Source organism: Leguminivora glycinivorella, chromosome 1 (genome assembly GCF_023078275.1).
Source record: "Leguminivora glycinivorella isolate SPB_JAAS2020 chromosome 1, LegGlyc_1.1, whole genome shotgun sequence".
Lineage (NCBI taxonomy): Eukaryota > Metazoa > Arthropoda > Insecta > Lepidoptera > Tortricidae > Leguminivora > Leguminivora glycinivorella.
The window spans coordinates 17352441-17474237 of record NC_062971.1 but is presented as its reverse complement, the minus strand read 5'-3'; the positions used below and the strand labels follow the sequence as shown (position 1 = coordinate 17474237).

Here is a 121797-nt window from a genome sequence, read left to right as displayed (position 1 = left end):
GTGTTTCTTGACTTGTTTTTTTTTACCAAATTTTCAGTAGGCCTAGCACATGATGGCCGCGGGAGTATGTCGCCGCGAGATAGACTACCCGTCCTTATGTCATTAATACAGTTAGAAGAAGACGTGGCATCTATCTCGCGGCGACATACTCCCGCGGCCATCATGTGCTAGGCCTACAGATGTTACAAGGAACCACGCGAAACTGTGACAGCAAAGTACTTTAAGTAATATTGCAATTTATTCAGTATGAAATGAGCTTTCAATTCAAACCATGCATATGCATAGTAAGAAATATCTGTCAATAAAGTTTTTATCACTTAAAACCTTTGTGACAGAACTTTAGAACTGACTAACATACTACATGTGTTGTATTGCACGCGCAGGTCTCTCACCGCCGCGCAGGTGTAGTCGGACCATAACTCGACAGTATACACGCTTGTACAAAAACTGAGGAACAGCTGTCTTTTTACGCTGTCACTACATTTGGCGAATCTTCTAGCCAACATGTTTGCCCTTACTGCGGTGGCTCACCTCTGCCTTTCTATGTCCTCCTGGTCTTTTAAACTGGACAACAAGATGTGGCCAAGATATTTGACTTCGTGTACTCTCCGCAATTGAAGTCCATCAAGCAAAAGAGGTGGTACATGTGTGGGCATATGTGCTGCCTCCATGAGCATAAATTCAGACTTGTCCGGATTTTATCTCATGTTATGCTGGCTGGCGTATCTCTCGCATTCTGCAAGTAACTTACGCATAGCTCCCACAGATGGTGCTAGTAGGACCATATCGTCTGCATATGCGATGTGATTTATCATTTGCCCATTGATGGAGCAGCCAACCTCGGTACTGGTCAAAGCCTGCGACAGCCCATCCATGATGTACACGCTGAAGAGAGCCGGAGAAATACTGCCTCCTTGTCTCACGCCACAGTTTAGCCCGCTGGCTGTGGACAGAGTTGAATTCCATCTTACTATGTTCTTCTGCTGGGAATACCACTTCTCCAGTACCTTAATAATTGGCGTAGGCGCTTTCCGTTCCCGTAGTTTATTCCACAGCAATTGGTGGTCAAATACAACTCAAGTGGACTTTCTATCACTACAGGAGTCGTGCCATCAAGATGCAGAACCAGGACCCTCAAAAAAGAAAATGTAACTAATTCTGTTTTATTTTTCTAATTTACTAAACTTCAAAATTTTACTGTATTTTATTTCTTCATTAGTAATAGTCAAATCGATGCAAAGTTAGCTTAGACAATTTTTTCAGATAAACGGATATCAAAGAAAGTAAGATCGAATAGATAGCACTTTCAACCTAAAACTTTTAGCGTAAACTATTTTACCTTAACCAATCTACCAGACTCTTGGCTTCTCTATTTATAGATTTTTTTTTGTTTACCAAAGTAACTATTCGTCTTACTGACCTTTATTTGCACTAAAACTAAAGCAAAATAAATTTTATACAATGTTATATTGCAATATATATCATATCATGAAGTATTTTGCAGATATTTGTCTAAAAATATTGGCAAAACGCTACATTTTATAAATGCGTCAAGAATTAACCTTTTTGACGCTTCATATCTCGAAAACTATTTGACGGACATTGATAAAAAAGATGTCAAACTGTTTGAAATTTAATGCGCTTTCAACATTACACAGCAATTTTTGACCAAAAACGCATAGTTTTTTAATAAAAAAATAAAAACCAAAAAAAGTCCGATTTTTTTACTTTTTTTTTTAATTACGAAGTTAGCACACTTTTTTTTTGCTTGCAAAATATAGTCTTACATTCCCCCAAGGACTCCAAATAACATACCAAAAATACAGCTTTACATCACACTTTGTTTTTTTAGCCGATTTTCATGTAAGATTTGACCGGTGTAATTGTATTAAAATGAGTTTTAAAACAATAATATAGTAATATAATAATATAATAATATAGTAATATAATTTGGGGGACTTAAACGCATTGCGGTTACACGGTGCTCGTGAGCACTGCGAGAGATTTTAACCAAGCATTTCTGAGGCCAACAGAAAGAAAAAAAATTAAATAAGTACACATGAGGAAATTTTGCCAAAAATTTTTTTTTGTAATTTATATTATTTTATTTTTGAATGCATTTTTACATAAAAAGTAAATTTTATAAAACTGGCACTTAAAATTAGTATTAACGTTTTTTTTTTAAACCTCATTTTTGAATGGTTTTACTTCGCACTTAGGTACAGGACACTCAATTACCTGTGAAACTCATGAAAATATTGAAACCCCTCGCTTCACATTTTAATTTGAGTTTTGTAAGCATAATGTTTACCTGGGGTATCTCCTAATAAGCTTTATACATTTACCTATTAGGTATTACTTCCAAAAGAGGTGTCGGTCAAAAATGTCATAATGAATGTCATCTCGCTTTGTATGGTAGTAGGACGTCATTCCAAATCTAGAGTAGAGCCCAACTGGGAGATTAGATGCAACCGTCTTACAGAAAACCGCAACTAAATAACACTAGACTTTAATCAAAGTTTTGTGTGTCTGCCAATGAGTAAGGTGGGAAACTTACCTGGGCAGAGCTCTACGAGTATGCGGATTATTGTCCTCGACAAAGCTCATAACACGACAGGCGTTAAAGGCCTTCATTTACCACGGTAGCTGCTTACCATCAGGCAGGCTCTATGCTTGTTTGCCACCGCCGTAGTATTACAAAATTATAGTGGCTAAGGTTATTGTGCCCACCAACTAGTCCAGAGTTGCCCTCTTCTGCTTAGCTAATTGCTCTTTTGTTTCTTAAATATTGTTTGTTAATTATTACAGGGCCCAAGCCGGTTCCCACGATTCGGAACGACTTTATGTAGACCAGTCAATGTCACGATAATAACATCGCACTCGTTTTGGCTCGGATTTTAATGGCTGCGGGATTTTGATTAGCGCTTTTTAGGGTAATCCTTCGCGCTGACTAATTTTGTGGCTCAAAATGGACTTGAAGATTTTTGGCTAGTTCTGTAACACTTAAAATCAAATATCTCGTATTAATTGCATTATGAAATTGTTTGGTCTAAAACAAAGCCGAATAACACCTATATACCTATTTTTTAAAACTTGGGTTTATCTATAAATTAGGTTATGCGAACACTAATAATTTTTACACGCCTAGCGGTAAAATGTATTAAAATTCAATTATATATTGATCGCAATATCTTATGTACCTGCCATATACTCTTGTGAAGAACCGATACTTAATCTAATTGAATAAAATTTTGTGTAAGTAAAAAAACTATTGTTGGTATATCACACATTGAATATATCTATCTAATAATTTGGTTTGGTTTATGGTTATATGATATACAATATCGATATACCAATTTAACAGATTGATTTTGATTAGGGATGTACCGACTAGTCGCCGACTATCCGGCGACTTTTGTAGTCGGCGATTAGTAGGCGACTAGTCGGCAAAAAAGGCCGATTAGTCGGTAACTTCATTAGTGATAGAAAAATAGTAGAAAAATAAATTATTAGCTGTTGTGGTTGTATTATGTGTACCTCTATTCGTTATGCCTTTCATAGTCAAAACAACAAATATCTGTGATCATCACAGAAATAAAATTTAATGTCCTACTTAAGATTATCAATTTCATGAGCAGAATCACTAATTCACTACCTACTATGCCAAACCGGTCGTTAAAAATGGAAAATGTATATAAATATTCTCATAGACCTTTCAACCTGTAAAAGAGTCATTAATAGCGCGAACGAAGAACCACATTAATGACATTCAAAATGTGAATTAATTCGAAAATTCCGCTGTGGCCGGCTAGCCGACTAGTCGGCCGACTAATCGGCCACCCAGGCGCCAACTAGTTCGGTAGTCGGCCTAGTCGGCCAAATCAATAGTCGGTACACCTCTAATTTTGATTCTAACATAATAAGGTTTAAAAAGAAGGATCATGACAATTTTAGCCACATTTTCTCCTAAATTAATGAAGGCTTCGTAATATTCGTAAATTTATAATTATGTGACATTATCTGGGTAAAGGGACCTTATTGTCGATGGCGCTTACGTCGCGCGGCGTCGTATTTGTACACGAACATCGCTCATATTATGAGCAGGGATCATCCACATATTACGTCACGCCAAATTTCAGGTTTTTGGACCCCTTGTATGTCACGCTTTTTGTATCCCTTTAACAGGGATTGTCATTTAGTATGACCCCCCCTCCCCCTTACACTGTGACGTAATATATGGATGATAACGCCGTAAGTTCCTTTTACCCAGGTGGGTAATTCCATGGCAGAGAGCGAAAAAAATAATTTTTTGAGGTCAGAATTTTTAAAATCTGGTTATGGGGTAATGTTCTTTGGCTCTAGACCTTACTTGAACCGATTTTTTTTTAATAAACTGAGTTTAACTAAGTATGCCAATTTTTTTAAAGTTTAAAATGCGTGCTTTTTAAGATACGTGCGTAAACTGAACTAATTAAGACTCACATTATATTCAAGGGATTTTTCTAATTATAAAAAGTAGCTGACATTTTTATAAAAATACTAAAATAACATAATATTCAAAAAATCTAAAAATAATTAAAAACTGAATATTTTTCTTGGGGGAAATAATATAATCTTCCCTCATATCCCTAAAAATCAAGGAATCCTGTATTTTTTACTTCTGTAACTTTTACTTCTGTAACTTATTAAGACTCACATTATATTCAAGGGATTTTTCTAATTATAAAAAGTAGCTGACATTTTTATAAGAATACTAAAATAACATAATATTCAAAAAATCAAAAAATAATTAAAAACTGAATATTTTTCTTGGGGGAAATAATATAATCTTCCCTCATATCCCTAAAAATCAAGGAATCCTGTATTTTTTACTTCTGTAACTTTTACTTCTGTAACTTTTACTTCATATTTCGATTACTAATTATAAATAATTTTTAAGAAAAAAAGACCGCCTTCCTTTGGGGTTCTGGTGATAAATACTTTCAAATGTTGGATTATGTTATCATTGGTATCAATTCGTCTGTATATTTTTTATTAATGTTTGTTATTCGATATCTCCGTCATTTCTGAACCAATTTTGAAATTTGGATGATTCTGAAGTGCTTACAGATGAGAATGATTATCAGAACGGAACTCTAACCAGGGGCGGCTCACTCTTCATCAGCAGTTCCACTGCACCAAATGTCACTGTTCTGGACGTAAGTGCATGCTGTTCTTATAAAAATACCAAAGTCACTATAAGCGTGCCGTTCAGATTTGAGGAGTTCCGTTCTGACCATCATCAGCAGTTTCACTGCACCAAATGTTACTGTTCTGAACGTAAGTGCATGCTGTTCTTATAAAAATACCAAAGTCACTATAAGTGTGCCGTTCAGATTTGAGGAGTTCCATTCTGACCATCATCAGGAGTTCCACTGCACCAAATGTCACTGTTCCGTACGTAAATGCATGCTGTTCCTTTAAAAACATAAAAATCACCATATGTATGCCTTTCAGATTTGAGGAGTTTCCTCGATTTCTCCAGGATCCCATCATCAGAACTGGGTTCTGAGAAAAATGGGACTAATCTGTATGCAATATACATGCAATCAAAAAAAAATTTTCAAAATCGGTCCAGTAACGACGGAGATATCGAGGAACAAACATTAAAAAAAAATACAGACGAATTGAGAACCCCTTCCCTTGAGATTTGGAAGGCGGTTAAAAAATACGTTTCATTCGGACGTAACAAAAGTTACTGATTTCTTGAAACGCAAGTTACCAATGTTTTGCATGTTTATTTTCATAATTGAAAAATATTAAGATCCCTTTTTGCTACATAAACATACCTGTACTCTTGACTGACACGATTTAAGTTACAAGAAAATTCGTAAACCAATAAGGAAATAAAAAAAATCGTATTTAAATGATGCTTTAAAAACCCATGTCCAATTTCTGTAATGAAAGTTACCACCTCATTTTAGTGTACTGAGGCCAGAAAATGGTTATGTTTCAAATAATTTCCACTTTAGTTTAATGAGATTTAACTGCATTAAATGGTGCACCAGCAAAAAAAGATATTTAAGTATGAATTAAGCCACAAATAACCTTTGTTTGACAACTTTGCGTTCTAAATGTAACGCAAGTTATCATGGAATTACCCAGATAATGTCACATATTAGCTCTAATTAGGTATTTACGATATGGATTGGATACATCAGTGTCATAGATCAAGAGCCCAGGCCCGCCAGACCTTCTTCAAATTCTCAAGGATGAAACTTTGTGACAATGTAGAGTTCACATCGGCGTTTAATGTGTGCATATTTTCTAGTTCGGCCCATCGGCCAATTTTTTGCTATCAAGTGATGAAGGTGAAAAAAAAAAGTGCTTACTTTCCTTAAATTCTCAAGGCTGATTTTTATATATGTGTTAGAGCACGTTGTTAGAAATTGGTTATCATCAATGCCAGACCGTTTCCGCCGGCCATAACTTTTACCAGACGCGACAAAGTTGGCAAAAAACGACTCTAAGGACCTATAACTAGACCGTTTGTAAGCAGCCAGACCAATCGGATGGACCCAACCATCCGCCAGACCGACTTAAAGTTTCGATATGAGCATTAGTAGAATTGAAATATTCCGGGTCTATAAAAGCTAAAAACTTGAATTTTCTACATTAAGCTACGTGTATATTGTATACTTGACGTAATAAGCGACTTTCAAAAATTTTACCTCTAAGGAAATAAAAAAATGAAAGTTTATATGTGGTGCAAGATTAATTTTAAGCTATGAATTTTATTTACACTGCGTAAGTACATGTGTATTTTATTATAAATATAACTTTTACTAGACGAGTAGACGCGACAAAGTTGGCAAAAAACGACTCTAACTTACCTCATTTTCTCAAGCCTGATTTTGATATATGACACGCAGGGACCTGTAACTAGACCATTTGTAAGTAGCCAGACCAATCGGATGGACCCAACCATCCGCCAGACCGACTTAAAGTTTCGATATGAGCATTAGTAGAATTGAAATATTCCGGGTCTATAAAAGCTAAAAACTTGAATAACGAATTGAATTTTATATTATAAATAACGTAAACAAGGAAAAAACAAATTGGTACAGTGCATTATAAATTAAATATTCAATTCAAAGAAGTAAACAATCAATGTTACAACGGTATATAACTAAACGAATTTCCTTTCTCCTACAAAACGGTAACATACCTAAGTGACGAACTTTAGAATTACAAGTTTAGGAAGTTTAAACATTTGTACTCAATACGAACATCATCAACCCCGTTATAACCCATGTCGGAGATGCTGAATTTTCAGACACGAATACATTTTTGGCATTCTTCAAATACATGTATGCCGTTATAAAAAGTTTAGAATACTTTACGTGTGTACACAACATATACACTTATACTTTCCACCTCATTTTAACTGAACTTATATAAATGCTTAAATAACTTTTGTAGTATGCGAGGATTGCGAGGGATTTGACATTATATGCAACATACACATAGTGCCTTTATACATAGTGTGAGGTCCCTCGCCCATAAATTAAAAAGGATCGATCTTAAAACTAATTTTAAACCACCTTGTTCGACGACCGAAAAAAAAGTTAAATTTACTTTTCTTCTTTAAATTTATAATAAAATACACATGTACTTACGCAGTGTAAATAAAATTCATAGCTTAAAATTAATCTTGCACCACATATAAACTTTCATTTTTTTATTTCCTTAGAAGTAAAATTTTTGAAAGTCGCTTATTACGTCAAGTATACAATATACACGTAGCTTAATGTAGAAAATTCAAGTTTTTAGCTTTTATAGACCCGGAATATTTCAATTCTACTAATGCTCATATCGAAACTTTAAGTCGGTCTGGCGGATGGTTGGGTCCATCCGATTGGTCTGGCTGCTTACAAACGGTCTAGTTACAGGTCCCTGCGTATCATATATCAAAATAAGGCTTGAGAAAATGAGGTAAGTTAGAGTCGTTTTTTGCCATCTTTGTCGCGTCTGGTAAAAGTTATGGCCGGCGGAAACGGTCTGGCATTGATGATAACCAATTTCTAACAACGTGCTCTAACACATATATAAAAATCAGCCTTGAGAATTTAAGGAAAGTAAGCACTTTTTTTTTACCTTCATCACTTGATAGCAAAAAATTGGCCGATGGGCCGAACTAGAAAATATGCACACATTAACCGCCGATATGAACTCTACATTGTCCCAAAGTTTCATCCTTGAGAATTTGAGGAAGGTCTGGCGGGCCTGTCTATCACTTTTGAAACTGCCAAATCCGGTAAATATCATATCTAGGGCCAATTTTTTACGTATTTTGACGTGATCGAATCAGGCCATCAGTGGCTCATAGGGGTGAATATTAGGGAACATAGGGAACTCTATCCACCAATTAGGGTTTTCTGAAACGTTTTCTGCGCCAAGCGGCGATACTGAGAGGTGCCAGGTACCGTAGCCGAATGGCATTTCTGCGACGCGAAACGAAAACCAAACGCCGCAAAAGGTAGTCTGGATCTGTCGCGCAAATACGCAGGAGCGATAGAGATAGATTATCTACGAGCGTTTCGTGAGTGTTTGTGCCATTCGGCTTCGTACCCAGATGACCTAGGTCTTTCTGGCAGCAAACTTCAAAATCCACCAATCAAATAAATATCGATTTTAAAGTTTGTTGACAGAAAGACCTGGCGCCTCATAATCATCGCCTGGCGGAAAAACGATTCAGAAACCCTTATCAGTATATTAATATTAGTATCACGTGAATTGTAAAAACGACAACCAAATAAAAAACCTATTTGATAGTATTTAATGCTGCTGTAATGATAAAAAAAGAAGTGGAATAAATCCGTAAAAAACATACCTTACAATTAAGGTATTTAACCAACGTGACACCAACGTTGTTACTTCGCTTAGTAACCGCAAACCGTTACTCTGATTGCATAGTACAGTCGCCATCAGATATATAAGAGCGCCTGAGGTACTCAAAAATATCTGAACACGCCGCTAACGCCTAGGCAATAGAGGCGTGTTCAGATATTTTTGAGTACCTCGGGCGCTCTTATATATCTGATGGCGACTGTACTGTAATGAAAATTGATAAATAAGTACATTTATTTATTTTAATACCTAATTATTATTTTAGCCGCAACATTACAAACTATTAATAAACCATAATATACCACATACACACACATACTATATACATTTTAATATACCATATAATAACTATGTACCTAAATCAATTGTGACGTGTAATATGTAACAATATTATAAATAAATGAGTATGAGTATGAGTATGAGTATTAAAAAATTTTGAAGTTCACACACAACATTTTTAACTTTATTCAGTTTTAAAATGGATGTGGAATAAATAATTTACTTAATCTTTCAGATTATCTTCTAATTTAGAGGTGTCTCATTAAAGAAGTTGTGTGCCCTTAAAAGTTAGCTATTTTATGGTTCACCGCAATATCACAAACAAAGTTCCTGAAAACAGTACTTTAACGTCTTAAACTCATAGGGTTCACGGCAGAGTCTACTACTTACATATTTTCAATTAAAGGAAAAAATTAAAAATTCACACCTTTGCCGGCTGGATGATAAATAATTTTTAAGAAAAAAAAGCCGCCTTCATTTGGGCTTGTGGTGATAAATACTTTCAAATGTTAGATTATGCCTCAAGGCATTAAGTCCGCCTTTTGTGCTCTTTTTTTGTGAATTTGTGCAATAAAGTTTAAATAAATAAATAAATTATGTTATCAATTCGTCTGTATTTTTTTAATGTTTGTTATTCGATATCTCTGTCATTTCTGAACCTATTTTGAAATTTGGATGATTCTGAAGTACTTACAGATGAGAATGATTATCAGAACGGAACTCTAACCAGGGGCGGCTCACTCTCCATCAACAGATCCACTGCATCAAATGTCACTGTTCTGGACGTAAGTGCATGCTGTTCTTATAAAAATACCAAAGTCACTATAAGTGTGCCGTTCAGATTTGAGGAGTTCCGTTCTGACCATCATCAGCAGTTCCACTGCACCAAATGTTACTGTTCTGGACGTAAGTGCATGCTGTTCTTATAAAAATACCAAAGTCACTATAAGTATGCCGTTCAGATTTGAGGAGTTCCATTCTGACCATCATCAGGAGTTCCACTGCACCAAATTTTACTGTTCCGTATGTAAATGCATGCTGTTCCTTTAAAATCACAAAAATCACCATATGTATGCCTTTCAGATTTGAGGAGTTCCCTCGATTTCTCCAGGATCCCATCATCAGAACTGAGTTCTGAGAAAAATGGGACCAATCTGTATGTATATACATTCAATCAAAAAAAAAATTTTCAAAATCGGTTCAGTAACGACGGAGATATCGAGGAACAAACATTTAAAAAAAAAAAAAAAAAAATACAGACGAATTGAGAACCCCTTCCCTTGAGATTTGGAAGGCGGTTAAAATGAATTTAGTATGTATTAATTCTCAATGTAAATTGAGACTCCAGTGCCTTTAAGGAGTATTTTTATAGGACTTATAGGTAAATGTCGCTATGCGCCACCCTAAGGCGGTTAAGAATTGAGGGAAGACGTGGAAATAATCTCAAACATCCAGCAGGCCTCCGAGGCTCAGTTGGTTAGAGCGGCTGCAACGGCCATGCAGAAAACCGCAGGTTCGAGTCCTATCGGAGGTGTGAATGTTTCCTTAAATTTTAAAATATTATGTCTTTATACTGGTTTTAACTAGTACTGCGGCGGCTAATTCAGCAGTGGACTCGAATATTGCCGTGTAATGCAAGTCATTGTCTCGTGGGAAGTGAGACCTATTCAGAAGTTCGTATTGTCCCTTCTGTTAGACTAATGAATTAGAGGCCTTCTTACGATGCAGCTTTTAGGGTCCCGTACCAAAAAGGTATTTTGACTAAATCCAGGTGTTTGTATGTTAAAAAAAAATTGTCTGTTAAAAAAATCTATTCCTTTGCCTCATGTATCATTCAACTGCCTATAAAATTAAGTTTAACGACCCCATGGCTGGTGATGATTCGTTAAAATCGTCATACTAGCTAAAACTTGATCAGTCAGTAAGTCATATTTTACAAGAAGGGGCAGAATATAGGCTTCATGTGTGAAAAAAAGGTTACATTGTTTTCAATGATCGTTAATAATCAAGTAATGTAAAAATCGCGATATTTTTCAAAATTTTTGTACATTTTAATTTAAAAAAAATACTTGATAATCTATAATATCGGGTTTCTGTCAGTGAGAGAACCCTTAAATGACAAAGTTGTTCTCGCATTGAACAAAGATACCTACTGACTATTGTTTACTTTGGTTCTGTATCTGTAAATACTGCAATATGCAAATGTTTTTTTAATATTAGTAATTGAAATTAGTTCACATTATGTTTTTGCTTTACGAATAACGAGGTTATTAGACGTACCTAATATTGTAGATTGTGACAGTACTTGGGCTTGAGTAATGGGAGTGTACTTCTGTCTATCCGAACCACACACGTCAATTAGGTTTGTAACAGAACAAGCGTCTATGACGAGGAAATGGACTCGTTATTACATATAAAACTTACGGCGAATCAACTTTTCCTTGACCAACTTTCTTGGTGCATATTTTCTTTGGGATTTCATTGGATATTTTGACAAATAATATCTTTGAAGCTTTATCACATGTATAGTCACGTCTTCACTCATAAAATTCACTGTTATTCGATGCAAAACAGGTTGGAAAAACATATAACAAACTACGTTCACATGGATGAAATACTGTCACTGACAGTTGTCAACTGAGTAGCGTTCCAATATTATATCTTGATTTCAATTATAGGTCGTAAAAATTGATAATGATAAGTAGTGTATATATTTTCTGGATGTGTTTATTGTAGCATTTAGAAACAAAAATGATATTTTGCCTCAAATTTGATTTACAAAACTGGTTAAAAACCTTAGATAAAGTAGTATTTGCATATTTATATTTACCACAATATAAAATGTTTCATTACGTACTAGGAATCAACAAAAGATATCTCCATCTCACTCTAAAACACGTGCAGTCATGCAGATGTTACTATTGAGAAGCAAAAACGTACGTGCTGAGCTGTCTTGGACATTAATGCCTAAGGCGTACGACTTAGTAAACAAAACAGTTATGACCTTTTACTTATGAGTGTAATTTAGCGGCTATCCATTGTTATTTGTCGCCAGTCGCCCTTTTGTCGCCATATTTGTCGCTCTTTTGTCGCTCTTTTGTCGCTCTATTATCGCTCTTTAGTCGCTCTTTTGTCGCTCTTTTGTCGCTCTTTTGTCGCTCTTTTGTCACTCTTTTGTCACTCATTTTGAATCTATAAAAGGGTCGGAGCGAGCCGACGCGCGTCATTCTTACAATATCCACAAGACTAACAGTGTCTCTGGCTTTCGTGTGTTATACTGGTGAGTGAAGTTGTTCTGCTATTATTTCTCTGTTTGTTTTTACTTGGAAATTATTCTAAGTGATTGTAAACTTTGAAATTGTGTCTCTGTTTGATTGTGCGGGGACAATATCGTCGTACAGTTGAACCTATACCTGTGGTGGAATTGCTTTACCGTCAGTTGTGGGGTTATTTTAGTGTTCTATTTATAGTGTAGTGTTACATTTAAATTGATGTGTATAGTGAAGTTTTCTGTGCTTTGTTTCATAAGTGCCGTTAAGCAATACAAAGACTGGGTCGATGTATGGCTGGTGCTTGGAGATAAGTCTGTGTTTGGTTTTGTAGGGAGAAATTCTTGCAAAACTAAGCTTAGATTATAGCACGTAAAGGAAACTTCATTCGTTTGTTTAGTTGGTCAGTAAAATTGAACTTAGTAATTTTCTAAGGGGTTATTTAGTGAAAGTTATAAGCCAGATCATTGTTTGTGACAGACTGTTGTCCGGCTAAGCGCTTTATACCTTGCGGTGTTAAACATAAGGCGTTTAGGGGTCTTTTTGTTCCAAGTGGGGGCTTGGACGCTTTTTTATACTTACAAAAGCGTATTTTCTCACCGGTCTCAAAGAGTCCAACTGTTAGATGGAAGTGAGGACTTTCACGATTGACGAAAGACATTAGGAGTAATCCTTGCTCACTGAAGTCGGCAGTATTTGAGGCTGGGGTCCTATATATATTTATATTTATTTACTCGGTGCTCTAGTCCATGCTGGCGTTGGTCGCTGGGGATTTCGGTTGTGATCGATCCACATCTAAGTAAAGTTGATCGCAGCAGGCTCTCTCATGTGGCTGGTACTGGTGTGTCCTAGAATACTGAATATATACACGGATAGGGCGATCTACTCTCTGCTACCCTAGCCTGCGGGCAAAAGCAGAGGGGGGGATCAGAACACAAGCCTATAGGTTGCCTATCTCAGCTTCGCTGGCTGAACTGTACAGTTCTAGTAGGGATACACTTGTACATATTCTGAACACAAGATCTATGGTAAGTGAGGGTCTGTGTTTCAGATATGTTAGAGTAGGAAAAACAATAGGATTAGGGTAGAGTCACACACTATTTCTATGAAAGTAGAGTTCTTTTATGATTGGTCTTGGAATATAATTGGTCAACGTGTATTGTGGAGAAATAATTTAACTACTACTACTTATATGGTTTAAATGGACTTTAAATGTGGTGTTTACTATCTTAAAATATGTGGTAAAACTGGTAATTTATAAAATCTCTTATTACTTAATTTATTCGAGTGAAATTAATAATTGTGGTAGCAATTTCTGATTCTTCGTGTAGCATCGAGCCAGTGAGTGTTGCTAACTGATTTTTATGGTGTATTTTCAAATATCAAGTAGGGACCAGTGGCAAGCGAGCGCCGTCCACTGATGACAAGTCAAAAGCTTCAAGGAGTTACTAGACTTACTTACTTCATTCTCAGTGGTAGCAACTACTCGGAGCCTTGATGATACATTAGAAGGATCGAGAAGTTATGGTCTATTAGCAGTATTGGGGAAAAGGGGGGTTTAGCTAGGAAACAAAACAAAACCAAAAGGGGGTTAGTTCGTAGATAGATAGCCCTTCAGGCTTACTTGCTTAGGATCCTGATAAAGTGGTTTGATCAGGTCAGGGGTCCCATACCGTCTCGCAAGCCCTTGCCCAAGCCGGGACCACTAATAAGGCGTAGCGGATGATTACCAAAATATTTTTTAATATTTATTTCATGTATGTTTCACTCACTAACTTTTATTCTAAAATTTCTTCATCACGTCATTAATTTTCTCACATATAACTTTCTAGGCCTAAATCTGATAAAATACTCTACTATAACACTATATTATTATGCTACAATAACCTTTATTCTTCTTTAAAATATAAATAAATAAAATTTTAAAAATTAGTCAAAAATACAGCTGATACTCATTAAAGGATCTAGGTTATTGCGGTTCACATCGAAGGGTTCTACTTATTCACGCTTGACGATCACAAGGTCAAATTTACGGGGTATATTTAAAGGGGGGTTAGCTATACTGATGATTAGTCGAGTAAGTAAGTAAATAAGTAAAGGTGAGCGGAGGTTTAGTTACAGGTTCACGTGCATGTCCCTCATGTGGAACAAAATTAAGAACTTACGTATATCTTATCTTATACTTTTAAACGAGCAATTCTTGTATATTTATTTATTTATTTATATATACCGACGATCTCGGAAACCGCTCTAACGATTTCGCTGAAATTTGTTATGTGGGGATTTTCGGGGGTGAAAAATCGATCTAGCGTAGCCTTAGATCCCGGAAAACGCGAATTTTCGAGTTTTCATGAGTTATTCTTTCGCGTTAGTAAACGTAAAATATGGTCGTTAATTTCGCCGCGCGCGCATCGATTCCGCTTAGCTCAGTCGTACAAGGTCGGTCTAATGTACGCAGATAGATCGTAGGTGTCAGGGTTTCGAATCCCGGCCAGAAATTAAGTTTTTGTTTTTTGTCTTTTTTTTTTGTTTTTGTATTTATAAGAGTTTTTTTTTATCTAAAGACGTGATATATTAAAATAGAACCGAGCGAAGCTCGGTCGCCCAGATTTTATACATAAAACGAGTAAGTGCATTTTCACATTATCTGATTGGATATCGGATGTAGGACCGATATCCCATACATTACAGGCGCCATCTTGGATTTTTTCAATTGAAATCCTTCCGAAATCCGATATCGGATCGGATAATGTGAAAACGGACTAAGGATCCGCCTGTTCTCTATGTTCTTAAAAGCGTCGGTTGCACCGCCAACGACTTGCTCTAGACTCAGTTGGCACCGTCTTTAAGTTACCTGGCCCCGTAGCCAAATGGCATTTCTGCGACGCGAAACGAAAACGAAACGCCGCGAAAGGTACTCTGGCTCTGTCGCGCCAAAATGCAAGAGCGATAGAGATAGATATCTACGAGCGTTTCGTTTCGTGAGCGTTTGTGCCATTCGGCTACGTACCCTGGTTGTAGTATTTAGTGAGACTAAGAGCGTTTTCACATTATCCGATTCGATATCGGATGTCGGACCGATATCCCATACATTACAGGCGCCATCTTGGATTTTTTCCATTGAAATCCTTCCGACATCCGATATCGGATCGGATAATGTGAAAACGGACTAAGCCCCAGTTGTGAGACCCAACATGCGTTGACATTGGTACCCGGGATCTATTTCCACGTTCTCTCTGCAAGCGCGCACGCCGGCACTGCTGCGGACCAGTCCCAACTATAACTAATCATGGAATTTCGCTGAGGTGCTTTCGCACGAGGGGTTTTTCGTTGACTTGACCATCAGCGCAGCGGTTGAACAACGCTCACAGAAATGAAATGAAAATTATAATAAGATCATAACTTTTTCTAATTATTATTTCCATGAATTATATCATTGTGCATGTGGCACAGTATAGATACACGCATAATAAACTATATCTCATAATAGTCATCATTACGTCTTCAGTAAAAAGTAAACTTTCTTGTTTTTGCTTCCTCAACTAGGTTTATTGGCGTATGGGAACTTTATATTTTATGCATAATAGGTACCTACGTCGTGCAAAGGCATAGCAAGTTAAATATCAATTCAATTGTATAATATTGAAGTTATATTCGTACTATCAAATCTGTAAAATACCTGCCAATGCCATTTGAACATTAAAAGTGGGAAATATTTCGATTGGTTGTAAATGTTGTAATTGTCCCCCATCAGTCGAAATTGCTCCGAAGCACTTTTAATGAAATTGTAGAGTGCAGAGTATAGCCACCAACTTACCATCTCAGCGGTAGTGGAATAAGTAAAAAATAATTGGGAATATCATCTCAGCTCAGCGGGCGGTCATTTGGTGAACATGGAGTCTGCCATTCGCTGTAAGCGATTACCGCCGCCCATGGACAGACACAATAACACAGGGGTTAATTCGAACCCTTGGTAAAATAATGCAATATGTGACTTTACGTCGATATTCTTTTTATTGCGGAAAAAAGCTTAAAATAGTACATTCTAATACAGTATACTCAAAGAAAATTATTTTTATCTCTTTTAGTTTCTGAGATATTTTTCTGAACAACGACGTAAGTAAAAGCAATGGACGTAAAATAATGCCACAAATGCATATGCTTCGTTTTTTTACGTCGTTTCCGGGAGCGCAATACGGTGCGCATGCCGTCGTAAAATCAGTTGTGTTGTGTCAGTGTTACTGGAACATTTACATATACCGCTCGATAGATCAAAATTGGCATAAATAGGGTGCAAAAATAATATCCCGAATGGAGAATAGTTTTAAATGTTATTAAGACAGTCTTGCGTAAAACAATATGTAGCCCATTGTCATATGTCATAAATCTTTCAATAAGTCAAGGTTTATTTCCAAGTGAACTTAAAAAGTCCGTTATTAAACCGCTATACAAGAAAGGTAAAAAAACAGAAGTATGTAACTATAGACCGATTGCTCTAATACCAGTCCTCTCAAAGGTCTTTGAAAAAGTAATATTTGAAAGACTTACCAATTTCGCTAATAAGTACAGTCTACTACTGACAATCAGCATGGTTTTAGAAAACACAAATCAACTTCAACTGCTGCATTTTCTTTGTTACAACAAGTAATACATCATGTAGATCAAGGTCAATCTGTAAGCGTTCTTTTTCTCGATATGTCAAAAGCATTTGACCTGGTTTGCCATAAGAGGCTTCTAGACAAATTAGAGATTTATGGTGTGAGAGGTAATATTCATTGCTGGATCAAATCTTACCTAAGTGGAAGAGCTCAATTTACAGAAATAATTAAAGAAGAAGAAAATACTATAGTAAACTATACATCAAGTTACAAATTAAATAACTTCGGGGTCCCTCAAGGTAGCGTCTTAGGGCCGTTGCTATTCTCTTTATATATAAATGACCTCCCACAATTCATTGAGTATCCATCTGTTTTGTTCGCTGACGACACATCGATTATAATACCGTGCCTGGATGATCAGACATACGAGCAAGAGATAAGGCAAACCTTACACAACACTATACAATGGCTAGAAAACAACAACTTGTCCATAAATATTGTTAAAACTAAGCATGTACAATATCTTACGAGGAAGAGCAAACCCAAAGATCTTATAATGTTACATACAACGGAGAACAAGTTGATTTAGATCACAGCGTAAAGTTTCTAGGCATACATTTAGACGAGCATTGTAACTTTAACATTCATGTTGAAAATGTCTGTAAAAAATTGAATAAATTTATTTTTCCACTCCGAAAGTTACGAGAATCGGTATCGCGTGAGGCAGCCCTTGTAGCATACCATGGCTACGTAATGTCTGTTCTCCGATATGGACTTACCATATGGGGTAACTCCCCTGATATTCAAAAAGCTTTTGTTAAACAAAAAAAATGTATCAGAGCTATATTTTCACTTAAGCCACTTGACTCTTCTAACCCATATTCGAACATCACAAACTCTTGTCTTTGCCTTCGTTATATATATACGAAACAGCTGTATTTGTGCACAGCAATCAAAATTATTTTAATAAAAACTATGAGGTTATAACCTACAACGACCGGATATCCAGACAAAAAGACCTATTGAGTGTACCTAAAGCCCGCTTGAAACAAACAATGCTTAGTCCATATTTTATGTGTGTAAAAATATATAATAAGCTTCCTATGAACATAAAAAATCTACATCTCAATCAGTTCAAAACTGCTCTGTATAACTGGTTATGCGATCACAATATTTATTCCATTAATGAATTTTTAAATCTTTAATGTAATTATTAATAATAATTATGCATGTTTGGCTAAAACTTGTAAATAGGCTAGGTCTTTGTATTTGGTGGACTGATTAACATCAATCCGCCAGAAATACATAAAATTTGCATGCTTGTTTAAGTAGAATATGGAGAACATGTCATTATATTATACCAACCCTATGTAACCCGTATTCCGCAAATAAATTCATTTCATTTCATTTCATTTCATTTCATCGCATCTGCACATACGGCTGTTGAAGTTCTGTTTTTTGGAGTAAATTAGGCAGTCGGATCATCACATACGATATTCTTTATTGATTTTTGGCATATTAATAAAAACTATCTTATAATGTTTTAAGTATATTTTGCCGATACTATGCTATGAATTTAACGTAATTCTGACGTTATTTTAAATATTTACAAATAACGACGGATCATCACATGCGTCACTTGACCTTTGGTAAAATAATGCCGTATGTGCACAACCGACGTACTATGTTCAAAAATAATGCATTAAATAAGACAGAGTTAAGCGTATAGAATTACTTGCATTTACAAAAATACTCACGCAAAATTTTGGGGACATTGCTTTACACTAAAAAGTTATCCTCAAAAATTCACTCGCGAAATTTTTAAACCTCTCTCCTGAAAAGTGAACATTTTGTAGATGTGTCGTTATTTGACCAAGGGTACGAATTGTTCATGTTAAAATATTGTTTAATAAAACGGTTGCGTGTGATTACTTTCGCCCACTAGTTTTTTCGATTGCTTTGTACCCCGTTACCACTTTTCACATGGGCCACAGAGCAGTTATTAGTAATCAGATCAAGCTAAGTTTGCAACGACTTGGATAGCTAAAAGCTTTGCGAAGATTTGACCGTTTTCAAAGCTAGTCAAAAGTTGAAATCGCTGATTCACTGCTAACTTACCCTGGCATGACTCTAGCTCACGACCATTACAGCATCACGTGTAAAGAACGCCATCTCGCGTAAATTACCTACAACGTAAACTAAATGTGAAAGGACAATCTCAGAATATGTTGCTATTGCTACTATGCACCGCTACATAATAACGCTAGAACTGAGTATATAAGTGTTCCAATTTAGTTCTAAGTTTTACATTTAGATGGCGCTGTGCACGAACAGTAAAAAATACGAAAAGGCGGTACTTTGCAGAACGTTAATTACTTAAATATTTCCACATATTTCCGCCTCACCTGCCACAATTTGAGCTTAAAACAAGAGAATGAATTTCTGTGGGAATTTCAAAGGAAAACAGCCTTATTGAACTATACATTAGGATTATTTTGCGATGGAAAGCCACATATTGCATTTTTATCCATCATTCCATCCAGCCGGCGTATCATGCTGCCAATTTTATCACTTATCCACGTGGATAAGACATCTGTCACTCTCACACTGACATACTTGCTAAAGCGTGACGGATGCTTTATCCACATTAAAATTGGAAGCATCCAGCATGCGTAAGACACTGCACTGATATCAGCTATCATCCAACTATTTTATAGTCATAACTGTTGTATTTCTCAGCGTATTCATTTTGATATTCCTCTAAAATTGACTTAGAACCAAAACATAAACAACTACTGCATATAATCTTAGCTGTCGCGGTTTGACATAACTACCTAGTGATTACCTACTCTGTTTATTTTATTTCTCGTTCTTTTCGAGATGAACCCTAAATAAAATTGACATTTTTAGAGATTTGTGACTGTGTTGCCGAACAGTTAAAGAGTGACCCTGCGGCACCCCTCCAAGGCGGAGTCAGTAGGTATTCTATCGTGGTTTAAGACGGTTGTCCTACATTAGTTAATCCGACCCTGAATCCCTGGTTCCCACGGACCAGGTGGCGCACGTAAATGTATTTCCTGGACGTTATTCGTAACTTGATGTTGGAAAAATCGTTCAAGCAAATTGTTTGATGGAAGATGTCTTGCACATACTTTATGACGATGACGGCTTCTCATTATACATAAAATAAACTTTAGTTCTCATACCTTTATGACTCCCTCATAAGTAATTCTTGATCCTTAATCTCTCTCTCAAACTATTTAGTAGCTGATGTTGGATAAACTGATATGTTATTATTAATAAACCAGTTATTCACACTGAAAACAACATTTATTTTATGGATTTATTTACTAATAAACTACTGACATTTCGTGTCAGACACTTCCTTCAAATTTGTTTCAATGAGGTTCTGACAGAATAGAGTTTTGATTGGTTTTTATAAGTTGATAACGTAGAGACAACGAAGTAAGATAAACACGTAGAGAATATAAAATAATGACTTGATTATGATTAATCCATTTTAAAAATACGAAAATGTTTGGTTAGTTTTAAACTATAAGAAAAACGAACAAAATCGAGGTCAAGTCTTATTTAAGATCATTGTGATAAGACTGATAAGTGCTGATAAGACAAAGGGTAAGTAGAGAAATAAAAACTTTTTGTTTTTCCATATGCATTATTATATGATTGATTTGTGTCTCTGGTTTCTGTCCGTCAGTTTGGCCGTCAGTGATCATAATAATTGTTGACGATGCCGCGTCATCGAATTTATCTCCTAATTAATTCGTTGATGTACAATGCTTTAGAAATGTGCAGAAAAAGAGCATTTTCTACATACAACTCCAGAAATGCAGGAGCAATCGTTAATACTTCTTTAAGGTACCTTTCGCAATGGTCTGTGCTTCTTATTGATGATACGTGGTCAACCACTGGTCAACAATTCAACACCAAGCAGATGAAGGAGGGATGAAGAATTTTTTCAAAAAATATTTCGACGGATGAAATCGCTTTTAAGTACTACGAACAGTGTCTGGAACCAGTGTAATATAGTTTGCTGGAGACAGGTAAATTCACATTTATTAAAGAACTTTAGAAAGAGACAAAAAGTAGCCTATGTCACTCTCCATCCCTTCAACTATCTCCACTTAAAAAATCACGTCAATTCGTCGATCCGTTTTGCCGTGAAAGACGGACAAACAAACAGACACACGCACTTTCCCATTTATAATATTAGTATGGATAATATACATACCCAGTATCCACCGTCGCAGCATCACTTGCACCGAAGTGCATAAGTTTAGTGTATGGTCGTCAGTATCCTCACTTAGAAAACTATCTAGGTAGGTAGGTATCTGAAGCGGACAAACCAGCGTGACTAGTTAAACTCTTTGTACATATCTAATAAAGTAATTATTAATTCCATATAAGATTGAATACATTCGAAAACAAAACATCAACAAAAATATATCCCTGTTTAGATGAAGCGACAGTTAAAATTGATTAGATGGCGATACCAACTGCATACTAAGAATCGTAAATCGATTTTTAGCGCCACCTATTAAATACTATATTATGAATTACACTGATCAGGCCAATGCGTGATATCATGATTTTAAAATAAAGAAATATGTCATTTGTTCTTATAAATAATAAAAACACGCAAAACTATTTGGGGAAAATATGATTTTGGCCACTTTCAGGCTGCAAAACAGCGCCATCTAGTTTTAAGCCTAAAAGGCCCATACATTTCAGAGGTACGCTTTTTTGTATGGGCTTTATCAGTCCGGTATTAAATTTAAACAAATCACACACCATATTATGATTTAAAATTGTCAACTTTAGTTTTAATTTTGTAATCCGGTGCCGGCAGTGGGCAAATGCGTAGTGGCTACCGTAGCAAGCGTGGTACATAACTATTTCATAACTTTTATATCTTGCCAATTTGAATTTCCACGCTAAGTATTTACCGAACTTTTTATACCAAGTATTCCAACTATGGATTTTCAGAGACCAGAGCCTTTGGGATCTTTAATTACTTTGTTTCGCTAGGTCATTGGAAAACAAACAAATCAATTGTAAAAAATATAATTTAATATTAAAACAAAAATTACAAAAAATATTTCTAAAGTTTTTACATAAATCCGCGCGTCGTCGACTTAACGCGCGAAGTTTATCTGTTTATACTTATGACTACATATTTACGATTAGGTACTGATTAGACACAGCGTCACATATGTACAGTGCGGCCACGCCACGTATCTTCAGTCTGTCAAATTACACCCCCATTTGAAGGCTATATATATGTTTTCACCACACCAACTGATAAAGCTTACTTTGCTATTCGAAAACAGATAGCAAAATTGCATTTTATCCACAAGAGTGCAAAGTAATTTCATACAAATTTTAACTTGATATCTTGAGCTGGCTGGTAGAAATTACCTATAAATGATGATTTTGAATTATAAATATTGAATAAATTGATAGATTTGATTTTGTTTTATAGTCAGTATTTTGTTCGTGTTGGTGTGGTGAAAAATGTTAACTATTACGTTATTCTCTTATCTGTCATGGTGATATCAAATCGGATCTAAAAGTCCGATGTCTGGCGAAAAATTTCAGATTCATATTTATATGCAATGTATTTGTATTAGTGTATTTGACAGACTCCATTGTCATAACATACTTCGATCGTATCGACCAATTAGTTGTACTCAAACATTAAAATTTTCCCGAACCTAAGTACTGACAGCAAAAAAATCCCACAATTATTTTAAATGTTGCAAGATTATTTTACAATCGATCATTTTGATCGAACGAAGACAGTAGGTTTAATTATCAACAGTAGAATGCATATAAACTTTCAAGATGAGGGTTTTAGGTTTGATATCTTCTTCACGGATAAATATTTAAAGAATAAGTATAGAATTTATTAAGAGTTTGAGACAAAATATTAAGTAACTGGACTAGTCATTTACAGTTATGTGGAATTGTAAGTGTTGTTTTTTACTGTTAGCACTTAATTCAATCGGATATGGCCTTTGGAGCGTTATTTACGGTAATATGAAAGATTAAAATATCAGTCATCAGCTTAGAGGTTATCCATCCGTCAACACAGTTAAAATAACGAAATAAAGAACATGTATATTAAGTGTAACCAACCTAATGACTACAAATATCTTGAGACCGGTGCTGCTTGTATACACGTACTTACTAATGGAGATTATATTCGTCATAAAATCGTTTATGGATGACGTTGATAATGGATTGGATGGTCCTAATATAAACTTAGGCCAAAATTGGTCGATAGTTTTATTTACCTAGCTCAAAGATATTCTACTAATAGAGAAACTAGAACTGGATACCATGCCCTCTGAGGAAAGCGTCAATCTGTCCTGAAGAAGCAGATTCACCGCGGGGCGCGACGTAGTAGTACTGAGGACCAGCCGCGGCCCTCTGCGCTTGCGGTCCTTGCGCGAACCTCTGCGCCTGAGCCCTCGCTGCAGCTCTATCTCTTTGTAACTGAGTTTGTTGCAGCTGCTGTTGCTGAGCGAATAATTGTTGCGAGTTCTGGAATTGAGCCTCATTTTGTTGCCTCTGGTAGATCTCTTGAGGGTTCTGGTGCTGGATTTGGTGACGGAACAATGGTACGTTCGAAGCGGGTGAAGACGGTATAGACGGCAGTTGAGGTGAAGGAATGAATGGTCTCTGCTGCTGGAGTTGAGGTTGAGCTACGTAAGGTTGAAGGCGCTGGTTGAGATTCAACTCTCCTCCCTTAGTCTGAGGCAGGGACTGGAACAGCTGAGTGTTGTAGCTTCCACTTGAAGGGTCATATACCAGTTCGGTAGAGTACAGAGGGTTGCCGCTAGGAGCTTGAGCGACAGCAGCCTTCGACGGGCCGTTAGTGGCAGTCGAAGTTGTGGATTGGATTTGGTTCTCACGATGGAACTTGGCAAATTCAGCAGCAAAGTCGATTTGTCCGGGACTCGGTCTAGCCGTGGTGATCACAGCAGGAGCTGGAGAAGGCGAGTAAGCGGCGGGGGCAGGTGAAGCCGAATAGTTAGGGATCGGAGACGGTGAATATTCAGGTTCAGGGCTGTACTGGGGTTTAGCGGTTACTTGAACCAACTGAGGTCGGAATGTCGTCGCAGGGGGCAGCGCACGCGCAGTGGTTACTGGCACCGGTCTTGGAGTAATAGCGATTTGCTGAGACTGATACGCGGGCCTTCTCGGGGTCGGGCGTTGGACAACTCTCTGCCTGATGTGTTGAAGGGGTTCCTCTTCAGCCTCATCCTCGTCAGCGTCTCTGAAATCGTTCTGGAAGTAGGTCGTAGTGGGTCGAGGAGTGGTCGGTCGGTGGGCGGGCCTGGTCGGGTAGTTGGGCACACCATCATCGCGTTCTGCGGAGTCTGGGGCGGGTGCCTCGGGTTCCTCTTCCTCGTTGGGCTTGTTGGGATCGCAGGGGTTGCCGGAGACGTAGGTAAACTCTCGTTTGTTGCCGTCGGGGTCCACGTAGCCATACTTGCCGCGGACGACGCAGTCTGTGCCGCGAGTCTTGAAGGAACCATCCTTGAAGGAACCATCGGCGGCTTCGTAACCGAAGGTGAAGCTGCCGTCATCGTTTACCTGTAAGTTCGAAAAATGCCAAGAAAACAATAAAAATTAATATTAAATTGACAGTACACTAGCACACTAGAACACGTCTTCCAGAAGCTTAGGCCAAACTGGGGAGATAGGGGCCTTGTCGTCGGAAATAGAAGACTAACTAATCTTCGATTTGCCGACGACATTGTCCTTTTCTCCTCAACTGCTTCCGAGCTACGATCAATGCTTCAAGACCTCAGCGACTCAAGCCTCGAGGTTGGACTTCAGATGAACATGTCGAAGACCAAGTTAATGACCAATAACAGCACCGCATCTAGGATTGAGATAAACGGAGAATCAATTGCATATGTCCAGGAGTACATTTATTTGGGCCAACTAGTTTCCTTCCAGGCGCGACAAGAGAAGGAAGTCGAAAGGCAAACTGAAAACGCCTGGAGAAGCTATTGGTCAATGAAACATCTCATGAAGGTGACCTCCCACTGTCCAGGAGACTCATGGACATGTGCATACTTCCAATTCTCACCTACGGTGCCCAAACTTGGTCTTTGACGGTGAGTCAGAGGTCCAAACTCGGGGTTTATCAGCGAGCAATGGAGCGCAGCATATTAGGTGTAAAGCTAACGGATCGTATCCGGAACACCACGCTGCGCTCCAAAACAAAAATAGTCGACGTAGCTCGGAAAGCGGCTAAGCTGAAGTGGGACTGGGCTGGTCATGTCTGCCGAATGCCGAATGAGCTATGGGCCAAGATTACCACAGAGTGGCAGCCCAGGCCAAAACGGGGACCCGGCAGACCACGTATGCGATGGCGGAACGAGCTAGACTCCTTTTTGGAAGAATGGCCGAGGGCTGCTCAACACAGGGAAGAGTGGAAGAAGCGGGGGGAGGCCTTTGCCCAGCAGTGGGACATGACAGGCTCTCAATAATAATAATAATAAGCCCGCGGGGGCAGCTTGTGGCAAGCTGACGGTGAGTGGCGACACCGCGGACCCCTATTCCAGAGGGCACTTCCATCTAGCCCTCGCCTCTGCGCTTGCCTTAACCGGCCGGCCAGAGTGGATTCGCAAGAGCGGGACCTATGCTCCAGGTTGGAAGTGTAAAATGTCATAACGCCGGCGGCCTGCTGAATGGAACACCAGGAACCAAGCTACCGCAGACTCACCTCTCGACAACCTTTTAGCCACTCTCAAGTGTTGCTCTGTTGTCGCACCGTGCGTGTGGCCGTGCAGGGCCCACTCAATGAGTTGGCGAGTCACCGCCTGCCTTTTACAATTGTGAGACTAATTATCACGGCAGGTGTCCGATAGTCTCCTCCCATAGCCCTTTAACCAGTTCATCCAACTTTCAAAACAATAACCCATGACCTTAGCTCCCATCGCAGCACAAAAGTGCTGCACTGCATTAGTCTTTGCACCTGGCGGGGACCATCTCCGGTTGTATCATATTGTGCGCTCGGGGATGGTATCCGCCACGTGTATCCCTTGCCTTTAGATTAAAATGTCTAAAAGGGCCTCTGTGATGTTGGCTTTGGCCCCACGCATGCCTCCCAAAGGTCCGGGACCCCATGGTCCCGAGATATGGAAAAGACAAACAAATAATAATAATAACAATGAAAAAAAAAAAAAAAAATGACGCTGTCAACTACAAACATGTTTTGCTAATCTCTCTTAATTTTTTTTGGATATTTTGTATTTACATGTTGATTTTTGAGTTACTTTTTATGGAAACCAGAACCCAAGTCAGTTCTACATGTGACCAAACTTGTATTGGGTATATTTCATAAAAATTATCGACATGTACGACAAGACAAATATCACGGAATGATCACAAGAAGCAAAACACGCGGACAATCAGCGGTTCTACAAAGCGCACGCCCACCACCCTCGCCCGCCTCGTCCGTCTCCTCGCAACCGCCGTCGAGCGACGAGTTCGCTACCGCGGCCGACACCAGCGAGTCGAGCGACGAGAGCGGGCCGCCGCCGCCGCCGCCACGACCACCAGCGCGACGAGGGCGGCCACCGCTGCCGGCACGCTTGGAGCCTGCGGGACATCCTGCCCCGCCCACGGCTCCCGCTGCCGGTGGTGTAGTGCGCCGCATGAGATGGTCTCAGTTGATGAACGAGAATGTCATGCGAGCGTACTATGGGGCTACAGAGGGGGGAACTAGGCTGTCCGCGTATCGTTCAAGAATGCTGCTTCTGTTTCAGACGCTTGAACCCACCACCACCGTATCGGAGCAGCGACTGTCGGATCAGGTGCGTGTCATTCAGCGGTCAAAGCGGTTGGATGACGCCACACTTGATCGGCTTCGCCAGGAGGCTCTCGCTACTCGCGCGGACCCCGCCTCGGGGCGGGATTTGCCCGCCATGTCGCCGGACCCGGTGCCCGAACCCGACCTGGCACCGGAGGCGCCGCGGGTTGATTCCGGTAACGACGGCGGGGACTTCGCGAGTCAGAGCGAGAGTGAGCCTGCCAATGAGCAACTGAGGAGGTCTTTGGAAGAGGCGATTACGCAGTATCGCTCCACAAACAACCCTAGGCCACGATTACCACGTCTGCCCATGAATAGACGCAATCTAGCGCTAATAGGAGCCTTAAATGCTTTACTAGATCCATATATGCGGACTAGTAAAGATCTAGATGATACACACTCGATCATGTACTGCGGGGCCATCGCGGCGTGCCGTGTTGCTCGAGTCAAGTTTCCGGACGCTGACCGTGCAACTGCCGGAGGTGTCCCTGCATGGCAAGTACGGATCGAGCGTCGTATCAACTCGTTTAGGACTCTCATTGCAAAGCTGATCTGCTTCAGAGGGGGTAATAATCGCCCCCGAGTAATGCGCTTTGTGAACCAGGCGTTCGCGGGGACGGGCATCAGGCCCCGCGACTATTTGGCCAATGTCACAGAGCGCATCGACTTCCTGAAGCAGAAAGTCTATGCATGGGCAAGCCGTATTCGCCGCTACAGAAAGCGTGTGGACCGATTCCAGCAGAATCGTCTTTTTCAAAGCGACCAAAGGAAAGTATACCGAAGGTGGGAGGAAACCGACCCTCGTGTGTCCGACGTGCGGCTACCGGATGCTACTGCCATGTCTGATTTCTGGCGTAGCATCTGCTCGGTGCCCGTTGAGCACACGGAGGGCGAGTGGATGGCCGTTATCGAACGTGAGTGCGAGAACATCGAGCCTATGGGGGCTATCACCATCAGCCCCGACGACGTAAGTTGTGCTACCCGTACGGCCCAGAACTGGAAAAGTCCTGGACCGGACGGATTGCACAACTTCTGGCTAAAATGGTTTCGATGCTCGCACTCGCGTTTGGCAACGCAATTTCAACAAGCCCTCGATCTTGGTTCTCTCCCACCTTCCCTAACAACTGGTGTTACTTTCCTGCTCTATAAGTCCGGTAGTACCACGGAAGCAAAAAACTACAGACCCATTACGTGCTTGCCTACACTTTACAAGCTCCTTACATCCATTTTGAGAGCAAAAATTAACGCGCATATTGTCGCTAACAACATTCTGGCTCCCGCTCAAAATGGATGTAGGGTTGGGTCCCGTGGTACTAAAGAGCTCCTCCTCATAGACATGACCATCTGCCAACAAGTTCGGCGGAACAGGGGAGCCATCTCGGCCGCTTGGATTGACTATAAGAAGGCCTATGATTCGGTGCCTCATTCATGGCTGAGAAGGGTATTGGAGCTGTATAAACTTGATGCAGCTTTAATATCCTTCCTGGCTGCATGTATGAGGCAGTGGACCACAGTCCTTCGTCAACCAGGAGGCAGGGATGACCCCCTGGCCCGCAGGACTTCATAAGGATTGAGCGAGGAATATTCCAGGGTGACAGTTTGAGTCCATTATGGTTCTGCCTAGCTCTGAATCCCCTCAGCACGCTGCTGAAGGATTCTGGGCTAGGTTGCCGGCTTCGGAGAGAGGGTGAAGTCATCTCTCACCTTCTGTACATGGACGATCTCAAACTATTTGCACCGAACGCCCAAGACCTGATGGTGCTATTGAAAACCACAGAAGTTTTCAGTACCGCCATCAGAATGGAGTTTGGTGTCGATAAGTGTGCGGTTATGCATGTACAGCGGGGGGAGGTTGTAAATTCAGAAAATTTACAACTTTCTGAGACGATGTCGTTCAGATCTATCTCTGAATCAGAAACCTATAAGTACCTTGGTATGTCACAGTCGTTGGGTATTGAGGATGTTGGCATTAGACGGTCGGTGAAGGAGCGCTTTTTCAGTCGGCTCACAAAAGTCCTTAACAGTCTTTTGTCAGGAGGCAACAAAGTGCGCGCCTTTAACGCCTGGGTAATGCCTCTACTCACATACTCCTTTGGCATACTACGGTGGACCCAGACTGAGCTGGACGCCCTGGATCGGAGGGTCCGTTCACTGCTTACCACACATCGTATGTTACACCCGCGCTCGTCTGTTATGAGATTGTACATCCCACGGAAGTGCGGAGGTCGAGGCTTCCTAAACGCCAAAGATCTCCACAACCGTGAGGTGTACAATCTCAGGAATTACTTCCTTAACAACGAGTGTGGGATGCATCGTGATGTGGTGGCAGTTGACGGAAACCTCACGCCGCTCTCCTTGGCGAAAGAGAACTGGCGCAAACCTGTGGTACTAAGTACTGCGGACCGCAAGGCGGTATGGGAGAGCAAGCAGCTACACGGGCGGTTCTACAAGGCCCTCACGGGACCCGATATAGACCTGCTCGCATCGGTGAACTGGTTACGATTCGGGGACCTCTTCGGAGAAACCGAGGGTTTTGCCTGTGCAATTGCGGACGAAGTTATGATGACGAACAACTACCGGAAATATATCCTGAAGGACGGTACGGTCGACATTTGTCGGGCATGCCGCCGTCCCGGAGAGTCACTCAGGCATATCATTTCCGGTTGTTCTCATCTTGCTAACGGCGAGTACCTGCACAGACATAATCTCGTAGCCAGGATTATTCACCAGCAACTTGCTCTTCAATACGGCCTTGTGGACCGCGAAGTACCGTACTACAAGTACTTGCCTGCGCCAGTTCTTGAAAATGGTCGTGCCACGCTCTATTGGGATCGATCTATTATCACTGACAGGACTATTGTAGCCAATAAGCCTGACATTGTGATAATAGATCGACCGCAACGCCGGGCCGTGCTCGTTGACATCACCATCCCCCATGATGAGAATCTCGTGAAAGCCGAGAAGGACAAGTCCAGTAAGTACCTAGACTTGGCTCACGAGATAACCGCCATGTGGGATGTTGATTCAACGATCATTGTTCCGATAGTCGTTTCAGCGAACGGTCTCATAGCGAAGAGTCTCGATCAACATCTTAAGAGACTCTCGCTAGGTGGCTGGATCAAGGGCCAGATGCAGAAGGCGGTGATCTTGGACACGGCGCGGATAGTCCGACGGTTCCTCTCTCTGCAGCCCTAACCACCGGCAGCTTGGGCCCTGCCCCGCTGCTGGCGGCACCCTAGGTTAGGTTTTTTATAATGTGTTTATATGTTTTTTATATTGTTTTGTATGTGTTTTTGTATTTTACTTTTATATTCATATTATAAAAAACTTAACCTAAGAAGCAAAATAAATAAAGGAAATAACAATGAATTCACGTAAGACCGTTTTCACATTATCCGATCCGATATCGAATGTCGGAAGGATTTCAATGGAACAAATCCAAATGGCGCCCGTAATGTATGGAATATCGGTCCGACATCCGATATCGGATCGGATAATATGAAAACACACTAAGAGTAAGGAGCATTTAAACATAAAATCGGTTTTTTGCGTCAATATTTTACAATCATAAAAAAATCTAAACTTGTAGTTCCTGAAGGTCTTGGATACCAAGACCATACATAATATCATCTGTACATATGGCTTCAGGGGTCATTTACCTTGTTGTAGTTCCTGATGGTCTGCACAGGCGGCTGCTTGGGCTCCTGCGGCTGGGTCTTGAGGCGCGCCGGCCCGCGCGGTGCCCCACGCGGCTCATATTCGTCGAGCCGGTCATCTGCGCGATATAGCGCGTCGTACTCGTCCGCCGATACTAGGACCACCTGGAATTATATAATTCATGGTTATTCATGATATGTTACTCGTGAGTACAGTCAAGTGCAAAAATACGTATCGATTTTATCCGCTCAAAAATATGTACCGAGACCTTATTCCGCCGACATAAAGTGCTATGGGACATATTTTTGATAAGTTGTACGCACCCATATTTTTACACTTGACTGTACCTATGATATTCGTATCTGGTTTTGACTCTGTTTGGTTCAGTATTGCAGTAGTAAAACGACAGTAATCGTACCGAGCGTAAGCCCGCCTGGTGCAGTGGTTCGGTGACCACCAGTACCTACTTAAGAGTGATATAGCTGACTACGACACGCTACGGAGTGTGCATGATTGATCACATTGTCTATGTTTCCATTTGCCACTGTTGCCCTTCTGTTTTTTTTAACCGCCTTCCAAATCTCAAAGGAAGGGGTTATCAAGTCGTCTGTATGTTTTTTTTTTTTTTTTTTAATGTTTGTTCCTCGATATCTCCGTCGTTACTAGACCGATTTTGAAATTTTTTTTTGATTGAATGTATATGCATACAGATTGGTCCCATTTTTCTCAGAACCCAGTTCTGATGATGGGATCCTGGAGAAATCGAGGGAACTCCTCAAATCTGAAAGTCATACATATGGTGATTTTTGTGTTTTTAAAGGAACAGCATGCATTTACGTACGGAACAGTGACATTTGGTGCAGTGGAACTCCTGATGATGGTCAGAATGGAACTCCTCAAATCTGAACGGCACACTTATAGTGACTTTGGTATTTTTATAAGAACAGCATGCACTTACGTCCAGAACAGTGATATTTGGTGCAGTGGAATTGCTGATGATGGTCAGAACGGAACTCCTCAAATCTGAACGGCACACTTATAGTGACTTTGGTATTTTTATAAGAACAGCATGCACTTACGTCCAGAACAGTGACATTTGGTGCAGTGGAACTCCTGATGATGGTCAGAATGGAACTCCTCAAATCTGAACGGCACACTTATAGTGACTTTGGTATTTTTATAAGAACAGCATGCACTTACGTCCAGAACAGTGATATTTGGTGCAGTGGAATTGCTGATGATGGTCAGAACGGAACTCCTCAAATCTGAACGGCACACTTATAGTGACTTTGGTATTTTTATAAGAACAGCATGCACTTACGTCCAGAACAGTGACATTTGGTGCAGTGGAACTGCTGATGAAGAGTGAGCCGCCCCTGGTTAGAGTTCCGTTCTGATAATCATTCTCATCTGCAAGTACTTCAGAATCATCCAGATTTCAAAATTGGTTCAGAAATGACGGAGATATCAAATAACAAACATTAAAAAATATACAGACGAATTGATAACATAATCCAACATTTGAAAGTATTTATCACCAGAACCCCAAAGGAAGGCGGTTTTTTTTTCTTAAAAATTATTTTCCTTTCAGTTCATCGCAAAAGATGACAGTGCAGAATAACTGAAAGACTGATGTCGTCCGGCGAACTGGTAATATGTTGCACTTTTAAGTTTCAACTTAATAAGTATTGTAGTATAGTGACCTGATCGTTGGAGGCTCGCTCCTGCGCCTGCGGCTCGTACTCGTACTCCTGGGGCTGCACGTGCAGGCGAGGGCGCGGCCGCGCTCCCGCCGCCAGGCCCGACGCTACGAGCAAACATACAACCTGGAAACAGAGATAGAGCATTTTAACACAACTTATTTTGTAAGTTTAAAATTTATTTATAACACTAATGAATTTTCATACAATAAATTTTATAAACTAGGCACTTAAAAAAAACTAAAAATCTAAATCTATTTAAAGAGGGCCCTGAGCCATAATGCCTAAAATGCTGGCAGCATTTCCTCGCTGAATCGCAAATATCGCAATGCTTATACGTTGAGCGAGGAAACTGCCAGGGTGGCTAGCCGAATGGCACAATCGCTCACGAAACGCTCACGAAACGAAGCGCTAGTAGATATCTATCTCTATCGCGCTTGCGTATTGGCGCGACAGAGCCAGCGGCGTATCGCTTTCGTTTGGCGTCGGAGAAATGCCATTCGGCTACGGGGCCAGCTCTCTTGTCCCCCGTAGTATCAATCAGCCGCCAAAAATAAGCCACAAGTTGATATTTTCCACAAATTTCACACTTTTTATTGGTTTGCCCGAAATTTCAATAATAACTTTAGTTATTTTATTATTTACTTAATTTACAAAGTTCAAACGAGTTACGATAGATCAAGTTATATTTACACTTAAACAATTATGTACGTATATCGCAATGAACATTTAATCTTTTATTTTATTTATGTATATAATATAATTATTTTAATAGCAAACGAAAAAGGTTAATATTAACTTATTTTTTGTATATATAAAGACAGACTTAAGAACATAACATCTCCCATTGACCTATTACTAGCATAACAATCAAGAAACTCATTTGCGCTCTCAAAATTAGCCAATCAGAATGAAACCACGAAAACATGAACGCCGCCCTTGAGCAGCCGATTAGGTTTTATTTATTTTTAGTTATTAAGAACTATATTTGCAGTGCCCTTACAGGGTTCATAGCTGTGCTATACCTACTGAAATGTACCAACTTATGTACCTATGATAGCAATAAAGAATTACTGATTACTGATTACTGATTACTGATTACCTACCCGATTATTACATTACATTAGAGCTCGCGGCGACCGCGGCTCTTGAACTTATCAGATGTAGTTCACATTTGGTGAACTTTTACGGTCCGGATAAGGAAGCCGCTCACGTCATTCTCGAATGCCCAGGGGTGGCAGAATACCGGGCACTACACCTCGGGTAGCCGGGATGTCTCCCAAAAGTCGTCGGCAACATATTTAGGATCTGGGGGCCGATTTTTGAGTCTCACGGCGTTCGAATTCAGAAAATTGTCACTGAAAATAATAGGCAATTCACCGTTTTCAACCGGTATTTTAGTGACAGTGAGACTCAAAAATCGGCCCCCTGCTAGGCTTTCTGGTAAAGTTGGGTTGGCAGGAATAGTGCCGCAACCCATCACGCAAAATAGGCGCAAAATGATGATATCGAGTTGCGGAAACCAAGCCTGCGTTTACCTAAGTATATGGTCCAGCACGGGAAGCATGGTCGCGCGATAGACGATAAAATAGCAGGCCGTCCCTATCGCACTATTTGTAAGTGCGATAGGGATGGCCTGATATTTTATCGTCTATCGCACGACCATGCTTCCCGTGCTTATGTTAACGGTTACGGTAAAGTTCGGGTATTAAATAAATATAAGTAGTTTTGCTTAAATGACGGCAGACCAAAATATGTCAATCCCTAAAACGATAATAAAATCATGCATACCAATATTATAAATTTATTAACGTATTAAATCGCGTATAATGAATTTAAAATTGAATCCGTTTCCATAGTTTTATTTCATGAATGCTCATTCTACTTTTTAACCGACTTCAAAAAAGGAGGAGGTTCTCAATTCGACTGAATGTTTTTTTTTTTTTTTGTATGTATGTTCCTCGATATCTCCGAGAATTGTGGACCGATTTTCAAACTTTTTTTTTTGATCGAACGGGTATAACCCCGAGATGGTCCCATTGGCACCAAGTCAGGGTCTGATGATGGGATCCTGGAGAAATCGAGGGAACTCTTCAAATGTTATAGGCACATGTAATGTTTTTAGTGTATTTTTCAAAGGTAAACCAGTATTTACGCCTGATGGTAATAATTTTATGTGGCTGAGCTGATGATGGAAGGTCAACTCCTCAATGGTTAGGAGTTAAAGGATAATTCTTTCACTAGTGTACATATATTCGGACTGATACATATAATATCAATAGGAATCACTAAAAATCAACAAATAAATTAACTTTTTAACAAAAAATAAAACCGCCTTCAAAAAAAGTGCGTTACAAAACACGGAGAAACTAAAAAGCAAAAAATAATAAACCTTTGAATTCAGATTTCTTATCGTATTGCAATAATCTAAACATCCAAATTATAAACAAATCAATTATTTTTGGAGTCGGTGCCAGCCTGCGTATGGTTGGGTGGGGCAAACAGGCAATAGCAAGGCGACGAACAGGTCTGGTACCGACTACAAAAATAATGGATTTGTTTATAATTTGGATGTTTAGATTATTGCAATACGATAAGAAATCTGAATTCAAAGGTTTATTATTTTTTGCTTTTTAGTTTCTCCGTGTTTTGTAACGCACTTTTTTTGAAGGCGGTTTTATTTTTTGTTATTTCTTATCAGAACATGATGCCAAATATGCCCCTAAACCATTCCCAAAAGCTAAGTAGGCATTTTACACCGTAGGACCCGTAGGTATATACCTAAATTAAAGTTTTTTGCCCTTGACGCTACTGGGGGCCGATTTTTGAGTCTCACGCGTTCGAATTCAGAAAATTGTCACTGAAAATAATAAGCAAGTCACCGTTTTCAACCGGTATTTTAGTGACAAAATCCCGTATGCGAGATTCAAAAATCGCCCTCCTAATTCTGTTTTTCATAAAAAGTCCATACGTATCCAAGAAATTGTAGGATCACATTACCTAAGCATTATTAGAAATAAATATTGGCACTACCGTGCCCCCAGATATTATTACTACCTACTATGAGGCGAAACAAGTATCCTACAGTACACATCATTATTATGAATTTACGAACCAATGTTACCCTTACCCACGCGCGGCCGCTCTTCTCATTAAACGGCGATCATCATACGTAGAGATAAATAAATAAGTAGAAGCAATAAATGGACGAGTTTCATGGTCAGGAGGTCACATGCCGGCCGTTCAACTTAAGCATTATGTAATGATGCGTCGGTCATTTAATATGGTCTTCTTTGCATAATGTGATATCTATAACCTTCCGAGAGTTCCGAGTCTCCGCTGTTGTTTGTTGTTTAATTTTTTTGCTAGCTATTAATGTTATTATCATCAAATTGATGTAAAAATATACCATCCCATTGTCCCGCTAATTGTCCACGTAATTCTAAAGTACATATTTATCTTAGCAAATCCACCTAATTTTTAAAGGGACTCGGGGCAGGAGGCACGTTACCTTTCCTATCTTACCACTTAAATATACTTTCCATTTATGAAATGAAATAAATGAAATATTATTTATTTTCCAAGTAGGCATATTACAATGCGCTTATGAACGTCAAATAAAACTACGCCGGCTCTAACCCTACGCCTCATTTAAAATCTAAACTTGAAATAAAAATAGTCGTATAGGTGGTAAATGATTTAAGTACTTGCCAACCCAATAAGTTCCAATCTATTATCTTACGAGTATATCTGCATCTACAAATTGTAAGATGAGACGCGTAACGTGAATTGCAATTCGTTGGGCCGGACGCTTTCATTAAAATCGTTTTAAAACTGCCCGGCGGCAATATGTAACAGAACAAGCGTCTATGACGAGGAAATTGACTCGTTATTACATATAAAACTTACGGCGAATCAACTTTTCCTTGACTAACTTTTTGGTGCATATTTCCTTTGGGATTTCATTGGATATTTTGACAAATAATACCTTTGAAGCTTTATCACATGTTTAGTCACGTCTTCATTCATAAAATTCACTATTATTTGATGCAAAACAGGTTGGAAAAACGTATTTATCAACAAACTACGTTCACATGGACGGAATACTGACACTGACAGTTGTCAGCTGCGTAACGTTCCGATATTATGTCTTGGTTTCATTTACAAGTCAAAGAGGTAATAATCACTGATATTGATTATTATACTTCCTGAATATATCTTTCAATGTAACAATTAGGAATAAATGTGATCTTTCATTGCGAAGTTACTTACTAAATTGATTTAAACAATCTTTCACAAAATAATATTTACGTAAAAATATTTACGGAACACTCCACTATTGGACTACATAGGTATCAATACCAATAGCTCTGTCTCTCTCTAAAACAGCTGCAATCTGCACGTGTTAATAAGCAAACATCCGCGTGATGATCGTGAACTTTATTGCGTAGAGCGTATGAGTGTAAACAAAGCACTTGTGATCTTTTTCTTATGTGCGCAAGTTAATGGCTTTCTGTCGATGTTATGTCGATACTGTGTCGATAGTCGATGTTGTGTCGATGTTATGTCGATGTTATGTCGATGCTGTGTCGATAGTCGATAGTATGTCGATGTTATGTCGATGTTGTGTCGATAGTATGTCGATGTTATGTCGATACTGTGTCGATAGTCGATGTTGTGTCGATGTTATGTCGATGTTATGTCGATACTGTGTCGATAATCGATAGTATGTCGATGTTATGTCGATATTGTGTCGATAGTCGATAGTATGTCGATGTTATGTCGATATTGTGTCGATAGTCGATGGTATGTCGATAGTATGTCGATGTTATGTCGATTGTGTGTCGATACTGTGTCGATAGTCGACGGTATGTCGATGGTACGTCGATAGTCGACGGTATGTCACGATTAAGATCTATAAAAGGGTCGGAGCGAGCCGACGCGCGTCATTCTTAAAATATCTACAAGACTAACAGTGTCTCTGGCTTTCGTGTGTTATACTGGTGAGTGAAGTTGTTCTGCTATTATTTCTCTGTTTGTTTTTACTTGGAAATTATTCTAAGTGATCGTAAAACTTTGAAATTGTGTCTCTGTTTGATTGTGCGGGGACAATATCGTCGTACAGTTGAACCTAGACCTGTGGTGGAATTGCTTTACCGTCAGTTGTGGGGTATTTTAGTGTTCTATTTATAGTGTAGTGTTACATTTAAATTGATGTGTATAGTGAAGTTTTCTGTGCTTTGTTTCGTGAGTGCCGTCAAGCAATACAAAGACTGGGTCGATGTATGGCTGGTGCTTGGAGATAAGTCTGTGTTTGGTTTTGTAGGGAGAAATTCTTGCAAAACTAAGCTTAGATTATAGCACGTAAAGGAAACTTCATTCGTTTGTTTAGTTGGTCAGTAAAATTGAATTTAGTAATTTTCTATGGGGTTATTTTGTGAAAGTTATAAGCCAGATGGAAGTTTGCTGAATGGGGAAGAATGTATTCTAAAGAGATGGCAGGAGTATTTTGAAAGCTTGTTTGAAAGGGAGGAAGCAAATATGCTAACCTCAGGTTTGAATGGAAACTTATCAATGGATGAAATTAGCATGGATGAGATTGTGAAAGCATTGAAAGGTATGAAATCAGGTAAGGCTGCAGGATATGACAAGGTCTCCGCCGAGATGCTGAAGGCTGGACAGGGCATTGTAGCGAGTCAGTTGTATCGCCTTTTCAATTTGTGCTTCAGTACCGGCCGGGTACCTAAGGACTGGTGCAAGGCCGTCATCGTTCCTCTTTACAAGGGAAAAGGCTCACGACTGGACTGCAAAAACTACAGGGGCATTAGCTTACTCAGCATCGTCGGAAAACTGTATGCGAAAGTGTTGATTGAGAGAGTAGTGAGAGTAACCGACGAGAAAGTGTGGGATGCACAGGCGGGATTTAGAAAGGGTATGGGATGTTCGGATCAAGTCTTTTCCTTACGATGCATAGCCGAAAAGTTTTTGGCCAAAGGTCAAAAGGTCTATTGCGCTTTCGTGGACTTGGAAAAGGCGTATGATAGAGTGATGAGGAATGAATTGTGGTCGGTAGTGTCCATGTATGGAGTAGGCAGTCAACTCGTTCAAGCACTGAAATCTCTTTATGAGGATTCCAGTGCTTGCGTGAGAATAAACGGGTCATACACTGAGTGGTTTAGCATCGAAAAGGGTGTTAGACAGGGATGTGTAGCGTCGCCGTGGCTGTTTAATTTATTCATGGATAGTTGTTTGCAAGATCTGAAAGATTATGATTGTGGGTTGAGAATGGAAGGGTTACTGGTCAAATGTCTCCTATATGCCGATGACCTAGTATTACTTGCGTCGTCGGCCGAGGAGTTACAACTGATGGTAACAAGAGTGCATGCATCCTTCGAGAGGAAAGGAATGAGAATGAATGTCAGTAAGACGAAAGTAATGGTATTTGAAAGAGATGAGATTATGACAGATTGCGAAATTGAGATCGATAATGAAAGTTTGGAACAAGTGAAAGAGTTTGTGTATTTGGGAACGTTGTTTACAAGGGACGGTAAACATGGAAAAGATATTGAAAGGAGAGTGAATGCTGGGAATATAGTGAATGGAGCACTAAACGCTTTTATGGGCAGCCAGAAAGTATCGCAAAAAGCACGTCTGGCGGTGCATAGAGGAGTTTTGGTGCCTACACTTATGTATGGTAGTGAAAGTTGGGTGTGGGAGAAAAGACTTCAAAGTCAAGTGAATGCCGTAGAAATGAGAGCGTTAAGAAGCATGGCTGGTGTAAAGTTGAGTGATAGGATCAGAAATAGCGTGATAAGAGAGAAGTGTGGAGTGGATGTAGATGTGGTGACAAAGATTGAGATGGGTATGTTAAGGTGGTTTGGGCATGTAGAGAGGATGGATGAGAGGAGATTAACGAAGAAAGTATATGAAAAAGGAGTGGAAGGGTCAGTTGGTAGAGGAAGACCTAGGCGAACTTTTCTTGATCAAATCGGGGAAATATTGCAAAGAGGCCAGGTCAGAAGTACTCGAAACCGACGAGCGTGTATGAGAAATGTTATGAAAGTGTGTGAAGCGAAAGTGGTTTGTCAGGATCGTAGTAAATGGAAATCCGTGATCTCTGCCTACCCCTCTGGGAAACAGGCGTGATTGTATGTATGTATGTATGTGTATAAGCCAGATCATTGTTTGTGACAGACTGTTGTCCGGCTAAGCGCTTTATACCTTGCGGCTGTTAAACATAAGGCGTTTAGGAGTCTTTTTGTTCCAAGTGGAGGGCTTGGGCGTCTTTATTTACTTACAAAAGGCGTACTTTCTCACCGGTCTCAAAGAGTCCAACTGTTAGATGGAAGTGAGGACTTTCACGATTGACGAAAGACATTAGGAGTAATCCTTGCTCACTGAAGTCGGCAGTATTTGAGGCTGGGGTCCTATATATATTTATATTTATTTACTCGGTGCTCTGGTCCATGCTGGCGTTGGTCGCTGGGGATTTTGGTTGTGATCGATCCACATCTAAGTAAAGTTTGATCGCAGCTGGGTTTCCCATGTGGCTGGTACTGGTGTGTCCTAGAATACTGGATATATACACGGATAGGGCGATCTACTCTCTGCTACCCTAGCCCGCGGGCAAGAGCAGAGGGGGGGATCAGAACACAAGCCTATAGGTTGCCTATCTCAGCTTCGCTGGCTGAACTGTACAGTTCTAGTAGGGATACACTTGTACATATTCTGAACACAAGATCTATGGTAAGTGAGGGTCTGTGTTTCAGATATGTTAGAGTAGGAAAAACAATAGGATTAGGGTAGAGTCACACACTATTTCTATGAAAGTAGAGTTCTATTATGATTGGTCTTAAATTATAATTGGTCAAGGTGTATTGTGGAGAAATAATTTAACTACTACTATTATGGTTTTAATGGACTTTAAATGTGGTGTTTACTATCTTAAAATATGTGGTAAAACTGGTAATTTATAAAAACTCTTATTACTTAGTTTATTTGAGTGAAATTAATAATTGTGGCAGCAATTTCTGATTTTTCGGTGTAGCTGCGGAACGCTAAGTGTTGCTAACTGGTTATTCAAGGTAAATTCTATCAAATTGGCTAGGGAAACAAACTGTCTTTGGAATAAAAGGATTTGTTTGTTATAGGGTCCAGTGGCATGCGAGCGCCGTCCACTGATGGAAAGTCAAAAGCTTAGAAGAGTTAGTTGACTTACTTAGTTTTCATAAAAGTTAGCGACTACTCGGTGTTTCGTTAAAACATTAGAAAGATCGAGAAGTTATGGTCTATTAGCAGTATTGGGGAAAAGGGGGGTTTAGCTAGGGAAAAAGAAACAAAACAAAAAGGGGGTTAGTTTTTAGATAGATAGCCCTTCAGGCTTACTTGCTTAGGATCCTGATAAAGTGGTTTGATCAGGTCAGGGGTCCCATACCGTATCGCAAGCCCTTGCCCAAGCCGGGACCACTAATAAGGCGTAGCGGATGATTACCAAAATATTTTTTAATATTTATTTCATGTATGTTTCACTCACTAACTTCTATTCTAAAAATTCTCTTCATTAGGTCATTAATTTTCTCACATATAACTTTCTAGGCCTAAATCTGATAAAATACTCTTCTATAACACTATATTATTATGCTACAATAACCTTTATTCTTCTTTAAAATATAAATAAATAAAATTTTAAATATTAGTCAAAAATACAGCTGATACTCATTAAAGGTTCTAGGTTATCGCGGTTCACTTCGAAGGGTTCTACTTATTCACGCTAGACGATCACAAGGCCAAATTTACGGGGTATATTTAAAGGGGGGTTAGTTATACTAATGGTTAGTCAAGTAAGTAAATAAGTAAGGTGAGCGGAGATTTAGTTACATTTGGTGCCGTGACCAGGATCTAAGATGTGCTCTATAGAACACATCTTGGATACCAAGGTTTACAAATAAATAATAGAAAGTAGCCTTACGCCGGGAATAGAATAGAATAGAATAAATTTTATTCGTAAACACACAAAAGAGAAAAATATTACAAATAGGAACACATAAAAACGAGAAGGTGCCACGAAATGGTTTAACCTCAGCATATTGCTGGCGACTTCCAGCGCTGATCTTCCGGTTAAACCATTCGGTGAAAAACAATCACGACAGGTAACATGAACAAAATTATAGAAAACAACATATTACACACAAAAAAGAAAGATATTACATGCTTTTTTAAAAACTATAACTACTACTGAACGAATTATTTACAATGTTTGGTTATCTGGGTAAGTCAACAGTATCGTACCGTTTTAAAGGGTCGGACACCGCTTGGCCGTGCATTAAGCTTGCCAACCAGCGCCATATTGCGGTCTGCGGTAGCTAAGTGTACTAAACTGACAGTGACAAACAATAAAATAATTTGATGAAATGAACATCGATATTTATATCAGATTACATACCAAACTACATATTTGACTACGATGGCTCATAAAAAGGCAAGGATAATATTTTTATGTGCAATCTGCAAGGGAACGTGACCCAGGTGGTAAGTAAAAATATGAGATTAAGAACTACAGGCAGCTTGTGTCATGTATGCAGGTTTCCTGGTTAAGTTGGTGGCTGAATAGGTATTGTTTAATTTTATTTTAAAACTATGAATACTTTGCAGGTTCTTCAAGGGCGGAGGGATGTTATTCCAGCATTTTGAACTTTGATATTTATAACTTCCTCGGAAAGCTGCCGACGCGTGGCGTGGCGTCAGCAAATGGATCCCACATTGACGGCGGTCGCGAAGCTTAATACAAGATAGCTTATTATAAAGATATGCAGGCGATTTGTACTTCAAGACTCCGAAGAGTAGACAAGCCAAATGAAGCTTACGACGATGCAACATTTTAAGAATTTTATGCTGATTAAGGAAGGGAGTCACGTGGGCTCTCAATGGAATATTGAAACAAAAACGAGCACAGGCATTCTGAACACGCTGTATGAGTTTCTTAGTTTTAGCAAGAAGCCTAGGCCCAGTTACTACATCCATATAGTTAAGTTTGGATAGGACAAGTGACTCGATCAGTCGGATGCGCAGAGTTTCGCTAAGATACGGCCGAATTTTATATAGCACCTTAAGCTTGTAGAAGCAACTTCTTACAGCTTCTGCGGTATGCTTCTCAAAACGAAGTTCGCAATCCATCAAAAGACCTAAGTTTCGTGCTTCACATACCCTCTCAACTGGTTCATTCATCAGCATAACATCCACTGTAGTACCGACACTGGCCAGCCGCTGCTTGCTGCCAAAAACAAGGTACTTAGTCTTACTTGGGTTTAGCAGCAGACAATTAGCTGATGCCCAAGTGGCTATTCTTGTGAGATCTTGATTGAGTTTCTCTATGGCAGTGTTAATTTCCGCTGGTTTACATGATATGTAGACCTGTATGTCATCTGCGTAGATGTGATATTTACAGTGCAAAATGTGAGATCTAATATCTGCAGAGTAAAGTATAAAAAGGAGCGGGCCTATCACCGATCCTTGCGGGACACCTCTGGTAAGCTCGACCTTTTCAGAAACAAGTGACGAACCATTACTAAGTCGTACCTTAACTATCTGTGATCGATTGCTTAGGTAACTTTCGAACCACCTAATAGTTTTCTGGTCAAAGCCATAATAGGTTAACTTAGATAAAAGTAGGTTTATATTTAAACAATCGAAGGCCCTAGAGAAATCAAGAAGTACCAAAACAGTGCACATGCCCTTATCTTGCGCATCCAAAATGTTGTCAGTAACATCGAGTAAAGCAGTGGTCGTGCTACGACCTTTCCGAAAACCAGATTGGACATCAGGCAAAATGTTGTTCATTTCGAGGTAGGTGGTTAACTGTGCACAGACAGCTTTCTCTATTATTTTCGATAGACAAGGTAGTATGCTAATTGGCCTGAGGTCTTTTATTACAGATGGGTTAGAAACTTTAGGCAGGGGATTAACAATTGCTAACTTCCATATATCGGGGAAAGTCGATGAAACTATAGATAAATTAATTAAATAAGTAATAATATTAATTGTATAAGGCAGTGTTAAAATAATCATATTTAAATTTATCCCATCAGCACCCTCTGCATTAGATTTTAAACCTCTAATTATTTTCATTGTTTCATTAGAGTTAATTGTGTTCAGACTAAAAACAGAATCACCAAACCTATGGAACTCAAAATAAGTTAGCTGTGATAGAGTTACACCTGATGTCCCTGGTAGATCTAGAAAGTGTTTGTTTATGGTACATGGATTATTGAAATGTGTTGGCAATTCATTAGTCTTACTTGGCAATATATTAGACTTCAGGTTTTTCCACAATATTTTTGGGTCATTAATTTTGTTGTTTATATTTTGTTCAAAATAAGCTACCTTCTCAAAATAAATTGCCTTGTTTACAACTGTTTTAAGGTCCTTATAATATTTTTTTTTTACTTCACTTTGGTTCCTGTGGAAGTCTGATGCAGCATTATCACGCAGCCGCATCATTAACTTAACAGTATCAGTGATCCACGGATATGATTTTATTTTAACTAAGGATGTCTTTATAGGAGCATGTGTATCAAATATATTGAGTACTCGTTGATTGAATGCGGTCACAATGTCATTGATATTACCTTTATTTGATATAGAGTCCCAATCCACTTCCCGCATGTCCGCATCCAAAACTTTGTCACAGATTTCTTTAAGAGGCCTGTAGGTGATGTGACAGGGCTTAGATTTTTCACGCTTTACACAGAAATTGCAAACAACAAGGCAGTGGCCATACAGGGAACCTACATGATCAATAGTGGTGTTAGTAGCCTGCATGTCTGAACAAACAACATCAATCAGTGTCTGGCTGGTGTCGGTAAAATGAGTAGGATCTGAAACTAGCTGAAATAATCCAAAACTAAGCACAAAATTATTGAATTGAGTGACCTTTGTGTTAGGAATGTTCAGTAGATTTACATTAAAGTCACCCAGTATAACTATATTATCGTAGCTGCGAATTGAACTTATCGAGTCACTTACAGCATCTAGAAACAATTGTAGGTCCATCCAAGGTGGTCGGTATGCCGTCCCAATTACTAGTTTCTTGCCATTGAGAGTAAACGTGACCCACATCTGCTCTACCAGTTTATGCAGCGGGGCCACAGGATGACGCCAAGTTCGAGCATTAATACTTCGCTTAATATAAAAGCCAACGCCCCCTCCGCGTGTTCGGTCGCCTTGCGGTCTAGGTATATGCCGGAAACTGTATCCAGGGAGCGTCGGCGCCCGCCCTTCTTCACCCGCCCTAAGCCACGACTCGTTGATCGCCAATACATCAACATCCTGCCGAGTAGTAGCCGCTATGAAATCATCATGTTTTGTACCAAGAGAACCCGCATTGTACAAACCAATTTTTAGCGTTTTATTTACTTTTATACCTTAGACCAGCACTCCTGACACATACATACCAACAGAGATAAAAATACTTGCAGTTTAGACATAAAAACGTGGAACATTGGTACTTAGTAGAACTATTACCTAAAACGCACGGACAAGTTTCGCAGTGCCACCGCAAAATAATACAGACCGAGACGGTACAACATAAAACCACCCGCCCCTCAAACGGAGTTTGCCCCAAAAACACGTTCAATGTCCGCATCTGTGCGTATGGAGACGGCCGGCTTGCCCTCGCCTTGACGGGCATATATACGGCCACGTTTTGTCCACGAAAACCTCCACTGCTGTTGTTTGCATATTTCGCGGACTCTATGGAACAGGAGGCGATTCGAGCGCGTAAGGCGCTCGTTGATGAACACTCTACGCGGAGGACCCTGCAGGTTCTCGTCGGTGAAAGTGAAATTCCGACGGACACGCGCGGCCTGCAGGAGCTCGTCGCGCAGATGTCGCCGCGCCAGCCTAACGACGACGCGGCGCGGTCGGCCCCCGACCCCACCATCGGCACCCTCTCCGCCCCGGTCAACTGCGCCCACTCGCTCAGCGAACACCACGTCGCGCTGATCGAGGGTTACCCCAAGTTTGGCAGCGAGAACGGTCACTGTGTGCACGACGTTCTCCCCCTTAGTCTCCGGTATATGGCCGATGTCGAGGTCGGACAGCAACGCGTCCTGGTCGCGATCATTCAGCTCCAGCTGAAGGCGCGCTACCGTCTGTTGCAGCTCCACCGCAGCTCCCGTCGCCGAACTACCGTCCAGCTCTCTTTCTGCGGGGTCGGGCCGCTCTTCCAGGCGTCGCACTTTCTCCTCCAGGACACCCAAACGGCCAGAGAGACTACCGAGGAGCACGTTCATCTGCGCCACCTCACGTCGCAAGCCCGCGACCTCCTCACGCACTGAGCCAAAGTCCAGGTGAAGCAGGCGTAGCTGCTCGGCAATGTCCAGCTGCTGATCGAGCGGCGCGTCTTCCTCGCCTGCCCCACTGGGTTTCACCGGCGTATCGTCTGAGTTGTCGCGGCGAGGAGTCGCCGCCCTGCACGACGGGCACGCCCAAGTGGCAGGGACACGAGCGTTCGGTCCCATGTTTACGCAGCCCTTGTGGAAAAATTTTCCGCATGCGCATTTTGCGACCCCTGTCGACCCAATTGGTTTTCCACAAGCGGCCGCGCAGACATTAACCATCTCGCTGGCTGACCGTCTCTACTTGATAACTTAAAAGTTCCCACGGGTGGTACTAGATGGCGCCTATGCCAAAAACAAATGTCTTTTTGTAGAATATTAAAACTATCGAATTGTGGATGTACTTTAAATTGTTCATATAATCGAATCCAAATCGTTGTAATTATTTAAGAATTTTAAAAGTCCAAAGTAAAGAAAACAGCTAAAAATGTTATTATTTTTCTACCCACCAGAAACAAAAATTCACTTGTAATATCCAATAACAAGAACGTTATCAAACGCACTATCACAGATCCGAGCGGGCTGCGCACACTCGCACAGGTCAGTCGAGCGCCAGCAACCACACCGATAACAACAGATTCATGTAAATATTGTGATAACTATTTTAAACGAATGGAAGTACCGCGAGCGTGTCAGCGTATGTTACCGTCCGTGACGTCACATACAGAATTTCATTCATAGGCAGGATAACTACAGTCTAGATGTAAGGTTATTTTCCTAAAATAATCCAGGGTACCTAAGCCCTAGATTTAAGACCTAGTAATACAAGAAGATAGGCTCTAGTCTAATGTTTATGGGGGCGCGATCATTTATTGTCGCGCTGAAGTACAATATTATATGGGGCGTCCCGCCATTTTTCTATGAATGCTGAATAGCTACACGCATGTGGTATTATGACAAGTACATCCTTCGATGGATGCGGTGTTTGCATTTTAGTTGTCACTCTATAATCTATGTATTGTCTCACAGGATTTCATACATCATACAATAAATTGACAAAATCTTTATACTGAATATTTTCACTATGAGAACAAATGTCTGTCTGTTAGGATATAGGTATTAATCATTTTAGGACTAATTTAAGTTCATTAACTTATAAGTTGTCATACATTTTCATACTACATCTTTGGTAAACAGGCATATATCCCGCTTGACGGTGAGCGGTCACCGTAGCCTATATCTGCCAATTATTTCGATAAATGAAATGCATCGTACAAATTTCAATTTTCTACAGGTATTTATACTGTAGTACAAACGAGTATGTTGTATGAACACGATTTTTAACAGGTACATCTGACATGTTATCTCACTTAGATTGTGTACACAGCTTTTATACGGAATCTTAGACTGTCGCAATATTTCATGGATCAGGCATATGCCAACATACATATTTTATTAGTTATGTTAAATAGCTACACAATCGTCACCAGATTTCCTACGAAACGTCTAGGATTCTTTGATTAGCAGTGTCGATATTAGCATTACCAGCATCTGGGAGGTCGTTCTACCGCGCCCTACCCTAACTCCACCACTGCTTGATCATTGTCACAATTGCTTAATTTCGTGAAAATTGATTAAAATGTGTAATATCCCAACTAAGTAGGCATAGATACTAAGTACCATCATTATTATAAAACCATATTTTACTGAGGTTCAGAAATAGTATGTAGTATGTGGTACGCAGTAGGTATATAAACTTACCTAACATGACCGGGTCCAGTCTGATTGTCGGATTACTTTGTTACTGGTAGTGCAGATTAGTGAGTCCTTAGTACACTGAAAGGAAATAGTCAGACATTAGAAATTTTCATATATTATAGATAGAGTAAGAAAAGGGTTTAGTTTTAGAGTTGGGATCTGCCGAATAGGGTCAATATTATTTCATTTGTTTGGTCATGGGGGCGCGTCGCTTGTTTTTGGAACTAAGACATGCCCATGAGAAATAATTTGCCAGAAAAGACAAAGCATAGAACAAAATTACAAAAAAGGAAAAATTAAAAATAAAAAAGTTTGAGAACCTCTGCCGTGCAGTTCATATCTACATGAGCTAGGACATAAATGAGTTAGTAATAAGTTTGCTTAGCCAATAAAATTAAGATAAATTAATTTAAGTTCAATTTTCACTTCATCGCTTATTGCCATCGCTATACTTCGCCTAAATTATCTAAATATAATATTAATGCCATGAGCTATTAACTTTTAAATTTAATAATTAGTATGAGCTATTATAAAAAAATAAAAGTACCTTTCGTTTATATGAAGTCAGTAGATATATGGAAGACGGTCCAACCTGAAGCGTGGCCTCTCGGGTAAAACCTGAAATTGTATATATGAAAAGATTAGTTATAATAGGGTGTATGTATGTTTAAGGAATCTTATTTATAAATACGTATCATTAAGATTGTTTATATTTATCTAGGCCATTCATGGTTAAGAAAAAAAAAAGAAGAACCATATCCATTTTTCTAAGTAATGTAAAATTTCCTGCCGAGTCGTTTTACTCACTAAGTAAAGTTAATTAAGTTTAAAAGGTAGCTTTTTAGTGGCAATGATTTTTTGTACTTACTTGAGGATAGTGCTAAAATGGGGTACAGTCCATAAAAAGACACACCGGAAAATTCCTCAGTCCACCTGCACATCGCCGACAGCTGGTTGATGTTCTTCAATGATGATAATCCATTTCATATACTGAAAATTGATACATACACTATTTAAACTCATTGTAACACAAACAAAATTTATGCTAAGTCTGGATTTTTAGTCTACATAATTTTATTTAAGTATACAAAAATACAAAATTAAAGTTTGGACAAGTTTCAATGCCTATTTTTAAATGCCATGACATTCATTTGAGGTCCTACAAATATTGCTTTCCATAATCCATAAGCTTGAGAAATTTTATTGGTTGGAACGGAAACAACATTACAAGTTCCAAGTACAGTTAGGAGACCTAGGTCAAGTAAATTAATCGAAGATATATTTTTGATGTTTACTCTTTAAACGAGGTGTGTTTAGGAGTTTCGTGTTTCATGACAGATTGAAGAGTAAAAACAAAAGCTTACCTTTGCTGTAAAGTTAAATATCCAGTTTATTTACGTCCATTGCACTAGGCTAGATTTCACTAAGTCTACTGCACACTTAACACTTATTGCAATGAATTAAAATAACGCGTTTTCGCATGATTTCCTAACGAATTTATAGGTTATAAAAATTAAAACTCACTTAGTGACACAAACATATTTTACATTGATCTGAAAGTTTATTCTTCGGACCACATTTGAAATATTAAATGGAAAACATTTGTTTTAAGTTATTACAGATTCATGTTGTAGGCAGTATAGCGCTAAAATGGTCCATACATAAATAGATCTGCCTTTTTTTTTGCGGACAAAGCGGTTTAGTGGTAAACATGAGATAGATTAGAGAAAATAATTTAACCATAGATAACATATATCTCCGCCAAAAGGTGTTCTATTGGCGACAATACTCAAATTTTCATTGTTCTTAAGTTGGTATGCTTGATCGTCATACAATTTTGTAGCAGCTGAGATTATGATCAAGGTGTCATATGTTGTCCAATGGTTTGCGGTTAGTAAATACTTTATAAAATCAAATACTTTAAATAGTTATTACTTTATAAATGATGAATGTAGGACTTCTTATAAATACAATGAAATTTTCTTTGTCCTCGAGTCAGGGTAGAGTGGGGTAAAATGGGATACGTAAATTTTTGAAGTTATTATGTAATTTTATTTTCATTTTTATTATTTATTTTGATTACTTTTAAAAGCGTTGGCTTTCTGTAAACAATCGAATGAAAGCGTAATTGAGGAGGAATGAACGAGTGTATGTGTATAAGTTAGAGGTGATGAATGCTTATAGATGTATGTTTGATAGATTGAATGGCTGGATATGACGGATGTAAGATATGAAAGTGTGTCTCGAATGTTTCTTTTATGGAATGAGTGGATTGATACAGACAGACAGCGCTGCAAAGTGGTCAAAACTAGTTTGGTCGGAATTTGCGGGAACAAACAAGGGGGGAATTTTGGGAACACATTAGTCATAAAATTCTTATTGGTTAGGTTAAAATCCAATGGATTCGACCCATTTAAAGGGTAGTTTTTTGTGACTACTACTACACAAGGTAATAAGACCCATACGAAAACCACACACCTCATCTTGAATGGGATGTATTTGACAATCGACATAATTAAGGGCCAAAATCGTCTAGTGAGAACGAGGCTCTTATCAATATTTGTTTCTCTCGTATATGTTCAAAGATGTGAAGTTTAGTATCATCAAATCATTTCTTCATTTGATCATGATATGGTACCGAGTTGAGGTACATGCCTATGTCATTTAAGGTTTGTTTTATAAAAAAAAAAAACACCCCAGCAAACTTTAAGTCGATATATTTTATTCAAGTATGAGACATGCGCCAAAACATGTGGCTGGGAGTGATTAGGTAGAGGAATTGGTTTGAGTTCCGACAATGGAGATTGAAGGCTCTGGACTTATAATGAGAGCTCTAAAGGTTTCTTCGTAATTGCGTGGGAAGTTATTGTGAACTCGTTGAAATTACTACGGTAATTATTCCGGTCCAACAGTGTGGATGGAATGAATATTCGCCGCGACCGGGGAACGAGCTAGCAAGAACGGGTTAGTAGGACCTATCAGATTCACAACCTGATATCCCTGGCGATGCGTGGACTCTGAGAAAGGGGTTATCATGGTTCATTGTCGAAATTCAGATGAGCTGATTTCAAAACTGAGTCGCTAGCAGTTGCATAGTATTGGAATACACACCACACGATTAGAAATGGGGGGATATTTCCGACTGATCTAGAGATATTTTTCTTTTATTCTTTTATTCAATTTTATTGCTTCTTTTGCTAAGTGAGATTGGATTTTTTTACAAACCACTTTGTATTTTATAAAAGAAATCCAATCGGGGGCGAGTTGTAACAGAACAAGCGTCTATGACGAGGAAATTGACTCGTTATTACATATAAAACTTACGGCGAATCAACTTTTCCTTGACTAACTTTTTGGTGCATATTTCCTTTGGGATTTCATTGGATATTTTGACAAATAATACCTTTGAAGCTTTATCACATGTTTAGTCACGTCTTCATTCATAAAATTCACTATTATTTGATGCAAAACAGGTTGGAAAAACGTATTTATCAACAAACTACGTTCACATGGACGGAATACTGACACTGACAGTTGTCAGCTGCGTAACGTTCCGATATTATGTCTTGGTTTCATTTACAAGTCAAAGAGGTAATAATCACTGATATTGATTATTATACTTCCTGAATATATCTTTCAATGTAACAATTAGGAATAAATGTGATCTTTCATTGCGAAGTTACTTACTAAATTGATTTAAACAATCTTTCACAAAATAATATTTACGTAAAAATATTTACGGAACACTCCACTATTGGACTACATAGGTATCAATACCAATAGCTCTGTCTCTCTCTAAAACAGCTGCAATCTGCACGTGTTAATAAGCAAACATCCGCGTGATGATCGTGAACTTTATTGCGTAGAGCGTATGAGTGTAAACAAAGCACTTGTGATCTTTTTCTTATGTGCGCAAGTTAATGGCTTTCTGTCGATGTTATGTCGATACTGTGTCGATAGTCGATGTTGTGTCGATGTTATGTCGATGTTATGTCGATGCTGTGTCGATAGTCGATAGTATGTCGATGTTATGTCGATGTTGTGTCGATAGTATGTCGATGTTATGTCGATACTGTGTCGATAGTCGATGTTGTGTCGATGTTATGTCGATGTTATGTCGATACTGTGTCGATAGTCGATAGTATGTCGATGTTATGTCGATATTGTGTCGATAGTCGATAGTATGTCGATGTTATGTCGATATTGTGTCGATAGTCGATGGTATGTCGATAGTATGTCGATGTTATGTCGATTGTGTGTCGATACTGTGTCGATAGTCGACGGTATGTCGATGGTACGTCGATAGTCGACGGTATGTCACGATTAAGATCTATAAAAGGGTCGGAGCGAGCCGACGCGCGTCATTCTTAAAATATCTACAAGACTAACAGTGTCTCTGGCTTTCGTGTGTTATACTGGTGAGTGAAGTTGTTCTGCTATTATTTCTCTGTTTGTTTTTACTTGGAAATTATTCTAAGTGATCGTAAAACTTTGAAATTGTGTCTCTGTTTGATTGTGCGGGGACAATATCGTCGTACAGTTGAACCTAGACCTGTGGTGGAATTGCTTTACCGTCAGTTGTGGGGTATTTTAGTGTTCTATTTATAGTGTAGTGTTACATTTAAATTGATGTGTATAGTGAAGTTTTCTGTGCTTTGTTTCGTGAGTGCCGTCAAGCAATACAAAGACTGGGTCGATGTATGGCTGGTGCTTGGAGATAAGTCTGTGTTTGGTTTTGTAGGGAGAAATTCTTGCAAAACTAAGCTTAGATTATAGCACGTAAAGGAAACTTCATTCGTTTGTTTAGTTGGTCAGTAAAATTGAATTTAGTAATTTTCTATGGGGTTATTTTGTGAAAGTTATAAGCCAGATCATTGTTTGTGACAGACTGTTGTCCGGCTAAGCGCTTTATACCTTGCGGCTGTTAAACATAAGGCGTTTAGGAGTCTTTTTGTTCCAAGTGGAGGGCTTGGGCGTCTTTATTTACTTACAAAAGGCGTACTTTCTCACCGGTCTCAAAGAGTCCAACTGTTAGATGGAAGTGAGGACTTTCACGATTGACGAAAGACATTAGGAGTAATCCTTGCTCACTGAAGTCGGCAGTATTTGAGGCTGGGGTCCTATATATATTTATATTTATTTACTCGGTGCTCTGGTCCATGCTGGCGTTGGTCGCTGGGGATTTTGGTTGTGATCGATCCACATCTAAGTAAAGTTTGATCGCAGCTGGGTTTCCCATGTGGCTGGTACTGGTGTGTCCTAGAATACTGGATATATACACGGATAGGGCGATCTACTCTCTGCTACCCTAGCCCGCGGGCAAGAGCAGAGGGGGGGATCAGAACACAAGCCTATAGGTTGCCTATCTCAGCTTCGCTGGCTGAACTGTACAGTTCTAGTAGGGATACACTTGTACATATTCTGAACACAAGATCTATGGTAAGTGAGGGTCTGTGTTTCAGATATGTTAGAGTAGGAAAAACAATAGGATTAGGGTAGAGTCACACACTATTTCTATGAAAGTAGAGTTCTATTATGATTGGTCTTAAATTATAATTGGTCAAGGTGTATTGTGGAGAAATAATTTAACTACTACTATTATGGTTTTAATGGACTTTAAATGTGGTGTTTACTATCTTAAAATATGTGGTAAAACTGGTAATTTATAAAAACTCTTATTACTTAGTTTATTTGAGTGAAATTAATAATTGTGGCAGCAATTTCTGATTTTTCGGTGTAGCTGCGGAACGCTAAGTGTTGCTAACTGGTTATTCAAGGTAAATTCTATCAAATTGGCTAGGGAAACAAACTGTCTTTGGAATAAAAGGATTTGTTTGTTATAGGGTCCAGTGGCATGCGAGCGCCGTCCACTGATGGAAAGTCAAAAGCTTAGAAGAGTTAGTTGACTTACTTAGTTTTCATAAAAGTTAGCGACTACTCGGTGTTTCGTTAAAACATTAGAAAGATCGAGAAGTTATGGTCTATTAGCAGTATTGGGGAAAAGGGGGTTTAGCTAGGGAAAAAGAAACAAAACAAAAAGGGGGTTAGTTTTTAGATAGATAGCCCTTCAGGCTTACTTGCTTAGGATCCTGATAAAGTGGTTTGATCAGGTCAGGGGTCCCATACCGTATCGCAAGCCCTTGCCCAAGCCGGGACCACTAATAAGGCGTAGCGGATGATTACCAAAATATTTTTTAATATTTATTTCATGTATGTTTCACTCACTAACTTCTATTCTAAAAATTCTCTTCATTAGGTCATTAATTTTCTCACATATAACTTTCTAGGCCTAAATCTGATAAAATACTCTTCTATAACACTATATTATTATGCTACAATAACCTTTATTCTTCTTTAAAATATAAATAAATAAAATTTTAAATATTAGTCAAAAATACAGCTGATACTCATTAAAGGTTCTAGGTTATCGCGGTTCACTTCGAAGGGTTCTACTTATTCACGCTAGACGATCACAAGGCCAAATTTACGGGGTATATTTAAAGGGGGGTTAGTTATACTAATGGTTAGTCAAGTAAGTAAATAAGTAAGGTGAGCGGAGATTTAGTTACAAATAGCGATGTTACACCACACAATAACTACGTCTTTATAAACAAACGATGTGTAAAATCTTTTTATTAGTAGCCGAGTGAGAATCGTTACGTGCGTCGCAAACGCACCCGTATCTCCGTAACCTCAGTCTAATTGCAATCGACCGCATTCCAGAGTATTGCGAGCATATGACATAACTTGTCGAGAAAAGCAAGTTTCTAAGCTTGATTATTGACTATTGAAGAGTGAAATTATTGTGGATTTCTATGAAGGCAATTATGTCCAAGTGTCCAGTGTTTCATGAAGTTATCGCTTATCGATTACAATGTACTAGTTTCAACGCAACGGTAAATAGTTATTTTCACCACACCAACTGGTAAAGGCTTTCTTTGCTATTCGAAAACAGATAGCAAAATTGCATTTTATCCACAAGGGGGCAAAGTAATTTCATACAAATTTTAACTCGATGTCTTTCTTAATCTGGCTGCTAGATTTTACCTATAAATGATGATTTTGAATCATAAATATTGAATAAATTGATGGATTTGATTTAGTTTGATGTTTTATTAGTCAGTATTTTGTTCGTGTTGGTGTGGTGAAAAATTTTGTGTTTCACTCGGTGGCAAAGTTTGTTTAACCTTCGTGCCTTGATACCCTCGCAACGCTCAAGATTCCACTTTTTGAACCACTCGCTACGCTCGCGGTTCAATAATGGAATCTTTCGCTTGCTCAGGGGCCTTACCATGATCTCTTAACGCGATTCAGTTTAGGACCTAAACTGAACTGCGTCGCTATTTCCTACCACGACGTTGTTATTGCGATCAAATTTCGACCGAGCGAGCGATAAGCGTCCCAGCCGTTTCATTCACTCATCTCAAGTGTATTTCGTACCATGACATGCCACTTGAGCCTAAACTGAATCGCAGGAATGTCAAATTTAGCGATTCATAAAAAGTTACTCACTTACCGCATTATTCTGAATCGCTTTGTTGTAACACTAGCGATACTAAATAGTTTTGTGTTTTTATAAGGAGTAGGAGATGAAAAATATAACTAAAGCTAGTTTCATCACCTGATTAATTTATTATTTTGGTTTTTCGATCCTTACCGATTCGATAATAAAATATAAAGTTTTATGATTTTGTTTAGTAATATTTACGGACCAACTATTCCAACTCCAACTAACTACACGTTTTTACATTTTTAGAGTGCCCTATGATCTCGCAACTTTCGCAAAAACGCAAATCAAAAAGAGCGAGAAAAAGTCTGATCCTTTTTTAGTCGATATGCAAGGAGTCATGTTAACACTTGCAACAAACTATGCCTAGGATGGCTAAGGAATCAACTAGGTCTAGCATAACTTAGCGATATACATTAAATTTAGACACGAGTGAGCTACCTACAAATACTAATGACTTACGTATTTGTTAAAATATCATCCAAACACTGCGAGTTCTATAGCCGAGCACAGCACTTCAAATACATAAATAAAAACTTTATTATTAATTACCTACTAGTCAAGGGCACGATGTTCTAAACATAAGCTTTAACGAACTGTCATTATATATATATTTATCATTTATTTATAGTTTTGTTCAAAAAGACACGATATTTTACAAAAAATCATTGTAATTATTGTGAATTTTACATTTAAATATTTTAAATGTTTCTTTTTCCAGTTTTAAGAATAAAATAAAATTAAAAATTAGTAATCGTTCCTGGTTTTCGAACGATCAAACGTCACAAGGGGAAAACGAGATAGATTTATACGATTCCTATAGCGTCATCCTTTTCTTGTCAAAACGATTCAGTTGCGGACCAGAGACAATATCGGTCTTTCATTCACTTGTACGCGGTTCAGTTTCGACTCTGAACATTGGAGGTCATGGTAGCAAATTGAGACGTTCAGTTTAGGCACCTAAACTGAACTGCTCTGCGTTTGAATCGTTTTTAAAAAGATCGTGGTAAGGCTGCAGGTATCAATATTGGCACGTGCGGTTTAACAACTACTTTGCCCCCTTGTAAAACAAATAACTATTTCACCTCACTAGCTCGGAAAGGACTTTTTAGGGTTCCGTAGTCAACTAGGAACCCTTATAGTTTCGCCATGTCTGTCTGTCCGTCCGTCCGTCCGTCCGTCCGTCCGCGGATAATCTCAGTAACCGTTAGCACTAGAAAGCTGAAATTTGGTACCAATATGTATATCAATCACGCCGACAAAGTGCAAAAATAAAAAATGGGAAAAAATGTTTTATTAGGGTACCCCCCATACATGTAAAGTGGGGGCTGATTTTTTTTTTCATTCGAACCCCAACGTGTGATATACTGTTGGATAGGTATTTAAAAATGAATAAGGGTTTACTAAGACCGTTTTTTGATAATATTAATATTTTCGGAAATAATCGCTCCTAAAGGAAAAAAAAGTGCGTCCCCCCCCCTCTAACTTTTGAACCATATGTTCAAAAAATATGAAAAAAATCACAAAAGTAGAACTTTATAAAGACTTTCTAGGAAAATTGTTTTGAACTTGATAGGTTCAGTAGTTTTTGAGAAAAATACGGAAAACTACGGAACCCTACACTGAGCGTGGCCCGACACGCTCTTGGCCGGTTTTTTATTCTTTAAAAACAGATAGCAAAATCGCATTTTATCCACAAGAGTGCAAAGAATATTTGAAATCCGAACGTGTCATTAGTTACTTTTTAGGGTTCCGTAGTCAACTAGTTTCGCCATGTCTGTCTGTCCGTCCGTCCGTCCGTCCGTCCGTCCGTCCGTCCGCGGATAATCTCAGTAACCGTAAGCACTAGAAAGTTGAAATTTGGTACCAATGTGTATATCAATCACGCCAACAAAGTGCAAAAATAAAAAATGGGAAAAAATGTTTCATTAGGGTACCCCCCCTACATGCAAAGTGGGGGCTGATATTTTTTTTCATTCCAACCCCAACGTGTGATATATTGCTGGATAGGTATTTAAAAATGAATAAGGGTTTACTAAGATCATTTTTTGATAATATTAATAGTTTCGGAAATAATCGCTCTTAAAGGAAAAAAAAGTGCGTCCCCCCCCTCTAACTTTTGAACCATATGTTTAAAAAATATGAAAAAAATCACCAAAGTAGAACTTTGTTAAGACTTTCTAGGAAAATTGTTTTGAACTTGATAGGTTCAGTAGTTTTTGACAAAAATACGAAAAACTACGGAACCCTACACTGAGCGTGGCCCGACACGCTCTTGGCCGGTTTTTTAAATATAAATTCTTGTAAAGGCATGTCCCAGACGGGACAATTTTCTCCCTGTGCTTAAATTGTCTTAACAAATCATGTGATGTGAACGTAAAAATAATTTCATATCGAATTGTATCCGACTAAAAACACTAAATTCAAACAATTTTATAACATGATTTTACCATAAAACACTTGAAATCGTACAAAAAATTGTATTTTTGACTTTTCCACTGTACTTATTCAGAACGCACCTTAAGTAACATTGCAATCTCAAAACGCGTGAAACGGAACGCACCCAAATAGATTTTTCTTCTTGAATCTTAATTTGAAACTTTTGTGGTGTCGGTGGGTGCATAGTGGAAATTGTAATACTTGACTTATTTCTGTGCAATTGTGTCGCTTAACTTCAAACTTGGGTAAATCCATTCTGCTTTAAGGTTGAATATATAAAAAATATAATATAATCTGAAAGATAATCAACCTTATAGCAGAATGGATTTACCCAGTTTTGAAGTTAAGCGACACAATTATGTTCCAGTTGTTTTTTAACCCCCGACGCAAAAACGAAGGGGTGTTATAAGTTTGACGTGTCTGTCTGTGTGTATGTCTGTCTGTCTGTCTGTCTGTTTGTCTGTCTGTCTGTCTGTGTGTGTGTGTGTGTGTGTGTGTGTGTGTGTGTGTGTGTGTGTGTGTGTGTATCTGTCATTTAGTTTTTTTGTCTGAAAGCTGAGTTAGTCGGGAGTGTTCTTAGCCATGTTTCATTAAAATCGGTCCACAATATCGCGGTCGGGGGTTTTTTCAAAATTTTAATTTTGTAGTTATATTGCGTGTTTCCTCGCTTTAGTGAGGTGAAAAGTTATGTGTTACACACGGGATGCAAAGTTATTTTACCTCGTGTGTATTGCAACACTCTCTACGCTCAGGATTCTATTTTTGAACTACTCGCTTCGCTCAGGATTCTATTTTCGAACCACTCGCTTCGCTCGTGGTTCAACCATAGAATCCATTCGCTAGCTCGTAGTTCAACCCTAGAATCCATTCGCTAGTTCGTGTTGCAATTCCACACTCGGTTAAAATACAACTTTGCTCCCTTGTATAACAAATAACTATAGCTTCGCCGACGCGCACATCAAACAATCTCCGGGGCGATTGTGACGCGTCACCACATACGACACGCTTTTGTGAAAGCTAATATTAAACATTATGTTTTATGATACATTGTTTAGGCAATGTTATTAGGTAAGATGTTGCATTAGAAAAGGACATAATATGATAGTACGCAGATTGTATTTAAGTAGGTACTTAACAAATGAAACTCTTTTTTATGGATGTTTAGGAGGAGACAAATGAGCAGTCGAATTTCTAGATAATAGGCAATTAACGTCGCTAATGGATACCACAACACAAGTGCGATACTTTTAAGATGAGAGTAGGTACGCTATTTCACTTAAAGGTTTGAAGGCATGGAATAATTAGGTAAGTGATTAGTATTGTTTATAGTTTTCTATACCATAACTACAAATACGTAACTCAACTTTCTTCCCCACCATAAGTATAAATTATACTTAGTTTAGATTTGATTTGAGTCAAGGCTTTATTTATATCAATCAATGTAGCAATAAAACTGATTAACACGTAATAAATTTCTGAATTACAGAATCAAAAACCACTTTTTTACGGTCACTTGAACCATTTGGTAATCGTAGTCTAATTAGCATACGATATGGTTCATCAATCGAATAAGAGCACATAAATTACGCTGCATCTGGTAATAGGTATTGGGACCTAAATAATAATATAGATATTTAAAAGTTCACATGTGGGATGCATAGTATAGCAGAAATAAATGTTTATTCTAAATACAATTTTTATAGGCGTGAGCGATGCATTGAGAGTTATTTTAGGAAAGGATTTCTATTGTTAAAATATGAATATCGCTAAAAGTTTGCCAACACTTGTAAGGTACAGCGGGACAAATCTCGACTGGGGGCAATTGTAACTAATCCATTTTTTCCATTATTACACTATAATGTTGAGTTCTACATGTATCCACTGAACGCGCCTCTATTTAATAATGCAAACATTGTAAAACATGGAAAAATGGACCAGTTACATTTGCCCCCAGTCGAGATTTGTCCCGCTGTACCTTATACTAAAATGAAAGTAGATCGATAACCCTATTTGAGAATCCTGTTATGTTATGAGTATTTTTATAATTTGCAAGTTCTGTCACAACCAAATTTTCCACTCAATTTCGCAGTCCGCTTATATCCCAGACGACCTTGCGACAAGCTCATTGCGTTGCGTACATACGAGCTCACAATAAGTGCGGTCCAGTTCGGACACCTGTTCTACACTTCTCGGTTGCCACATCTTCCCAGCGGCGATGATCGGGTCAAGATGTTGCGTACAATGTAATTAGTTTTATTGACTTTTGTGGGTGATCGCCCTGGGGTAAGTAGATCGAACTCCGTCAAACTTATCAAGCCCTTAACTAGCTTTTGAAGAGTATCGCCGGCGGTGATGCTATTACAAACTTATCCCATCTATATTGTAGTCTACAATACCTCTATTATGTGTAACGCACATTGTAGTATCTAATTCACTAAAAAAGAAGAACGTGTGTTTAACTCTGTCCACCCAAAAAAGTGTAACAGAACCTAATGGAGCGTGCTTCGCTGACCGGATAGCCTCGCATTCCGATTGCATTATCTGGACACTTACCTACCTACTAGTTGGCTACTGATTACTGTTTTTGCAACGAACAAAAAAACTAAATGATTGAACCGTGTAGTAAAAAGGGTTAATTATAATAATTATGTAACAATTTGCGTGTTTGTTTTTATTTTACTTGACTGACTGAAATTCCCCGGCTTCACCATTTTAGGAATAAACCAATAACTAGTTTGCGTGAAATTATAGTTCATTGAGTCACTCGCTTCATTAATTTATTTTATAATAATATATTATGTTCTCATCTATTCATCCTCCTTGCGTTATCCCGGCATTTGACACGGCTCACCGGAGCCTGGGGTCCGCTTTGACAACTAATCCCAAGATTTGGCGTAGGCACTAGTTTTTACGAAAGCGACTGCCATCTGACCTTCCAACCCGAAGGGTAACTAGATCTTATTGGAATTAGTCCGGTTTCCTCACGATGTTTTCCTTCACCGAAAAGCGACTGGCAAATATCAAATGACATTTCGCACATAAGTTCCGAAAAACTCATTGGTGCGAGCCGGGGTTCGAACCCGTGACCTCCGGAACGAAAGTCGCACGCACTTACCGCTAGGCTACCAGCGCTATGTTCTCATCTATAATTGCCAATAATAATTTTAGTACTATAAAACGGAACATATGAAGTTTTTGACTCGTGATAGTTTGCTACAGTTTATAACTAGGTAGGTGCCGTATATTTTTAGGGTTCCGTACCAAAAAGGTACAAAAGGAACCCTTATGGCGCCGCTCTGTCCGTCTGTCTGTCTGTCTGTCTGTCTGTCACATTATTAAATATCTCGAGAACTAGTTATGCTATCGCATTGAAAATTTGAATACTTATGAACATTGTTAACTTCTTCAAATTGAAAGTAATATTTTTTTTAATTTATTAATATTAATTGCAGAAAATGGCCAAAATGAAAGGAGGCAAACTGTACATATCAAAACTATTTTTTATAATTTTTTGGTTGTGAAAAAAAAATGTTTTTTGAAGGAAAATGTAAAAAAATACCGCCCCCCCCCTTCTTATCTCCGAAGTTTACCAACATAAATTTATGAAATTTTCACCAAACATGGCTATTATAATGAATATTACAGGAAAAATAAAATCGTACACGTATCTTGAAAACGTTTTTATATTTTTAATATAAAAAAACCTTTCAGATTTACATTTTCAATTTAAACACCCTTGCGGGTGTTTATTGTATCTGTATTTTTTAACAAAATAACAATGAAATTACCTGCTTTCAAATAGCGGCGAAATGGTTAAAATCGGTTCACGCAATAAACAATTATTCCATGAAAATCATCTTTCATACTAGCTCGCGCGCATTACTTTACTCAATTTGCCGATAGATGTCGCTGTACGTTGAACGCTCATTTCCTACATCGCGTTTTTCCTGATATAATGAGATCGATTCAGGAGCGTCCTTGTCACATGGCGTAAGTCTTAAACTATTGAAGTCGAATAGTCTTGATTTTATTTGGACGTTGTCTAACAATAAAATTGTATATTAAAATATTACTTGTTACGTGGGAAATTGAGTCTTGAGGGATTTAGTCAAATATGTAGAGTTCTATAACATTTTGATGATTCAACTATTGAAAGTTTGTATGGAACCCTCGGTGATCGAGTCCGACTCGCACTTGACCGGTTTTTATTTTTTTTACATGAGCCAGCAATGTGAATTTGGTAAACACGCCAACATAGACAAGGCCCCATATACGGAAACTCTACCTATAATATACTAGTAACATAAATAGACAATTGTCACCAGATATCATAAAAAAAAACTTTAATCCTTCACCTACAGAATTTAAATTCATTTGAATGCAGTCAACTTACTCTCACATTGTTAGAGAAACATGCGTTACTTGAAAGCACAACAGAAACACAAATTGCCATTTGATTGTAGCTATTTATTTGTCATTTGGCTTTTCTTTGCGACAGATATGGTGTTACAAAGTTGTGTATTTCTGCCATAAACTCCGATACTAAGTTGGCACTGTGGACTTTTCCTAACAACATTTGACAGTGTCGCCAGTCTGATGGCAAATACAACTTTGCAATAGTTTTGTCACATTCGTATGTCGCACACAAGACGGATGGGTCGAAATATTACAAAGGAATACAAATTATGTGCCATGAATGTCATGATTTCATGAAATGGCATAGATATTGCAAAATGGATAGAGAATGACATACTTACTTACCTACCCATTATATCTAGTACATTCTACATATTATGTAAATAGAGTTAACGTACTTTAAAATTGTAATCATAGTAATCATACCTATTGTAATTATTTAAGTACTGTTTTATTTAATAAAATATACTTATAATATTAATATAAATATACTTACTTAAGTACTCAAAAATATACATAAGAGCTGGCGCGTCAAACGAGGCTTTCGTGAAACGACTTATGGCAACCAATTTAATAATAAATAATAACCAATGGAGCAAATATGGCTTTCCAACTTTTACGCTGTGTGTATATATATTATATATGTATACGTCTTAGGTTCTCAAATGTATAAGGTTAAACAGGCTGGTGGGTATTGAGGAACGCCACGCATTGGTAGTTACCCATAAACGCCACTAGCCCTATAAATCAGTAGCAGATCGTGGCTGCAATGATCGGCGCGTGAGCCATTTGAGGCAATTCCTTAAACTTTACGACTAGAAGGCAATTTCATCTTAAACTTTGACCACCGTAGACAATCTGATATTATTGCTGCTTAGTAGGCTATACCTATACATACCTAATTCTATGCCTCATAACTCATAAGCAGACATCCTAATTTTTCCAGCAATTTCAGCGCTGATGAATTAAGGTTCATTTTACTGTAATTAATCCTAAATAACTATCTTCCAGCTGGTTTCGGATATATATATATATATATATATATACTTATCCGAAACCAGTATATATATATACATATATATATATTCCTGTAACGCGACATTTCTGCACCAAAACTGCTGTAAAAGTTACGATGCCTGCTTATAAGAGTGAATAATCCAACGTATAACCATGGGCCGCCTGGGCCGGTTTGGTTAGGTTAGAACTGCGACCTCAACAAATAAAACATTTTGTCAAGAATTTCGGTTAGGTTAGGTTAGAACTGCAACATTAATATAGTAGTATTACCTATGATAAAAATTCTGCGTAGTAAATTTCCACTAAACCATGTTATGCAGAAATAATTTATGCATAAAAACCATTCGGCGAATAACCTTTATGCATGAAATATATTCGGACAAACAAAAATATGCCTAGACAAATTATGCGTAACTATACTATGTCATAACAGATTATGCGAAAGGTGAATTATGCCAATATAGATTATGCCAAAAAGAATTCTCGATTGTAAAATTATGCCAAAACAAGGGGAACCCTCTTCTTATATATTTATTATTATTCAAATAAGTTACACAACATAAGAGTAAAACCAAGACACTGTGAAACTAAAAAATAAAACCAATACATACATATAGCACATAAATAGTAAAAAACATTAAATAATACAAAAAATAAATACAAATATATACCTAAACTATATTGCGTGCCACTTGTATTGGCCTAGTATTCTATTAGGAAAATTGCATAAAAAATAAGCGACTGTTATTGTTATTTATTTATTTAATCTTTATTGCACAAAAGAAAAATCTTACAGTACAAAAAGGCGGACTTAATGCTTTAAGGCATTCTCTACCAGTCAACCTCGAGGCTAAGCAGAGAGACTATAGGTATTATATATGTCGTAGGGATTTAGTCAAAGACGTTATATTATAATTTCACTAGTGAAATTTTAATTACACTGATTATTGTCAATCGTTTGCATTTCTCACAATTTAACGGGCTAGTTTCAGTGACATTATGATTTCACTAGACCGATACAGTGAAATTGTAAGACGGTGATAAATTGACAATAGCACTGGTTTGAGAAAGCCGTGATATTGTCAGACCGATCGCTGATTGGTCCGCTTTCGTTACCAACTGAGCTACAAATGGCGACTGATTACTTCTATGGACCAATCAGATCACGCGGGACTCCCACCACAAACATAACTCATAATAAACCTAGGTTTATTATAATATCACTTATGCGGTCCAGTGACATTACAATATCACTGAAATAAGCCCGTGAAATTATGCGAATCTTTCGTTATTGACAATAATCAGTGTAATTAAAATTTCACTAGTGAAATTATAATATAACGTCTTTGACTAAATCCCTGCGACATATACATATTATACATATATACCGTGTTCTATTTACTTCGGAGTAAGGCTGAGAAAATAAATGTCATGTTACCTACTTAACTTTTTGATAAGCGGAAATCGAAGCGGAATCGATGCCACAATGCTTAAAATTACTGCCTTTAGTGAGACCTGAACTCACGGCTTCTGGATCGATACCCCAGCGCTCTACCAACTGAGCCAACAAGACTTCAGCAAAGACAGCGAAATTTTCCACTTACCTGTTTTTAATTATATTAGTTAGTAAAACTATATCGCTATGTCCATCTTAAGGTGGACCATATACCAATGTGATATAGCCGATAATTTAACCAAACGTGACAATAATAATAGGTTTAAAACGCATTACAAAATCAAACAAACTAACAATAAAATAAAATTATTATTAATGATTATTCGGTTTCGTAAATGTCCAGTAATGATCGAGTAGAGTATCTACGTACTGATTGGTAATCGATATCGGACAATCGGCAACATGCCATTATTTATTCCGATGTTTCGAAATTTATTATTCTTAAAATCAGAACTATGGTAAATAATCTATTCATTGCCGTGTAAAATACATAACAGGTAAAGAAATAACACGAAATTATACTAATAAATAAAACTAAAATGAACGAAAGTATTAAATATTTCATCGTCATTATTTAATTTTGGTCATCTTTTATCCATTTTAAGAGCCGATGTCCTTTCAGAAGGATAAATAATAGGCATTTTGTCACGGTCCATGAGATCGGCCCCGGATCTGCTTTGGCAATTCATCCCAGGATTGATTGGGCATACATAACTAAGCACCAGTTTCATGGAAACTAGGCTCTATTGAGATTAATTCGCGGTTTCCTAATGACATTTTCCTTTACTGAAATCGACTGGCAAAATATCAAAAGACATCTCTAGACCACTAGCGGTTCAGTCCTGTGACACATGAACATTTGAATAAACATACATACGTACATAAACTAATGCCTGTATTGCCAAAAGGGGTGGGCCGAGCGCATGGAACTGCTCAACTTTCAGTGCCAATCTTAGCAATAAAACAAAATTGTTATATTTCAGTTACATTTTGAAAGACCATCGCCGGCACCAGAATTGAACACATCCCACAATCGACTTCTAGGATACTCACGGGAGAAAAGAGGGAAGTGAAATTCTTAACACGTCACGACATAAATAGTATGAAATAGAAATAGAAATAGAAATATATTTATTGCAAGAACATAGTTTTGTTACAGCCAGTGTGGTGTTACATTTAAGGAGGTCCTTATGTTCTACCCTATGATAGGCATGCAATATAAAGCTAACATGCAAAAACAGTTCTATTAAAAACCTAAATAATTTAAAAGTATATCACAATGATAAAGTCTATAGTAAGGGAATTTTGAAATACAATACGATTGTACCTATTGAAAATAAAATAAAGTTCATAATCATCTGATAATCGCTATTAGTATAGTTTATCCCATTGCCAAGGCCCATCAAACCGGTGCTGCGGTCAGTCGCCTGTGAAAACGAAACTGCAGGAGTGGCTTTCTACGCGCGCGCAGCATGCGTAATGTCATGTGTCACGTTGTGAAAGTGATACTGATTTTATTTAACAATTACCTAATGTTTAAGTAGGTGACGGCATGTTTACTACGTTCAATGTGGAGGTGGCCTCATGATATGAAGCAATTAAACATGGCATAAATATATGAACAGATACTTACTACGTAGAGTACGCAAACTCAAATTGATCGAACCCCCATACAATAGGAGTACAGGGGGGTAATGCTGAATGCAGAGTGAGTTTAAGAAGTATCAATGGTTTCTTTGTTTTATATTATAACAAATATGGCACATGTGCCAAAGCCCAACTGTGGTACAAAATAACTGTGTATATTTCGTTCAGGTGTGCCTTTTACATTAGTTTTTAGAGTTCTAAGGCTGACTAATTATATAAATATTTATGTAGATGAAAATGCCCGGAATAATCCAAAAGGACCATTGCCATATTTTAATGATACCTAAATTATATTTGAACTTGTGAACCATTGTTGTATGGGACTATATTTTAAGTAGTTGTGCAATTTTACGCTAGGGTGAAATTACCCTGCAGTCAGTATTGTCCCACTGTATCTTATAGTAAAGATTAATATTACACTCTAGACAATATCCAGATGACCCTGTATCATTTATCTCCAGGTGTTGAAGAATAAAGACTGAGGTGATGATGTAACACCCAAATGTCGGCTCCATTAACTATCGGAAGCCCAGATCGGAAGTAAAAAAGCTTAAAGTTTCAAAACCGGATTCATTAACAGGCGCTTTTATCGGTAATCGGATTTTAATCGTGCTCTATGCTTATACCTTCATTATTCGTATAAGAAACTTGTGATGTAATTGCCTAATTGCTTCATACATTGTATAGGTTCACAATACATTCTAATTAATAGACCTAATACTTACACTTAAGCTGTTTAAAAAATTACTTTGCGAATATACAAATAAAATTACCATTAAAAAATTTGCAAGTTTATGTTAAAATTAAGTAAGAAAAATAAAAAATAAAAATAACGATGGGCCATCATAGGCGCCGGTACCTCAATTAATGATATCCAGAATCTTATATAAATAATTATAATCTTATGCCTCGTTTTTAACGACCTCGTGTCCAACCTTAACTAGCCAATATTGCCTGGTTATCAAACCTGTTGCTATAAACGTTTAAACCCAAAAGCCGCAAAGGCAGTAGTTTTCCTTCGCGCATATCAAGCCATGTGAATCTGACCACCGTGGCACTCTCACTAATTATCACTTGCGAAATACAAGGTGGCGCAACTGTTGACATTATCTATTTGTTTACTACTTGAATTTATTTAATTACATTATTCAGTTAGAAAAATACATAGGTACTCATATCTGCTGACAGGTACAGTCAAGTGCAAAAATACGTATCGATTTTATCCGCTCAAAAATATGTACCGAGACCTTATTCCGCCGACACAAAGTGCTATGGGATTTTTTAAGTTATCGCACCCATATTTTCATACTGACTGTACCTACCAAAACTGATGAAAGATTTAGTATTAATATCATACCAAATTACTGATGAAAGTAGGGTACACCGCTCGTAGAAGCGTAGCCGATTACATGGGTTTCCCCGTATGTAGCGAAAATGTCGTAAACATAAATTAATAAAACGAGACTTACAAACTTTTATTAATACCTACCTAAAGGGGTAAGTACTTATATCTGTGTTTACTGACTGTAATGTAATGCGATGTATTACTAATCATCTAAAATGATCACAAAATGTCATCAATCACTGGTGCCGATGCCAGCATGAACTTTACTTGAAGGATCTAAAGGTTAACGTGGACATTACTCCTCGATAGCCGCTTATTAACTATACGTAACATCGTGTAATTTTATACCGTACCTAGTTATCTTAAATAGTACCTAACAAGTTCTTACGATACCTACCTAGTAGGTTTAGTCCGGTTTGAAATTTACAGACGAATCGATAAGTAGAGTCATCAAATTAATCTGTGTCAACGCTACAATCCATATGTGACCTCAACCTTTAAGCTTATTGAATCAATCAAACCAGATCAATTTATACCTATCACATCCTACGAAATGCAAACTTATCTTTCAATCAAAGGCATAAATCATAATCATTACTATAGATTGTAATGCAACCCGAATAAAGACACCTATTGCAGAGCGTAACACAAATATCGGGGATCCGTTTACGGGGGCATATGCCGTATAATGTTCTAATAATAAGGATGATTAAAAATGGTGAAATGTATTAATACTGATATTCTTCCTTCCTAGGTAGTAGCCTAGAAAAAAAATTTGCATCAACAAATACCTAAATATCAATCAAAGCCACGGAAGACAAAAACAATCTATAATAAAATCAATGGTAAAAAACCTCAATCGATTGTTTTTCACATGCTTTCACTAGTTTCACTTGACCTTGGCGCCGCCATCTTGAATTACAATAATTAGCCGCCAGTTTGTGCGTGACCGCCTGCCCTTGGGTCGGATTCCCATATGTTACGTCAACGTGTCAGCTGTCAGTCTTTTGTTTTTAGCCGGCGTTGTGGTATTGTTTTGACAGATTCGTGGTCAAGTCGTCACGTCACTTGCTTGACTTGGCCATTATTTAACATTAACAGCATTCATGTTAATGTTTTATAAGTAGTTGTATGTATAACAATACTCGTATAGGTAATTTAATTAATAGCTAGGTACTTAAGTATATTACAATCTAAAGAGTCTGGAGTTCTGTAAATTCATCTGATAGGTATGCTAAAGATACCTAAAATTTAGACCGTTTTTCAAGGACCTTACAGGCAAATAAAGCGAAGACAATTAACAGATATTTTGATAGGGCAGACTTTGCACCTACTTACATATGTAAATTTAATACATATTGAATTCGATAGAAGTTTGACATTAAAAATAACCCTCACGCCATTTGTAGTATCAAAATCGTTATCATCTTAGCTTGGCCGGGCTCCAGGTCTTTTTATTACCTTATAGGCAAATGTTTTAAAGGCAAAGATATTCATTAGGTACTAGCGTCAAACAATAATCAATGTTTGTGGTCTTCATAAAAGCAGATCAGCTTTACCATATTATGCCAATCCTTGTATACTTTCAGTACTTACCTAAAATCCCAGGATTTACTAGCATTATCAGAATCTGAATCGATGATGATGACAATGGGGCCAACATTTTGCTGTCGGAATCTAGTTCAATGTTTTGACACGAACTTTATTAAATCAGAGAGCATTGCAGGATACAGTAGAGCAATTATAGAGTTATGCGTACCTGCCGTGTTAAACAACAGTAGGTATAATTAAACTCGTCTGTACAAGGGACGACTTTCACTACTCTTGACCCCGCGGAACCAGTTCCCCTTACGCTGCACTTTATGCCTCTTCTTTGTATCGGTCGCTCTATGACAAGCAAGCCTCATGCACTACTACTGGAGGCACGTAGGTAACTCTGAACGATTTGAGGATAAGAAAATTCAAATTATTTGTAGTGGAGTTTAATCTAACAAATCGTACCCCGTACCAATCGTGACTTTTCAATTCTATAATTTGCTTTAAGTTTTATTAATTATTATTTCTTACTACAAACGCATAAATGTATTTCCTTGAGTTTTTAGAAACATTAATTTTGAGTCAATATACATACTGTATGATAATTTTAAGAAACTTTTTTTTTCTTTTCATATTTTTGTATTTTTTACGACATAAGTACGTCAATTAAGTAACTAATATAAAGTTGAACTTTTCATTTAACTGGTTAATTGGAACTAAGTTCACAACTAATTGGCTACCCCAGGGCCAGGCGATTATACCACGGAAGCATATTTTTACGACACGCGTTACAGCCGTTGAAGTTATTAAAACTAATTCTCTTGCGCAACTCCGAAATTAGACGAAAGTGGAAATGAGATGTAAATTTCTTTGTTTGCAGCTGTCTTAGCATTGTTATGTGGTTGAAAGTTACAATTATCTACGTTATGCACACGTGGGCAAAATTATATAGCGACTTGAGGTAATTTGTGTGCGGCGGAAATTTGCGTATTTTTTACACATATACATAAAACTACTGTTACGTACGTAAATAAGCAGCTGTCAGATCCACTGAATTATTTTTTACTCCAATAATAGCCGGCATGTCTTACACCAAGACACAGCTTCGAAAGGGGGTAAATACTAAGTACCTAAACAGGATACATTCAACGTCACCTTGTAGTATCGATTCACGTCTCAAATCGTTAATTCACATAAATCTAATTGCATACACCACGTTACGTAACAGTCGCGTGTCCGTCTCGGCACATTGCCGGGGGCAATTAACTACAATAACATGCTCTGGTTCGGTAAAATTTAAAAGATAACGATCATGTTTTCTTAAATCATTATGGTTTTCTTAAATTACCATGCATTCCACTCGAGAAAGGAACGAGGAAATTAGTTAGGCACCTATTAAATTCTTGAGCCGGAATATACATATTTTAAATGGAAAGAACCGACTTTATAAAACAGTTTGTCATGCTATTGAAATTATTTACGGCTATACTTAACATTTCTCTCATAACGATTACAATCAGCCCGAAGACGTCAAATATTTTTCAAAGTTTTTGATTTAGTATTTCGAGAATAGTGTCTCAATCAAACGTATAAGTAATACGCGAAAATCAACCAAAAGTTTTAAACGTAGGTATGCTTTTAAGATTTCTCTGAGTTCTCTTTAAACAACAACATTGCCCCCTTCACAGATAACTTTTTTTGTCTTTTGTTAAAGATCAGTATTATAAAGTATAGTAGTATAACGTCAACAAGTAGTTAAGATGCCACTAAATGGCCAGAGGCATGTTTCAGAGACTGGCTACATTAATTTAGGCATTCCTCAAGGGTCGGCGGCCGGAAATACGCTATTTTTATTGTTTGTGAATGACTTACCCTCTGCCATCACAAATGGACTCTCAGTGTTATTTGCAGACGACACCACTGTAGTTGTTAAGGCAAAAACACACGCGCAGTTGGCCGAGGGAATAAATGAAACTTGTGACCAATTACAGACATGGTTTTCATCAAATGGCCTACTGTTAAACATAACAAAATCCAATGTCATGATGTTCTCGGGCCGCAACACCACGGTACCGCCATGTATCAGTAGCTGCCCAATGCCGTTATGTAACAAAGTAAAGTTTCTGGGTTTTGTACTTGACTCGAATCTGAATTGGAAGTGCCATGTCGATCAGCTTTGTAATAGGTTGAGTAGTTCTATATTTGCGTTGAAAAAACTACAACCTTTGATATCAAGGAAGTCGCTTAAAAACGTCTATTTTTCACACTTTCACTCCTTGATGTCATACGGTACACTGATTTGGGGAAATTCAACAGATGCCAAGAGAGTATTGATTCTCCAAAAACGTGCCATCCGTTTACTGGCTGGGGTTGAACAAAGGTGCCACTGCAAAGAACTCTTTAAAAAGTATTCCATAATGACGCACTTTTCCCTATACATGTTTCAAGTTTTGATGTTCGTAAGAAGAAACTTGTCTACGTTCAAACGTGTCGAAGTTATAGGCAAATAGATAAGATCGACGGGAAGACTGCGAACAGTGCCGCGTCGCATGGCACTTTCATGCAAGAATCCACGAGTGATAGGCCCTACCTATTACGAACGCCTACCCGCCGAATTAAGAACTGAAATCTCTGACGAAGCATTTGAACTTCAACTGAGGAACTTTTTATTAAAAAATCCATTATATTCGGTAGATGAATATATGGAATTAAAATTGTAATAATTTACTTGACATTTTGAACTATTATTATTACCAATTGCTCATAATTTCATTTTAATATGACGATCATTATGAGATACCTAACTATTAGACTTTTAATTTGACTTGTGCTTTATTATTTATTTAGTTTTTAATGACGGTGGTTTTGAAAACCACATTTACTTATTGTTAATTTAATAATTTCTATTGTTTTTGAGTATTATTGACGTTATATTATTGTATCTTTGCATGCCAAATTATTATAATTGACGATCATAATGTAAATTCATATAGGTTAACGTAGAATAATTTATACTGTAATTTACCATTATGAAATAAATAAACTAAACTAAACTAAACTATAAAGTATTAAAGTACCTACTAGTGTTTCGGCTAAGAGAAACATAAATAAAGCTTTTTAAGGCAGCCAGCCCCTCTAACACAACTTGCCTTGTCGCGCGCGAGTCCATACTTGAAGTCGCGCTTGATGTATGGACTCGCGCGCGACAAGGCAAGTTGTGTTAGAGGGGCTGTGGTGTTGGTAATTATTATAGTGCGTATTCTTTTTTTTATGATCTCACTTTAAGACTGTAGCCTAAAGGGCCTGTATGTATGTTATGCTATGCCCTCCGCGTTGAATAATGAATGAAACATAGTGGATCGGAGCGTATCCGAGGAATGGCATTAGAAAGGCGCCCGCGCAAGGCTGCCGCCATGTTCGGACGCTCGGCGATATGGGATTAATTGCATTTGAGGACAGTTTTATCGGTAACTTACTAAGTGTTACATATGTAGGTATTCAATGGTAGTGGTTACCTTCCTTGTAAGACAACTTACAAACTACAAACCTACTCCGAATTGTTACTATGTACCTATTGGAAATTTTAGAAGTTACTCACAGGTAACATATTGAGAATGGGTCAATAATTTTACGAATATTGATATTACAATACAATACTCTTTATTGCACACTTCACACAGTCTAGAAGTAATGCACAAGAAACAAAAACAATTAAACAGAGGTAAACAACAGGCGGTCTTATCATGATGGGATGATATTGTATAATAGACTAGGTATATGCTATCCATATAGTTTAATGATTTAGTGTAATTATAGAGCATTATTTGGTTATAAAAACTATCTTATGTTTCGTTCTTCTTAGTTATAATCTGGCTGTGCTCCAAAATTAACAGGCATAATTTGTATAAATAGGTATTTAATAATATATGACAAACTTATTAATAGTTCGTTCATTGAACCGCAAGTAAAAATATGAAAGAATCATCAGCCTTTTACTATTTTTACTCCCAGACATGAGCAACCTTTGGAACAGGTTTGGAAATATCACCGGAAAACGGCTAAAGGTCTCACGGTGAACTTATGACTCATGCGCTCAAGTTATAGCCCAGCTTGTCCACAATTCCACATGCTGACTTCAGTACGACAAAACTGAATAGAACTTCTGCCACGAGTTTCAATTGTTTTAAAATACGTTAGGTACTATGTAGAGTACGTCACGGATAACCTAACCACAAAATTAAAATTTTAAATAAACCCCGACATTGTGGACCGATTTTCATGAAACATGGCTAAGAACACTCCCGACTAACTCAGCGTTCAAACAAAAAAAACTAAATCTAAATCGGTTCATCCGTTCGGGAGCTACGATGCCACAGACAGACAAACAGAAACAGATAGATAGACACGTCAAACTTATAACCCCATCGTTTTTGCGTCGGGGGTTAAACATTTATTGTATGGGGATGCACTTACTAGAACCCAAAATTACAATATGTTCCATGACGTGTACCTACGTTAGAGTAACTTATTATATAACCTAACCACAAAATTAAAATTTTGAAAAAACCCCCGACTGCAACATAGTTGACCGATTTTCATGAAACATGGCTAAGAACACTCCCGACTAACTCAGCTTTCAGATAAAAATAATTTTTAAGAAAAAAAACCGGCCAAGAGCGTGTCGGGCCACGCTCAGTGTAGGGTTCCGTAGTTTTCCGTATTTTTCTCAAAAACTACTGAACCTATCAAGTTCAAAACAATTTTCCTAGAAAGTCTTTATAAAGTTCTACTTTCTTGATTTTTTTCATATTTTTTAAACTAATGGTTCAAAAGTTAGAGGGGGGGGGACGCACTTTTTTTCCTTTAGGAGCGATTATTTCCGAAAATATTCATGTTATCAAAAAACGATCTTAGTAAACCTTTATTCATTTTTAAATACCTATCCAACAATATATCACACGTTGGGGTTGGAATGAAAAAAAATATCAGCCCCCACTTTACATGTAGGGGGGGTACCCTAATAAAACATTTTTTTCCATTTTTTTATTTTTGCACTTTGTTGGCGTGATTGATATACATATTGGTACCAAATTTCAGCTTTCTAGTGCTAACGGTTACTGAGATTATCCGCGGACGGACGGACGGACGGACGGACGGACGGACGGACGGACGGACGGACGGACAGACAGACATGGCGAAACTATAAGGGTTCCTAGTTGACTACGGAACCCTAAAAACCGTCGCCTTTCGGGTTCTGGTGAAAGTTACTTGCGAATGTTGGATTATGTAGAAATGTGTAGGTATTTTTTAAAACTGCTTTTAATGCTTTAATTATTAGATGGCAACATAAATGAATATACGTATAACGTTAAGGTTTGAGGAGTTTCCTCAATTCCTCATGAATCCGATATTATATTATAAGAAATCGAAGCTTGACAAACTTTGACTTGAAAACTCAATATGCTTAACAAACATAACTAAATAAATAAATGTCACTGTTCTGAACTTAAATGCATGCTTTTCTTGCAAAAATACCAAAGTCACTTATGAGTGTGCCGTTCAGATTTGAGGAGTACGGTTCTGACTATCATCAGCAGTTCCACTGCACCAAATGTCACTGTTCTGGACGCAAGTGCATGCTGTTCTTATAAAAATACCAAAGTCACTATAAGCGTGCCGTTCAGATTTGAGGAGTTCGGTTCTGACCATCAGCAGTTCCACTGTACCAAATGTCACTGTTCTAGACGTAAGCGCATGCTGTTCTTATAAAAATGGCAAAGTCACTATAAGCGTGCCGTTCAGATTTGAGGAGTTCGGTTCTGACCATCATCAGCAATTCCGCTGCACCAAATGTCACTGTTCTGGATGAAAGTGCATGCTGTTCTTATAAAAATACCAAAGTCACTATAAGCGTGCCGTTCAGATTTGAAGAGTTCTATTCTGGCCATCATCAGCAGTTCCACTGCACCAAATGTCACTGTTCCGTACCTAAATGCATGCTGTTCCTTTAAAAACAGAAAAATCACTATATGTATGCCTTTCAGATTCGAGGAGTTCCCTCGATTTCTCCAGGATCCCATCATCAGAACTGGGTTCTGAGAAAAATGGGACCAATCTGTATGCATATACATTCAATTAAAAAAAAAATTTCAAAATCGGTCCAGTAACGACGGAGATATCGAGGAACAAACATTAAAAAAAAAAAAAAAAAAAACATACAGACGACTTGATAACCGTCCTTCTTGAGATATGAGGCGACGGTTAACACTTTCGCTACCAAGAACCCGACTGTCGGGTACACCGCTCGTAGAAGCGTAGCCGATTACATGGGTTTCCCCGTATGTAGCGAAAATGTCGTAGCGCCGCGTAGAGCCCGGTTTCGAAAGTGTTAAAAACTAAATCTAAATCGGTTCAAAAAGACGAGCAAGTGAAAGGATGCTATATTTGAACCACGAGCGAAGCGAGTTGTTCGAGAATAGAATCTTGAACTTTGCGAGTTTTTCATCACACGAGAAGTAAAATACATTTTCTCAAACATGCAATGAAATATTGTCTTTACGTTCCTTAAAATGGGCTGGGAAGTATCGCTTTTTGGGCGCAACAACTCGAGAGGACTGTAAAGGGATTTCATATTATTTTTTAGGCCTAGGCCTGCAAAGTAAATTTTTTTTATAAAATATTGTCCTTTAGAGCATTTTTTTTTATTTCATTGTATGTTTGAGAAAAGCACTATACATGCCTCGGCGTGAAAACGGATACCCGGCCTCGTATCCCTATCCGGCCTCGCTCGCACGCTCGCTCGGCCGTATATACCCACTTGGCCGGAAATCCTCATTTTCCCGGCCTCTGATGTAATGTACTATTGCACCCGTGTGTAACCCAAAACTTTTCCCCTATAGCGAGGAAAGTACAACGCAAAAAATGCATTTATCACTGCTTCCAGTAGTTCCACAGGTGGTAAAACATTTTCATCACTAGATTGAAGGATTTTAACTATGTTCAAGGTGAAATTACTTTATCCACTAGGGTATAAAATGTGTTTTTACCTGCAGGCATTAAAGGTTAAAACACGTGTTTCCGAGCTAGTGAGGGGAAAAATATATTGACCTGTTCCATGGGTTTGGTTGGTTTGTTTTTCAAAGCTATAGTATAAATTACTAGATTTTGCCTGCGGCTTCGCTCGCGTTAGAAAGAGACAAAAAGTAGCCTATGTCACTCTCCATCCCTTCAAAAAATTACGTCAATTCGTTGCTCCGTTTTGCTGTGAAAGATGGACAAACAAACAGACACATACCTACACTTTTCCATTTATAATATTAGTATGGATACTTTTGCTTACATGCATGAGGATTATATGGTACTTGTTTCACTCATTCTTCAATAATCTTTCCGCTTCCTTTATCCTGCTATTTATATCTTACTTTTAGCGCATTATATCAAAGGTATTGTTTTTGCCAGTTGCTTATTGCTAAAATTCTTGATTGTTTCCGGCAGTTTAATCGTTGATGTTTATCAATAATTAGCTAGATGTATACTGTATTTTTATTAATATTTTGCATTTGAATGACCTTTATTTTAAATAATTATCGATAATGTTAAGTACCTGGGCATGTATACTAAAACAGGTGTTGCTGAACTATTATAAATTTTGACTCGCATACCACAGCTTGAAGAATGCCTACTAATCAAATCTTCGCCCAACTTTTCCATTTGGTACTTACCTGAAAAAGATAAAAAACCATTAGTGTCACCAAAAAAGATAAAGATACGTAATATACGTTTAGCATGACAAGTTTGGTAGCAGTGTAGGTATTGTCTTAGTTTTGAAGATGCATACTGATATTACTGATGTGCCTACATACTTCATAAAAACTAATCTGTCATACTAAAGATTAACCGACAGTATAGCTGACTACTACATAAAATAACGACGGTTAGGATGCACAAACCATGCGCGGAAATATATTATGATTAGTGGCTTTATCTATATGCTTCAGTCGTAATTACCGGCAACCAACATATGTTATTATGCTTGGACAGTTCTGTCATGCTAATGAATTCACAGTCTTTAAACCACTTAACAAAAACAAAAATCTTAACATGATTAAACCAATTCATAACGACCTCGAATTTTCCCATAATATTTCCATATATTTCCATACTATACAAAGAACAGACAAAGCCTCATTCACATCGCTTTTACGAGTGATAACAATGGATCGTCCCGGCGGTGGTGCTCGGAATACCGAACATTTCGCAACCGAGACCTTCCCAAAGCTCAATGGAAACGATTTATTTGTTTATAATAATAATTGTTTTAACCGTGGCTGAAAGAGTAAACATATTACTTTTGACTGACTGTGTATTCATAGAATAACTGGCATACATTTTTAGATTGTTGAACGGTTTTAAATGTCTAGACTCGTGAAACTAGTTTGATATAATTTGCCTAACGTGTAAGTATTGAAACCTTTAGACTCAGTCGGACGATCAATACCTACTCAACCAATATATACTGTAACTAAAATGTCCGCTCACCTTACTTATTTACTTACTTACTTGTCCCCCCTTTAAATATACCCCGTAAATTTGGCCTTGTGATCGTCTAGCGTGAATAAGTAGAACCCTTCGATGTGATCCGCGATAACCTAGATCCTTTAATGAGTATCAGCTGTATTTTTGACTAATATTTAAAATTTTATTTATTTATATTTTAAAGAAGAATAAAGGTTATTGTAGCATAATAATATAGTGTTATAGAAGAGTATTTTATCAGATTTAGACCTAGAAAGTTATATGTGAGAAAATTAATGACGTAATAAATAAATTTTTAGAATAGAAGTCAGTGAGTGAAACATACATGAAATAAATATTAAAAAATATTTTAGTAATCATCCGCTACGCCTTATTAGTGGTCCCGGCTTGGGCAAGGGCTTGCGATGCGGTATGGGACCCCTGACCCGACCAAACCACTTTATCGGGAACCTAAGCAAGTAAGCCTGAAGGGCTATCTATCTACGAACTAACACCCTGTTTTTTGTTTGTTCCTTTTTCCCTAGTTAAACCCCCCGTTCCCCAATACTGCTAATAGACCATAACTTCTCGACCTTTCTAATGTACTAACGAAATGCCGAGTAGTCGCTAACCTTTATGAAAACTAAGTAAGTCTACTAACTTTTCTAAGCTTTTGACTTTCCATCAGTGGACGGCGCTCGCATGCCACTGGACCCTATAACAAACTAATCCTTTTATTCCAAAGACAGTTTGTTTCCCTAGCCAATTTGATAGAATTTACCTTGAAAACCCAGTTAGCAACACTTAGCATCCCGCCGCTACACCAAAAGATCAGAAATTGCTACCACAATTATTAATCACACTCAGGTAAATTAAGTAATAAGAGATTTTATGAGTTCAAAGTTTTAGCAAGCAGTTTAAGATAGTATACACCACATTTAAAGTCCATTTAAACCACATAAATACACATTGACCAATTATATTTTAAGACCAATCGTAAAAGAACCCTACTTTCATAGAAATAGTGTGTGACGCTACCCTAATCCTATCGTTTTCCCTACTCTAGCATATCTGAAACACAGACCATCACTTACCATAGATCTAATGTTCAGAATATGCACAAGTGTATCCCTACCATAAGCTGTACAGTTCAGCCAGCGAAGCTGAGATAGGCAACCTATAGGCTTGTGTCGGTCAGATCCCCCCCTCTGCTTTTGCCCGCGGGCTAGGGTAGCAGAGAGTAGATCGCCCTATCCGTGTATATATCCAGTATTCTAAGACACACCAGTACCAGCCACACGGAAGACCCAGCTGCGATCAAACTTTACTTAGATATGGATCGATCACAACCGAAATCCCCAGCGACCAACGCCAGCATGAACCAGAGCACCGAGTAAATAAATATAAATATATATAAGACCCCAGCCTCAAATACTGCCGACTTCAGTGAGCAAGGATTACTCCTAATGTCTTTCGTCAATCGTGAAAGTCCTCACTTCCATCTAACAGTTGGACTCTTTGAGACCGGTGAGAAAATACGCTTTTGTAAGTAAATAAAAGCGCCCAAGCCCTCCACTTGGAACAAAAGACCCCTAAACGCCTTATGTTTAACAGCCGCAAGGTATAAAGCGCTTAGCCGGACAACAGTCTGTCACAAACAATGATCTGGCTTATAACTTTCACTAAATAACCCCATGGAAAATTACTAAATTCAATTTTACTGACCAACTAAATAAACGAATGAAGTTTCCTTTACGTGCTATAATCTAAGCTTAGTTTTGCAAGAATTACTCCCTACAAAACCAAACACAGACTTATCTCCAAGCACCAGCCATACATCGACCCAGTCTTTGTATTGCTTGACGGCACTCATGAAACAAAGCACAGAAAACTTCACTATACACATCAATTTAAATGTAACACTACACTATAAATAGAACACTAAATTAACCCCACAACTGACAGTAAAGCAATTCCACCACAGGTCTAAATTCAACTGTACGACGATATTGTCCCCGCACAATCAAACAAAGACACAATTTCAAAGTTTACAATCACTTAGAATAATTTCCAAGTAGAAACAAACAGAGAAATAATAGCAGAACAACTTCACTCACCAGTATAACACACGAAAGCCAGAGACACTGTTAGTCTTGTGGATATTGTAAGAATGACGCGCGTCGGCTCGCTCCGACCCTTTTATAGTATCTAATGGAGACACAACAGAGACTGGGGACATAATGGAGACTGGAGACATACTGGAGACTTAACAGAGACATAACAGAGACATACTGGAGACTGGAGACATAATGGAGACATATTGGAGACACAATGGAGACATAACAGAGACACAATGGAGACATAACAGAGACATAATGGAGACATAGTGGAGACATAATAGAGACACACTGGAGACTGGCGACATACTGGAGACACAATGGAGACATAATGGAGACATATTGGAGACACAATGGAGACATAATGGAGACATATTGGAGACACAATGGAGACATAACAGAGACATTATGGAGACTGGAGACATAATGGAGACTGGAGACCTAATGGAGACATAACAGAGACATACTGGAGACATAACGGGGACTGGAGACATACTGGAGACACAATAGAGACATAATGGAGACATAACAGAGACATACTGGGGACTGGAGACATACCGGAGACACAACAGAGACATAATGGAGACTGGAGACCTACTGGGGACATAATGGAGACTGGTTTGTTTACTAAGCCGTACACCCTATACATTTAACGTCCATTTCTCTCAGCAAATAATCGTTTACCTATCAGTAGTAACATCTGCATGCTTGCACGTGTTTTAGAGAGAGACAGAGCTATTGATATTGTTACCTATGTAGTCCAATAGTGGAGTGTTTCGTAAATATTTTTACGTAAATATTATTTTGTGAAAGATTGTTTAAATCAATTTAGTAAGTAACTTCGCAATGAAAGATCACATTTGTTCCTAATTGTTACATTGAATGATATATTCAGGAAGTATAATAATCAATATTAGTGATTATTACCTCTCTGACTTGTAATTAGAACCAAGACGCAATATCGGAACGTCATTCGTTTGTCAGATCAGATTGTCAATGTCAACAATCCATCCATGTGAATATAGTTTGTAAATAAGCTTTTTCCAATAAGTTGTGCATCAAATAATAGTGAATTTTATGAGTGATGACGTAACTAAACATGTGATAAAGCTTCGCAGATATTATTTGTTAAAATATTCAATGAAATCCCGAAGGAAATATGCACCAAAAAGTTGGTCAAGGAAAAGTTGATTCGCCGTAAGTTTTATATGTAATAACGAGTCCATTTCCTCGTCATAGATGCTTGTTCTGTTACAACTCGCCCCCAGATTGGATTTCTTTTACAAAATACAAAGTGGTTAGTAAAAAAATCCAATCTTATTTAGCAAAAGAAGCAATAAAATTGAATAAAAGAAAAATATCTCTAGATCAGTCGGAAATATCCCCCCCCATTTCTAATTGTGTGGTGTGTATTCCAATACTATGCGACTGCTAGCGACTCAGTTTTGAAATCAGCTCATCAGAGTCTCGACAATGAACCATGAGAACTCCTTTCCCAGAGTCCACGCACCGCCAGGGATATCAGGTTGTGAATCTGATAGGTCCTACTAACCCGTTCTTGCTAGCTCATTCCCCGGTCGCGGTGAATATTCATTCCATCCACACTGTTGGACCGGAATAATTACCGTAGTAATTTCAACGAGTTCACAATAACTTCCCACGCAATTACGAAGAAACCTTTAGAGCTCTCATTGTAAGTCCAGAGCAATCAATCTCCATTGTCGGAACTCAAACCAATGTCTCTACCTAATCACTCCAGCCACATGTTTTGGCGCATGTCTCATACTTGAATAAAATATACTGACTTAAGATTTGTTTGGAAATGTGTGTTTTTTTTTATTTTTATAAAACAAACCTTAAATGACATAACCATGTACCTCAAGTTGGTACCATATCATGATCAAATGAAGAAATGATTTGATGATACTAAACTCCACATATTGGAAAACATAACAAGGAAACAATTATTGAAAAGAGCCTCGTTCTCACTAGACGATATCGGCCCTTAAATATGTCGATTGTCAAATACATCCCATTCAAGATGAGGTGTGTGGTTTTCGCATGGGTCTTATTACCTTGTGTAGTAGTAATCATAAAAAACTACCCTTGAAATGGGTCGAATCCATTGGATTTTAACCTAACCAATAAGAATTTTATGACTAATGTGTTCCCAAAATTCCCCCCCCCCCCTTGTTTGTTCCCGCAAATTCCGACCAAACTAGTTCTGACCACTTTCCAGCGCTGTCTGTCTGTATCAATCCACTCATTCCATAAAAAAAAAACATTTGAGACACACTTTCATATCTTACATCCGTCATATCCAGCCATTCAATCTACCAAACATACATCTATAAGCATTCATCACCTCTAACTTATACACAATACACATACACTAGTTCATTCCTCCTCAATTACGCTTTCACTCGATTGTTTACAGAAAGCCAACGCTTTTAAAAGTAATCAAAATAAATAATAAAAATAGAAATAGAAACTAGATAATAATTTTAAAAGTTTACCTATCCCATTTTACCCTACTCTACCCTGACTCGAAGACAAAGAATATTTCATTTTATTTCCTTTATTTTATTCATCTATATTTAATTTTATAAAGTAATTACTCTGTCATGAAACACGAAACTCCTGAACACACCTCGTTTAAAGAGTAAACATCAAAAATATATCTTCGATTAATTTACTTGACCTAGGCTACCTAACTGTACTTGGAATTTATAAAATTTTTGCGGTTCCAAACAATGAAATGACTTAATTATTTTTCTGAGGCACTAGCTTATTGATTATGGAAAGTAATATTTGTAGGCCTTCAAATAAATGTTATGGCATTTAAAAATAACCATTGAGTCTTGTACAAACTTTGTATTTTTCAAAGATAAAGATTGACTTTGGATTGGACACTTAAATAAAATTATGTAGACTGAAAATCTAGACTTAATATAAATATTGTTCTTGTTACAATGGGTTTAAACAATGTATGTATTAATTTTCAGTATATCTAATCGGTAATCAACACCTAAACAATTCCAACTAGTTGCAAGCTGAACGGGACAATTTTCCGGTGTGTCCTTTATGGACTGTACCCTGTCATAGCACTATCTCCAAGTAAGTACAAAACATCTTGTCATTAAAAAGCTATTCTTAGATTTAATTAACCCTACTTAGTAAGTTAAACGATTCGGCAGGAAAACTGTATTACTTGGAAAAATGGATAAGGTAGCTCTCTTTTTTTTCTAACTGTGAATGAACAAGATAAATATAAACAATCTTAATGATGCATATTTATAAATAAGATTCCTTAAACATACATGCACCCTATTTTAACTAAACTTTTCATATATACAATTTCAGGTTTTACCCGAGAGGCCACGCCTCAAGTCGGACTTTCCTCCACACATCTACTGACTTCATATAAATGAAAGGTACTTTATGTTTTATTATAATAACACGTTCTAATTATAAAATTTAAAAGTTAACAGCTCATGGCAAATAAGAATTTTATCTTGAAAATTGAAACGAAGCATAGAACAAAACGGCGAGGCACGAGCTACCGGGTAAAAATCAAACTTAACTGACTCATCCTCATTTTATTGGCTAAGCAAACTCATTACTAACTCATTTATGTCCTAGCTCATGTAGATATGAACTGCAAGGCAGGGGTTCTCAAACTTTTTTATTTTTAATTTCCTTTTTGTAATTTTCGCTGTATGCGTTGTTTTTTCCGACACAATATTTCTCACGGGCGTGTCTTAGTTCCAAAATTAAGCGACGCGCCTCTGTGAGTAGATAAATGAAATAATATTGAACCCAATTTGGCAGAACCTAACTCTAAAACTAAACCCTTTTCTTACTCTATCTATAATATATGAAAATTTCTAATGTCTGACTATTTCCTTTCAGTGTACTAAGGACTCACTAATCTGCACTACCAGTAACAAAGTAATCCGACAATCAGACTGGACCCGGTCATGTTAGGTAAGTTTACATACCTACTGCATACTACATACATACTATTTCTGAACCTCAGTAAAATATGGTTTTATAGTAGTAATGGTGCTTATTATCTATGCCTACTTAACTGGAATATTTCAATCAATTTTCATGAAATTATTTAAGCAATTGTGACAATGATCAAGCAGTAGTGGAGTTAGGGTATGGCGAGGTACGACCTCCCAGATGCTGGTAATGCTAATATTTCGTAGGATATGTTTGACATGGTTGTAATGAAGGAGGTTGTGTGAGGTTGTATGTTGGCATACTCCTGACTTGTGAAATATTGCGACAGTTTAGGGTTCCGTATAAAAGCTGTGTACACAATCTGCCGAACATAATGATTGTATGGTTTTACACTTACTATTTTAGACTAGCCTACAGCTTATCATGTGAGATAACGAACTCATGTCATATGGACCTATTGAAAATCTTGTTATACATACATACTTATTTGTATTACTACAATAAAAATATATACCTATAGAAAGTTGAAATTCGCACAGTGCATTTAATTTATTGAAATAATTGGCAGATATAGGCTACGCTACGGTGACCGCTTATCGTCAAGCGGGACATATGCTTGTTAACCACTGATATAGTATGAAAATGTGTGATGACTTATAAGCTAATGAACTTAAATTAGTCCTAATATGATTAATACCTATATCTTAACAGACAGACATTTGTTCTAATAGTGAAAATATTCAGTATAAAGACTTTGTCAATTTATTGTATGATGTATGAAATCCTGTGAGACAATACGTAGATTATAGCGTGACAACTAAAATGCAAACAAACCATCCATCGAAGGAGGTACCTGTCATAATACCACATGCGTGTAGCTATTCAGCATTCATAGAAAAATGGCGGAATGCCACCTATAATTTTGTACTTCAGCGCGACAATAAATAATCGCGCCCCCATAACGATTAGACTAAAGCCTATCTTCTTGTACTAGGTCTTAAATCTAGGGCTTAGGTATCCTGGATTATTTTAGGAAAATAACCTTACATCTAGACTTATGTTAGCGACCTACTTACTCCCCTAAGTAGTAGGTAGTTATCCTGCCTATAAATGAAATTCTGTATAACAGACGCCTGCCAGGAACATACATATAAGAGTGTTCATGGACTATATAGGACAGCATCGAAGCTATCCGATCTCCGGTGTGAAGTGCAAACGTGATGTGAGCTTTCAAAATAGCCCTGAAGATGGCAGAGCCTGCTATGAAAATGTACTAGACATATAGAGAACTATTTGTTTTAACATGAAATTCTATTGCTATTGTACATAGTTCACACACTTATGTTTCCAATTCCGGTCACTAGGTGGCAAACTCTTCTAAAGTGCTACAGTTCCGCGCCTCCGGCCTTTTATTTTAGGTACATGGGTATTTTTTCTATAAGTACCTAGTATTTTACGTACTAGCCCCGCCTATCCCTCAGCTAGAAAAACATACATTAAGGCACAGAATAAATAATAGTACTACGCATAGGCGCAAGGGAACGTCAAGATGTGCCAATGCCAACAATTGCTACGTAGCAACGCAACCGAATGGCCTAATTGGGACGATGTTTAGTTCAACTACTACGATTATGAGCTAATTTCCTAGAAATAAATTTGTCTTAGTTTACTACGTTACTTTAATTTTATTATTTTTATTTTTCAGAATCCAGAGGTAGGAAATGAAAATACAATTGACTCCGCATCGATGCATGACCTCGCCCGGAACGCGGCAAGAAAAAAACAATGGAAGAAAATACTACAGACGTGTTTATTAACAATAAAGTTATTTTTGTTTTTATGAAATAGCGATTGAATAAAAATATTAGGTATATGAGTTTTATTTAGAGATGAAATAAGTCAGAAATACAGCACACCCACTCGTCTTCACAGCAACAAATGTAGCCTGGTAAGGCTATTATTTATTTGTAAACCTTGGTATCCAAGATGTGTTCTACAGAGCACATCTTAGATCCCTTGGTCACGTCACCAAATGTAACTAAACCTCCGCTCACCTTACTTATTTACTTACTTACTTGTCCCCCCTTTAAATATACCCCGTAAATTTGGCCTTGTGATCGTCTAGCGTGAATAAGTAGAACCCTTCGATGTGATCCGCGATAACCTAGATCCTTTAATGAGTATCAGCTGTATTTTTGACTAATATTTAAAATTTTATTTATTTATATTTTAAAGAAGAATAAAGGTTATTGTAGCATAATAATATAGTGTTATAGAAGAGTATTTTATCAGATTTAGACCTAGAAAGTTATATGTGAGAAAATTAATGACGTAATAAATAAATTTTTAGAATAGAAGTCAGTGAGTGAAACATACATGAAATAAATATTAAAAAATATTTTAGTAATCATCCGCTACGCCTTATTAGTGGTCCCGGCTTGGGCAAGGGCTTGCGATGCGGTATGGGACCCCTGACCCGACCAAACCACTTTATCGGGAACCTAAGCAAGTAAGCCTGAAGGGCTATCTATCTACGAACTAACACCCTGTTTTTTGTTTGTTCCTTTTTCCCTAGTTAAACCCCCCGTTCCCCAATACTGCTAATAGACCATAACTTCTCGACCTTTCTAATGTACTAACGAAATGCCGAGTAGTCGCTAACCTTTATGAAAACTAAGTAAGTCTACTAACTTTTCTAAGCTTTTGACTTTCCATCAGTGGACGGCGCTCGCATGCCACTGGACCCTATAACAAACTAATCCTTTTATTCCAAAGACAGTTTGTTTCCCTAGCCAATTTGATAGAATTTACCTTGAAAACCCAGTTAGCAACACTTAGCATCCCGCCGCTACACCAAAAGATCAGAAATTGCTACCACAATTATTAATCACACTCAGGTAAATTAAGTAATAAGAGATTTTATGAGTTCAAAGTTTTAGCAAGCAGTTTAAGATAGTATACACCACATTTAAAGTCCATTTAAACCACATAAATACACATTGACCAATTATATTTTAAGACCAATCGTAAAAGAACCCTACTTTCATAGAAATAGTGTGTGACGCTACCCTAATCCTATCGTTTTCCCTACTCTAGCATATCTGAAACACAGACCATCACTTACCATAGATCTAATGTTCAGAATATGCACAAGTGTATCCCTACCATAAGCTGTACAGTTCAGCCAGCGAAGCTGAGATAGGCAACCTATAGGCTTGTGTCGGTCAGATCCCCCCCTCTGCTTTTGCCCGCGGGCTAGGGTAGCAGAGAGTAGATCGCCCTATCCGTGTATATATCCAGTATTCTAAGACACACCAGTACCAGCCACACGGAAGACCCAGCTGCGATCAAACTTTACTTAGATATGGATCGATCACAACCGAAATCCCCAGCGACCAACGCCAGCATGAACCAGAGCACCGAGTAAATAAATATAAATATATATAGGACCCCAGCCTCAAATACTGCCGACTTCAGTGAGCAAGGATTACTCCTAATGTCTTTCGTCAATCGTGAAAGTCCTCACTTCCATCTAACAGTTGGACTCTTTGAGACCGGTGAGAAAATACGCTTTTGTAAGTAAATAAAAGCGCCCAAGCCCTCCACTTGGAACAAAAGACCCCTAAACGCCTTATGTTTAACAGCCGCAAGGTATAAAGCGCTTAGCCGGACAACAGTCTGTCACAAACAATGATCTGGCTTATAACTTTCACTAAATAACCCCATGGAAAATTACTAAATTCAATTTTACTGACCAACTAAATAAACGAATGAAGTTTCCTTTACGTGCTATAATCTAAGCTTAGTTTTGCAAGAATTACTCCCTACAAAACCAAACACAGACTTATCTCCAAGCACCAGCCATACATCGACCCAGTCTTTGTATTGCTTGACGGCACTCATGAAACAAAGCACAGAAAACTTCACTATACACATCAATTTAAATGTAACACTACACTATAAATAGAACACTAAATTAACCCCACAACTGACAGTAAAGCAATTCCACCACAGGTCTAAATTCAACTGTACGACGATATTGTCCCCGCACAATCAAACAAAGACACAATTTCAAAGTTTACAATCACTTAGAATAATTTCCAAGTAGAAACAAACAGAGAAATAATAGCAGAACAACTTCACTCACCAGTATAACACACGAAAGCCAGAGACACTGTTAGTCTTGTGGATATTGTAAGAATGACGCGCGTCGGCTCGCTCCGACCCTTTTATAGTATCTAATGGAGACACAACAGAGACTGGGGACATAATGGAGACTGGAGACATACTGGAGACTTAACAGAGACATAACAGAGACATACTGGAGACTGGAGACATAATGGAGACATATTGGAGACACAATGGAGACATAACAGAGACACAATGGAGACATAACAGAGACATAATGGAGACATAGTGAGACATAATAGAGACACACTGGAGACTGGCGACATACTGGAGACACAATGGAGACATAATGGAGACATATTGGAGACACAATGGAGACATAATGGAGACATATTGGAGACACAATGGAGACATAACAGAGACATTATGGAGACTGGAGACATAATGGAGACTGGAGACCTAATGGAGACATAACAGAGACATACTGGAGACATAACGGGGACTGGAGACATACTGGAGACACAATAGAGACATAATGGAGACATAACAGAGACATACTGGGGACTGGAGACATACCGGAGACACAACAGAGACATAATGGAGACTGGAGACCTACTGGGGACATAATGGAGACTGGTTTGTTTACTAAGCCGTACACCCTATACATTTAACGTCCATGTTCTCTCAGCAAATAATCGTTTACCTATCAGTAGTAACATCTGCATGCTTGCACGTGTTTTAGAGAGAGACAGAGCTATTGATATTGTTACCTATGTAGTCCAATAGTGGAGTGTTTCGTAAATATTTTTACGTAAATATTATTTTGTGAAAGATTGTTTAAATCAATTTAGTAAGTAACTTCGCAATGAAAGATCACATTTGTTCCTAATTGTTACATTGAATGATATATTCAGGAAGTATAATAATCAATATTAGTGATTATTACCTCTCTGACTTGTAATTAGAACCAAGACGCAATATCGGAACGTCATTCGTTTGTCAGATCAGATTGTCAATGTCAACAATCCATCCATGTGAATATAGTTTGTAAATAAGCTTTTTCCAATAAGTTGTGCATCAAATAATAGTGAATTTTATGAGTGATGACGTAACTAAACATGTGATAAAGCTTCGCAGATATTATTTGTTAAAATATTCAATGAAATCCCGAAGGAAATATGCACCAAAAAGTTGGTCAAGGAAAAGTTGATTCGCCGTAAGTTTTATATGTAATAACGAGTCCATTTCCTCGTCATAGATGCTTGTTCTGTTACAATTTTAATTTATTGTTACAGGTAGCAGTGGCCACATAATACTTATATTTTTTATATTTTATTTATTTGGGGCATCAACAGTAATACAAGAAAAAAACAAATGCTTAATGTTAAAATACAACACAGAAAGCCAATAAAATATGTCCACAAGAATACAATGAATAGGTACGACAACCCAATATGACACCCTTTATGACATTACAGCTCACTTCATATGCTACTTCATCTGCAACCTTTCAAATTTCACAAGGCTTTTTTATTCGAAAACTTAGAGTTCATGCATTTTCTACTTCTCACAGAACCGTTAGTTTAAAAATAACTCGCACTTGACTTCTATTTTAAATAAGCAATTTGTTTCTAGCAAATTCAAGATTAAATCGCAGTGGCCCACACCTCAAATTGCTACTGAAATTGTCTCTGACCTAAACCTTGCTGCTTTATGAATAAAGACGATTGTTAAAGTTTCATGCAGGTTATCCGTTGCATCATAATGTGCGAGCAGATTTGTTTGACCTTTGCTTTATTGTATTAGGAGAGTAAGTATATTATTTGCATTTATCGCTGGGTTTGCGACTGGTTTCCTTGAATTTTTATACCATTTTTATACATTTACTAAAGATACACAACGACGATGAACATATAAGAACATTCATATATGTAACTTTCTATGATTAATTCTGAATATTTTGTGAAAGCAAACTACTTGATATCAAGTGTCTACATCTTATAAAGGCGAATCTCTGTGGTTAGTATAGTACATAAGAAATGTAATTTAACTCTTACTTGAAGTAAAATTTAGTCTACAGGTACACTCGCGATAAACGCTCGTTGACAGTTACTTTTAAAAGCTCATATGTTACTTTTAAAAGCTTATATGTTACTTTTAAAAGCTTATATGTTACTTTTAAAAGCTTATGTCGCGCGTGTTTACGGTACATTGCTGCTGAGAAAATTAAAAAAAATAATAATTAAGAGTAACTTAAAAACACAAATAAGAGTAATAAATTATACAATTATTAAGGTACAAGGCTTACGTACAGTATAATATCTGCACTGTCAATGACATTCGTATGTTCATCGCTCAATACCACACAACAAAAGCCTACGGATCTTGTTCTTCAATATTTCAATCGAGCCGCGTCCTCTGAAAAGTCGCCGCTTGCGCAAGCACTTTCGACACGCTGTTAGCGCTCATTGTCCTATTAGTTGCCCAACGGCGCCGTATAAAGACGAATATACGCCGTGTCTTGCGTGGGCGACGGTCGCGCGATCGTCGCGCGACCGTCGCCGTCGCGTCTCATACTTCCATATCGATAAGGTTGATTTCGTATGCGTCGCATCGCCGTCGCGCGACCATCGCGCGACCGTCGCCCACGCAAGACACGGCGTTAGCACGGTGGTAAAACACTCAAAACATTCATAATGTATCCTTTTTCCGTCTACGATTTAGCTCCGGTCGAAAGATGAAATAATAAAATAAATAATACACTTAAGTTTATGGAACAACAAGTGAACAATACCCTGACGTCTAGCTATTGAGTCAAAGCAATTCAGCTTTTCTAAAATAATTTTATTGTGGAGAAATTTCTTACTATGTAACTGCTTATAATTTTATTACAATATTTTATGTGTTGTTTAGTTATTAGAATTCAAGTATACTATTACGATACACACATACACATAACTCTAATATGGAGATCTTTTTTTTTTCACATTAACTTTGAATATAAATTATATTTCAGTAAGTTCAAAACCAATTCCCGTCAAAGTCAATTACCTATGTCTCGTATTTGAAATAATTATCGTCATAGATCATACCACAACACACATTATAACGAAGTAAACTGCAGCCATAACTAATGCGGTTATTTGGCACAACACAATCATTAGACTACTAATAAAGCCAGGCATTCTCATTCAATTTGATAATCAGGTATGCAAGGAATTATAAACCCACTCCGCAACCAAAACCGCAAGACCTGTACGTGCACCTTATGTATAAGTACTAAAAATAAGCGACTTAATTTTAGTAAGCTCGCGTAAACACGTATATTATATAACGTATTGGGATTTAGACGAATTGTCTGACGCACCCACGAGACTGTGGGTGAGACGGAGCAGAAGGGAATATGGCGCTTGCAATTTTGGCTTTAATAAAATTTCACTGGAGTCTCTTCCACACAAAAAATATACTTAACTCACGAACATACGATCGCAACCGCTCCGCCAAACTTATACAATTAACAACGCTGTTATAGAAATACGGACAAGGACGGTGAAGGGCGTTATGTGGAGCACACTTTGCAACGCTGTTATGTACGGACCGGTCCCCGTACCGATGAGGACAGACCTTTATTGCTAACCCTAAACGAGGGCGGTGATTCAAACCAGTACGTGTCACGTAGTGGGTGTAATTTTACGTGATTAGCAAGGTCAAGTGACCCTGCGAACGGAGGCCTCAATTTATGATATTGACAATAATTGTATATTTTGTGTAAAAAAAAATAGAGTAGATCATGACTATCGGATTTATGTTTCGCTGGATTTACATTAGGACATAATTATCCGAATATACCTAGGATATAAATAGGAAACCGGGGGTGAATCGGGACCTAACCGATTACAACTGAAACACTGCCAAAACACGGAATAAATGTAGAATTTCATAATTGTAGTTCATACTTTTCACGTTCGAAAACACAGTTCGACGTCGCCGCTTATAATGACAAGCTGCGCGGAACGTGATCCATTAAAAGACATCAACGCGCATATCAAACCGCTACGGTAGACATAGCTGTCACAGCGCATCGCATATCAATGACGACAAATCTCCTGCCATAAGCTACCTTGTCATTACCTCATAACATAACTCTCATATATATATATATATTAATATTTGTTTGTTTGTGTTTTAGAAAAGATTTGCAAATATACCTATACTATTTCTTTATGTACCGATAATAATTATTTCCTTTTATATGGTTAATGTAATTTTGAGTTTGCTTCTTTGCTTTGCATAAGTGTGCAGTTATTACTTTTTCATCACATTTGCTGTTTAAAGGTTTCATTGCGTCTACGTGTACTGAAGAATAATGTACTATTTTATTCCCAAGGGAGTAATGGATTTAGTTTTAAAAATTAATACAATCCGTACAATAACTTTACTTCAGGCAAAGGATGTTTCAATCAGCCAAAGATATTTTTTGCACAGCTAAAATTTGACTATTAAGCTATAAAAAAATATTATACGGTATGAAAAATGCATTTTATTGATGTTTTACAATTATTTCAGTGTTTTTTACATTTATTTTGTAAATTTCACGTAGATAAATCGTCATAATTTGCAATCTGGCAGGAAATTGTGACAGTCATCTCGATTTGCGCTTGACCGCGACGCCATAGCAACGAGCAGTACAACACCGCCATTCATTGAAGGTTTTGCCTTATGATTTTTTTTCTCTGTGTTTTTCTCTCAAATGTGATGAAAAACATTGTGTGTAACTCAGGAGGTAAGGATTTTGTAAACTCGTGTCTATAACTCTCTCCAGCCTACGGCTGTCGCGAGTTTTAACACTCGTTAACAACATCCCCCTTACCTCCCTTGTTGCACAATATACTATTTTCATCACACTCGCACACTAAATGTGATTTTGCACGCAGGCGGAGCGTGAGTTATAGAAGATTTGTTCTCCCAAGGGAGTTATGGAATTTCTAGTACCGTATTTAACTTTTTTTTTATCTTTTTACATATTTTTATATTGCAAGTGTGGTGAAAAATTGAGATTGGCAAGCCGTCGCGATTTAACTTACTCTCATTAGTAATATTCAACTTCCTCCCCTTGTTGCACAATGTACTATTAGTAATATATCTTGAACAGGGCCCGTAACTTTCATGCCGATGACATCAATTTGACGTCACGCTGCATATAGAATGATTCAAATAGTTTTATTGTAATAATTAATCATTATTCATTAATCAATTTTTATCATGTACAAATGACTTCAAAAGAAAGCTATTCATACGTGGAATAATTAATACCTACTTGATACGTGAAACGAAAAGGAAACAATTTGTTTTGTTTTTATAATTTATTGAAATATGGTAACAAACTTATTTAATAAAATGAATGTAAAAAAAATAACAAAAAAAAATAATTTACTTTTCGCGTATCAAATGAAAGTTACGGGCCCTGATCATGAATCATTAATATCTGAAAATGTACAGATTTATATGTAGTTAAAACTGAAAATGTATTTATAAAATTTGTATTCCTCTTAATAAGCACTGGCGGAGCATATTACATGACACACAACGATTTATATACGATAGTAAAACCACCCACATAGCAAAGTAATAAAAGAAATTAGCATCGCATGTCTCTGAACGACCTCGACCTCTTTGTGACATTATCTATGCTACTTAAAACATCGTCTGTCTCATAATGAATTGCTGATTCTTTTTAACTACATTCACACTTCAACATGAGGCATGAAGCTATTATTTATACCAGTCTTTAAAGAACATAATAAATTATTATATATTTTTTTATATGGACCCACTTAATTCGATTCATCTGTTGGCATTTTTTTTTGTCTAGACAATTACAAAGAAACATGTCGATTATTATTCATACCGCTCTAAAAAAAGGAAAAGAAACAGCAAGCAAAAGTTAACGACCAATACTTTCTAATATGATTTATTTATCGGACCACCAACCGATTTCCGATTAATTCCGATAGCGGACAATCGAATATGTAACGATTGTGAAGCGTTGCGATTTAATGCCATCACGAGTCCGAACCGCCTCGTGACAGAGTTGGCTTAATTGCGTATATCATCTGCCAAGTCGAGCAAAAAGAGGCACGGCCGTACCATCCTTTTCTCGAAGCATTTCAGACCATTTTCAACCCCCTGTTACTCCGTTCTGGATAAAACTAGAAGCCTCAATTTTCAGCACCTAATATTTTACAACTTCCTTCCTTTTTACTTTGGTCACGGTTCTGTAGCTAAAATATTTTAAGTATAATATAATATTAGGTATATATATGTATTCTAGATAAATAAAAGGAAACTAGAAAGTACACACTACTAATATTAAGCAATTTAGTAAAACATCCAGCCTAGCCGAAATACCAACGATCGAAACGATTTTACCACAACATACAAATGACGATTTTAAATGTTCTTGGCACTCCAAAAGTTCATTAACTTGACTTTCCTTGAACACACTTATTACTTACAATACTTACTATACAATCATTAAACCCTCTAAGATTTTACAGCAGTAATAACTCAAATAAGCATGTATAAAATCACATTAAGATTTATTGCACGATTTACCCCGGAACCTTGCAAAACAATAAATTATTACGTGAAACTGACTCCTCTTGTACCCTTGAAAATATTAAATAATGGTTATTATAACACAAAAAATTGCATTGTAATATGTTCTTTTACCGCTGTATTTTAAAAATGCACATTAGTTAAGCAATAATAATCTTTCAGCCAATGCCGTAGAGTCTTATATAAATGTCCGAGCCGACGCAACTGTGATAATGTCATGTTGCATAAAATTTGCAAGGCGTCTGTGCGGGCTGTTCCCGCGCTGGGAGATGGAGGCAGATATGATTCTGCGATTTAAACGTAACAAAAACCTTGGCCAGGTATCCTTTACTGGCTGTTTCATACATATTTTTTAGTTTGTGAATTTTGTTGTAGAGAACCTTTATAACTAATTATATTGATTGAATTATAACTTTGTTATGACGGGACTAAAATCCGCTCTACGAGAGTACGGGCGGCAACTCACATGTAACAACACCGCTGATGTTGCTGGCGTTCATGAACTACAGGTACTATCAGCTGCAAAAGTGCATGGCGAAATTATGAATGAATTCATTGATAAATTCGCCATCCACTTTTGCAGCTGCTAGTACAACTTACCACAAGGTGAGCCACCGACGACACCTACGTGCCATAATAAGGAAACTGATAGTAAAGTGGTATTTGAAGTTTAACGCAATGTGCAATGCGACCACCGATGCACAAATTCTTTTCTCTTTTATTACATCAATTGAGTTGAGTATAGCATATTTCACATAATAATGTGTGAACTTGAAAGAAAGAGAAACTGATTTGGTCCCACGGTGCTTAGAAAGTGACAGACATTGATACGTATCTAGACATTAGGACTTGCATCGAAAGCATATATGAAGATTATAATTATAATTAAATAGATTATGTGGTAAAATTGATGTGATAATTAGTTTTTTATAAATGGTATTAATTAGAATGATGATATTTTTCATCAATAGCGATATACATAGGGTGAGATTAGATTCATTCATTAACTTAATAATTGTTAGATAGAAGATCTGAGAATTCTGAGATACCTACACTTGTATATTTTACTCACGTAGTACACACTGCAATAACTACAGGATGAGATGTGTATTTATTTACTTATTTTAGATCTTATAAGTATTTGTTGACTACTATTGATAGAGTAAGGAATAGTTGCACCCTTCTCGCAATCTAACATAGACATATACAGGTAATTGGCCTTGTGCAGAATAACCTTTAGTACCGTTAAGCCAACGATTACGTTAAGGAAGGCTGCAAGTACCGAGACGAAGGAAGTTTCAACAATAGACGTAATGTGTTTATCGTGTAACTAATGCCATTATTGACTAAAGACTGTTTCTTTGAGTTCTGATACTTACAGCGTTCACGGTTAATTTTTAGAAAATTTACATTAAGTACCTCTGCTAAATATCTACGGAAAAAGTAAAAACAGATAACCTGACGGAATTAAAATATGATTATATTCCGCCAACAGCCTATAACTGTAATTGTGACTTCCCAAAATAAATCCGGCGAAAGAGGAATTTGGCAAAATAAGTTTCCGACTAAAAGCGAAGTATATTAGTTGTGTCTAAGATCTTCTACCTACCTACATGAAACATCACACAAGTACCTAACGACGGTAACAGACTTCGCGAATAAAGCTCAAGCATGGCGTGACCCCCTCCCCTCTCAGCGAGATGAGGTCGCAGCGTAAAGGTCCTTCCTAGTATGATGACCCCATGTGCACTACTCGTCCTCACAAAACTTCTCAACACTTTACTTAATCTAGATTTTAAAGCAAATAGCTCACCTTATTCCAATGTACAGGTAAAATAAATAAATAAAATTCATGGAGCATGGAGCCCCTGAGAGTTTACTGTGGTTTGCCAAACTTGCTTAATACTTACTAGAAGCCGTGGGAACAACTCATCCTTGATTTTAGAAACCTTATCTAGGTTAATTTCGCACATTTCCGGTTAAGAAATTGATTTTCCAAGGTTGCAACCCAGCACTAGTTAAAGATTATTAATGAGTATAATAAAGTAGACATATAAGTAGAGCGTTTACTTGATTGAGGAACTATTATTCGTATTCATAATAAGACCTGTCTGATGGAACTTATCAATACAAATCGGTATATTTTAGGTAAGCTTAGTAACGTGTTTCGAATATAATTATTTTGTACGTGTGTGGTGTTAGTAAATAAAGCAAAGTGTATTTTGTACTACTGTACTACTACTTAACAATATTGATGTAAGTATGTAAATTTGTTGTCAACTTACTTAAAAACAAAAAATAAAAAATACATTCACAGTTAACATTTTTTTACACTAACCCTTATTCATAAACGTTCACTAAAGTTATCAAGCCGATAAAGTTCGTTTGTCCCTTTCCGACGTATTGGTGTGATAGAAAGGGACAAACGAGCTTTATCGGCTTGATAACTTTAGTGAAACGCGAACGTTTGTGAATAAGGAGGTAAGTATTTACATCGGTGCCAAACAGAACAAGCATCTTTCATAGAAGACTGTTTGGCATGCAAGTAAACTCACCGCTGAGCTACGATCATAGCGCTTCTTCGTAGCCGATTTTATGGATTTCCCGATATGTAGCCAAAATGCTTTGTAGAGGTAAAACGACAAGGTATCGTGATTAGAGCTGAATACGATTAAATATGTATGTTAATCTAATGTGTACCTAAAGGTGCCGCTGTAGATAAATAACTTGAATATGCGCCAACGGTACATTTCGCCTTCTACAAAAATTACCTTTGCGCAAATGGTGTTTCAATTTACATAATAAGTATGTACTTAACACTTTCATGTACCCGACATTTCGAAAACTGTAACAATTCTCGTTTTAATGCCGTACCTACTTGCTACTTGCCCAATCGATGGACCGATTAATATTATACAACTCGATAATAATTGCGCTCGCATTACTACACAAGCGATAGTACGAGAGCTTATGATTTTATTTAAATATCTGTTTTAGTGTAGGCGATTAAATAAAGTACAAGTATTGCAACAACCATTAAGTACTTAGTTTAGTACTATATTAAGTATTTTTGTCTTTTAGTACCTAACGACTATTAGTACCCACCACACCCAGCATTAATAGGATTTGCTAATATGGAATTACTATGAAATACTGAGGTGTGACGTCACGGTCAATTCATTTACTTTATATCTTTCTCTTTGACTTATTAAATATAAATTATGTTTAAACATTACTACTGTCCATATTTTTTTTTCTAATTATGTGGTGCTTTATTTTGTGCACTGCATACAATATTTTATCTTAAGTATAGAAAACTAGCCTATTGTTAGATACCTACTTATTTACATACTGTATATGTATAGATGAGATTTAATCATTTATATTCTATTGATTTATAGGTGTACATTAACCATTGTTCAAAAGAATTCGGTTCATTTAATAGACACAAGTAATAGACATAATGTATTGAAAGAATTATGAAATAAGGTAATTTTTTTATACTTGGATAAGTACTTACTAAGTAAATAAAATTAGCACACCTACAAATTTATTCCTGATAGGACTCTACGGGGCCTATCACCAGTTATATTCCAACGGTTTCTTTAATTATTTAGTTAGATAAAACAAACCTTTGCGGTGTCATGCAACCAAAAACACTGGTGGCTAAACAATAACAAAGCGTTGGTTTTGTTCCGAAACAATCCTACGTTACCATAAAAGCCCTGATACTGAAAGGAAACACAAGTAATGAATAATGAACATAATGGGTATAATTGAGCGTTTTTGCGCGCAGGCGCGTGGGAAGAGCGAAACCGCACATTGTCTCATTAACGTGTGCTCGGCACTTTTACAGTACAAAACACTGTTTATTCTGCACGGATTTTGCTTTATTTGATAATTCATAATAAATTTTTAACTTCTGATTAGCAGAAACGTCTGCCACTAGGCTTAGAATAAATTTAAAAGTGGAAAATGTCTGCCTTGGGTGAATTTAGCATGGTTAGCGCATCGTAATTGGTGAATTTCCAATATGACTTGGAACTCCGGTTGCCGTTTAAGAAGATTAACACACGGTAGATATCGCTACGGGTCCCATTGACCTAATAGTGGACAATTTCGCTGGCTTGGTTGAAGTCTTGGTGGCTCAGTTGGCAGAGCGCTGGAATATCGATCCAGAGGCCGTGAGTTCAAGTCTCACCCAAGGCAGACATTTTCTACTTTTAAATTTATTCTAATTCATAATAAGTTGGAATATCTGAAAGTTTGAAAGCTAAGCAGGTTTTAATGGAATTTTTCTACAGTTGTTTATACGATCATACATTAATATCTAGAGAAATTTATTTTTATGAGTATTTTCCATCCGCTATGAGTTGACATTTATGTAATGTTATATAATGTTTAAATTATTCTTATTTACATGTTACCACATTACAAGAATACAATGGTATCTTCTAAGAAAACAAAGAATTTTATGTAATGTAGGGGGACCGAGAGACTTAACCAGACCAGACCAATTACTACTACTTATTGGCACAGCGACCCAAAATGAGTCTTGGCCTCCGACACGAGTGTACGCCAATTATCTCGATCCTTAGCGACGTCCCTCCAGTAAAGATTCTTTATTTTATTGAAAACCAATTAATTAATTACAACATATTAAAAAACTTACTACTAAACACTTATACTAAAAATCTTACAAATAAAAACTTATACTACTTTTCTACAAATAAAAAATTTGGCTCAAATCGTCGCCAGTGGGTAAGGTGCCCAGAAGGCTGGCCGCTTTGCCCCGCTGGATAGCTATACTTATCCCTCCAGTTGTATTCTTGGAGATCGTGCAGATCCGCTTCAACGGCATCACCCCAACGATATCTCGTCCACTTGGACTCCGTCCTACTGAGAGACCTAGGTATGCCCTTTTCGCGCCACGATCATCCTCCATCCAAACCACAATCAAATTATTTATTTTGATCGTAATATATATTTTCCTTGTTTATTCTTTAGGAACCTACCTATACGTATTCTTTAGGTACATTTGATTTTCATACATGAACTGGTACCACTATCGAAGGTGAATCTTTTTGTTGTACGACGTAACATGCAGCGTACCCTCTCGGTATATTTTTCCCTGCTATTGAGCGCACGAGCAGAGGTCGTGTCCCAGGCGGGTGGCGCAAGCGGCCCGGTTCCCACGCGGGACGCGGAAGGCGCATGCGTTGATCTTCGCTGCGCGGGAGCACTGGCTAAAGCTAATGCGCTAGTGCTGCACCAACGATCACGTATGATAAACAATATGAAAGAAAAACTTTTCTATATTAATTTGACCAGGCTAAGGCAGTTATAATGTGTAAGAAATAAATTAAATAGCGTTTTACGAAAAACTTATTTTCTTAAAATATACCTATTGAAAGCTTTTAATAAAATCACATCATCTAAGAAAGTTAAAAGTAGGCTAATTTGTTTTGGGTACAAATATTTTTTATTAACGATAACAATTTGCTATGTTAAGTGGCGGAATCACAACAACTAACTTAAAATCCTCGCGAACAGAGTATACAATATACTATTACGTACGTACCTAGAAGTATACAAACATCAGCGGACTCACGCTAAGGTCAAAGGGCTTACTCACGATCACAGAGCTTATTACCTATCTAAAAAGCCAGCTCTCAAATTGATAAATTTCCGTCTTTTGGAATTGATAATGAGTGATAACCTTATTTTTAGTATCTAGATTTATTTAAATTGCAATATGATTCTACGGGTCAAAGACTCATTTCTGGACTTCCAATAAGGCTGAATAAGAGACATGAGGTGACCATAGAAACTCTGTGATAAAACAACACATCGTATTTGTTTTGTGGTAGGTAATTAGAATAAGTTAGGTAGGGAAATAAAATTACAGAGATTTAAAAGCTTGTATGAAATGATTGCCAAAAACTTATACCTACCTACTTCCCCATTGCATTGGGGTATAGTAAGTTCACTAAGTTCTGACTCACAGTTTGAGCGCGTAGGATAACTGGTCCTGCCCGAGTTAACAGACATTATAACCCCATTATCGAGTGTAATTCAATAAATTATTCAGATTGACTACAGTGGGCGGAATAGAGATGGATAAAGCTAGAATTCTTAAGTGTACCCATGTACCTTGTACCTAACGTGTACCGTCCGTTTTCACATTATCCGATCCGATATCTGATGTCGGGAGGATTTCAAAGGCATAAATCAAAGATGGCGCCTGTAATGTATGAGATATCGGTCGGTATAATGTGAAAACGCACTAATATCGAATTGTTTTTAAAATAGGTTTTTCTTTCTCCTTCAGAACATACTCTCTAACTACGAGTACTTTACATATTCTTCGAATATTCGTATCGCGTATCGCTAAGCAACTTTAATATAATATTCCCATATCGCTGATACCGTAATATGAATCAATAAGTTATCTTAGCCGTTTGTAATATGTACCTATATTATCATAATATTTTCTATCTTCGCTGTGATTGGTCCTTTATTAAATGCATATTTCGAAATTTAGAAGTGCCGATACGTAATGACGTCATATCATTGTCGTCATATCGGACTTTATTTCAATATTGCCCACTCATATGCATTTTAAACCCCCAATTGGTCTGTGAATTCTGTGATATGAAGTGATATTGTTCCCCTAATACTCCACGAGTGCGTGAAGTCATGCTCGCTTGCTGATCGAGGCCAGTAGTTACATTAACTAATTAGCTGTTGTATTAATTTGACTGTAAGATAAACAATTACAGTAACACACGTAGTAACATAACGTGCGGTAGCGTGATTAACTGAATTAACATTGATTAACGCATGAGATCGTGCCCGTCTAGACAACGTCCGTTTCATATCTCATGAATGTGAGAAGGTTACTTAAATGTATGATTATACATATTATGATAAATCATTTTTGATGACTAGTTAGTTATTCAAGCCTGAATCAGACCCTAAGACAATTAATTAAGAACCGATTAAAAACCCCTTCAGCTACAGTAAAAAAGTTGTTTTATGCAACTTTAAAAATATCCACTATCCTCTTAGTTGTTCGTTATTTTTAAAAATCAAATTGTGTATCACGTTGGGGGTTACTATTAAAGTAATCCTTTATTACGACGTGTAAATATTATTCTTGACTATTTTTATGGTATAATATGCCGACAATATTACAAGGAAGACTCGTAAATGGCCAACATATAATTCGATCGCAAGTGCTGCTAACTCTCGATTTCAAGCGCTTTACTAGAACAGGGTGACTGGCCGGTTATACATAATTATTTCTCGACTTCCTCGCATTCGCGTTTCACTTGTGTTTTCACTTTCAATGCGGTGAACTCATCTCGTTAGCGCACTCCGGACAATTGGCTGGAGATGAATTTTTACTTACTCATACTGAACCCCTGGTGCTACTCAAGTACACCCTACAAGTCCTACAACAGTTCCTTGAAGTCTTTCTTGGTAGAGCTTAATTTGAAAAAAAAAATGTTAATATGTTTTTATTGTAAGTATTTGTCTTCTCCTGCTACGTAGGTACATTATTATTTATCCATACTAATATTATACATGGGAAAGTGTGTGTGTCTGTTTGTTTATCCGGCTTTCACGGAAAAACGAAGCGACCAATTGACGTGATTTTTTAAGTAAAGATATTTGAAGGGATGGAGAGTGACATAGGCTACTTTTTGTCTCTTGTTAACAACCTTCTTCCCTTAAATGGGGGGTTGGAAGTTTGTATGGAGCATTCCGCAATTTTCGAAATTAGCGCGAGCGAAGCTGCGGGCAAAAGCTAGTATAATATAAAGTTTAAAACAATGTGAACACTGCACAATAACTTTACGTGACAGTTAACCACTTCACAAAAAAATGTTTTTCATAGGACTATCATTCGCCGCGAGAGTACCTACATGTCATAAAAATAATTATTATTTTTGGAGAACATAATCTTCCTGATTGAATGTGGTTTCTCCCTAAGTATCATCCACACGTATTGCATATTTGAATATTTAACCCCAGCATGTGAATCGATACATTTCTAAAGGGCTGCGGGTGAATGACCCGGAGTGACTATTGTCCTTTCTAAGCCAACCTAGACAACCTAGGCATTATTCGTGTTGCCTAACACTTGCAGCCTCGATGTGTGCCAATTTAACTACAGAACCTTTTAATTTATTCGTATCTACTTGGAATACATACATAGTTGTCTCTATCAAAAACTACTATGTAATTATTATGTATGATAATGCAGCAGCAGCAGTAAAACTTAAAAAATACAAGAGAGCTTTAGTCTAGAACCATTCAATAGATTCAGATATTTTTTTTTTTCAACAAGACATTACATCTTAATTCACTAATTTAAATTGTAACTATAATATCACATTCATTTTAATACTTGGTCGCGATTCAAGAACTTTGATAGCCACCCCAGTGACTCGGCTGAATGAGGTTGCATTAAATGACTCGTAAATAATAATTGTTTAAACTTTTTCCTGTTCCACGCTAGATTACAATTTATATAATAATATGCACAAGAACCAACGCTCAATCACACGCAAGAGTGACCATAGAAATGTGGCTTCGAACCACCTCGGAACCACAACAAAAATCACTAGAAACCACTGAAAAAACACTGTTCATAAATCCGGGGTGCGTTCCAAACCACAATTCTGAAAATTCGAATACACTTTTAATTTTGTCTTATTTGACACTTACGTAAAATTTGGCCGCCATGATAGTTTAACTGTCAATTTTTGGTTCACTCGCGAGGCGGGCGCGTGCGCGTAGGGTTCGCGCGGCGAATGGCGGCCGGCGGCTAAGCACCATCTTTATAAACCCCCCCCCCAATGTATAATAATATTAATTACGTTTTCACTAAATCGATCTGGATTAAGCGTTTCCTTATCCGAAAAGACATTAAAGGATCTTGGATTGAAGAAGCATCAATCGTTTCTTTAAAGGAAGACAATACTCACCACCACCGCCTCAATACAAACCTTAATTTATTTTTTATTTTTTGAGGATCGTGGAAAAAGTACCTACCCTATGAGCGTGGGATGAACACTGTACGTCAGATGTAAATAATCCATTATTCGTTCATTACCTATATTTATTACCATTAGCATTATCTTGATATTCTTGACCATATTACACCAAGATAAGAATTGCGTGCTCATACTCATTAAATCACTTGTGTTTAACTTAATTAATGCTGTGATACGCTACTGTCGCTGATTAAGTTAGATTATATAATACATAATTGCGGTAAATTCTTAAGCAGTTTCCGAATTCTGTAATAAAACATTAACACATATGAATGCGGAAGTAGGCATGACTTTTACTGACCTAATATAAAATTCGTTTAGGTAGGTACCTAATGTTTAAGATAAGATAAGATGTTTATTTGTAAAAGTCGTCTACATAGGAACTTAAATTTTACAATTACAGCTTCTATGATACCCTGTCAGGGCAGACAATTACATCTAGCTTAATAAGTACTAAATTTCAGATCATGCAGTTAGTTATTATTTGGATAGGTAAGTAGGTACAATTATGGTATAATCATTTTTGGTCATAGCATAACATAATTCGAGTAATACGATTTAGGAATAAATAATTTTAATTAATATATATATATTAGGGGACACCTTACACAGATCAACTTAGCCCCAAACTAAGCAAAGCTTGTACTATGGGTGCTAAGCAACGATATACATACTTAAATAGATAAATACATATTTATATACATAGAAAACATCCATGACTCAGGAACAAATATCTGTGCTCATCACACAAATAAATGCCCTTACCGGGATTCGAACCTGGGACCGCGGCTCAGCAGGCAGGGTCACTACCGACTGAGCCAGACCGGTCGTCGGTCGTCATCAATTAAATTCAATATATGACAGTTTACTCTTCTAATAAGTTCTAATTATGATGAGGAATACCCTGTTAAAATTATTCGGTTTCCTAGTGTTACAACGTGTATATGTTAAAAAAAATAGTTTTAAAAGAAAATTTAAGGCAAATGAAAGGTTTCGTCATTAAAAACTCCTCCACTGAATAGGAACAATTTAATCGTTATGGAATACTAGTAAATTGTCATTATTTTCTAATTGGATGGGATTTTGTTAATTATGCGGATACATAAAAAATAAACACTGATGTAAGCTATTATTGAAAATTAAATTAAATTTATATGAAAATGTAAGAACACTGCCGTAATCTTTTTTTAATCTGCCGGTTCTAGATCATTATGAGCCTATGGTGTGGGTGCTACGGCGTAGCCTTGTAGCAAAGCTCGTAGCAAAATATATTACCTACCTATGGACTTTATAATAGTCATAAGTAATTATAAACATTACTTACAATTTAAAATAGCGCTGGTGATCTAGCGGTAACATCGTGCGAATTGGAATCCGGAGATCGCGGGTTCGGAGTCCGGCTCGTAGCAATGAGTTTTTCGGAACTCATGTACGCAATGGCAGTTGAATTTGCCAGTCGCTTTTCGTTGTGTTTTCGATGAAGGAAAACATAATGGGGAAAGTAATCCTAATAAGACCTGGATAACTTCGGATTGAAAGCTGAGATGGCAATCGCTTTCGCAAAACTAGTGCCCCCGCCGAATCTTGGGATTAGTTGTCAAAGCGGACCCGGGCTCCTATGAGCGGTGGCAAATGCCGGGATACCGCAAGAAAAAATAATTATATACAAATTATGTCACGAATAACAATAATCCCGTTTTTCCTGGTGTTAATACGAATTTTCGTATATTATGCTCGTAACTAATCAGCCTGAAGTAATTAAATTAACTCTTGTTAATTTAACGTTTCAGAGTAACACGTGCTTGTTTTTGTAGTTGTCAATATTTTATATTTCATTTTATTATTCATAAATTTGTGAAAAAAGTGTTAAAAAATTACAAGAGAGCTTTAGTCTAGAACCATTCAATAGATTCAGATATTTTTTTTTTTTTCAACAAGACATTAAATCTTAATTCACTAATTTAAATTATCATAAATAAATCAATCAATCATAAATTTGTGAATCAGCCTGAAGTACGTACCTACATACTTAAATCGTGTCTAAGCTTATTTAAAGTTAAACAACTGTAATTAATTAGTCATTAGTCATCGTGTTACGACACACTCGTAACTTAGCACATGCTAATAGCTTATAAATAATTTATCGGGTAGCTGCCTAGTGGGTCCAATTTGTTGCATCGCGTTGTATGTAGGTCGCATTACGGCCTGATTCGCCTGGATCCTTTTACGGACGCCTGTTGCGAATATTAACCCTACGAGTATGAGCGCCATCTATCATAAATTTACGGAAATGTCATTGAAATCAACGGATAAATCAATGGAAGACGATATCACTCGAGCATTAGGGCCGACCGTAACGGACTGCAGTCTAACTGCAGCGTCGGCGTTCCCTTATGAGTAGCAGTTTGGGTGTAGCTCGTCTTTATCGGCCTGTAGGTATCATGAGCCGTGTTCATATGGGTCAAATCATGTGGGACTATGATTAGGATTAGGTACTCAATGGACGTTTATATATACATAGCTAAAAAAAATTGATATAAAATTAACAAGGGTTTACAGGTTTTGAAAAACAAAGTATACAGGGTTTGAGTAAGGCCATTTGGACAAAAAAGACATACATGCCAAACAAAAGTTTTTTCTTCTTGAAAAGCCACAAAGTTTTCCTATAGAGTAATCAAAATACAACCAAGTGTATACATATTAATCCCAAATTGGAGATGGTACCTTACCAACGAATTGTAATAATTAGTCGCCCATTGGAACTGTTTGAGAATGTCTCTTTTGCATTAGAAATTTGTAAGTACCGAACATTCAAAATTTATTGCCTTTTGTGATATTAGTATTGCTACATTCTGGTAGCGGCGAGAAATCCAATATATCTTGTAATTGCGGTGTATTAGTTTCTCCTTACACAAGTGATCAAGGTGGCAGATCAAGTTTACTCGTAGGTGTAATAATTTTAAGTATCACTAGCCATCTTAAGTATATATTAAATATATTAATGTTGTAAGATTTTATATTAATTACCCTCTTCAAGGTTTAGAATTAAGCGACAAATAAACAAGTTACAAATTCACTTTACTGGTACAAGTCTGGGATTTATCCTAATTTTTTTTTAAATTATGAATGGGCTTACTCTTGACCACAGACTAGCCAAAGGCAAAGACGTGGCCTACGATGGAGTGAGTTCACCCAGAAGATGCCTGTTTACCCTTAAGCTTATTTTTAACCGTCGCCTCATATCTCAAGAAGGACGGTTATCAAGTCGTCTGTATGTTTTTTTTTTTTTTTTTTTATTATTTTTTATGTTTGTTCCTCGATATCTCCGTCGTTACTGGACCGATTTTGAAATTTTTTTTTTGATTGAATGTATATGCATACAGATTGGTCCCATTTTTCTCAGAACCCAGTTCTGATGATGGGATCCTGGAGAAATCGAGGGAACTCCTCAAATCTGAAAGGCATACATATGGTGATTTTTGTGTTTTTAAAGGAACAGCATGCATTTAGGTACGGAACAGTGACATTTGGTGCAGTGGAACTGCTGATGATGGCCAGAACGGAACTCTTCAAATCTGAACGGCACGCTTATAGTGACTTTGGTATTTTTATACGAACAGCATGCACTTTCGTCCAGAACAGTGACATTTGGTGCAGTGGAATTTCTGATGATGGTCAGAACCGAACTCCTCAAATCTGAACGGCACGCTTATAGTGACTTTGGTATTTTTATAAGAACAGCATGCACTTTCGTCCAGAACAGTGACATTTGGTGCAGTGGAACTGCTGATGATGGCCAGAACCAAACTCCTCAAATCTGAACGGCACGCTTATAGTGACTTTGCCATTTTTATAAGAACAGCATGCACTTTCGTCCAGAACAGTGACATTTGGTGCAGTGGAATTTCTGATGATGGTCAGAACCGAACTCCTCAAATCTGAACGGCACGCTTATAGTGACTTTGGTATTTTTATAAGAACAGCATGCACTTTCGTCCAGAACAGTGACATTTGGTGCAGTGGAACTGCTGATGATGGCCAGAACCAAACTCCTCAAACCTGAACGGCACACTCATAGTGACTTTGGTATTTTTGTAAGAAAAGCATGCATTGAAGTTCAGAACAGTGACATTTATTTAGTTATGTTTGTTAAGCATAAGTTTTGAAGTCAAAGTTTGTCAAGCTTCGATTTCTTATAATATAATCAATCGGATTCATGAGGAATTAAGGAAACTCCTCAAACCTTAACGTTATACGTATATTTCGTGTGTCATTTGTGTTGCCATCTAATAATTAAAGCATTAAAAACAGTTTTAAAAAATACTTACACATTTCTACATAATCCAACATTCGCAAGTAGCTTTCACCAGAACCCGAAAGGCGACGGTTTTTTTTCTTAAAAATTATATTTTTAGATGCGGATAGCTCCTTCTGAGTTATTTCCCCGGTGGTAGGTATGACATGGGGGGGTACTTAAATAAATGTATAGAGTTTTAAGGGTTAACAATACAATAATTATGTGGCTGATCTGATGTCCATGGGCGGGAAAACTGCTTCTCATCAAATGGCTCTTATTGCCTATTACAGAAGAATCGCGGACAAGTGCGAGTGGGACTCGCACAAGGCGGGTTCGATAAAATGTGCTTATCAAGTTTTTATGCATTCGTTTCTTACGCATCAGCAAATTCAATTCTAGGTCCAAGGTAAGTATCCTATAAATTTATATTCTCTTAAGAATGCAGAAAATAGAGACGTACGTTTTTGTAACTTTTCACAGTTTCAGGGACTGCAGATCTAAGTATTATTATAATACTGTGTATAATACATAAATTTACTACTGTAGACACAGACCATTATTTTTTATTTCAATTACGAAGATGCCTTCTCACGTTGCCAAGAAAAAGGATCTTGACAACAGACAGACAGAAAGAAGACAGGCGGAAGGACGGACGAAGTGATCCTATGACATGACAGTACCATTTTTCTTTTGGACGGAACCCTAAAAAACAGCTTAATATAATTCCAAATATAAACTCATTATCATCTATACAGAGGTTGCAAACATCGTTGCTTTATAAATATGTATCGTCTGTATCGATACAATACAATGTAGATCTTTTGTCAGCCAGTTTTCATTTCACTTTCGCTGCGCCCGCGCTCGCCATGTCAAGGTCACGCGTCTCGGCCAATCATAAAGCTACGCTAAGCTACGCGGACGTCCGTCGTAAATCGACCGCGGACGGGAATCTGGACAATGAAATTAAACATAACCGTGCAAACTATCGGTCGACGGACGTGGACGTGGCCTTGAGCGCATGGACGTCCGATCGAAATCTGGCTCGCTGGATGTTTTATTCCGTGCACACTGATCGGTCGCGGTCGCGGTCGATTTACGACGGACGTCCGCGTAGTATGTTCCTAGCTTAACCGGGCGCCGGCGCCGGCGCTGTGCCTGTGGTTGAGCTTTGGACGTATGTACCCGTCCTTATGTCATTAATACAGTTAGAAGAAGACGTGGCATCTATCTCGCGGCGACATACTCCCGCGGCCATCATGTGCTAGGCCTACTGGAATGCACGCTTTTCATCGCAAGGACGAATTAGAGCATTCTTATGCATTCTTAGTTCTTATAAAGATTTTTTAAATAAATATCTAATAGCTATTCTGTCTACAAGTGGTCAAAATGCGTAACGGTCAGTATTATGTGTATTGTCTATTATAACACAGGTTTAGGACACACACGTACAGGTGCAACGGTAAGCATGCAGCCGTGATGTGCGAAGAAAGGGGCGACTATCCGAACGCTTAGGTACCTATATTTAGAGCGTCACGTAACACGTGTATGTTTAGCATACCCCCTTATTCATAAACGTTCACTAAAGTTATCAAGCCGATAAAAGTCGTTTGTCCCTTTCTATCACACCAGGCAGGCAAGTATGGTCGCGCGATAAATGATAAAACATCTGGCCGTCCCTATCGCACTTACTAATAGTGCGATAGGCATGGCCTGATATTTTATCGTCTATCGCGCGACCATGCTACCCGTGCAACACGTCGGAAAGGGACAAACGATTTTTATCGGCGTGATAACTTTATTAGTGAACGTTTATGAATATTGGGTTAATCGCCAATCTGTTGTTGCAACCTCACTCCTTGTTGCAAGGCTGGCAACCTGTCACTGCAATGCCACAGTTTCGTTTTCTTTCAACCCCTTATTTGCCAAGAGTGGCACTGAAGCTTTAGTAGTTTCATGTGTTCTGCCTACCCCTTTATGGGATACAGGCGTGATTGTATGTATGTATGTATGTATGTATGTTGTTTTCAGGCAAACATCAAAGAATTCGATCGAGAAACATGTCGATTCTTTAATATTTGCCATCTTCTCCTGTACTCCTTTACCAATTATGGCCATAATACCTGCTACTAAGTATGTATTATTAATTATCAAGATGTTATCACTTATTTTTTCAAAAGACAGAGAGTCATTCCGTTCTATAGTGATAAGCAAAAAAATAAAAACTGATGCGGAAAACTTCGTTCGCAAGGATCCGGGTATGAAAATATTCGCATGTGATTAAACATAACTGCCTGTACATATACATATTGGTATAATATAAGTATTATGTGACGCACGTCCACTGTCGATTATATTACAATAGAATGGTTTCACCATGTGCTAGAGCCACAGACAAACCAAAGATCTTATCAAACTTGTGCAACCTTTATCAGCACAGTCATTCACATAGCAGCAGGCAATAGCATTCATGACACACCCAACCAATTGAAATGTATAATTCTTATTTTGTAAATCACTTGTAACTATAAAGATGATTGTTTCGGATAAGTACCTAAATACATATGTACATTTGACGATAACACAGATGTATACACATACATACTATATGTACAACGATATAATAGAATCAAATTGATTATCGCTCTCTTTATTGTAGAGTTTGTAGGTATTGAGATGAATGTGTAAAACGGCTGCGAAAATTGAAATTCGGATTTACTTAGACATGAGATGTGACTTGCTAAATGCAAAACCAACGTTAAACTCTGCTTTCCAAGTGTCAATCTGTCACTTTCTATTTCTATTGATATATATATACGAACATAATAAAATATAGACGATCTTTAGTTGCGATAACCGTGACTGTATTCTGAAACACTCGATTCAATTGCGTTCAGAGCGCTGCATTTACATAGTAAGCCATATACCTAATCACAACACGACATTTAAAGCTTTCGAGAATAGAGCCGCTGGACAAGCGGGTCTAGCAAGGCCGCCCAAGTCCGGTTGTGCGTCTGTCCGTGCGTCAGCGAGATATCCAATACTGTCTATAATTGTTCTGACTGCAATAGGATATTGTATAAGGATTAGCGAGAAGTATTTTTATGCGTGACCGTTCCGGTTTGACGATTAAGGGTTTGTTACGTATAGTAGTTTTTGTTCCAATTGATGCTTTAAATATTGATATATCAAAATGTCTGCAAGTTACAATTGAGCTTAAACAGTTCGAGACAAAATATGCACGCAGAGTACAAGACGTTATTAGTAACTTATTATTAATCTGTGGTACAAGCCTGAGCTAAGGCTCATGCACTAAGGTGCGTTTTCACATTATCCGATCGGATATCGCATGTCGACAGGATTTCAAAGGCAAAAATAAAATATGGCGGCTTAAATGTATGGTATATCGGTCCTACATCCGATATCGGATCGGATAATGTGAAAACGCTTACTTAGACTATAATGCACGCGCGCTTGGTGTCCATAATTTATGAAAATTCAGGAATAAAATGGCTAAAATTAAAGTATGTACACTTTTTTAGTGTTTTGGGTTCTGTATCAGCTATATAATCACCTTCTTAAATATCGACTGTTATAAAAATTACACTATGTATCCGCTTAGACATGATACCTACGGATAGTAACAAACGGAGATACCTACAAGTACACACATACAAAATGTAGGCAACATTTTTTACACGAGTATTTAGTTAGGGAGCTAGCGAAGCGAACATATAACTTAGGTACTTAACACTGGTACTCGTATATGTACAGTCAGCCAAAAAAGTGGTTTAGGTACCACTTTTCGACCATAATTATGTGTTTAAAATAGAGTCGAAAAGTGGTAAACCACTTTCTTGGCTGACTGTACATACGAATATTTACCTATTATGTAGCGGAGATAGCCGAGAGAGGTCAGTGTCATATACAAACACCCACTGACCTATTTTGGAAAGTTGAAAATTTTATTGCTATGGTTAATGCACTCAACACATGAAACAGTATAATAAGCATTGTCACGACACGATAAATCATTCGATTCGGTACACGAGGCGTGGGAAACGCACTCGACCGCGAATTTGATAGTCATTAAGACATTGATTGAATTCGATTAAAAACGTGAACAAAGTAAAGGCATTCTGAGTAGGTACCTACTTATATTTGAGTGTTAGTAATAAGTTAGAATAGAACGGAAGTTGAGAGCTGTATGCAATACATATAGATTAAATTACTTCCACGTTAATCCGTTTTCGTGTACCTATAGTCCGTTCAGGGAGATACCGCTGTCCTTTCTGATGATTTGTCACAGATAAAATAAAAGTAAGATCATCAAAATGTCACGGCTATTTAACATATTCAACTTATATTGTGTTATAATAAGTACAAAGACTGAGGCACCTACTTATTCAAATTGGTGTTTAGAATACCTAAGGTTTTAGTTACATTCTACGTACATGTGTCAAGAATATGTACAGATGTAGTGCGAAAAGGGTTTCCTTCGGAAACGTTCGTATTTGTCATGCTACTTCAGTCAATGTCAGTACATCTTGGACTGAGACTGACTGAAATAGCATGACACGTTCGTACGTTTCCGTAACAATACGAAGGCAACTCTTTTGGTACTACATCTGTAGGTACCTATAAAAAACTTAGGTACTCAGACGTCACATGTAGCCCCTTTGATGGACTTATAAATTCGCATGTAAGACTTGTACTATTATATATTCTGTGATGTAAGTGTCACAGGCAAGACACATGCCAAAGCTCCTTGATGCATCAATATCCCAGAGGAAACTTTACAAAAAACTTTGTAAGGCATGTACGTTTAAGTTACTCTATGGTTTATTGCATGATTACTAAATCTTAAAGTGCTTCACCCAGTATCAGAACATTGTCGTATGATTGCCGTAATATTATCTATTAAACCAAATTAATTGCAATAAATTGAAATAAACTTGAAATTAACTGACTTCGTGAAGTCACTGCACCAAATAGACCAATTTTATGAAGTAGAACGTGGAGTGATTTATTACCAGGTCGCTACTTAAGTACTTTACCACCTAAGGACAGTACTTTTTTATCAAATTAATAGCAATAACTCTTAACCTTAACTGCTGTGTTTGAAACAAAGTAATAGCCAGCAAGTAATTAACACCGTATTTGCCCTGTCCTCGACTGTGAGCACGTGAGCAGCATATAGATATTTAAAAAAATGCTTTGAAATTAATTTCAGTTAACTTGGAACTCACCTCGTCTTATATAAATAAATAAAAAGAGACCGAGATTCACTACGAAATAAAATCAAATCAGCAAGAGATATTTAAGAACCGAATGCCGCTGAACAGTCAATTTTTTATACTTAATAAGCTACACTTACGATATGCTTTAAAATTACGTAAAATGATACTATTTCCGCTCAAGGCCAAATGGTAAATTTAGTTGTCACTTTGTACACGACAGTATCTACAAAAAAATCTTGCTCACTTATAATTATAATAGCAGCCTACGTAATAGTTTAAATTTCGCAGCGACGATAACTACCTATACCCAGTACCTACTTATCTACTGTTAAAATGCAGCAACTCAATGAGTTCTCACTAAGTACTAAACTCATCTTTAACATAATAAAGGTAATTTTACTTAAAACTATAGTTATTTGTTTTACAAGGGGGCAAAGTAGTTGTTTAACCGCACGTGCCAATATTGATACCCGAGCAAGCGAAAGATTCCAAAATTGAACCGCGAGCGTAGCGAGTGGTTCAAAAAGCGGAATCTTGAGCGTTGCGAGGGTATCAAGGCACGAAGGTTAAACAAACTTTGCCACCGAGTGAAACACAAAACTTTTCACCACACCAACACGAACAAAATACTGACTGTAAAACATCAAAATAAATGAAATCCATAAATTTATTCAATATTTATGATTCAAAATCATCATTTATAGGTAAAATCTAGCAGCTAGATAAGACATCGAGTTAAAATTCGTATGAAATTACTTTGCCCCCTTGTGGATAAAATGCAATTTTGCTATCTGTTTTCGAATAGCAAAGAAAGCCTTTACCAGTTGGTGTGGTGAAAAAGTTTGTATGTCGCACATAGATAACAAGCAGAAATTCCCTGTTTTACCTAAAGGTACCTAAAGTAAAAGATATATTATGTTGGATAAAAAATATAGACTATCTTGGAGCTTGTTGTACTACGACTTTAGGAACCGACCTTCGGAATGTAGAGCTTCAATAAGTAGATAACGGAAACTTGAGAATATTATTAATAGTTTCCAGATTTTTAATGCTCAGGATCAGAGGTCATTATCAACAATTCGCATTATCTGGTTAGCATTATGCACACATATAGGCTATTCATCGACCGTTCGGGATAGCTTCTCTTTCATGCATTTCCCTTTGAGTACTTAGCGACGGATGGAATCCCTATATGTTTGGGTCCACCTTTAAACCCGCCAGACCTTCCTCATTTTCTCAAGGATGAAACTTTGGGATAATGTAGAGTTCGTATCGACGTTTAATGTCTGCGTATTACCTAGTTCGGCCCATCGGCCATTTTTTTGCTATAAGTTTTTTTTTAAACACTAACTTTCCTTATATTCTTAAGGCTGATTTATATATATATGTTAGTAATACTGTTAGGAATTGACATTTTTTAACCGTTTGTGCCGGCCACAGCTTGAGAAATTAGGGTAAGTTATAAAGATTTTCAAGCGTCTGGTAAAAGTTATGGCCGGCGGAAATGGTTAGGAAATGATGATTATCAAATCATTACAGTCTTTTCTATTACATATATAAAAATCAGCCTTGAGAATATAAAGAAAGTTAGTGTTTAAATAAAAACCTTATAGCAAAAAATTGGCCGACGGGCCGAACTAGGTAATATGCAGACATTAAACGTCGATATGAACTCTACATTATGCCAAAGTTTCATCCTTGAGAAAATGAGGAAGGTCTGGCGGCTCTGGGCTCTTAGTCCATTAGATCTTGACAAATCTAATGTTATTGATTATTCAGTCAGCAGAATGTTGCGTTCCAAAACAAAGACGCTTGCTTAGCTGCGAGCTGAATCTCAAGTGAAATTACCACAATGTACCAACACTACCAACTAACTCAGAACTCAGAGAGAAAATGCAGTTTTATTTTTGTCAACGGTAACATGAAGCGAAGTTGCTACAGCAGATGTGTCAAGGACCATTTTGTAAAAGTACCTACTCTCCTTTAATGTTCTTAATAGTTCTGTTAACCTATAATTATCGGTCACCGATCGGAAAATGTAAGAGTAGGTTAGGTACCTAATAGATAGCGCTATATCGTAAGCGTTTGTGCATTTCGCTACGTACAAATCGGTTGAAACGCTACGTCGTAGACAATAAATGTGTTTCCCGGTATGTAGCGGCACACCTCGGACACTGGCGATTAAATATATGAAAGAGGCGCGTTCTTAGCACACAGTCTAAGCTCGTGTAGGTGAATGCGTACTATGCTTGTATGAGTGAAATATGACAGGTCGACTGTTCGCTTTTTTGACAGACGGTAACTGTGAGGTAACCGAGAGGGGGTGGGCGACACTTTCAGCGGGGAGCGGGAGTGGCCATACTGTACGATAGTACTCTTTATTATACTGTGGTAGCGGCAATGCTTCGTAGAGAGAGACAAAAGGACAACCTGTCGTGATTAACATGTAATTAACACTAAAGGGGTTAATAATCTGTTTCGGCCTTTAGGTAGGTATTATGCTTTAGGTTCTCTATGGCCCGCCCTCAGTCAATGTCACTTTGTGATATGTCAATGACATGTAAAATGGACCATGTAAACATGGATGGTATAAATAGAAAACAAATTAAATAAACAACAACGCAGCCATGAATCAATATCAACGCTAATCATGATGTGTTCAAAAAATGCAAAACACCCTAAGTGTCGTCGTAGTAAAAGTTGTAAGTGCCTACTACATCTACGCATTACTTATGATAAGTACCTATAGGACAAGAAACTATTGCTAACTAAATTCCCAAAATATCATATTTAGAAATAACAATGACAGCGTTGAAAGTTAGGTAAGTTGGCACGAGGAAGTACTACCTATACTGTACTAGTTCGCAGCTCCGCCGGCATGAGATTAGTTTTTCATCTTATCCCATTAGGCAATTATTTCTCCCTAAAGAATACAAGAGTTATTTGCTTTACAAGACAGCTAAGTTGTTTAAAACCTCCCGAAAACAATATTGATACCCGAGCAAGCGAATGATTCCAATTTAAATTTATAATACAACTTAAGTATGTACCTACATATAAAATACACAATCACAGTAGTTGTAATACTTGTAATCGTCGTATAAGATAAGTATATATTAATCCTCTTCACGCGACGTCATACTTACTATAGCAGAAACAAGAATTCATTTTGAAGGCACAAATTATAATTAAGCATAAGGCACTGGTCCCACCGCGAGCTAGTAAACATGAGCTATCGGCTATAAAAATGAACAAAAGATAAGCACCCCCGTGCAAATAAAAGAGACACGGCGATATTGATAGCTCACCGCTGGGCGAGTAACTATAAACATCGCCGTGTCTCTTTTATTTACGCGGGAGTGCTTATCATTTGTTCGTTTTTGTAGCCGATAGCTCATAGTTTACTAGCTCGCGGTGGGACCAGTGCCTTAGGTACAAATTAAAATAAACACAAATTAAGCATTAGGTACAAATTATACAAAAGCGTTTGTTAGGCCGATATTAGACTATCAATAATAATAAAATCTAAATAAATCAAATATTTATTACATAAATATGATCATAATTGTATGCTTGCTGTGAAATAGGATCAAACTTATAGACTAATGTACATATGTTACATAGGTTGGTATTATTATTACACTGTCATATTAGGTTTCTACATCTGAAAAAAACATTTCTATGACATTTATAAAGATTTTTTTTTATATTCATTATTCATTATATTTTTCCAATTTTTGTTTTATAATTTTAGCAAAGGTGAAGGCAGCACCTTGTGGTGGTTCCTGTTCAAAACCTTCCACCCCCCCTAAATCCGCAAAATCTCGCTGTAAGTACGCTTGACATACTTTAATCTCGCCAAAATCTGTTCCATATTTGGGCTACTTAAAAGTTGGCATTACATGCAAACACAGCAAATTAAGCGAACTATAATCTTAGACATTTACATTTTTTTTTTCGATTTTTTCCCAGCTCACGCCGTTAGTACTGAGGACTGTGAATGTGCCATAACTTTCAAAGTATGTCCTGCACTAGTGTGCATGGCAGCGCTGGTGCTGGTTGCCGTGGTCTTCAGCTATCTGTATAATAAATTATGTGAAAGGGATTCCCCATGTCCGCGGTGAAGAACAACTGTTTGAAGATTCTATTTTACGTATGGAATGAAGGTTCGTACGTCAGTATTTATGACGAATCACGTGTAGTTCTTGATTTTACTTACCATTTCACGGAGTATATTTCATGTACATATATATTACTTGAACAAATTGTCTTTTGGTAAATAATCAATGGAATCAGGCTTTATTTTTCGGAATTCCATAATTAAGACGATACGGTAGGGGTCAATTTTCCATACAAACGCTCTCGACTATTTCCTCCCTGGTTTTTGAAGATAGAGCAATGATTTTTTCAACAATCTGTGTTGTTAGTTATTATTTTTATCTGTGTCGGACCGTTTTGATTTTTTTGATATTCTGCTTTTTAAAGATTCTAGAGCCAATCAAAAAATTCCAAAAACGGCCTTTTTCATTGTGGCGCAAAAAAAGGTGTGATACTCAAGATTGGTAACAATGAACCAAAAAAGCGAAACGGTCCGACATAGATTATTTCATTGTTATTCAGATTCTCAAATTTCGTTCCAATTGATTAAGTTTTGAAGGAGGAAAGAGTCGAGAGCGGAACCTCGATTTTAAAGATTTTTTTGAAATATCTTTTGACTGAGTTGTTCTTAATGGACAATTTTTTTTCGATAAATCTAGTTAATAACACTTGTATATTTAACTAAAATTCCCAAGTTGAAAAGGGGGCTCCTTTCCATTTTAGCATTTTCGCTACCGTATCCTCTTAAAATCTAGAAATAGGTAAATATTTTGTTTACCAGAGAGGAAAGTTGTTGTTTAACCGCACGTGCCAATGCCAATATTGATACCCGAGCTACCAGCTAGCTTTATTCAGAATGTGGAATCTTGAGCGTTGCGAGGGTTTCAATGCACGAAGACACAAAAATATTTCATCACACCAACACGACGAAAATATTAACTGCAAAAAGTGCAAAATCTCAAACTAAATGAAATCCATCAACTTCTTAACATAATTAATCATAAACATGATTCAAAATCGTCATTTAGGGTCAGTTAAGTTGCCCCACGTTGTTTCTGATCCTATCGCTCAACTTCACACCACTCATGCTTCTTAAAGCTCTCATTTCCACGGCATTTTCTTGACTTTGGCGTCTTTTCTCCCACATATACTTTCACTACCATACATAAATAAGTGTATAGGCACTAAAGCTCCTCCATGCACAGGCGTGCTTTTTGCGACACTTTCGGCTGCCCATAAAAGCGTGCTCCATTTACTCTATTCCCAGCATTCGCTCTCCTTTCAATATCTTTTCTATGTTTACCGGCCCTTGTAAACAACGTCCCCAAATACACATACACAAACAAACTCTTTCACTGTGTTCCAAACATCGGGAAGTAGTCAAAAAAACACATATCTGCATAATCCAACATTCGCAAGTACCGTTCGTTCACCATCAGAACCCCAAAATAATGCAGTTTTTTTTCTTAAAAAATGTTTACCTTTTTTATTTTCAGATTTTGGATTTCCTAAATAATACGAGTAAATATACAAAAGACAAGTTGTTACTTATCAGTTATATTAAAGACTTTAATTCGACCAGATTAAGTAAAATCGAATCCAAGACACTTTTCTTCGTCCCCGTCAAAATTCACGCCTCTTGTTACTATTATAGACCAATATTGGCAGAGGAGAATAACATATTATCAGCTTAATTTACCGTCGAGTCTCAGCAGGTATTTTTAATATAAAATAAAAGCAATATTGCCACAAATCTTTAGAATTTCATTTTAGGTCATAGTTTTTAATATTATCTCATATTACCTACCTAGCCATAATCAATGTGAAATCCGTTTAGAAATATTAGCAATATTAGCATGATTTTTTAGTAATAGTAGCCAAATTATGGCCAGTAGTTACCTTAAATGGGTACTTACTTTAATTAAATTAATTAAATCAGAGTGATAGACCTTAATATAAAAATTAACCTTTCGAACAAAGGCAGCTGTCTAAACATGAAGAATGGTAGATCAGGCCAACGGACAAAAGATAAGTATTAGTAGGGCCTTGACCTACAGGTATGAACGTGTACTACCTAGTCACTCGCTTGGGATTTAGTTCCTTAGTAAGTGGACTGCATGGACAGTTCCTAGAACTATCTTTAGAAGGTCGAATTGTAAATAGGTGCCCATATCTTCCTAATTATACTTATTTTTACACGACTGCCCCAAAAAAAGAGTGTATTGTTTTCAGCGTTCATGTTTGTAAGTATGTATGTAATTATTATTATCGGTATTATTTTATTATCTTAAGTTGTTGTTTATACTTGCTATGTTGTTTCGTGTATTGAGGTGTGCAATAAAGAGTATTTGTATTGTATTGTATTGTATTATGTAATCAAATATTCAAGTTTTTGCCCAACGTCTAGTCCTGATTTAAATACATGCATAATTATGTATACATACAATCACGCCTGTGTCCCATGAGGGGGTAGGCAAACGAATTGATTTAAATACATATCGTATAGATACATACTTATATAGACGTTCTGCTCGAATGAGGACTGCAATTGTTATTTTTATTTTAACCAACGTATCGGTGCTGTTTGGAGCTGGTTCCTAGGACCCTATCATTGCTAAGCCGAGATATATGTAATTATTATTTAAAATTCGTTTGAGTAGGTAGATGTCGAATCATTCGCCAGTGCTTTTAATTCAGACCGACGGGTTTCTTAGATTAATAAATGCAATCGTGATAACGGAGCTCCAGCAAATGAACTACCTATTCTTGTATGTCGTTTCCGGCTCTAATTTAATTGTTCTCACTTCTATTGACTACCGCAAGTTTCCACGCTTCGAAGCTTGGCACAATCTCTTAAGCCAATGGTCAACCTTTCTTGCTAATTATTACTCCTGTCCTGACCTTCGGTCAAGGTTCCCGCTCCATTGTTGACCTAATCTGATCAGTGAGAGGTCAGCCGGGTCAACCCCCTGACGTGTTGACTGTCGCATTTTTTTATATTAGTTGTTCCTCATATTGTTCACTCCTAATGTTGACTGTAGACTAAAGTAGGTTAAAATTGAGTACCTAATATAATTATTTTCTATTTCATCATAATACCTATGTGTAGGTACAAATACGAGTACAACCTGCATAAAAGAGTTACGTGTTATTTCAAAAATGTACTTGATTCTACTTAACTATCGAGTACCTACTACGCTACACTTGGCTAGGCCTTTAAATACCGCGAAAGAGTCTATGTATAAATTTACCATCAGACTCAGAGGGTAAACTAGGCCTTATCGGTGTTGGTCTGGTTTTGAACATGAACGTCGAGTCACTTGTCTATTAGTAAAGTAGGTATCTAAACCATAAAGCCTATAAAAAATATGCCCAGCTAGTTAAAACAATAGAAAAACCTAAATAAAAAGCTATGCACATAATCGTCCAAAAATAAATCGACTAGGTAATTTGCTTTAATGTCGTCTAATAGTCCATTACATTTAAAGGTGAAGCAGTCATTGCGCAAATAATTATATCACTAGTCCATAAGCAAGTGTTGACGTAAGAAAGAAAGCGATGTCCTTAACCGGGCTTTGCACATGTGTTGAATTGATAAGGTCGATCTGGCAAGTACTACAGATTTGTACCAACACTCGATGGTGTCGCCACTAGCTGCTTTAAGGCTGGCGTCCACTAGGCTCGCCAAATCGAATCTCAATAATTCGCCTTTCTGTATTTAGGTACCATGAAACAGGCGTCCATTGGCGACAACGTGTCGATTCGAATTCACCGTTCATATACCGGGTGCCCGGTAATTAATGGACAACTTTTAGGTAGTATTAAAATTTTAAAAATTGTGAAAATCTCGAAAACCAGGCGACTTTTACTAAACCTTAATGTCGATTTTCTGGACCAGTATAATAAGGTACCCTCTTGTGGTTAAAAGGTTGTCCATTAATATCCATTGAAATTTTAAAAAGTGTGAAAATCTCGAAAACCAGGCGACTTTTACTCTGGACCAGTATAAGGTGCCCTCTTGGTGGGTAAAAGGTTGTCCATTAATTACCGGGCACCCTGGTAGACTAAGAACCCAAAGCCGCCAGACCTTCCTAATTTTCTCAAGGATTAAACTTTTGGGACAATGTAGAGTTCGTATCGACGTTTAATGTCTACATATTAATATTAGCTAGTTCGGCCCGACGGTCATTAAGTAGGGTTCCGTACCAAAAAGGTACAACAGGAACCCTTATGGTGCGACTCTGTCCGTCTGTCACATTCCTAAATATCTCGAGAACTACTAATGCTATCAACTTGAAATTTGGAATAATTGTGAACATTGTAAACCTCTACAAATAGAAAGTACATTTTTTTTTAATTTATTAATTTTAACTGTAGAAAATGGCCAAAATTAAAGGGGGTCAAACTGTATATTTCAAGTTACTAGATCAAGTTGAGGTATCTTTAGATAGAGCGCAAATTGGACGTAAATAAACTATATTTTATAATTTTTTTGTTGTGAATAAAAAAAAGAACTTTGAAGGAAAATGTAAAAAAAATACCGTCCCCCCCCCCCCCCCCCCCCTATCTTTGAAGTTTACCAATGAAAAATTATGAAAATTTTAGGAAACATTGGTTTAATGCTAAATAATACAGGAAAAATATAATCGTGTTTGTGTTTTGAAAACTTTTTTTTTAATTCACATACTTAAAACTTTTCAGATTTTTACTTTTAATTTACCCAACCTTACGAATGTATATATCGTACTTCAAATTAATACGAGATGTTACGTGAACCATTTTCTTTCCAAAAAAGTAAAAACTATTTAAATCGGTTAACATTATAAAGAATTATTCCTGAAAAACCAACATACTATACAGGTCGCGAAAAAAGTTAGCAAATTCACCGAGAGATGGCGCTATAAACAATAATGCTCATTAGTACCTATACTTCTAGTCAAGTCATTAGAGTTATATGAAAACATGAGATTATTTTAACTAGGTAGTTTGAAAGAAAGTTTGTACGGAACCCTCGGTGGGCGAGTCCGACTCGCACTTGGCCGGTTTTTTTTAAA

At 37.5% G+C, this 121797-nt stretch overlaps 2 protein-coding genes and 2 long non-coding RNA genes across 4 annotated transcripts; 2 read left to right on the top strand and 2 right to left on the bottom strand.

Annotated features, from left to right (window-relative positions):
• Positions 1–22458: 22458 nt before the first annotated feature.
• On the bottom strand, positions 22459–102862 carry LOC125229479 (DNA-directed RNA polymerase II subunit RPB1-like). Its single transcript, XM_048134330.1, has 4 exons — positions 102783–102862; positions 32249–32371; positions 30548–30709; positions 22459–24658 (listed from the first exon to the last, which is right to left on the bottom strand). The coding sequence occupies exons 1-4, from the start codon at positions 102798–102800 to the stop codon at positions 23384–23386; spliced, it is 1578 nt and encodes a 525-aa protein (XP_047990287.1). The 5' UTR covers positions 102801–102862; the 3' UTR covers positions 22459–23383.
• LOC125229445 lies at positions 41649–44359 on the bottom strand. Its single transcript, XM_048134286.1, has 2 exons — positions 41898–44359; positions 41649–41773 (listed from the first exon to the last, which is right to left on the bottom strand). The coding sequence occupies exons 1-2, from the start codon at positions 44357–44359 to the stop codon at positions 41704–41706; spliced, it is 2532 nt and encodes an 843-aa protein (XP_047990243.1). The 3' UTR covers positions 41649–41703.
• Positions 81977–85167, top strand: LOC125229626. The gene is made up of 4 exons (XR_007177425.1): positions 81977–82448; positions 82695–82765; positions 83244–83318; positions 85006–85167. It is a non-coding gene; the product is annotated as an uncharacterized LOC125229626 (long non-coding RNA).
• Positions 102863–115212: 12350 nt separating the features above from the next.
• On the top strand, positions 115213–118479 carry LOC125226025. Its single transcript, XR_007177042.1, has 4 exons — positions 115213–115347; positions 116400–116474; positions 116618–116811; positions 118240–118479. It is a non-coding gene; the product is annotated as an uncharacterized LOC125226025 (long non-coding RNA).
• Positions 118480–121797: the final 3318 nt, after the last annotated feature.

Bases quoted from the DNA above. Each gene is read 5' to 3' on its own strand.
- LOC125229445 (XM_048134286.1), bottom strand. From the start codon at position 44,359: ATGTGGGTCACGTTTACTCTCAATGGCAAGAAACTAGTAATTGGGACG. The intron at 41,774-41,897 runs CCTGCAAAGTAT...ATTTTTACTTAC, and splicing joins ATCCCTCCGCCCTTGAAGAA to CACCTGGGTCACGTTCCCTT.
- LOC125229479 (XM_048134330.1), bottom strand. The intron at 30,710-32,248 runs GTCACTATACTA...ATATAATTCCAG, and splicing joins AGCGAGCCTCCAACGATCAG to GTGGTCCTAGTATCGGCGGA. The intron at 24,659-30,547 runs GTAAATGACCCC...TCGAACTTACAG, and splicing joins CCATCAGGAACTACAACAAG to GTAAACGATGACGGCAGCTT.